At 39.9% G+C, this 139,138-nt stretch overlaps 15 protein-coding genes across 16 annotated transcripts; all 15 read right to left on the bottom strand.

Annotated features, from left to right (window-relative positions):
• Positions 1 to 3,022: 3,022 nt before the first annotated feature.
• Positions 3,023 to 5,105, bottom strand: LOC128470917 (keratin, type I cuticular Ha6-like). The gene is made up of 6 exons (XM_053452771.1): positions 4,971 to 5,105; positions 4,658 to 4,819; positions 4,378 to 4,503; positions 3,508 to 3,728; positions 3,340 to 3,374; positions 3,023 to 3,075 (listed from the first exon to the last, which is right to left on the bottom strand). Exons 1-6 carry the CDS (start codon positions 5,082 to 5,084, stop codon positions 3,023 to 3,025), a joined length of 711 nt encoding a protein of 236 aa, XP_053308746.1. The 5' UTR covers positions 5,085 to 5,105.
• A 5,301-nt stretch (positions 5,106 to 10,406) lies between these two features.
• On the bottom strand, positions 10,407 to 14,725 carry LOC128471794 (keratin, type I cytoskeletal 42-like). Its single transcript, XM_053453771.1, has 8 exons — positions 13,870 to 14,725; positions 13,524 to 13,606; positions 13,259 to 13,415; positions 12,857 to 13,018; positions 12,265 to 12,390; positions 11,950 to 12,170; positions 11,424 to 11,458; positions 10,407 to 11,143 (listed from the first exon to the last, which is right to left on the bottom strand). The coding sequence occupies exons 1-8, from the start codon at positions 14,680 to 14,682 to the stop codon at positions 11,106 to 11,108; spliced, it is 1,635 nt and encodes a 544-aa protein (XP_053309746.1). The 5' UTR covers positions 14,683 to 14,725; the 3' UTR covers positions 10,407 to 11,105.
• A 5,085-nt stretch (positions 14,726 to 19,810) lies between these two features.
• LOC128471448 (keratin, type I cytoskeletal 19-like) lies at positions 19,811 to 23,401 on the bottom strand. Its single transcript, XM_053453388.1, has 8 exons — positions 22,820 to 23,401; positions 22,512 to 22,594; positions 22,238 to 22,394; positions 21,823 to 21,984; positions 21,151 to 21,276; positions 20,837 to 21,057; positions 20,381 to 20,415; positions 19,811 to 20,243 (listed from the first exon to the last, which is right to left on the bottom strand). The coding sequence occupies exons 1-8, from the start codon at positions 23,291 to 23,293 to the stop codon at positions 20,182 to 20,184; spliced, it is 1,320 nt and encodes a 439-aa protein (XP_053309363.1). The 5' UTR covers positions 23,294 to 23,401; the 3' UTR covers positions 19,811 to 20,181.
• A 2,887-nt stretch (positions 23,402 to 26,288) lies between these two features.
• LOC128471447 (keratin, type I cytoskeletal 19-like) lies at positions 26,289 to 30,490 on the bottom strand. Its single transcript, XM_053453387.1, has 8 exons — positions 29,804 to 30,490; positions 29,508 to 29,590; positions 28,820 to 28,976; positions 28,547 to 28,708; positions 28,064 to 28,189; positions 27,749 to 27,969; positions 27,298 to 27,332; positions 26,289 to 26,939 (listed from the first exon to the last, which is right to left on the bottom strand). The coding sequence occupies exons 1-8, from the start codon at positions 30,458 to 30,460 to the stop codon at positions 26,881 to 26,883; spliced, it is 1,500 nt and encodes a 499-aa protein (XP_053309362.1). The 5' UTR covers positions 30,461 to 30,490; the 3' UTR covers positions 26,289 to 26,880.
• Positions 30,491 to 35,179: 4,689 nt separating this feature from the next.
• On the bottom strand, positions 35,180 to 37,300 carry LOC128470916 (keratin, type I cytoskeletal 19-like). Its single transcript, XM_053452770.1, has 6 exons — positions 36,788 to 37,300; positions 36,592 to 36,674; positions 36,081 to 36,237; positions 35,797 to 35,958; positions 35,579 to 35,704; positions 35,180 to 35,404 (listed from the first exon to the last, which is right to left on the bottom strand). Exons 1-6 carry the CDS (start codon positions 37,298 to 37,300, stop codon positions 35,180 to 35,182), a joined length of 1,266 nt encoding a protein of 421 aa, XP_053308745.1.
• Positions 37,301 to 42,049: 4,749 nt separating this feature from the next.
• Positions 42,050 to 46,393, bottom strand: LOC128472009 (keratin, type I cytoskeletal 19-like). The gene is made up of 8 exons (XM_053453998.1): positions 45,850 to 46,393; positions 45,233 to 45,315; positions 44,669 to 44,825; positions 44,381 to 44,542; positions 44,124 to 44,249; positions 43,550 to 43,770; positions 42,925 to 42,950; positions 42,050 to 42,581 (listed from the first exon to the last, which is right to left on the bottom strand). The coding sequence occupies exons 1-8, from the start codon at positions 46,345 to 46,347 to the stop codon at positions 42,559 to 42,561; spliced, it is 1,296 nt and encodes a 431-aa protein (XP_053309973.1). The 5' UTR covers positions 46,348 to 46,393; the 3' UTR covers positions 42,050 to 42,558.
• Positions 46,394 to 49,149: 2,756 nt separating this feature from the next.
• Positions 49,150 to 52,900, bottom strand: LOC128472008 (keratin, type I cytoskeletal 19-like). The gene is made up of 8 exons (XM_053453997.1): positions 52,382 to 52,900; positions 52,054 to 52,136; positions 51,758 to 51,914; positions 51,470 to 51,631; positions 51,207 to 51,332; positions 50,635 to 50,855; positions 50,232 to 50,257; positions 49,150 to 49,724 (listed from the first exon to the last, which is right to left on the bottom strand). Exons 1-8 carry the CDS (start codon positions 52,886 to 52,888, stop codon positions 49,702 to 49,704), a joined length of 1,305 nt encoding a protein of 434 aa, XP_053309972.1. The 5' UTR covers positions 52,889 to 52,900; the 3' UTR covers positions 49,150 to 49,701.
• Positions 52,901 to 62,744: 9,844 nt separating this feature from the next.
• On the bottom strand, positions 62,745 to 79,722 carry LOC128472006 (keratin, type I cytoskeletal 19-like). 2 transcript variants are annotated; one of them, XM_053453995.1, is made up of 8 exons: positions 79,120 to 79,722; positions 78,947 to 79,029; positions 78,286 to 78,442; positions 78,032 to 78,193; positions 77,748 to 77,873; positions 77,366 to 77,586; positions 77,043 to 77,077; positions 62,745 to 63,483 (listed from the first exon to the last, which is right to left on the bottom strand). In XM_053453995.1, the coding sequence occupies exons 1-8, from the start codon at positions 79,687 to 79,689 to the stop codon at positions 63,437 to 63,439; spliced, it is 1,401 nt and encodes a 466-aa protein (XP_053309970.1). In that variant the 5' UTR covers positions 79,690 to 79,722; the 3' UTR covers positions 62,745 to 63,436. The 2 variants fall into 2 exon arrangements, with proteins under 2 accessions (XP_053309970.1, XP_053309969.1); XM_053453994.1 differs by lacking the exon at positions 62,745 to 63,483 and adding an exon at positions 76,736 to 76,884.
• LOC128472010 (keratin, type I cytoskeletal 14-like) lies at positions 69,780 to 71,458 on the bottom strand. Its single transcript, XM_053453999.1, has 6 exons — positions 71,273 to 71,458; positions 71,104 to 71,186; positions 70,672 to 70,828; positions 70,393 to 70,554; positions 70,115 to 70,240; positions 69,780 to 70,004 (listed from the first exon to the last, which is right to left on the bottom strand). The coding sequence occupies exons 1-6, from the start codon at positions 71,441 to 71,443 to the stop codon at positions 69,780 to 69,782; spliced, it is 924 nt and encodes a 307-aa protein (XP_053309974.1). The 5' UTR covers positions 71,444 to 71,458.
• A 3,164-nt stretch (positions 79,723 to 82,886) lies between the features above and the next one.
• LOC128472007 (keratin, type I cytoskeletal 19-like) lies at positions 82,887 to 86,519 on the bottom strand. The gene is made up of 8 exons (XM_053453996.1): positions 85,975 to 86,519; positions 85,808 to 85,890; positions 85,481 to 85,637; positions 84,989 to 85,150; positions 84,427 to 84,552; positions 84,059 to 84,279; positions 83,804 to 83,838; positions 82,887 to 83,447 (listed from the first exon to the last, which is right to left on the bottom strand). Exons 1-8 carry the CDS (start codon positions 86,470 to 86,472, stop codon positions 83,398 to 83,400), a joined length of 1,332 nt encoding a protein of 443 aa, XP_053309971.1. The 5' UTR covers positions 86,473 to 86,519; the 3' UTR covers positions 82,887 to 83,397.
• A 5,629-nt stretch (positions 86,520 to 92,148) lies between these two features.
• Positions 92,149 to 95,962, bottom strand: LOC128472005 (keratin, type I cytoskeletal 19-like). Its single transcript, XM_053453993.1, has 8 exons — positions 95,436 to 95,962; positions 95,227 to 95,309; positions 94,452 to 94,608; positions 94,204 to 94,365; positions 93,722 to 93,847; positions 93,203 to 93,423; positions 92,701 to 92,732; positions 92,149 to 92,489 (listed from the first exon to the last, which is right to left on the bottom strand). The coding sequence occupies exons 1-8, from the start codon at positions 95,910 to 95,912 to the stop codon at positions 92,344 to 92,346; spliced, it is 1,404 nt and encodes a 467-aa protein (XP_053309968.1). The 5' UTR covers positions 95,913 to 95,962; the 3' UTR covers positions 92,149 to 92,343.
• Positions 95,963 to 101,284: 5,322 nt separating this feature from the next.
• LOC128470915 (keratin, type I cytoskeletal 17-like) lies at positions 101,285 to 104,597 on the bottom strand. The gene is made up of 8 exons (XM_053452769.1): positions 104,136 to 104,597; positions 103,742 to 103,824; positions 103,015 to 103,171; positions 102,599 to 102,760; positions 102,355 to 102,480; positions 101,941 to 102,161; positions 101,662 to 101,693; positions 101,285 to 101,382 (listed from the first exon to the last, which is right to left on the bottom strand). Exons 1-8 carry the CDS (start codon positions 104,595 to 104,597, stop codon positions 101,285 to 101,287), a joined length of 1,341 nt encoding a protein of 446 aa, XP_053308744.1.
• A 315-nt stretch (positions 104,598 to 104,912) lies between these two features.
• Positions 104,913 to 110,056, bottom strand: LOC128472143 (keratin, type I cytoskeletal 19-like). The gene is made up of 8 exons (XM_053454221.1): positions 109,574 to 110,056; positions 108,913 to 108,995; positions 108,433 to 108,589; positions 107,780 to 107,941; positions 107,178 to 107,303; positions 106,670 to 106,890; positions 106,374 to 106,402; positions 104,913 to 105,739 (listed from the first exon to the last, which is right to left on the bottom strand). Exons 1-8 carry the CDS (start codon positions 110,054 to 110,056, stop codon positions 105,645 to 105,647), a joined length of 1,356 nt encoding a protein of 451 aa, XP_053310196.1. The 3' UTR covers positions 104,913 to 105,644.
• Positions 110,057 to 112,477: 2,421 nt separating this feature from the next.
• Positions 112,478 to 117,472, bottom strand: LOC128472144 (keratin, type I cytoskeletal 19-like). The gene is made up of 8 exons (XM_053454222.1): positions 116,952 to 117,472; positions 115,633 to 115,715; positions 115,183 to 115,339; positions 114,481 to 114,642; positions 114,274 to 114,399; positions 113,713 to 113,933; positions 113,253 to 113,281; positions 112,478 to 112,807 (listed from the first exon to the last, which is right to left on the bottom strand). Exons 1-8 carry the CDS (start codon positions 117,393 to 117,395, stop codon positions 112,725 to 112,727), a joined length of 1,305 nt encoding a protein of 434 aa, XP_053310197.1. The 5' UTR covers positions 117,396 to 117,472; the 3' UTR covers positions 112,478 to 112,724.
• Positions 117,473 to 127,339: 9,867 nt separating this feature from the next.
• Positions 127,340 to 132,841, bottom strand: LOC128471079 (keratin, type I cytoskeletal 19). The gene is made up of 8 exons (XM_053452928.1): positions 132,308 to 132,841; positions 130,858 to 130,940; positions 129,733 to 129,889; positions 129,163 to 129,324; positions 128,836 to 128,961; positions 128,322 to 128,542; positions 127,923 to 127,948; positions 127,340 to 127,581 (listed from the first exon to the last, which is right to left on the bottom strand). The coding sequence occupies exons 1-8, from the start codon at positions 132,770 to 132,772 to the stop codon at positions 127,559 to 127,561; spliced, it is 1,263 nt and encodes a 420-aa protein (XP_053308903.1). The 5' UTR covers positions 132,773 to 132,841; the 3' UTR covers positions 127,340 to 127,558.
• Between the last annotated feature and the right edge of the window lie 6,297 nt (positions 132,842 to 139,138).

Below are 139,138 nucleotides of genomic sequence, written 5' to 3'. Positions count from 1 at the left end.
GCTTGGGATGAAAAGAAAAGAGAAACACAAAGAATGTAATATATATAAAAACATGGTTATAATGAATGAATATATAACATAATTATAAAAAAACATAATTATAAAAAAATTGAATTAGTCAAAATCTTTATAAAGACCTACAGGTGCTAGTGTTTTAGTATAGGCATTTCATTTCCGCTTTTCCTATCGGTTTCAGAAAATCCCCTCCTCTCCAGTTTCTAAAAATGTGTTAGAAATTGTTAGAATAGCTAGAAATTGTAGTTTACTAGCATCTCCCTCATGTGCTTCCGCAAAATGTGCTGACACACTGTGCTTTATGCACTTTTTGTTGATATTTCTAATGTGGTCTTCAATTCTTTTATGAAGTGGCCTTATGGTCCTACCTACATATTGTTGACCGCATGGGCACATCAGAAGATATACAACATTTTTGGGTTTGCAGGTGATGGGTTGTTTTACTTTCTAATTTCTTTGTGTTGGTTGAATAGAAGGAGACTGTTTTATTCTCCATACCATTTTTATTTGTTTTTCTACAAGGTAGGCACATGCCGCACCTGTAGAATCCATTATTAAGACCAAATGTGTTCCTACTATTCTTCTGCTCTCCTCCATAGCTTTTCATTAATGACATTTTTAGATTTGGGCCTCCCCTGAAGGTAACTAGAGTTTTTTTTATAAAATACTCTTCAAGTCATTATCTTGTAAAAGGAAATGCCAATTTCTATTTAAGCTTATTTTTATCAATTTATGGCCCTTGTTATAATCTGTGACCAAGGCTATGCTTCGTTATTCTTATTCTTGTGTTGTAACAGGGCCTCCCTATCTATTTCCTTGGCTTCCTTAAAAGCTTTTTCTAGAATATCTTCTGGATAGTTTTTATCGCTAAAATCATCCCTTAATTTATTCATCTATATTTCACAAACTTTATCATCACTACAGTTTCTCTTCGTTCTATATAGCTGTTCTTTTGGGACATTTTGAAGCCATAATGGGTAATGACCGCTACTATGGTGGCAATAGCTATTTACATCCAAAGGCTTAAAGTATGTTTTCGTTTTAATTTCCCCATTTTCTGTATATAAATAGTGAGATCCAAAATATTAATTTCCTCTAGGCTATAAATGGACATGAGTTTCACATTCCAGGTATTATCGTTAAGGTACATTAGGAACTCCTCCAAAGATTTATCGGAGCCTTGCAAAACAATTAAACTGTCGTCGATATACCTTTTATAGGACACCAGGTTTGTGTATAAAAAGTGGGTGTTCTAGGATGTAAATTGTTTAGATATTCATATTTTGAATCTCTTAAAATACCTTCTGTTTATCCCTTTACCAGGAAGTGTGACAATTTGGATTATAGGGTCTCCAGATAATTGTGTGTGAATTTGGTCTAATCCCCATCCCATAGTTTTGAGATCACTGATTCCTTTCCGTATAGAAACACAATAGTATAGAACTTGCACAACACAGCAAACTTTAATAGATATTGGGAAAAAAAACAACAGAACAGAGGAGAAAGTATTGACATTTGAGTACATGACATATCTTTATATATGATACAGCTTTAATTGATCGGTTTGTGAGTCTGACATAAATAAACAGAAAAGTTTTAATAAAGTGTTTGTAAAGCAACATTTCAATCCAAGATCCATCTTTAAATGTGAGCCTCAAAAGCTCTTATTGTGAGCCCGGCCTCATCACATACATATCACAGTTGTGGGTTACTTCTTCACTTTAAATGACAGGCTTCAGTTCCCTTTTCTGGGTCATTGAAGAAGCCTTTGTCTACGTGGTACTAAGCATTTACATACCGTCAGTGGTGTACAGCCGTCTTGACCAACTAGGCCCAAGGCTGCAATTCTAAGGGGCAGCCGACCCAGCTAGCAGATCGCTCCTTTGGGGGGATCTAGCTCATTACCACGCCACTGCTCCATTGATTGGTTGGGAAAATTAGATCTCCTTTATAACAGTCCCATATACATTTACATTATGGAGCCTCCATAGCAAACTCACTTGTCGTCCTACATCTTTAAAATGCACTTCTCCTGTACACGGCACATCCCGGTAATCTACATAGAGGACAGGAGCTGTGTAGAGAAGTGGCAGGGGCAGCTGGTAGTGCGGCCCTTGGTCAGGCTTTGACCGGTGCTTATTCAAGATACACCACTGCGTACTGTATGTATATATAAATATATATATATAAATATATATGCTACCACTAGAAGGAAAAACAATAATGGCAAATGATGAATTGTGGGAGAAAATGAACATTCTAAATTACATACTTAATCGGAATCTGTAACATGGGCCTTGGCATGTCTGCAGGGCAACAATGTAATGATGGTTAACAGAACAACAGGGGTGGTTGGCTTGTAGCTGATTTGAAACCATTATGAAGATCCTCTACCAAAATCAGGCACACAGAAGATAGGTACGGATCCAGTGGCTTTGTTTGGATAATGTAGAAGAGCTGTCTGATTGTTCCCCCCTGCTTGCACACAATACTCATGTTTAATTCCTTCAATATACTGGTCCATCTTTAAAATTAACGGGGCCCAGAGCAAGACCACACGTCTTCAGTAGTCTTGCCAAGCTCTTGATGTACCCCATGACAGTATCCCTTCGTATTCTCTGACCCTACCTCAATCACCCTTGAGACCTTCAGGCTTTAGGGAGATGAGGAAGGTGCCTTTGTTTCAGTAATGTCTTTGTTTAAGTAATGTAATTTGTCATTGGAAACGTCCCACTTCAGGCAATGAATGTCTTCTCTCCATCATGCCTTATGTCCATGTTTGTTTCTGTGGTTAAGACAATAATAAAACATGTTTCCTCCTTACCAAAAGTGAATGTAAGCCCAAAATCCATGAGCATTTATCACATGCTGTCTACCATTAATGCTGAGTTATATTGAAAAAAAAAGTACTGAATTATTGTGCCAAAAATGACAATTATGAGAGAGTCATTACGTGGCGGAATCTGCATTGTGCTGTACGTAGAACCTTCATCTGCCCCCTAATATTTTACTTAGACCCTTGGGATTGTGTTTCTGGATCCTTCTCTTCTTTATGTTCCTCTAGAAAGAAGAAAATCATTGGGAACAAAAATTAATAATAATGTAATGCCATAGTAAAAAAAAAGAGTAGGGAAATTAAAGCCCCCCCTCCCACATATGCCCCCTTCAACTTTTTTGTTGTTGTTCATGCCCTGCCCATTTTATGTCCCTCCGCAAGGCCTTATTTATATATTACGTATGTATTCTATATGATGGGAGGAGTCCTTTTAATGATGTAATGATTACTTTTGATTACTTGATTTGTCTACATTATGAAACCATTACCATGCTTTTCATTGTCCAGCGGTGATTCTATTACTCTGCAAAATGAAAACAATAAATGTGTGTTAGATTTCAATTACGCCCAACATTTCAATCCTATTACTCCATAACTGCATCGCATCTGAAGTCACATTTGATATGAACATTTGATTAATACATCGTTTTACTTACTGGATGTCATTTCCATCTAACAGTCGTTGGTAGGTGGCAATTTCCAGCTCCAAGTGAGTTTTTTGGTCCATAAGGCGGTGATATTCTTGGTTCTGGCTCTCCAAGTCTGATCGGATCTGGGCTAGGATCCCTTCGACATTATTTATAGATTTTTGTAACTTAGATAGGTGAAAAGCATAGCTGCTCTTTGTCTCCTCAAGGATGCCCTCCAGTGCAGATGTCTATAACCCAAAAAGCATAAATACATAAAAAAGAAAATTACTCTTTATATAGAGGACTACAGGTCCTATGATGCTGTGCTCAGCTTTGGTAAAGAATCATGGGATGTGTAGCTCCACATCTGCAGGAAAGATACCTGCTTGCTACATCTACATTCTATGGAGTCTTGTCTGTGCGATTTATTAACGTTGTTTATGCCTGCATTTTAGGCTTTTCTGGTAAAAACGGAGCAGCTAGTCTGGAAATATGTCTTCTTCTAAGGATAGTTATCTGAATCAGGCACGGATTGGCCATGTGGAACACCAGGCCAATGCCTGGTGTACTGGTGGCCAATAGGACCACATGCCTAACGATCCTGACACTCCAACAGTAGATTGTGTACTGCAGTGTGCGACCATTGGCAGGATACACACTGCTACACACACTGCTACACGAGAGTGTAAAAATGTAACTTGTGGCCGTGTGTATCCAGCTGGTGGCATCATTTGGTGGCCTGGTGGCCTCAACATCCAGTATCCCTCCTTCTTCCACGCTGAAATAATCCCCATTCTTCTCAATCCCCACTCCATACAGCTATGGGGCAAAAATGCAGCACAGATGCATTATGACATATGACATAAAACAAACGCAATAAATGTAAGTTAAATATACCATGTTCTGCTCACTTTGAAGCTCGATCTCCAGGGTTTGCAAAGAATGTCTCAAGTCAATGATGTTTGTTTGGGCCGATTGCATCTGTTCAGAGCCAGAAGACACCTGTTGAGTAAGCTCTTGGCTCTAGAAGAGAAAATATTTGAAATGTTTTGGGGTTTCATTACTTAATAATAACGTCAAGCTGAAATTAATAAAACACAAAGTTGATACCATCGGTGGAATCGATATGTAATAAGTCTAATAATTTACGACTAGCAAGGATGTGCAATAGATTTACCCTTTCCAGAAACATATTTTCTGCCTCCTTGAGGTTCCTCGCCATAAGGTTTTCATATTCTTCTCGAATGTTCAACAAGATTTGGCTGAGGTCAGTGGATGGAGCAGCTTCCACTTCCACACTTACCCGGGCACCCAGGTCGGCAGTCAGCTTGTTTATCTCCTGCAATGGTAGATGACATGTCTACATTAACCATATACACCATTCATGGGTGAGACTAAGGTATTCTCTTTATCGTGGAACTCTAACATCAACACACCCTACTAAAACCTACAGCATTATAGCAAATTTAGCATTTCTTAGTCTAAATTACCACTTCGTTATCCCTTCTCATCTGCAGAATCTCTTGCTGGAAGGTTTGAACCTGGGTCTCCAGCTCACCAGCCTCTTGAACAAAGTTTTCTAATATTCTGCCAAGTTCCTTCATGTCTGCTTCAGTATTGCGTCTCTGTTCAAGCTTCTCTTCATACCTGGGGGGAACAAACACCCCTGAATATAAAAATGTATCTACCTATATAAATCTATCTATCTATCTATCTATCTATCTATCTATCTATCTATCCATCTATCTATCTATCTATCTATCTATCTATCTATCTATCTATCTATCGATTGGAGAATGGACCCTACTGTCATAAACCTTAGATTTTAATACCATCCCATGGTATCTTCCCATAGGACATAAAACAAACTATTGAGGCAAAGAGGTTTTCCTATGAGTTGACCAGGAGAAACTTGAAAGTGGTGGCCCTTTGTAAAGTAGACATTTTAGTTAAGTGAATAAAAAAGTTCTAGAATGAGCTCGTTGTAACTACAGAAAAAGCTTATCGTTCAACGTGAAACTCTAAATAATTAGTAATAATAAAAAGCAAACCTCTTATGAGGGTCTAATTCCATCACAAATGTGAAATATATTCCAGACCAGAAATACAGAGGAGAGGATGAGAACACGAATAATTTATTTGAGGTTTTGATATTCGTGGCTCATAAATATTTTCTGTAAGAAGTTTTGTTTAATATGCTTCCGATGTAAAAGCCTTTGGAACTTTTATCCACCCTGTGATATTTAAGGGATATATTTGAAGATTTTCTCTTAGCATTTAAGAAGAATTTATTTTAATTCTGTTCGTTGTTAATTATTTACTGAAGACTTACTTGTTCTCCAGGTCACCGGTCTCCAGTCTCGCGCTGTCCATCTGCAGTATAATCCTATATTTTTCGACAGTCACTTCTAAGATCTGTAAGAAACATCTCCCGATAAGATATAGTCGTTCCTCACCAAAACGATGTTCATTTTCTCTACTCTTATACAGTAATATTGACCTATGGTTACTATAAAAGACTGACAAACACAAGTGTGGTGTATGCAGGAAAGCACAAGAGCTTTTAATACTCTTTGAGGCAAAAGAATGAGAATTAAATAAAATTACTATGTATTTGTGCAAGCTGGGGTAAAATGCCCTTCAAAAATGTGTTAATTAATTTAAATTCACTTTCTTTAAAAAAAATGTATTTATTGAAAAATATTTTATATACAGTATCCCTTTCTGTAACAAAATAATCATGGATTATTCTAGCACAATAAATAATATATAACCTTTAGTACATTGTTACAATGCAGGTTCTAGAACAAAGATTTTCCCAGGAGCTTCATTAATACGTTGGGCTTTTCGTGCTGAGTGATAAATGTAATTAAAATATTACTTTACCTGACTCTGAATCTCCTCTATCTGCTTAAAGTATTGGCTGTAGTCAGGGATGGTTTTGGGGACATTATTTTCATACCACTGACAGATCATCTTCTCCAGATGTGTGTTCTTCTGCTCCAGTACGTGGACATCGTCTAAGTATGATGAAAGCCTTTCATTAAGTAGCTGTAGTGTTTCCTTCTCATTGAAAGTAAGCAAGCCATCTATTTTCTGGTCCCCACTTCCTCCATGTTTTTTTGCATGTGCTCCTTGACGAGGATTATTAGGTGCATGGCTTGAAGGAAATGGCTTGGCAAAGGATACTACTTTATATCCTAATACTCTATGATGGGCTACATCATGATGAGCCTGATGGAGCCCTCCATGTGGAGCGTTATGAGTAATACTGTGATGAGCTTGATGTAATCCACCATGATGGGAATGTTGAACATCCCCGTGATGACCTTTTTGGAATCTTCTTTGTTCGGAGCCGCAGGGAGCTTTATGGAATGTCCCATGATATGAATATTCAGAGCATCCGTTATGTGTTTTTTGGAGCGCTCCATTATAGGAATGGTGGGTGATGCCATGCTGAGCATTGCAGACTCTTCTGAGATTTAAATACTGTTGTGAGCCACCATGGTGGGATTGGCTGTAGGTCCACGTGGAATGGCCACCACTGGATTGGCTGTTCTTCTGCTTGACGTTGAGGCTCATGGTGATAACTTCTAAAGACTAAACCCAATAGATACACGAGTATCTGGAGCCTACTGAACTACTGAAATGCAAGCATTTAGAATGTGTGGTTTTCCTTTTATAATAGGCTTAGCAAGAGTAGGTGTGGTTGGCTGCTACTTCTTATAAACATTTTAAAAGCTTTCTTAATCTCAATTTGTAAGAGTTCATGTTCCGGAACAATAACAGCATGTCTCATAATGTCTGGGTGGGGAAGATGGCTTGACCATTGCAGTATACAAAACATCCCATGTGAAAGTTCCTAATTTCAGGTAATATATACCGTATGAACTCCAAAATGCACAACAATTGGATCATTGTTCAAAAAGACAACGTGAATTCAGAATACCCTACATTGTTGTGCATCATCCAACAAAAATAAATGCAGAAATGGGGATGAAATGGGGGTGATGGGGAGGCCCTGGGACTTTCTGCAGCTGAAGTGGCAGATTGGGTGAGTTTAGGGCACTATTAGCCATCAGCCAACCAGGCATTTGCCCAGTGTGGCAGATGGCCTGTCCGGGACAGGTAATGGGGTCCATTGTCATATGTTGAAATCAATATAGTGTCACCAGATATCTAGTTTAGATACCCAGTCACAAAGCAGAAATGACTTTAGTTTAAATTTTATGTTTGAGGGCTGCTAACCATTTATTTAGTTTGCCAGACCCTTTAACCCCTTAATGACAAAGCCTGTACATGTACGGGCTCAAAATGCATTGTTTTCAATGGGGTTAGGGATCGCCCATTGTCCTTAAGGGGTTAAACTTGTCAATGTCAGTGTAGGCTGACTACCGCTATAATCCTGTAACCTTTTTATTGGTGAATCAATCCCCAACTGTCATAAAAACAATTATATGCTGTATATTTTGTTGGTAAAATAGTAAAAATTGTTGTGCTTAGTGTATGTTTTACACAAGTATACAACACCGGGTGTTCCTTAATTGTGCAGTAATCTTTTAAACAGTTTAAAATAATAGAAATTTCTTCTTAAAGCTCATAAACATCGCTTAATTATACTGTTAAATCAGTAATCATATCTAATATTCATAAATGTAGGGTACTGTGTTTGCTCATTGATCTTCTACACTAAGTGCTGTACGTGGAAACCATAAAGATGTTAAGTCCTGCAGAAGGTAGTTAAAGTTCCATCTTAAGGATGAAAGATACTGTATGTATTGCCCAAGGGAGATGTTTCCTCACAAGATTTAGGAGCAAAAGGGGTCAAATTAGGACTATCCAACAGGTGGCATTGGTCTACCACCGGCCAACCATCATTAGATTGTGCTTCCCCAAAAGCAGAAGAGCTACTTGCTTGTCCAGTGTCTACAGTATATGTCTTATCTCCATTCTGATGAGGTTCATCATTGTCTATCTCTGGTAGTCAAGAGCTGTGTATGAAAAGGATTTTAGGTGTGATACATTAAAACATTATTTTGTGTATGTGTGATAACACACAGTGAAATCATAGAAATGCAGCTGAGCCCAGCAAAGAGGTCGGATTTGCATGTCAATTAAGTAGACCGTAAGCTTAACGTATTTAAATGTTTTTATCACATCTTCATCATCCTCTCCTTTCCTCCTAGCCATACATATTGATAGCCCTTTAGTCTTTTCTGAGTTTTTATCCTGCAAACCATTTACCTTCCTCTGAATGCTTCCCAATCAGTCACTCTACTCAAGGTGCAGGTTGACCAAAGATCTGGAAAGTGGCAGAACCACCCTGCTTGCTTTTCTGATGGTTTATTGCTTACGGTATTATTAAAAATATTTTTTAAAAATGTCACGCTTGAAATGTTTATATTAAGTATCTTTTAAATAGTTGATGTAAAAACATCTTTCATCTGATATAAGATTTAGTTTCTGAGTTTTTATGGCTATTTCAAGCTACAATAAAGGTTACTATCATTTCCTCAGTCATTTATGTTACTTAGAAAAGCTTCTTTTAGAGTCTGTGTGTGGATTTTTCTTTTTCTTAGATCTGCCTAGCTGATTTGTATTTACTACATACAGTATTTTCTCTGATTCATTATTTTTTTAAACATCTTACTGAGCACCTTTACAGTAATTTATTTCAACTTGTTTTGACTTTATTAGTAGAGTAAGGTAAATATATGTAAATATATATATATATATATATATATATATATATATATATATTGTACTCAGGCAGCAGATCTGTCATTCTGATCCTGTAATGGCATACCATACGTTTTATAGTTAATTGGTTTGCACACTGTATAGGTGAAAAGTTACCCCCTACCAAGTGACACCTTGTCATTTTTCAGTGACTACAGCACTTTAAGTATTACTTAAGCCCTCCACAAAAAGGTTGCCTAGCTGATTATAAATGTTGTCTCTAGGCACAAAACTTATTTAAAACAAGCCAGAATTTTAAATGTAGATTCTCAACTATGTGGTTTCTGCATGGCTGTTAAATACTACACCCTCTAGTGGCCGTATGTGTGAACTGCAACAAAAAAAAAGTCAATGACCCAAGATTTTAAAATTAAAGCAGCCATGGTAGCCATAGAAGCTTTCCTTATTGCAGCCTTATTCCCTTATTATTTCCTTATTGCAGACCTCCATTGCAGCTCCCACATGGCCAACTCACGATGCTCTGAAGCTGAGTGCAACTCATACCTTCCAACTTCTACCTGAGGGAACTGGGATGTCGGGGGGCAGAACTTGGGAGGTAGAGGGTCACTCTGCTATTGTGCATGCGCACAGTTCTGCACATGCACAGTATGCATTATCTAGTGTCAAGACACACCAGGATTGCAGTTCTGAATCACTCTCTGCCCTAGCTCTGCCCCAGTATACACTTGGGAAAATAATTTGGAGCACTTCAGGCAAGAGCATGAGAGTTCAAACTGATATTGTATGCCTTTATCTAAAACTCTCCAAATTTTAAATCTCAGGCATCTTGTTGTGCAATTAAATACACCTCCCTTAACTACTGGAGTGCTGAGCGACTTTGTGTGGCTGGTCTATATGAGGTGAGAGTGGGAGTAGTGTGAGTGTGTGCATACTATGGTGTCAGGGTGTCAGAGACAGTATGTATGTGTGTATATGTATAGTGCTAGAGTCAATGTCTGTATACGGTAGTGTCAGAGTCAGTGTGTGTGTGTATATGTACAGTAGTGCAGTCAGTTTGTGAGTGTGTGTATACCGTAGTATCACTGTGTGTGTATATGTAAAGTGCTAGAGTCAGTGTGTGTAAATGTATAGTGACAAAGTCCATATGTCTACTGTGTTGCAATGCATTTCATAGCATTAGTTCTGAAAAGAATAATAATTCAACACATGGCAAGCTTGAATAGTACCAAGTTAAAAGTGTTTATTAAATAAGAAGACATTCAATAAATAAAATGACTAGATGAGAAAAAAAAAGGAAAAAGCTGACAACACGGTCCAAAATCCATCTCTGTAAATCTCAGAGCCATTTCAACAGCAAAAAAGGAATATTTACTGTATGTTAACCACATTCTCATCACAAACATTCTTAATGGTTCCATGTAGTGGAAGTGAAGGGTTACATTGTCACATTGCAGTACAGATACATACAACATGGTGTCTACTGGTTTGTAAGCAATAAATGCTGTAAATTTAACCCATGAACAATTTATTTCTCATTTCATGGAGTGAATAATGTAGATTGGGGTATCTGCCTAAAAACCAACACACCATTGTAAATGATTGTTTTCCTTATTTCATATATTAGTAAGTAATCATGTAACCATGCAACAACAGTGACCAGTTCCTTCGAAAGAGACTTCTTTGTATAAAAATATATTCCTTGTAATATATTTATGAGAGAAAGTCTCTAAAATGTTCTTCCCACAAACCATTAGATTCATCACATACCATATACCATTTCATAGGTTTTTTTTAAGAGAAAAAGACTGATAAAGCATTAAGTATGGTTAACTGTTAATATACTAATCTAATGGGCAGCTAATGATAAGTGGACATTTTGCTTCTTTAGTTTCTTCGTGTCTAGCACAAGCTGCCCCATTGTTCATCTAGCACTTGGTTTCATGTTGTCCATGTTCTGGAGATCCTGGAACAGTAAAGACACCGGGTTATAAATGGCTTATCTTAAAAAAAAAATGGAAATTGATTTATTAAACACAATTATCTTAAATGATAATATTAAAATATCTTTAATTGGGTAAGACTCCAGGCACGGCAACCCATGGACGAGCTAAGCTGGACTTACTTGCAAGAGTAGAAAATATAAGGCGCATTATTAAAAGATGTGAAGGTGGGTAAAATAAATATAGAAAGAGAAAAAAGGTAAATGATGGCAATAATGGCTGTTGTCTTATATTTTGACTTACCATGGTTTCCACTTGAAGCGTGATGTCCAGAAAGTCTACAATAAACAAACGTGTGTTGAGTTCTTATTATATAACACATTTATGATGCATTTACACAGCTTTGTTTTATTCCTGTTATTGTTTTCTTATTATTATATATTTGGAAATATATGTAGTTTTTAGGAAACATTTAGGTTTTGACTATTGCTTGGTAAATAATGGAATGGCTCACTCTTAATCTCCCTACTGGACGCTCTGACTAATGAAAGTCTATGGAGAAAAGGACTCCATTAGCATTGTTGTAAAGAATCAATTTAACGAGGTGTCAGAGCAGGAAAAGTCACCAAAAATATCACATGACTGCCAAAAGCGACGACCTGCAGGTCTGCAGATAAAGGGAGTTTATTGGAGGGGGGGGGATAAAGAAAACCAGGTATTTGCCAATGGCAGTCTATATTATTATATTCATTGCTTAAACATATTTGTGATAGATTCCTCATCAGGATCAACGATGTAGTGATAGAACAGAAAGTCATTTTGTTCTTACTGGATGTCATGTCCATCAAGAAGACGTTTGTAGGTAGCGATTTCCATCTCCAGGTGGGTCTTCTGGTCCATGAGCACCTTATATTCATAGTTCTGTCTCTCCAGGTCAGATCGGATCTGTGCCAGCTGGGATTCCACATTGTCGATCATACCTTGTATCTGGGCGAGCTTAGAGCCGTAAGTGGATTGAGTCTCTGCCAAGGTGCTCTCCAGAGCTGAAGTCTGCAAGGGAGAAAGGCGGATAGAGATCACATTACACACAATTAATAGTGATTGTATAAAGTGGTCATGGGAAGTCCTATTTGTTTAAGCATACCATGCTCAGCTGGCTCTGCAGCTCGATCTCAAGGGTCTGGACAGTGCGTCTCAGTTCAATGGCCTCAGTCTGTACGGACTGCAGCTGCTGTGCACCTGACATCACCTGGCGGTTTAGTTCTTCACTCTGATCAACAGGTTTCCGACAGTTAAAGAATATTCAATGCTGTATGTACTGCTATACAAGTCTAACTATCTACTAATACACATCAAAGTTTGGGAAATGCACGGTTAACATCTGTTTGCTGCCTTCTAACTTATAAACAATCAATAACTTGCTATTACCTGCTAATGCCAGTAACCACTAGAGTCAATGTATGTGTACAGTAATGTTTGAGTCAGTGTGTATGTGTGTATTTGTATAGCGGTGGAGTCAGTGTGTATACGTACAGTGGTTTGTTCTTCCATGTAATACACTACTCTTTCCTAAACCCAGTCGCTATGCAACCCTTCCCTACTAACACCATTTATAGCTCACCACTATTCTTAGCATACAAAATACATTCACTTTCCAGGCTTAACTGCAAACAACACTGAAAGAGTAGTCCTCCAATACGAAATACCAGTAAACAAAGAATGGAAAGCATAGTTACCCTTTGCAGGAACATATTCTCTACTTCCCTCAGGTTCCTCTCCATCAGATTTTCATATTCGTCTCGGATCTCAGATAAAGCACCGTTGAGGTCTATGGACGGGGCAGCGTTGAGTTCCACGTTAACTCTCGCACCCAGCTGTGCACGTAGACAGTTTACTTCCTTCAGAGATAAGGAAGGAAAACATCAATGCATTTTGATATTTATAGGTCCATACATCCATAACTAGTGATTTTAACTTTTTTTTGTTTTTGGATTTTGACAAGGAAATGTAGAGATACAGATGGCACATTTCACGTTTGAATGTCTTTTCCTTGATTGTCCACAGAAATGTTTCCAGGAGGTCAACGAAAAAAAGGAAAGATCAAGATGACCGGTCTTTCCAAAATCATAAGCCCCTACCTCGTCATGGTTTCTCTTCATCTGTTGCAGCTCTTCCTCAAGGTTCTGAACCTCCCTCTCCAGCTCACATCTCTCTCGGTTCAGGCCTTCAAGAACCCTGCGCAGATTATTCACATCTGCCTCAACACCATTACTCAACTGAAGCTCCATTTCATACCTGGAAGAAAAAAGAATGCATTGTAGATGGGAAGTTGTCCCAAATATGATCTCAATGTTCGATAGAAACATCTGCTTTTATTGTATAATGATGTTGAAGATATATTACTTGTTTCTGAAGTCATCTGCGGCCAATCTGGCGTTGTCTATCTGCAACATTATCCTGGCATTTTCCATGGTAGTTGCAGAGATCTGAAAGATATGTTTCACAATAACGCATAACTATAATATTATATATTATATTATTATATTATATATTATGCAATAATGTATATAATTTCTCTAAAACATTCAATGAATGTTTCTATATTTGTACTCAGCAGCTCTTTTTTTAACACTAAAACAGCTTTTCTCACATCAACAAGTTTTCTGTCCACAATACATAAATATTAGCCTCGAGTTTTTTTTCAATAGATTATTTTCTACAAAGTGTGATTTCAAATCCAGTGATTTACCTGATTCTGGAGATCGGAAATGATCCTGAAAAACTGGCTGGAGTCAGGGAAGGTGCTAGGAGCGTTGTTTTCATACCATTCACAGATCTTCCTCTCCAGCTGGGCATTCTCTTGCTCTAGAGAGCTCACCTTTTGCAGGTAGGAAGACAATCGCTCATTTAAAACTTGCATGGTTTCTTTCTCATTGATGCTCAGCAGACCACTGTTCTTCCAGCTGCCATGGGATCCAGAGCTGCTAAAGTGAGCACTATGACCCCCATGTACACCACCGTGAGTGGTAGGAGCATGCTTAGAAAAGGAGACACTTTTACAACCTGACCCTTCATGTGTGCTGTGATAGCTTCCATAATGAGACAGATTTGGTCCTCCGTGGTGTATCGCACGTGAGCTTCCATGATGTGACTGTTTTGGCCTTTCATGATGGGACCGGTAGGAGCCTCCATGATGGGACAGATGGGAACCTCCATGGTAGGACAGATGGGAGCCTCCATGGTAGGAGAGATGGGAGCCTCCATGGTGGGACAGATGGGAGCCTCCATGGTGGGACAGATGGGAGCCTCCATGGTGGGACAGATGAGCACCTTTATAGAGGGGAACAGAGGAGCATCCATGGTTGGAAAGGTGGGTGCCTCCGTGATGGGACGGGTAGGAGCTTTCATGATGATTCTTGTGCGAGAAATTTGATTTAGGATGAGAAAAACTGGATCCTTTGTGATGGGATGAGGAGTAGTGATTTGCAAGTTTTGGAGAGGAATGACAACCTCCTTTCACGGATCCAAGTGAGGAGAAACTGTGCTTCATAATATGTTTCATGGTGATGGTAAAGATGAATGCCGATGGATACACGGATCACTGACGCTTGGCATACAACCACAAGACTAATGATCCCCCGTCCATGAACGTCCTTTTAAAGGTGGACAAGGAGGCGTTGTAAAAAAACTGAACAATGTTTATATGCAATTTCTAACTCACAAGAAGCTTTAATTTATTATTTACCAGCATTTAAATGTCAGTTTAACAACTAGATGCTTTTTTCTGGCGTATACAAATTTGAAGCTTATGAGAAGGTGGACGAATTTTTGGGCTGTTTTTATTGCAATGCCTTACATCAGAGAGGAGCACTTTCCACACCCTGCCAATAGTATAAACTCCTAATATATTTCTAGATCAAAGAGTTATTAGTGACTAACTAGCGTTACAATATGAAGTATACATTTTTATGATCAATGGTTTGCTGGTACAAATGAATGGTTTATGTATATATCCCTTTCTGGATACCACATTGTGCCATTGGCCTTGATTTTTTAGAGCAGATCTTTAAGCTTATGGTGCTTGATGTGCTGATATGACTGACCGGGTCAGGAAATATGGGCAAACCATATTTCACTGTAGGTATACACACTGCGCACGTGCCAATCATTTGTGACTGTTGGCAAGTGGCTGGTCAAGACTATCCCATTCATTCTAGACAAGGATGGCTGTAGGCTGTATGGTACAACATTATATTACACACAGCCCACACAGGGAGGCGACAAAAAAAGGCACACTAAACTGCCCTATGCTTTTAAAATACATTTTTAATACCCACACTATAAACCCATTTCTCCCGAAGAAATACCACATTGAACTGAAGTATGAACTCCAGGAGGTATTACAAGTATGGGGTTGAGAAATGGCACTGGACTTTCAGAATAACACAATTTCAAATCATTTAGATATGTATATATAATTTTACACAGCTTTTTATCCTGCTGAGTAATATATGTAATTAATATATGAATTTACCTTAATTTACCTGAATCTCTTCCATCTTCCTGAAGGCTAAAGTCATGGAGTGTTTTGGGGGACATTATTTGCCTGCCACTTACAGATGCTTTTTCTTTGCTCCAGTATGCAGTATGATGAAAGCCTTTCATTAAATACCAATAGTGCTTCTTTTTCATTAATTGTAAGCAAGTCATCCCTTTTCTGGTCCCCATTTCCTCCATGTTTTCTTGAGATGTTCTCTGGCAATGGCCATTATGTGCATGGCTTGAAGGCAATTGCTTGGCAAAGGATATTACTTTATATACTAATACTCAGTGTGGGTTACATCATGATGGACCTGATGTAACCATCCATATGGATAATGAGATCGATGAAATCCACCATGGTAGGAGTGTTGAACATCCCTGTGATGACCTTGGCAGAATCTTCTGTGACACAGTGGTTGGCCACTGTTATGAGCTTTATGAAGTGTTCCATATATAGAGAACCCATTATGTGGTTTTTAGAATTTCCCATTATAGGAGTGGTGGATGAGACCGTGATGAGCATTGTCAAACCTTCTGAGATTTAAGTAATGTTGGGAGCCACCATAGTTGCATTGGCTGTAGGTCCATTTGGAATAAACACCACTGGATTGGCTCTTCTTCGGCTTGATGTTGAGGCTCATGGTGATAATTTCTAAAGGCTACACACGATACAAGGACACACAATGTGGAGCTTATTGAAACTACCGAAAAACAGGCATTTAGAATGTGTGGTTCCTCTTTTATACCAAATTTAGCAAGGGTAGGTGTGGTTGTCTGATACTTCTTATACGCATTTTAAAGGCTTTCTTAATCTCCACTTGTTCAGTTTCTGGAACAATATTAGTATTTCTAGTAATGGTTACAGAGAGGTGGAGGAGATGGCATGTTCATTGCAGTATAAAAACATCATTCATTTCATGCAAAAAAACCTGTTTACGTATTATTGACTCATAGTGTACCCTACGTTGTTGTACCCCATATAACAATAATAAATATACAATCTTTAGTTCATAGTAATGGGCTCAATAATGGTATGTTGAAAGCATGCGTGGTCCTGATGAATACAGATATAGGTCCCAAGCCTGGACTGTTCATAAAAATATTTTTTTTTCAGAAAATATTTTTTGTAATATATTTTTTACAGCAGTGGCTGTCCCTTCATTGTGCAGTAATCTTTTAAACAGTTTCAAAATCTAGAAATTTCTTCTAAAAGCTAATAAACAGTTTAATTATATTGTTAAACTCTTTAATAGGGTTTAACGTTAATAAATATAATGCCCTGTGATTGCTAAGAGCTCTTCTGAATATCAGAAATGTTCTCTTCCTTGTGTGCTTTGTAAGATCTCATAACTTGGTTTCCTCTTTCTGTCTGATCTTATAGAGCTGTCTATCTTTCTATCTTTTTTATAGTTACTAAACCCCTTTTGTTGTTTACTATTTTGGCCACTTCTGTGGAGTACCCATTGAATCTGCTCCAGTCTGACAATGATTCTTTTACAAAGTTGTTTTTACTAAAATGTGGGTTTTTGGCTTTTGTCTAGATTCACTGTTCTTATATTAAACTACACCGGCTGATGATCACCTGATCCCAAACTTTCCCCTACAGTAATATGTAATACCAAATCTCCATATGGGAACACAAAATCCAAGATGGCCTCCTCAACTACTTGTTTTAAAGAAAATCCCAGTAGGGAGTTTAGGATATCTGTACTGCCGGCACGACCAGATACTTTGGTTTTCCAGTTCACATCAGGAAGATTAAAGTCACCCTTGGTTATAACTTCCCATTTCCTCAATTAGTAGATTATCTAACTTTTTTTGTTCAAGGGGTCTATAAATCGCACCTACACCAGTTACTGTCCAATTACCAAATTCGAACATAACCCAGACTCTCTAACTTGTATTAGGTTTGGGTTTTTTCTGTTTTTTTTTTCTAAAGAGTACCTGGTATTGCTATGTCCCAGTCATTTTTCTAATTTTTCTCGCTAAACCATGTCTCAGTAACAGCCACTAAATTTGCATTCTCTGTATCCATTATTACAAGATCATGGATCTTATTCCCAAATCAATGAACATTTGTATCATTTTTTTAACAAACATATGTCAACATTTTGAAGTAGTTTGTTGATTTGAAACATACTAGAATAACAGCCTTCATCATATCTGCTATGTTTTTTTGCATTTTTATGGCTTGTTCAAGTTACAATACATATTATTAGCCTTTTTTACAATGTTTTATATTACTTAGAAAAGCTTCTCTAGTTCATATGTGGGAACCATCCCTCAGTTTTATTCTCTCTGATTCATTTATTTATTTAACAATTTTACTTTGTTATTTTCCAGTTTGTTTTACTATTGCTATATAGTTTCATATATTGTTTATATATTTTATATATATTGCTTTATATTTTGCCTTCAGGCAGCATCCTGGTTTGTCTGATTTCTGAGTGTGTATTCGGCATCACTTCTGTTCCGTTGCAGTATGCAGTTTGTGTGGCTCTACGCACAGCATTCTGTGGCATGGGGCAGAAAGTTATGGGTGGGTGCGCATGTTTGAGTAGACCACCCAGTAGCCATGTTAGTAGTTTTTATATCTATGCCATCAAATCTTCATTCATTGTGTGATGTGATTGGTGTGTATAATTATGAGTTACTTTTGAACTGCATATATCCTGACAAAGAATACTTGGACTTTAAAACACAACATGCAGTCCCTGTAATAGGATAAGTATACACTATATGACCAAAGGTATTGATTATTTTTTAATTATTATTATTATTTTTTTAATCAATAATTATTGATTTTAGTTATTTCAGACACACACAAAGACATGCCATCTCCATAGATAAACGTTGGCAGTAGAATGAGTTGTACTAACACACAGCCCTGACTTTAACCCCATCGACCACCTTTGGGATGAATTGGAACACTGATTGGGTGCCGGGCCTTCTCATCCAACATCAACGCTTGGCCTCACAAGCGCTCTTTTGTCTGAATCGGCACCAATTCCCACAGACACCCCAAAATCTTGTGAAAAAACCTTCCAAGAAGAGAGGGGGCTGTTTTGCCCATCTTTTGAAATGGGATGCCCAACAAGCTCATATAGGTGGGATGGTTAGGTGGCCACTTACTTCATATAGCATTTATTTAGATATGAATGAGAGCAATGAATGATGAATAGACCAATTCTTGATATCAGGGTTATATATGCAGGAACATAGACGAATGGTTCCATTTTCAAATGAGTTTTCCCAATTATATTTTTTGAATGTAACCGCTTATACGGCTAGATGGTTGGTTTTGTAAGTTGGCTCATGTGTCCATTTTTTTTCAGATAATGTGAGGTGAGGTGATAAGGTGAGTTTCGTAGCATAGTTTGGAAATTAATAATAATTCCACACATGGCCGGTTTGAGTGATTGAAGGTGTTTATTAAATACAAAGACATTACAGTCAATAAATAAAAAAAAAGATTAGATATGAAAAAAAAAGAAAAAGCTGACAACACGGTCCAAAATCCATCATAATTCACAAATCTCCATGCTGAGAATATTTGTGTTAATAACATTCCTGTCACAAACAGTCACAATGGTTTCATTTAGTGGGTTACATTGCCACATTGTCCCAATAGAGGTACACACAACACGTATGTCTAGTGGCTTTTTTTAAAAAAAAAAATACAGTTATTTGAAATTTTCTAAATGTCATTTTATGGAGAGAACAATCCAGATTGCATTCTCTGTCTTAAAATCAACATACTGTTTTTTAATGATAGCCAGTGGCATATATTGGCCTAGGCCGACTAGGCCCAGGCCTAGGTAGGCAAGTCCAGGGGGGGCGGCGGCCACTCTGGAGCATAACAGCAAGCCTGATCGTCCTATTGGGCGATCAAGCGTCCTGTAACACCACTACTAAATGGGCCAATGAAAAGGGAGATCACTGTTCACCCCACACCAGCCCATGAACGCTATGGAGGAGTATGCCGAGTCTGTGCTTTCTTTAAAAGCTGGGCGCAGCGATACGATGTCATATCCCAACGCTCAATAGAAGGGACAATAACAGGGATCAGGCCACAGGTGGCGCGCCCCTTGGGTTAGGCCCAGGGCAGCAAAGAAGGTAAATACATCATTGATAGCTTTTCTTGTTGAGACTTTTAAATAAAAACAAGGTATTTATAAGCTAAAGTCTCTGCGATATTGGAACCGTTGAGTTCTATTTCAGTAAAGCCTATAAAATGTTGTTCCCACAAACCATTATATTCGTCACGTACCATATACCATTTCATAGTTAGAGGTTGAGAAAAGAGAAGGTAGGGTTAATAATTAAATATCCTAATGGAGTTTCACTATTACTAAAACTAGTTCTAATGGCCAACTAATGATCTAGTTTTTATGAAGTTTATTTAGTCCCAGTGAGGAATTTCGGGGAGAGAATATATTAATTACTCTTATTTTTTTGATCAGTGGACATTTTGCTTCTTTAGTTTATTTTTGTCCGGCCCAGATTCTTCCATGTTCACCTAGCATTTGTTTTCATGTTGTTCGTGCTCTGGAGCATTATGAACAATTGTGTGGTGGGCTCCTAGAAAAGAAAACAAAACATTGAACTAGTGGTGTATTTTTTGAGCCACAAATTGGCTTTAAATAACAAAAATATGCATTTTTGAATGGACTTATTTGTCTTATGACTCTTTTGAATCTTGTGTCTTTAAGACTTACCATGGTTTCCACTTGAAGCGTGATGCCCAGAAAATCTATAACAAACAAAACGTGTAATGAGTGCTTATTGCGTAACACTTTTAAAGGGCTCAGTCTTAATCGCCCAGATGGACACTCTGGCCAGTGAAAGTCTATGGGGGAACGGACTCCATTACAATAGCCATGAAGAACAAACTCAGTGATGTCTCTAAGCAGGGAACGTCAACCTAAATATCTCATAACTGACAACAAGGGCAGCCTCTTGTTCTGCAGATAATGGACATTTATTGGAGCAAAATGAAAGAAAACCAGACATGCGTCAAAGCTAACCCATATTACTTCAGCTATCACTGTATTTTATGTTCAAGGAACAAATATGGTTTCCCGTAGGACTTCTCCCTTAATGCTGTGGGTGCTTTGTGTAAGATTCCCATTAAGGTCAACAATCTACTGCTAAAAAAGTAATTCAGTTCTTACTGGATGTCATGTCCATCAAGAAGACGTTTGTAGGTGGCGATCTCCATCTCCAGGTGGGTCTTCTGGTCCATGAGCACCTTATATTCATAGTTCTGTCTCTCCAGGTCAGATCGGATCTGTGCCAGCTGGGATTCCACATTGTCGATCATACCTTGTATCTGGGCGAGCTGAGAACCATAAGTGGCTTGAGTCTCTGCCAAGGTGTTCTCCAGAGCTGAAGTCTGCAAAGGAGCAGGGTGGACATAGATCAGAATACACCAAGTAATAGTAATTGTATAAAGTGTTCATGGGAAGTCCTATTTGTTTAAGCATACCATGCTCAGCTGGCTCTGCAGCTCGATCTCGAGGGTCTGGACAGTGCGTCTCAGCTCAATGGCCTCAGTCTGTACGGATTGGAGCTGCTCTGAGCCTGATATCACCTGGCGGTTCAGTTCTTCACTCTGATCAACAGATATCATAAATGTAAAGAGTGACAATATCCACAGTATGCACTGTTATTATCTGATAATTTAAGTTTAACTATCCACTAATACTAATGAAGTTGGGGAAATGCACAATTTACTGCCTTCTATCTTATAATCAATCAATAACCTGCTATTAACTGATAATGTCAGTTATAGCCAAATAACCAATTTATGAACACTGGTAGCTTATTGAGTTTCTGGTGAAGACTCAGACACATGAACAAGGTTTTCCCCACATGAGTTTCACCTTGGGAGATGGTAATACCTCCTGTCCGTTTTCACCGATGGCCACGTTTGTGTCACTGTTCTATTACTCACTATCACATTCTCCATGATTCTGTAGACCACATCTCCTCAGTGACCATGCCAACCTTCCCGACAATACACGATATAGCCCAGTACTATTCTTAGTATAAAATATACATTCACTTCCCACACTTAACAAAAAGCAAAACTAAACAAATAGTCCTCCACTTTGAGAAACCATTAAACAAGGAATATGAAGGATAGTTACATAGTTACCCTTTGCAGGAACATATTCTCTACTTCCCTCAGGTTCCTCTCCATCAGATTTTCATACTCGTCTCGGATCTCAGATAAAGCACCGTTGAGGTCTATGGATGGGGCAGCGTTCAGTTCCACGTTAACTCTCGCGCCCAGCTGTGCACGTAGACAGTTTACCTCCTTCAGAGATAAAATATAAGGTCAAGAACATCAATGAATTTCGATTTTTACCTTACATGCATAACTAGTGGATTTAACATGTTTTAGTTTTTTTATACTAAAATAAATTTATACTTTGGTTATAAAAATGATGAGAATTTAAAAATTGATATATGTTCATTATATGTCCATCCTAAATCGGTGTTAGTTTGCTTTGTTTAGTAATCTAAAGTGTATTTTTGTTTACTCGTATTCTGCATTTAGGCTACCCTACCTCCTCATGGTTTCTCTTCATCTGTTGCAGCTCTTCCTCGAGGTTCTGAACCTCCCTCTCCAGCTCACATCTCTCTTGGTTCAGACCTTCAAGAACCCTGCGCAGATTATTCACATCTGCCTCAACACCATTACTCAACTGAAGCTCCATTTCATACCTGGAAGAATAAATAGAAGATGTATTGGAGGAGGAAACCTGTTGCAAATACGATCTCAATGTGTAATGTTGATGTCATCGCTCTTTTTATTGTGTAATGTTATTGAAGATATATTACTTGTTTCTGAAATCGTCGGCGGCCAGTCTGGCGTTGTCAATCTGCAACATAATCCTGGCGTTTTCAATGGTGGCTGCAGAGATCTGGAAGATATGTTTCACAAGGACTCTCAAAATGCATACAGATTTGAGATTTTGATATTTCCTTGAATTATATTTGGACTCAGCAACACAAAATGACATACATCATCAGATTTTCTGTACACAATACATTATTAAACATTCTATGTTATGCAAATTAGGTTATTTTTTAAAGTTTCCTATTTAGAAAGTGTAATTTCAATTGAATGCATTAATCCAGTGATTTACCTGATTCTGGAGATCAGAAATGATCCTTAAAAACTGGCTGGAGTCTGGGATGGCGCTAGGAGCGTTTTTCTCATACCACTCGCAGATCTTCCTCTCCAGCTGGGCATTCTCTTGCTCTAGAGAGCTCACCTTTTCCAGGTAGGAAGACAATCGCTCATTTAGAATTTGCATGGTTTCCTTTCCATTAATGCTTATCAGACCACTGTTCTTCCGGCTGCCATGGGATCCAGAGCTGCTAAAGTGAGAACTGTGATCTCCTTGTGAAGCACTGTGAGTGGCAGGAGCATGCTTAGAAAAGGAGATTGCTTTGCAGCCTGACCCTCCATGCATACTGTGATAGCTTCCATGATGAGACATGTGGGATCCCCCGTGATGGATCTTATGGGAGTTTCCATGATGGGACATGTGTGATCCTCCATGATGGATCTTATGAGTGCTTCCATAATGAGACAGATTTGATCCTCCATGGTGCATTTTAAGTGAGCTTCCGTGATGAGACAGGTTCGATTTTCCATAATGGGACAGGTAGGAGCCTCCATGATGGGATAGATGAGAACCTCCATGGTGGGACAGATGAGAGCCTCCATGGAGAGAAACAGGGGAGCATCCATGCTTGGAAATGTGGGTGCCTCCATGATGGGACAGGTAGGAGCTTTCATGATGGTTCTTGTGAGAGGAATGTGATTTGTGATCAGCTAAACTGGATGCTCTGTGATGGGATGAGGAGTAATGATCTGAAAATTTTGGAGAGGAATGGCAACCTCCTTTCATGGATCCAAGTGAAGAGAAACTGTGCTTCATAATATGTTTCATGGTGATGGTAAAGATGAATGCAGATGGATACACGGATCACCGATGCTTGGCATACAACCACAAGACTAATGATCCCCTGTCCATGAACGTCTTTTTATAAGGGACCAAGGAGGCGTTGTACAAAACAAAGCATTGTTTATATGCATTCTCTAGCTCTTACAAAGCTCAATATATTATTTACCAGCATTTCAATTTCAGTTTAACAGCTAGATGATTTTTCTGGCGTATACAAAATTGAAGCTTATGGGAAGGTGGAAGGTTTTTTTGCTGATTTTATTGGAATGCCTTACATCAGAAAGGAACACTTTCCACACCCTGCCAGTAGTATAAACTGCTACATTATTTCCAGATCAAAGTGTTATTCATGACTAACTAGCGTTACAATCCGAGGTATACATTTATACGATCAGCGCAATGAATGGTTTATGTTTATGTTTCTTTCTGGATACGGCATTATGAGATCATCTTTGATTTCTAGAGCAGTATTATTGTGGTTGTTGAACCTCTTTGGTCGTTGACCTGGTTAATTTTAGTATTTGATTGACTGGTACAGTCTTCCATGGCAGATGCCTTAATATAATTATATGAGAAGCTAGATTCTGTTCTGTGTAACGTTCATGTAAACCTTTTGGTATGGGGTTGATAATGGTTGCTCTTTTTCTTTATAATGATCTTATTGGCTCCATTTGTAGGTGTTTTGCCTCTAGCCCATACTCTTTTAAAGTGGATATTCTATTGTATTTATTATATATTACATAGTAATTGTTATAGTTAGTGCGGCCCTGTAGCACTGGCCTAGCAGTATATCCAGGGAAGAGTTGGTGGAGTTGGTGCTAGGGTCCGTTACACCAGTGTCTACCATTCATGTCTATAGCGGGGGTCACATAATGCATGTTATATGAACCCGCTGCTGCCGGACAGACACATCTGAATGCTGGTTTAGATAGAAAGGTGTCAGAACACACAGTGCATCACAGTTTTTTGGGTATGGGGCTGCGTAGCTGCAGACCAGTCAGAACTAGGCCACGGAGCAATGAAAGAAGGTGGCCTGGTCTGATAAATCACGTTTTCTTGTATATAACGTGGATGCCTGGGTGCGTCGCTTACCTGGAGAACACATGCCACCAGGATGAATCCATGGAGGCCCCACCTCACAACTTACAGGACTTAACCCCTTAAGGCCAAGACTTTTTTTTTTTTGTAACCTTTGTGACCAAGGCTGTTTTAAGACTTTTGCGGTGCTCGTGTTTAGCTATAATTTTGTTTTCTCCCATTTAGTGTACCCACAAAAGTTTTTTATATAACAAGAAGGGCTTTCTTCAGATACCATTTTTTATCATAACATCTAATTTCCTATAAAACCAAAATAAAATATGAAAAAAAATTTTTAAAAAAAATTATCACACAAATTGTAATTAGTTTATAAATGTACAGCTCCTGGTATATGTCATTGCCAAATAACACCCCAATATGTGCAATATCAGCAACATCTCCTGAGCACAGTGATACCACCCGTGCGTGGGTTTGTCGGGATGTTTGGGAGGTTTAACGCCACATTTGGGAAGTGCGTAATTTTCAACTTGGAACTTTGACATCTGATTCTTCTGCCACCATGTCCTATTTGGGACATCTTTGAAGCTGGCTAATTCAATTTACCCCATCAAATCATATTTATTTTTAAAAGCTAGATACTCCAGGCTGTTTCAAATGGTGGTAATTGAACTCTTCAAATGCACTTTTTCTACCACCACCCTTTGTCAAAGTTTGTGCTAGTCATTTTTTGTGTGTTCTTTTTGATACACATTGTACTTTAGGTATGAATTTACAGCCTTTGGTATGTAATGTATGTAACTGCAAAACAACACCCCAATATTTGTTCTGCAACACCTCCCAAGTGATACCAACTTTGCATGGGTGTGTGTGATTGGGGACTAAAAGGACACATTTGGGAAGTGTGCTTTTTTGCATTTTGACATCTGGTCTATGCCCTATTTGGGACATCTTTGAACACAGCCACTTCAATTTACCTCATCAAACCACACATTTACTTTTAAAGTAGACCCCCTTAGGTGCTTGAAATGCTAGTATTTTAACTCTTTCCATGTCAGGATTTTGGAGAAGATACAGTGCTAATTTTAGCACTTGCTCATAAAAATTAACTTTATTGTTTATTTTTTTTAAATGTATGAACTTTTTCTTTTACATGTTAATGCAACTGGGTGGTTTCCCTGATGGTGACGTCACTGTATAATTACTGGAAAGCTTGGCTGCAGTGACTTGCATGGTTGAATGCAGTACCTCAAGAGGCCCTCTTGGAAACGTGTTTATTTATTTAAAAGCTGCTTTTTTATAGCTTTTTGCAAATACCTACCCTTTGTGTGTTTTTTGTGTGTTTTAATGGCATGATACATGGTCTAAATATCGGGATAAAGAGATAAATCTACCTATGACCCCTTGGTGTTGGATTCCTGTTCTAGCCGATTAGATAGGGATGTAGGAAGGCCTAACGTACAATAATAAGTAAATATTAACGTCTGTTGTGCAAATTATTTTTTATGATTGTGACTTCAACACAGATTTGTTTGTTCATTGTTTGATTTGATTGTGTGTGTTCATTCTAGAAACAACATTTAAAAAGACAAACAATGTGTATACATTTTTTTAGAATTAAATGTTTATTAAAGAAATCATTGGGTTGTTACAGCAAAGATTCCTTCCAAGCAGGGCTAGAATAAGATGGCAAGAAATAGTTTGACAACACAGTCCGAAGTCCATCATTTCTGTGATGCACAAGTCCATAAAAAATGAACAAAGCAACAATGACCTGAGGTCACAAAAAAACACAATGGTTTCATACTCTAGTGGGAGACATTGACTTTCAACATCTACTGGCTTGACATACAGGTTCAGGTTGTGGAACTTAAATAATTGCACAAAAGTAGTGAATGTCTTCTCTAAAATGTAAATTATGTAAATATTAAGCCGTTTCCTTTCATAGTAAAGATGCAGGAAACAATGGGCAGATTTCATCAAATGTTCTTCCCAGAAACCATTGGAATTATCACATACCAAACCATCTTTGTGTTTGCTAAGAGAAGCGATTATAGAATAAGATAAAGCAGGGATAATTTGGACATTCCAAATGGAGCTTTAGACAGTTATAGGACAAATCGTATCTACGGAGATCGGCAAATAATTTATTTCTTCAATTTTCTTGGCTTGACATGTTTCCGAAGATTCACGTTTCCTTAGCATGAGTTTTTATGCCCATGTGCTGGGATGTGATGCATCTTTGGGTGGTGAGATCCTTTAGAAAGAAAACTTTGAGTTACTTGAATATCGGCTACATTCCAAAACTATTCATTTTCTGTAGGAATTTGTTGATTCGTTGTTTAAAACCTTACTTTTCTAATCACGTGAGCCTTTTAAGCTGAGCTCATTGCAGTAATTATTACATTTTTTGAATGAATAAGTAAATAAGTATCAGAAAGGTCCTATGCTCGTAATATGTAAGGAACCATTAAAAAATATACACTTTTAGTGGGTCCAGTACATAGTATTTGTTGGCGTAAACTATGGGAAATATACCGGCAGGATGAAACTAATCTTTTTTCATGACCGACACCAGGCATGGGTCTATGATGTAATCAAAGTTTTAAACTTACCGTGTTTCCCACCAGAAGTATGGAACTCTGAAACACTAGAACAACAAAAACAAATTAGATATCCATAAGGTTATAATGTTATATAGAACCTTACAGCTAACCCTGAATTCTCTCAGACAAACATATATAGCCGGGTCGGGTTGATAGGCAACGTGTCTGCACAAAGACACCAGTCTAGTCTTGGTTTGTGGAGGTCTAGGAAACATCATTAAATTGTCCGCCACAGACCCCAATAAATCCCCACCATGAGAAATGTTGGTGCCTACCACAGTTGAATGCTGAATTTATTGCCCCCTTTTTTGTGAAGCAAGTTACAGAGTGGGGCTTCACACTGCATTGGAAAAGAATATAGTCGGACTGTTCCTTTTATTTTCAAAGCTTAGGAAAGTTGAGACAAAATGTAAAAAATGATGAGCGTTATAGCCTATTCCACCACTATGCTCATACTTACTGGATGTCATGGCCATCAAGAAGACGTTTGTAGGTGGCAATCTCCATCTCCAGGTGGGTCTTCTGGTCCATGAGCATCTTGTACTCGTAGTTCTGTCTCTCCAGGTCAGATCGGATCTGGGCCAGCTGAGATTCCACATTGTCGATCATACCTTGTATCTGGGCGAGCTGAGAGCCGTAAGTGGCTTCAGTCTCTGCCAAGGTGTTCTCCAGAGCTGAAGTCTGCAAAGGAATATGGAAGATGGATATAAATCATATTAGACAAAGTACCGTAATAGTAATTGTCTCATCGGAAGTCATATTTGTTTACACATACCATGCTCAGCTGGCTCTGCAGCTCGATCTCAAGGGTTTGGATAGTGCGTCTCAGCTCGATGACCTCAGTCTGTACGGATTGGAGCTGCTCTGCGCCTGATATCACCTGGCGGTTCAGTTCTTCGCTCTGACAGGGTAACAGGCAACAGACAGGTACAGAAAATTTAAGGTTAGGGTATTTTATCTACTGGGCATATGGGAGAATTATCACCCTAAAACCCTGGCCTAGCTTTAGTCTCTGATGGCCCAGTATTCAACACACAAGTTAAATTAAAATCCCATATAGCGTGAGATGGCACTGTACTATGCAGTATGGTTGTTCCTGATAAGTAAGGTAAACACAATGGAAATTTAGGTCATGGACATGACAAGGTATCCAATGGTGGCAAATACCTTTGGTTCTAATAATCAAGCATTACACAAAATTACGTAATAACCCGATTCAAGGTTTCTTTGATTAATGAAATGAAACATGTCAAGTTACCCTTTGCAGAAACATGTTTTCCACTTCCCGTAGGTTTCTTTCCATTAGATTTTCGTATTGGTCTCGGATTTCCGATAAAGCTTTGTTCAAGTCTATGGATGGCGCAGCATTCATTTCCACATTTACTCTGGCCCCCAGCTGAGCACGCAGCCAGTTTACTTCCTTCAGGGACAGAAAGTTATAGGATGAAGAAGAAGAACCTGGTTCAACATACTTATTGAGATCAATATCTTCCAATTAATACATTATTTCCTTAAAATCACCATACACTACCTCATCATGGTTCCTCCTCATTTGTTGCAGTTCTCCTTGAAGGCTCTGAACCTCCCTCTCCAACTCGCACGCCTCTTGGTTCAGACCCTCCAGAACTCTACGTAGGCTATTGACATCAGCTTCAGCATCATTACTCAACTGAAGTTCCATCTCGTATCTGTAAGAAGGGATATAGATGTTGACCATGACATACAACACATTAACACATTCACTGCCATTGATTACAGATAAAGGAAACCAATATAAAGTATATGTAGTAAATATTTATGCATATACTATAGGGAAAGATATCAACTATAGGTAAGGACATCCTTGAAGAATTTATTAAAGGAGAGTATTTTTCACATTACTCCTTTTTTGTACATTTCTGTTTTTATATTATATTTTCTCAGGATCTGCAACGTTGCTGATTGCTTCAGGCAACCATTGTAAGCCTGGGTAAAGAGAATAATGATAACTATGGGGCAAAAATAAAATTTGATAATGCTGGAACTATCCCTCTGAGGCATAGCTCACAGCTTCCATGGACTTTTAAACTAGATAGCGCCAATATACAAAAAAAAACAACACTTTAGGTTGTCTTAATCCACCATTTACATCCACCATTTTACTTTAACCTTCCAATTGTTCAACAAATATAATAAGGATAAAGAGACAGGAGAAGCTGTGGAAGATGTGTCCACCTTACTTGTTTTTGAAGTCATCGGCGGCCAGTCGGGCATTGTCTATCTGCAGAATAATCCTGGCATTTTCCATGGTGGCTGAAGAGATCTGAAGGACAAAATTCACCGTTAAACTCATAAGAACATTAGTGAGAAAGGTTTTGTATTGTTTTCTTATTTCTGTACCAAATTATATATAAATTCAGTTTGTGGTTAATTATTACTGCATTTGTGTATTCATTTCAATAAAAAATAAATACTTAGTTTAACCTGTAGTTATGTTTATTGTCCCATTTTACTCTGAAGTAATTTAATTTTTTACCTGATTCTGGAGATCAGAAATGATTCTGAAGAAGTAACTGGAGTCAGAGAAGGTGCTAGGAGCGTTGTTTTCATACCATTCACAGATCTTCCTCTCCAGCTGGGCATTCTCCTGTTCTAAAGAGCTCACCCTTCCAAGGTAGGAAGACAATCGCTCGTTTAGAAATTGCATGGTTTCTTTTTCATTGATGCTCAGCAGACCACTGTTCTTCCAGCTGCCATGGGATCCAGAGCTGCTATAGTGAGCACTATGACCCCCATGTACACCACCATGAGTGGTAGGCGCATGCTTAGAAAAGGAGACACCTTTACAACCTGACCCTCCATGTGTGCTGTGATAGCTTCCATGATGGGACATGTTTGATCCTCCATGATGGATCTTGTGAGAGCTTCCATGATGAGATATGTGGGATCCTCCATGATGAATCTTATGAGAGCTTCCATGATAAGAAAGGTTGGAACCCCCGTGATGGCTTTTGTGGGAGAAATGGGAAGCCCCAGTAAGGGCTTTGTGGAATCCTCCATGATGGGAGAAGCTGGATGCTCCATGGTGAGATGAAGAATAATGACTTGAACTCTTTGGAGAATGGGTATCTTTATGGCAACCTCCCTTGAGGGACCCAGCGGAGGAAAAGCTGTGCTTGATGATAGGTTTCATGGTGATGAATGTAGTTAGATATGAAGATCACAAAAGCTTGAGCTAGAACTGAACCACAAATATTTTCTTCTTCATGGACATCCTTTTATACCATGAGCGTGAGGCGTTGCATGAAAGAGAAATATTTATGTGCATTTTTTCTTGCTTCCCTCACATACTAACATATTATTTATTAGCATTATTAAAATTATTGATGCCTTTCTGCCTTTCTTGCCCACATCTCATAGAAAGGTGGAAAAGTCATTGCAGATTTATTGCGGCATACTACATCAGAAGAGAGCATTTTCCACACCCTGCCATTAGCGCTGAAACCGCGTAACTTTTGGGATGAAAGAGTTATTAGAGATTGACTAGTTATAGAACAGAACAGAAACACAATAAAATATTTAATCAATGATAAACTAGGAAGACAGAAATTCGGTTTGCATTTATGGATCCATATCCAAGGTAAGACTCCTAAAAATGGTTACGTAAGATGACATTTGTTCATGCAGTTTCAGGGAACCGCTACATGCAGTATTATGGGGTTCATGAAAACTTTCTGTCTTTGGAAATGTGTGTATCATGAGGTTTCTTTTTCACTTTGTGTTGACTTATAACCTACATATCTTTTATTATATGATAACGTTTCTAGATCCAACAGCTGCAGAGTCCTATGTTACCTTTAGTAGTGTTCTGATCATAAATGCACATTGTAGGACATCGTTCTGACCAGTTCTGTACATTGTCCACCACTGCTGTAAAAATAGTGTTTTATCTTCAGCAAAGATATTGGCGGTGAGCAGATACAAAGAGGCTTGGAAGCTCCTTATGCCTTGAATATGTTCTTGGTAGGAGAGGAGGTAAAGCTGCCCCTCTTGTGGCATAATACAATGTGTGTTCTTCCATTGACATCTCATGTAGGCTTCTGTTATACACTGCTAATGTTAAGCCACTGTAAAGAGCAAAAAATGTATCCAGTCAAGGAAAGGGAATCTGTAGTTGAGGTTTTTAGGAGATCATTCCAGCTCACCTATAACTCAGTCTTTAGCTGAATTTAGCTACATTTTATTGGGCCAACATAGACAAAAACATAAAGTTACAAAAACATTCAAGTCCTCAGAAGTATATTCTCTTAAGCACACCCAACATAAGAAGGAAGGGAGAGTGGTGTTGGGGATTAAGAGTGGACCAATAACACAGATGGGGACATGAGATTAGGGAAGCCAGGAAATATGCAAAGTGATAAAGGATATAAACAAAATGGGATTAGAAATTCATAATGACATCAAACCATAATCTTTCTTTCATTCATCGCTCCATGGGTTGAAGCTGCTGTTCTTAAGTATTAATACAGTCTGATATAATGTGTCCAGATGTTGAGAAATGTTGGGTGGGATATGGAATATGTATTGGGGCGAAATTATTTTGTGCGTGGAACAAATCTGCAGCAACTGCGTGATGCCATCATGTCCACATGGACCATAATCTCTGAGGAACGTTTCCAGCACCTTGTAGAAAGTATGCAACGAAGAATGAAGGCAGTTCTGAAGGCAAAAGTGGGTCCAACCCGGGACAAACAAGGTGTACCTAATAAAGTGAGTGGTCAGTGAGTTATATTTGAAAATCCCAAAAGCTTGACTCCTGTTTCTAATATTTTGGAGTTGGGTTAATAATGTTTGGTTTGGATACATTCTCTACTAGGGCCATATTCCTTCTATAAACTCATGTGCCAGGGCTACTAAGCTCTCCAGCAAGAGATATTGCATCCCGGCACCATCCCGGCACCATTTTTATGGAATTATAACTTTATGATTTTATTATAGAACGACAAATAACAATCTTGAGGACGCGAAGACACCCTTGGATATATTGGATACAAACGTCAGCCACAAGGGCAAACTCAATGACAAATGTAAGTAATGAGTAGTACATTCAAGACAATTTAAATGACGTTGTACCTAAAGCTTAGAATTTGGTGAATAAGGTACTTGGCGATACCAAACAAGTTCAAACAGATAAACAATCCAATGTCAATGATATTTAGGTTATGTATATTTCCCTAAATCTGTTCAGGTTTATTTTACTGTTTGGTGCAGAAGTATTTGTTTAACATATTCATCAGAAAACATTTTCTAGGTCACCATAGACAGCTGTCCCTGAGTGGCAATTTAAGTAGAAGAAACCTACTAGTTTTTTCTGTGAGATGCAGAAACATTTGCAAACCATGATCATAGTAAAGAGGCAGAGAGGACAACTTTTTGAATTATCTCAAGAGTTTAGGAAATTATGTAACCAGGCACAGTGTTCTTTTGTTTGTCTTTTGTTTGGTTCTTCTGTCAGTCCTGTCTAGCATTTAATAAAATGAATACTCCTCAAGACCATAGCTAGGTGCTGAATTCATAAACACAACCAATGGAGTCTCTATAAATCATACGTGGGGGGGGACACACAGGGTCCCAAAGGCAAACATATGGGTGCCACCTATAATAAGTTATATCCATCAAGTAGGCACTACTACTCCACTGTATATGGTGGGCTGCAACATTTGTATTCCTTTCAATGCAGTTGCCCTGTGACAGCTCCATGGCTTTCTCGATTGCTAACCAGATCGTGTAGTTGGCTCATCTGTGCTAATAACACAGCTGCCCCCACTAGCAACACCACTGAACGTAATAGGACCCAAAGGTTTGACCCTCCTCCTACTACTGAGTACGGACCCATAGGCATAATGAATAACTAAATCAGATCAACCGTGCATGGTTAGATGGACATGTGAAAATTCAAGAACAATCAAGTGAAACAGAATTCCAAGCCGTGTTTATTGGTAATCTACTGCAAAGTATCTTCGGCCATTTCAGCTATGATTCCCTCAAAGTAAATACATGCAATAAATGCAAAACACGGGTTTTTATGAAATATAATTCTTTATTAAATACAAATCAAGACGTACAATGATAACAATGACTTAGTAAAGAAACAGAACCATCGTGTTTAGAAAACAATCTGAAACAAAAAACCAACATCGACAAATATTTGAACTATATCGCTTACGCAGTATATCATTATACATGTTGTCGATATGCACTCATGTTGTGCCAAGTATATTTAATATTATAAAGGTAATTATGTATTTATTATTCCCAAGACTAATTGATCAAATAGTCTTAATATCCGATATTTCTACAGATTAGAATTTTCTTCCATGCCTTTCTTAGTAATTTACTCTTGGTGGACCTTGCTTTGTGCATCACTATATGGAGAAAAGTATTGGGACGCACCTCTTAATTATTGAAATCAGGGCTTGGACCTCTTACTTCCAGTGAAGGAAAATCTTAATTCTTCAGCATTCCAAGATATTCTGGACAATGCTATGCTTCCAACATTGTGGGAACGGCTTGAGGAGGACCCTTTTCTATTCCAGCATGACTATGTCCCACTGCACAAAGCAAGGTCCATAAAGACTTGGTTGACCAGCTGCCCTGACCTCAACCCAATTGAACACCTTTGGGATGAACTGGAACGGCGATTGCGAGTGTATAACTTATTTTACATATACACATACAAAATGAGCCATTTGGTTATAATGTTTGAGGATTTTCAACCATTCTTGAAATGTTGTAGAAAAGAGCCATAAAAACACTTATATAATATATATAATACCAACACAGTATATGGCTAATTCCAGATAAATTCATCCGTCTCCAGATTTTGCTAATGATACATCAGGTATTGTCGCATGCTTCTGGAATTCTCATTATGTTCTAGCATTTGGAAAGGTGGTTTTCTAGGAGAAAAAGAGACATAGAGCAATAATTGTGGAGAAATCAAATTGTGCATTCCGTAGTCATGTATGATGGTCATTTAGGGCTCTATGAGATGAATTCTCAAACATAGCTATGAATATAACCAGTGATGTATCCAGGCCCAAGCCAACTAGACCTAGTTCAGCAGGCCTAGGGGAGCGGCACATTGGTTGATCTCCCAGCTAGCCTACTTACGCTGGCTCAGCACAGCCTTCATAGATATTGTACTTTTACGTTGTTCATGGTGTTGAACTTCAATCCTAGGACCTCAAATGCTTCTTAGGAGGGGTGAATGGAATCTTTTTCCATTGGCGCATGCTGGCAGGGGACCATTCTGATTCACACTATTATTTGGAATGGGATACACATTCCCAGTTGTCTCACTCACCATCTGTGTTTTCTGATACTAGAAGATCTGGAATACTGTGGACAGAACAATAAACGAGTAGGATTAGTAACCTTGTAAGGTGTAAATTACAGCTAAGGTCTAAATACCTATGATACCAAGTATATTCTTAAATGTTAAACTCTGTGGAAGTGGCTATTTACTTTTCTTTACATATTCTTCCTTAATTTGTTTGGTTTTCAACTTCCAACACTCATATGCCTTAAAACTCTTCTATGTGTGGTCATCTGGTGACCTCAGATTTGCCTACCTGAAATAGGTGTAACTTTGTCTACTAACTAAATCATAAATCATTCCTCCATGGCCCACTGGAATACCTTTATTTCTTAGAATGTATAATGAGAAAGAATAGTAATCCTGTCTTGACGACAAGCATAAACGTGTCTGCATTCATTATTGTTTAATTAGAAGTTATCTATCAGTACTATCAAAACCCATTTTACTACTGGAAAGCTCTTCAGATGACCAGTTTAACAAAAATCATCTACATTATGTTAGGAAATTTTTTTTTGTGTGATTTTTTGTAACTTACTGTGAATCAATGTCATCTAGAAGCTGTTTGTATGTAGCAATCTCCTTCTCTAGATGGGTTTTCTGATCCATGAGGATGCGATACTCATTATTGAGTTGCTCGAGGGCAGGTCTGTACTGCCCCAACTGTGACTCAACTTTATCAATCAGACTTTGCAGGTGAGAAAGCTGGGAACCAAATGAGGCTTCTGTCTCAGCCAATGTTTCCTCCAATGCTGATTTCTACCATAAAAAACACAAAAGCATTAACGTATTAAATACATGATTTACTCATATAGTGTATAATCCAACATATTGTACTTAGCATTGATTTGTATTTAAGTGACGTAAAACAATAAAGAGGTGAGTGTTGTCGTATTATAGGTTTTAAAAGATAAATTCAATTATAACCCATACCATATTTTTCTGACTTTGAAACTCAATCTCCAGTGTCTCTACTGAGAGTCTCAGATCTATGACGTCATTGTTGACTGACACCAGCTGGTCAGCTCCAGAAGACTCCCCAATGTCCAGTTCTGCAGTCTAGAAGAGACAGAAAATGAAGACCTTAGCAGCGCTGGTACTATAAAATAACGTGCACTGACGATACAGAAACATTAAAGGTGTTGGATTACCCTCTGGTGGAAGATGGCTGCAACCTCCTTTAGATTCTTCTCCATCAGGTTTTCATATTCTTGTCTGACTTCAGACAGGACTTTGTTGAGGTCTATGGATGGAGCGGCTTCCATCTCTACTGTGATTCTGGCTCCAAGCTGACCACGCAGAGTGGTCACCTCCTTTTTAAGGCAAAACACACATTGTAAGTAGACCTTTCCATGCCAGTTATATGGTGCTATAGAAAAAATGTCTATAGGTGTGTAAATTCTATTTTGAGAAGATATGTTCTTTTTTACAGTACCTGTTCATGGTTGCTATTTATTTGGAGAAGTTCTTCCTGGATGTATTTTACTTGAATCTCTAGGTCTTGCTTCTGTGAATTAAGCTGTTCTAGGCCTCTACGAAGGGCAACCAAGTCTGCGTCAGCACTGTTCCTCAGGCTCATCTCCATCTCATACCTGAAATGTGTGCATTGTATTAAAACGGGACCATTAACCTCAACTTAGTGGCACGATTTGGCAAAAATACCATAACAATTCTTTGCCTGGGACAGCCCCCAAGGTAAATACATCCCTGGTCATTGCTAGTCTGGCCCTGGCCATTGTTGCATCTAGTAGTGAATGGAAGATGTTCCATTTCAGACTAGAGACTAGATAAGCATACCTATCTGAAAATAGAAATACTAAAAATATAGTAATAAATGAAAACAAAGTAGTATTAAAATATGTAAAGTTTACATACAGCATTTACATTATGTATTTTGGTAACATTCACGGATTCCAAATAGATGCCCCCAGGAGTAAAGCACCTACTTGCATTTCAAGTCTTCTGCAGCAAGTTGTGCATTATCAATCTGCAGTAAAATCCTTGCATTACCCATCCTGGCGTCAGAGACCTGCAGATATACACAAAAAATCCCCATTAATAGTGATGTTTTTTAATAAATTATTCTGCATTGGGTGATGGTATGATATACTCTATGGTAAGTTTTCTAACACTGCTATTTACCTGGTTTTGGAGTTCCTGAATAGTTCTTAAATAGTGGCTGGAGTCGGGGAGAGATCGAGGAGCATTGTTTGAATACCACTCAGAGATATTCTCTTCTAGCTCACCGTTCTTCTGTTCAAGGGAACGTACTTTTCCCAGGTACGCAGCAAGCCGCTCATTCAGATACTGCATGGTTTCCTTCTCGTTGATACCAATCAAGGTTGGATTAGTCCAACCATGGTGGCCTCCAGAAGTTGTTTGATTGTTTCTGTGACCCTCATGTAGACTCCCGGTTCCATGACTGACAGTCCCAGAATAGTCACTGGCAAAGGAGACTCTTTTGCCTTGTCTACGGACACCAGGGGATTTGTAGTTCCCATCATGTTGTGGAATGCATGAACCTTTACCGGGGAACCTACGATAATTCCTAATATCTACTGGAGACCTGTGGCCGGAAGCCCGAGGATAAAGAATTCCAGTATAGCTTACTCCTATGAGTGATCCAGATGATGAATGGCTGGTTCGGTGGTTCATGTCGATCTTTTAGCTCTGATACCAGTGGAGTAAAAAACTGCTGTTCGGCAAGCGAAACACAAATGTCGTGTAGGCTCTGGCCTTTTATAAAGAGCAAAGCCGATAAAATGAAGTCACTTTTATGGATAATTTATAAGCGTCAACCTCATGTATCGAATTCTGCCTTAAAACAAGTGTCAGACGTGTAATTAATGAGCAAGTTCATTGGACGTTGAGGATGGTCATCTCAAGTTATTCATGATACATCGACGTGATCAAAGTGTATTCACACCCTGCAATTACTGTGTTTTAAAAATCTCTTCTTATGGCCGGCATAGCTACGTGTAACTGCTTTCAGTACTAATATGTTTCGGAAGTTCCGTAAACTTTCAGAAACGTTGAGGTATAAGTAAGAAATCAAATCTCACTGCATTAACTAAGCATTTTGTAGAGACAGCTTGAGTCTTCACCAGGTTTGGGTCTTTCTAAGACATAATAAGTTGCTTCCACTCCATTTACGTTGTTCAGTGAATTAAACAAAGAATAAATCAATGGTCTTGCATAACTTTAAGCCACCGCGAGACACTTTGGTGGAATTTTGGTATCCGCCATTTTGGTGGAAGTTTGCCAGTGTCACGTTCTGCCCAGGCTGCGGAGCTGCATATCTGTCTTGCTTCAGTTTCCCTGTTTTGCTTCGATCCATTCCTAGATTTCCTTTTGCTCTGTTCAGCTCTTCCATTCCTTCTGTGAGGTACGTCTTACCAGGAGGAATCCGAAATGCAGGACTGGAACACACTTGCTCCGAAACAGAACACACACAAGGGGCCTGGTGAGGTTAACAGGGCACTTGGCAGTGAACTGTAAGCACGAGTGGTCAGAGAGAAGCCGTTTAGCAGACCAGGGTCGGGACGTTAGAGATACACAGGAACCGTTTAGATAGCCAGGGTCAGGAAGCCAGAGGTACACAACGTTGCAGGGAGAGCCAGAGTCAGGAAGCCAGAGATAACACGAGAGCCGTTTAGCAGACCAGGGTCGGATACCGGGATAACGAGAGAAGTAAATATACACGCTGGGGAGCTCACGATATACAGAAGGGATCAGTATAACTGAGCACTGGACACACTGAGAGAGAAGTTTAAATAGCCTGGGGGGGCGTTCCCCGACATCTGGGACGTGATCGCGTCCTGCGTCGCCATAGCGACGCAGCGGAATCCAGTCGGCGGTCAGCCTCATAAATATGCATGAAGCGGCCGCACGCGCGAGCGGCTGCTTCATACTCTAGCGAACGGTGCCGGCGTTTCAACCGGGAGGGAGAAGAGGACGTCCGGGAGCCACTTAAGGTAGGTGCCTTACACCTTGCTTCTGCTTCAGCTCTGTTTCCTTTATAAGGTGCGCCCCACCTGCGTGTTCTGGTTGTCTCAGTCTGCAGTCTAAGGTACGTCTCAGTGCTATGTGTTTGGATTTCATGTTTGGTTTGTTTCGTACCACTGTCAGCAGGGCTTAGCGTTAGGACCCACCGTCATTGGAGTACTTTGGCGTAGTGGTAGGCTAAGCATAGTATGGCCATAAGATGTGACGGAATCTCCAATAGTTATCAAACAGTCCTAGGCTAGTTCCTGTATTTATGTATGTCCTGTCCTGTATCCCGGGCAGCGGGGTGTCCTGTCCTGTATCCCCAGCAGCGGGGTGTCCTGTCCTGTATCCCCGGCAGCGGGGTGTCCTGTCCTGTATCCCCGGCAGCGGGGTGTCCTGTCTTGTATCCCCGGCAGCGGGGTGTCGTGTCTTGTTCACTGTTGTGCCCTGTAACATGTATATCTTGTCTGGTTATGTTTCGTGCCTGGTCTCCCTGTCCCTTGCTTGTTATGTTTCTGCTATATCCTTTGCTTTGCTTCCATACTCCCAGCCTGCAGCATCCTGCACGTGATTCTAGTGATATGTTTCATGCCTGTTCCAGGGTGCCTGCAGGATTTCACTTTGTTCTGGACTTCATCCGCTGCTATCTCAGGGCGCTGGTGTTTGGTTGCACAACCCTAGGTGCTCAACACCTGGGTGAGTGTGGTCGCCCTGCAACCAGGCCCTGTCCAAACTCCACTACTGCACCGTAACTCCTGCATACAATCTTTGGGCGCGCTGGGTCCTTTCCGTCATCTGTTTGGACCCAGTCCGTGACAGCCAGGAGGTTTTGGCCTGCAGAGAAGCCGATAAAGAAAAAAGAAGAAAGAAGAGAGATAAAAGAAGATAGAAGAGAGGAGAACAGGAAGATGCAGAGCAAGAAGATGCCAGACACGGAAGCGGAGCTGCGAATGCGGAAGTAGTCGGCAGACAAGGTAGGGAGGCACTCAGAGAGCATGAGAGACTGAAGGAAAACCCGAGAGTGGGAGTAAATGTGTTAATCGGCCAACGAATGTTGTTACCATTTTACAAAATTAAAATAAGCCCCAATGTCATCTTGACCAAAAAAAATGGCGTAATAAACTATATATTTGTTTTTTGTAAATCAGCGTGCGCAGTGTTTTCCTTTATACAAAACCACAACTTGACTCTTGGGAATGTCCTCTGGGTTTACTCAGGACATTCTCACAATTGTGACCTCAGAGTTATGGCACTGATAGGATCACAACTATTAGACATACTGAAAATACACAGAAGCTTTGTGAATAAGCAGGTAAATGAGCTCTTCCGGTGCTCATGGGACAGTTGGCGCGTTATAATAAATGCGTAAAATCAGTGCTAGTGAGGGAATATAAACATTCACGGGATAGATAAATGGCTCCTGGATCTAAGACACAACCAACAACTTCAGGAAAAATGGGCAGACTACATATCATCATCAGATTTTATGTTTCTTATTTACTGACACCAGCTATGGGGGGAGGTAGAAAGCAAACCCAACGAAACTGTTATAACTCATTTTATTTAGGTTTTTTTTAAAATTTATTTTATATTTTGTTGCTTTTAGCATTGCAAAAAAAAAATAAAAAATGATTCCATTGTTTATTTTTTTTAACCCCTTAAGGACAATGGGTGGTGCCTAAACCCATTGAAAACAATGCACTTTGAGCCCGTACATGTACGGGCTTTGTCATTAAGGGGTTAAACATACTACCCATTCCTATTAATAACATTATCATTTTATTTGCCTAACCCCAGGTACAACTAATGTCTGCTAAGTAGACCTTTATTTAAGGTGTGCCAGATGGCCAGTCTGGGACTGTTAGTTGGGGCAGCCAGGACTCCATACTCTATCCTGCATGGACTACAAAGGGTTATATTAGACCCAAAGTCAACTATGGGTCAATCAAATCTTTCACATGAATTTTGAATAGGTAAATAAAGGCTCCGGGCACTCAAGGGTTCCAGCATCGGGCAGATTTATTGATGAAGTAGAAGACCTCACAATGAGGTCTTTTTCAAGTTAACCACACATTCAAAAGTAAGAGCTTAAGTAGCACAGATCAATATGCGGACAGCCAATCAAAAGACCGATCCAATCTAGCAACACATGTAGCATAATTAATGAGCATGCATTTTGTGTTAACCCCTTAAGGACAATGGCCGGTCCCTAAACCCACTGAAAACAATGCATTTTGAGCCCATACACATGTACGGGCTTTGTCATTAAGGGGTTAAAAGAAACCAGTAGCAAATATAAAGAAATAGATTAAGATCCATATGCATTAAATGCCCAAAAAGGGATATATATCGATAAAACACCAATAGAGTATGTGCACTCAGTGTATGTAATAGGCACTTACAGGGATTTAACCAGTGCAGTTCCATATAAAAACAGTCAGTGTTAATACTCCAAAAAATAAAAAAATAGTGTGAATTAGGTAAAACCAAACAACCAGATCGGCAAAAAAAAAAAAGATAAAGTAGTGCGAGTGTAATAAAAAGATGCGCTAACATTGCCAAGTGCGTATTTCATCAGATCACCATCTGTTATTTTTTTTTTAATCTGTGCAGACCCCCAAATATCAGCGAGTTATCAGTTTCTCTGCAGGCGCTAAATCCTGCGCCGTTAGTGAAGGCTGGGTTGGGAACCACTATTTAAATGAGCTAATATTTACTAATATTTCCTTATTTTATTCATCAAAAATATGGCTTATGATATACACAGCTGTAAAAAAAATAAATCCTTGATAGTGTTGTTTTTTTTGCGCATGTGTCTGAAATATGAGGTTCTCATAATAAGAAAATACATAGCAGAGAAAGCATAAAATCGGGGGCAGCAGAATTCCCCAGGGTTGGCTGCAGGCCCAGACTGACCGCCTGGCACACCAGGCAAATGCCCAGCGGGCCCCTGGCTGACAATGCCCCATACGACACATGTATACGTGCCCATACGCTGTGCAAATATAAAATGTGGTTTTAACCCCTTAATGACAAAGCCTGTACATGTACGGGCTCAAAATGCATTGTTTTCAATGGGTTTAGGGACCGCCCATTGTCCTTAAGGGGTTAAAGTGCAAGGACTGTTTAGTCGTCCAGAGTTTGGCCTTGGTTGGTTGACATTAGGCAGACATTAGGGGCGGGGCTATCCCCAATTATCCTGTAAGGGTTGGGAAGTGGGTATAATCTGGGTGGAGAGTGGGCGTGGCCAAATGCTGCCCCCAGTGCCCAGAGGTTGAATATGCTAGCCCAGCGCCCCAGGGAGGGAGCGATTATTCTTATACTCCCTTTGGAGTAAAATACCGCACATCACTCTATATCCATTCCTTCCCAATTATTATTCCCTGGTGAATTTCTCTAAAATACGCAAACACAACATTCTTTTGCATTAGACAGAGTAAAAGTTTATTTTTCCAAAAAAATAAGACAACGGAAGAAAACTAAGACAAAGAGAGAGCAAAATTTGACAATACAGTCCATACAGGTCACAGTCAAAATGGCGCCTATCATGTCTAATGTGGATGGTCATGTCCTCATCAGATGCTCTTAATGCTATAATGAAATACAAATCCTTCCTTCCATGGGATTTTCAAGCAGGATCGGGACAAACAAAATGACATAACACAATGATAGGAGCAACTGGTATTGTAGTTGGTCGCTGGTACTTGCGAACTTATGATATCGCATTCTCGTTTATCACTTGCCATAATCCATCTTAGTCAAGGGAAGAAGGAGATACAAAACTTTAGACAGGAAAAGAAAGACAATACAAACACAATACAGGACACACAACTTGTGTTCCAGAGTTGTTCACTGCATGAGGTTACTTCTGATGGCCCATTGAGTGGACGAGAACCTCAACAATTCTGGAACCAGCTGTGGATTCCTTAACAGGTCTTGTGATGAGACACTAGAAAAAAAGGAGATGTAGATACAATGAGAATCACAAAATACATGTAGGGACATCTATGGTGTTCATCTACGGTACTGGGATGTTCTTACTCTATTTTGGGTTCATAGGATAAGCTTTAAAATGGAACTTTTACGGAAAGCCTAAATCTTTTTCTGAGGGACATGAATCATAACGCCATGCGTACCGTATACAATGGCTCCTTCTTAATGAAGTTAATAAAAAGGGTGTAAAGATGGGGGTCCTAGTTTGGAATCTTTTTGGGGTATCCTTATGGTGCTTTGGTATTTATTCTGTGTCAGGGAACTAGATGGATTGAGAAGCATTATAGACACTCGCTTACCTTCTGAAGCATTGTGTCCTGAAAAACTGTAGAAAAACAGAAAAGAGTATAATAATTATGTTAATTTATCACATTCAGCATCCCCTAAGCCTATGTCGGGGCTAAAAAGTGATGCCCCATTGAGCAGCAACACTACAATGAGCCTGATTTCCCAATTAGCTCCATGTTACGCAGCAGAGGGCAAGAATATGCCAATGGGAACTACATTACTGGCCTTAGTAGTATATTTATTTATTTATATATATTTAATGCAATATAGTGGCAAAATACCATGATTGGTGATCTGTCGCCTCCATATTCCGATGGGGGGGGACACGAATCATTGCGACCTTAAAGTCTCACCTATATGCTCTGAATGCTAAAGACCAAGAAGACCCATCTCCCATTTGTATACTTTGATTTTATTCTTTTAGATTTGTTTTCATGGGACAACTGGCAATAGTTAATTGGGTAACAAAATAATAAAGTCGATTTTGGGAGCCGCAAATGTCACCCAAAGGAAGGATAGGTGAAGGGTTGAACTTGATGGACTTAGCTTGTTCTTACAGATAGCATTTAAAAGTAGATCTTGTTGACATGACCGGAAAAAAAATCTTCATTATCTGTCATAATTTGCTCTACGTACTGGATGTTATGCCCATCTATGAGACGTCTGTAGGTGGCAATTTCTTTCTCTAGATGAGTCTTCTGGTCCATGAGAAGCTGGTATTCGTAGTTCTGTCGTTCCAGGTCAGATCTGATCTGTGCCAGCTGAGCTTCAACGTTATCGATCAAGCCTTGTAACTGGGAGAGCTGGGACCCAAAGGTGGCTTCCGTCTCTGCTAAGGTGCCTTCAAGAGCGGATTTCTGTCATGAGATTAAAATAGCTTTTATTGTATTAATTTTTTTTAAGAAAGTGTATATGTTTATCTTCATGTGCATTTTTGTATCTGAATAAAGGTTCTAAAGCTTAGGGGATGGTTTAGTACAGTTAAGGAACCCATGGTTTTAATATGGTCAATCCACTAGGCGAGAACTTCTTGAATAGGCCCATTGAGTTATTAAACCAAAAGCATATTTGTGAAGAGTGTTGGCCCTGGGGTTTTAAGTGCCCTAGGCAAACTATGCATGTAAAGGTGGATAAAATGTACAGATCATCAAATTTTAATTGTATGATTATATAAATGTTCAATATGAATATATTGTAAAAGCCGACATACCAGACTTAGTTGACTCTGAAGCTCAATCTCCAAGGACTGTACTGAACGTTTCAGATCAATGAGCTCATTGTTAACCGACTGCATTTGTTCTGCTCCAGAAGATACTTCACGATCCAGTCCCGCGGTCTGCAAGTTAAAATTTAAAAAATATATATATATCTAAAATTTATATGCACCAACAATAATGATATATGGTTCGAGGAAAAGGAAAGGACTGAGTAGTGGTCTAGAAAACCGTCAGAAAGATGTTGGGTTACCCTTTGCCTGAAAATGTTCTCGACCTCCCTCAGGTTCCTCTCCATCAGGTTCTCATACTCTTCTCTGACTTCAGACAAGACTCTGTTCAGATCAACGGATGGAGCGGCATTCATTTCCACGTTGACTCTGGCACCCAACTGGGCTTGCAGAGCGTTGACCTCCTTCATGGTGATAAAAGAAAGATATAATCTCCATAAAATCCAGCTTTAATACATTTTTCACTCCCTCCATTGTCTTAAAACGTCATGAAACCAATATGAAGAATGAAAGCCATATCCCTATGTTACCTCCTGATGGTTATTCTTCAGTTGTTGGATTTCCTGTTGGAGGCATTGAACTTCCGCTGCTAAGGCCTGCAACTCTCCGTTAAGCTGTTCAAGGGCTCTGCGTAAGCCACAGATATCGGACTCCACACTGGTCCTCAAGCTGACTTCCATCTCATACCTGGGTAGACAATGATATGGGATGACTAACCAGAAACCATTGCTCTTAAATGTGACAACCTTGGCATTGTTGAAGGCCATTTTCAACCACAGACTGCGAGGGAGTAGAACGCCAATAAATTTATATTGCAATGCAACAGAACCTGCTGGTTTACAGTTGGGTTGAGCCGTCTCTTACGGCTGCTTGAAATCTTGTGGCCAAAAAGAACATAGAACTCAGTCATATTGAAGTTCTATGGTATAACTAACACGTTGGTGGTTCTAAATGGTCATCTGCTAGATCTTTTAACATGATCATCAAAACTAAAAATATATTTTTGACCTATTTCTTAATTTTCTTGGGATGATGTTACTGCAGTTAAGCAATGCTGTTTATTTTAGAAAAAATATATATTTTTGTACACTTACTTGCTTCTTAAGTCATCTGCAGCCAGCTTAGCATTGTCTATTTGTAGAACAATCCTTGCGTTGTCCACAGTGGCCGAAGCAACCTGCCCAGCCAAGGAAACAATTTAAATTATTGCAATAAAAATAACAGTTATGAAAAGTGAAAGATAAGCCTTTGCGGCCTATGGACACTAAACTTAATAAATCTATTTAGATAAAATGATGTCTCCCAAATTATTTTTTTCTTCCTGTGGGACATTCGGTCATCTGGCTTCCTTTAGATGTTAAATAAAGAAGACTCGGTTCTTTTGTAGCCAGTTACATACTGAAATATGGGGGCATTCATTGTTAATTTAAAAGATTTTTAAACATTTTAGAAAGCCCTAACACATAAAGTATCACTGACCGCTAACACTACTTTCTGTAACATGGCTTTAATGGAAAACTTTTATGTGTCTTAGTGGTGACCCAGTATTAAGAAAAAAAGCAACAAAAATAAGTCTGAAGTTTCAAAACTTGCCAGACTGAATGGGGATTTTGTGTCATAATTCAAAACAATCATTTTCCAAATAAATATCTTAAAGTATTGTGTATGTTGACATTCCGGTAGGGTCCCATTAACAAAAATGTTTTCTTACCTGGCCCTGGAGCTCCTGGATTGTCCTGAAGTACTGGCTGGAGTCAGGGAGGGAGTTAGGGGCATTGTTTGCATACCATTCACAAATCTTCCTCTCTAGCTCTGTATTCTCTCGTTCCAGTGAATGGACCTTCTCCAGGTAAGAAGCCAGCCTCCCATTCAGAAACTGCATGGTTTCCTTCTCGTTGATATTGAGCAGACCATGATGGTTCCCGGCATGTTGGCTGCCTGAGCTCTTGTGACTTCCGTGACCGCCATGCGCACCTCTGACTCCATGTCCATGGCTAGAAGTAGAATGTCTGGAAAAGGACATTTTTTGGCTTCCTCCGTGAAGGCTGGCAGCTTTGTAGTGGCCGCTGTGATGTGGAGCACAGCTATTCTTTTGGTGGCTTTTGTGAGAACTTCCATAATGTTCTGGAGCGATGTAGCTGGAAGCCTTGGAGTGATGGCTACCATAATGGTGGCCTCCCATGAGAGATCCAGAAGTTGAGTGGCTCATGTTGGTCAGATCTTTCCTTAGTTGTAGATTAAAAAGGAAGCAGTTGCTTCTTGTTGAACAAGAGAAGTATGAGTGCTTCTTTGGCTCTGGCAGCTTTTTATACAGAACAACTGTCATGGAATGATGTCACTTTTATGGGTTATTTATATGCATCATAGTCCTTTTCAGGTTGTTTTATGCCTTAAAATGAGCTTCAGATATAAAACAGAATTTATGGGTGAATGAGAAAGCTTTCCTTATTGCAACTTATGTGTGCTTTCAAATATCAGAAGACACGTCCACACCCTGTGAATTACTAGCGTGGCTGTGAAGTATAACAGCCTCCCATGAAGAAAGGGTAGAAATTAATACAGTAAGGCAACTTAAAGACGTATGAGATATATGGCTATCCTGTATCTCAGACAAGACCGACAAAGTGACGTTTCGGAGAAAAGGAGTGTAAGAGAAAAAGAAGAGAAATGAAAGAGAGAAAAGAAAGAGAGATGGAGAGAAATGGAAAGCGAGAGAAAAGGAAAGAGAGACAAAGAAAAACAAGAGGAAGGAAGGAAAGAGAGAGGGAACGAGTGTCTACTTTTTTAACGATAACTACTATTTAGAACTAGTAGTTGTGCAAACATCAACTTGCTGTGGTGGGAGGTCTTTTTAGTTTTTATCCCCCCCATACAAAAGTATACTCGGTAGATGAGATCCTGAGATGTATCAATACACGGCCAGAATGTTTAAGATTGATCATATTAGCATGGCGGAGGAATCGTCTATTTTGTCATTGGCCTTCATAACATCACATAGGCAAGGAACCCAAAAAGGATATCCATTGGCACCCAGGTGTTACGTAGGATACTGAATGTGTTGATTTTTGTTACATTGTGAGAATAATTAATTAACGCATATATTACTTTTGAATGTGGCCAGACGCTTCTTTCTATTACTGTCTTCTTTTGATAATTAATATAGCAATGGGTCATGATTAACTCAGATCATAAAGATGTTTGATGTGCACATTATATATTTTAGGGCATGATTAACTCTGGTCGTAAAAATGCTTGACGTAGACACTATAGTTTGCTGGATATACAGTATGTCTCCTTTAGTCACATGATCGAGTATTAACCGCCATTACTGAAAATGAAGGTAGTCATATGGCAGCATGAACTCTATCTTTGACATAGTAGGCCAAGGATGTCCAGCCTCCGGCCCTCCAGCTGCTGCAGGACTAGATCTCCCATCTCTGCCAGCCATTGAGCTGAAAGAGCATTATGGGAGATGTAGTCGTGCAGCAGCTGGAGGGCCGAGGTTTGACCGAGCGACCTGAGCATGAACTAGCTGCCATAGTAAATATATTAAATATAGGTTTATTCACCAATGGATGGATTGCGTTTCTGTTGGTCTGCTCTTCATTATTGATATAACTAAGCATAATGACGTTGATACATTTTGAATGATTTTTGACATTTGATTGACATTTAGTGAGTGTTTATAGTAACTCCTACCATTAAGTTGTTACACAGACGTCTTGTATTACCAATCGAACATTAATCATGTAACATGACGGCTCCGTTAACCAATGGACCTGTTTCTTGTTAAAGCTAGCGCTAATGGTCTCCCATTTCTTCTCAGTATCGACAAAGTGCCGGCTACACGAAGGGAAAGAGAATCTAGCGGATACTTAGACTTAATCTCACCTATTGTTGCAGATAGATTTGTTAAGAAATTGAGTGGAGTAGAATGCCAACCATCTGATACTAAGTTCAGGATATCCTTTTAGGATGGACCAGAATCTCTTTCTTTGGGGAACTGATTCTTTTCCACGAGTGTGGCTATTCGGTTGATACATTTGTAACTACATATCACGTGCCAACTGACATATGAGAAGCTACATGTTATGTATTCATACTTCCACAGTGCATGGCCATGTATATCCAACTGGCGGCCACACATTCCAGTGCCCAGTCTGGAGAGCAAGTATGAGTAGGTATTTGGATCGGAAAGTGCTCGGGATGCCAGAAAGCCTGTCCAGGACTGTGAGTGCTAGCTTCAAAGAGATCAGTCCTGAGATAGGAAGACTTGGGGCACCCTAAGACCCCATCCCCTATTCTACATGGGCTGTGAGAGACTACATTAGACCCAACTTGTGTATGTGCGTATATCTGCCAGTCAACTATGTGGTAATTGAATATTTCAAATGAACTGTGAATTTTCATCGTGGCTTGACAGAAGGCCATCAATACTCTAGAGCAATGACACACCAATGGCTCAGGTTTTTGGAATCTACTTACATCTACTTACACCTTACACAAGTTAAGGTGTCTTGAGATCAACTCAATAGGATATTATTTGGGTAATAATATCGTCACCTGACTATAACCCTTTCCTTATTTCTATTGGGAAAAATAAGTATTCTATAAGGATGAAAAAAAGGCTTATGATTGGCACGACTCTAATAAATGAATGATTGATGTTATTGTTCTATTGTGTATGAGAAGCATAAAATCAGTCATGCCTGAGAATTTCCCAGAGCTCTCCCTCTGGAGGCAGGGCTACTCTCAGTTATCCTTTAAAGGTTGGTGAGTGGGCGGAAAGTAGGCAGAACCTGGGTGGAGAGTGGGCGTGACCAAATGCCGCTGCCAAGGGCCAGTGGTTAAATATGCTAGCCCAGAGCCCTAGCGACTCCAGTGGGTTTCCCGGTACATGCATTATGCTTAGTAAAAAGGGAAATATATCTCTGTATAACCATTCCTTCTCAGTTCTGGTTTATTTCTCTAAAATATATTGTTTTCTCCAAAATATATGAACACAAAATCATTTTGCATTAGACAAAGTCAAAGTTTATTTTGAAAGAAGTTCAATGAAAAAAAACAGAGAAAGAGCCAGAATTTGACAATACAGTCCATTTCCTTTCTATCATGTGAATTAGACACGGTAGATATGAACAGGCCGCAGCTGAAATGGTGCCTATCAGATGCAATTATTTCTAGAATAAAATACAAATCATTCCAGGGGCTTTTCAGGCATAATGGGCCCAAACCAAATGTCATGACAGCCTAACCCAGGTTGGAACCTAAAACTCAGGTTCCAACAGACCAACTCTGTCATCCTACAAAGATGGGAACTACTTGAATTGATCGCTGGTACTTGTACATTAATATTTTTGCATTCAGATTTATCACTTGCCATAATCCATCTTAGTTAATGGAAGAAGGAGATAGAAAGCCTCAGACAGAAAAGAAAGACACTAAAAAACGCAATACAGGACACACGACTTGTGTTCCAGAGTTGTTCATTCCATGAAGTTACTCCTGATGACCCACTGAGTGGACGAGAACCTTAACAATTCAGGAACCAGCAGTGGATTCCTTAACAGGTCTTCTGATGAGACACTAGAAAAAGGAGATGTAGATACAATGAGAATCACAAAATACATGTAGGGGCATCTAGAGTGTACATCTACGGTACTCACTACTGGAATGCTCTTACTCTGTTAGGCTAAAAGGCTAAGCTTTAAAATGGGACTTCCAAGGATCTCTTGGGCCTTGTGTCAGGTTTAGGTGATCTAATGGAAACTACTCAACGCTTCATGACATTTACATCTACAAGTACTTTCATCACTGCATCACTTAAACAAAACACATTTCTACTCAAATTAAATTAAGAATATCAGAGTGATCAAATTGAAATTAACTTCAAGGCAAATTAGTGACCAATTTGTGGGAGGCTGCCATGGATCACCGTAACCTATGTAAGTCCATGCATGTACACTGAATACTTTTCCATGTAGTAGCCAGGCCCTAATTTGGAATCTTTTGGAGACATCCTAGGGTGCTTTGGCATTTTAATCTCTTTTGTAGCTATGGACCTTTTCAGTTACTTAAGAAACAATCACTTACCTTCTGAAACAGGGTGTGCTGAAAAACTGCGGAAGACAAATAGAAAGGATTATAGTAATTACATTAATTCATTAGATCAGATCTATCTGTGAAAATATATACAGCCGGTTACCTTTTGTCAACGGAAACTGGACGGAACCACATTACAGGCTTTGAGAACAACATCTCATGGTGTGGTACAATATACAGTAATTCTTATTATGCCTCATCCATACACAGATTGGGGTAAGGGGACATGAATTAGGGGAACCCTAAGCAGCTTCTGCTTCTCCCTTCTCCATTCTTAATTGCATGATTCTTTATTTTTTTATGTCACATTGAATAATAATGTAATATTCAAGAAACATGTATATTCACAGCCATAGTTGTGCCCAGGATGTATGACATAATTTGCTCTACATACTGGATGTTATGCCCATCTATGAGACGTCTGTAGGTGGCAATTTCTTTCTCTAGATGAGTCTTCTGGTCCATGAGAAGCTGGTATTCGTAGTTCTGGCGTTCCAGGTCAGATCTGATCTGTGCCAGCTGAGCTTCAACGTTATCAATCAAGCCTTGTAACTGGGAGAGCTGGGACCCAAAGGTGGCTTCCGTCTCTGCTAAGGTGCCTTCAAGAGCGGATTTCTGTCATGAGATTAAAATAGCTTTTATTGTATTCATTTTTTTAAAGAAGGTGTATATTCATCTTCATGTGCATTTTAGTATCTGAATAAAGGTTCTAAAGCTTAGGGGATGGTTTAGTACAGCTAAGGAACCCATGGTTTTAATATGGGGAATCCACTAGGCGAGAACTTCTTGAATAGGCCCATTGAGATATTAAACCAAAGGCATATTTGTGAACAGTGTTGGCCCTGGGGTTTTAAGTGCCCTAGACAAACTATGCATGTAAAGGTGGATAAAATGTACAGATCATCAAATGTTAATTGTATGATTATATAAATGTTCAATATGAATATATTATAAAGGCCGATGTACCAGACTTAGTTGACTCTGAAGCTCAATCTCCAAGGACTGTACTGAACGTTTCAGATCAATGAGCTCATTGTTAACTGACTGCATTTGTTCTGCTCCAGAAGATACTTCACGATCCAGTTCCGCGGTCTGCAAGTTAAAGTACTTAATTTCAAAAATATATATATATCTAAAATTTATATGCACCAACAATAATGATATATGGTTCGAGGAAAAGGAAAGGACTGAGTAGTGGTCTAGAAAATTGTTAGAAAAATTTAGATTACCCTTTGCCTGAAAATGTTCTCGACCTCCCTCAGGTTCCTCTCCATCAGGTTCTCATACTCTTCTCTGACTTCAGACAAGACTCTGTTCAGATCAACGGATGGAGCGGCATTCATTTCCACGTTGACTCTGGCGCCCAACTGGGCTTGCAGAGCGTTCACCTCCTTCATGGTGATAAAAGAAAGATATAATCTCCATAAAATCCAGCTTTAATACATTTTTCACTCCCTCCATTGTCTTAAAACGTCATTAAACCAAGATGAAAAATGAAAGCCATGTCCCTATGTTACCTCCTGATGGTTATTCTTCAGTTGTTGGATTTCCTGTTGGAGGCATTGAACTTCCGCTGCTAAGGCCTGCAACTCGCCGTTAAGCTGTTCAAGGGCTCTGCGTAAGCCACAGATATCGGACTCCACACTGGTCCTCAAGCTGACTTCCATCTCATACCTGGGAAGACAATGACATTGAATGGACCAACCAGACAAAAATAATACATGTATGATAACTAATATATCAGTGGTTCTTGACAATGTTACTCCATTAAAGTGATTCTGTTTATTTATACATTATATAATATTACACCTACTTGCTTCTCAAGTCGTCGGCAGCCAGCTTGGCATTGTCTATTTGAAGAACAATCCTTGCATTATCCACAGTGGCGGAAGCAACCTGCCAAGCCAAGGAAATGCCTAAGTTAACAATAATGCAATGCGGAGGACATGCCTTATCGGGTATATGGACATCACACTTTAGCATAAGTATTAGCATACGTTTTTAAAATCTGGCTGACCAAATGGGAATGTTGGTTCTTATTACCTGTCCCAATTTAATCTATGTTAAGCAGTATTGTCCTCCAAATACATTTTGTATATTGCACATCTGGTAGGGTTCCATTAACATAAATGTTTTCTTACCTGGCCCTGGAGCTCCTGGATTGTCCTGAAGTACTGGCTGGAGTCAGGGAGGGAGTTAGGGGCATTGTTTGCATACCATTCACAAATCTTCCTCTCTAGCGCTGCATTCTCTTGTTCCAATGAATGGACCTTCTCCAGGTAAGAAGCCAGCCTCCCATTCAGAAACTGCATGGTTTCCTTCTCGTTGATATTGAGCAGACCATGATGGTTCCCGGCATGTTGGCTGCCTGAGCTCTTGTGATGATTTCCATGACCACTATGTACACTTAGGACTCCATGGCCACGGTCATGGCCGATAGTAGAATGTCTGGAAAAGGACACTTTTTTGCTTCCTCCATGAAGGCTGGCAGCTTTGTAGTGGCCGCTGTGATGTGGAGCACAGCTATTCTGTTGGTGGCTTTTGTGAGAACTTCCATAATGTACTGGAGCGATGTAGCTGGAAGCCTTGGAGTGATGGCTACCATAATGGTGGCCTCCCATGAGAGATCCAGAAGTTGAGTGGCTCATGTTGGTCTCAGATCTTTCTACAGAAGGAAACGTCTGCTTCTTGTTCAGCAAGTGTGTGTGTGCTTCTTTTGCTCCGGCGGCCTTTTATAAGACTTCCATGGAATGATGTCACTTTTATGGGTGATTTATAGGCATCATTGTCACATTCAGATTGTTTTGTGCCTTAAAACGAGCATCAGAAATAAAACACACTAATTAATAGGTGAATGACGAAGCTTTCAAAAAGAGCGTCTAATTATTACAACTCATGTGTAGTGTTAAACATCAGAAGACATGTCCACACCCTGTAAATGCTACATTCCTTTAATCATTGTTTGTCCCAAAAATAGTCACCTTAAATATTTGATGCGCTGAATATTTGAAGAATGTTTAATTGGATAGTGATGCATCGAATTTGATTGCTCACTTCATCTGGAAGACAGACCTGAAATGTATTACACTGACCAACATCTTAAACGTTTTTAGAGACAAGCACATACATTCGCAAGTTAATAATGAAAATGTAAAGGTTAAGCGAGGGGGGGGGGTATTTAGTACAACTTTTCAACTCTATATGAAATGTAATGTTGGATTTTTTTTTTTTTGGTTTGTGAAGAAAGAGCTGTTGTTCAGTTTATTTATAATTATTATAATAAATGATTTTGTTTGGGGTAGATATTTTAGTTGTTTATTTATTTAGTCGTGTATTTATTGTATTGAGTGGTTATCCATCACATGTTTTATGCATTGATGTGAAATATTACTTTTCTTAAGATAAATATAACATTTTATTTGCATTTTACAGAAAAGCTAAAACAGGAGAGGGGACAGAGATAATTATGACCACACAGTCCAAACCGTCCATGTCTAATATCATCAGTCCTCTAAAACGCAACGCTGTTAACATTATCTAGCATCTGTAGAAGAGAGAAAAATCCGTAATATACAAGTAGAAGGATAACCTGGTTTAAATTGATTTTCGAGTTTGTCATATCAACTTTCTTCCAGAGAAAAAAAATCCTGGGAAATGTTTCATTTGTTTATCCTATTATAAAATTCATATTTCTCATATACATAATAGGAAGCAGAGGGTCTCCACTCAAAGTGCTCTAGTCCTATTAAACTGATGTTCAGCGTTACAGCTACATTTCAATACCGGGTGCACATATAAAAGCCACTGTATGTCATGAATGCCGCACCATCCTAATTTCAGCCTAACGTTCCATCCATGTCATACTCATTGCTCAAGAGGCCATATTATGACATCATTGTTTCTGCTCTTTCTCGGGTTATGTCCTTCAAAGCATAGCGTCAAGCATCGGAGACCTCTGTGACTACTGCCTTCAATAGTCCAGGGACTGCCTGTATATTTGGTAATTTCATTTAATATCTATATTTCATTGAGTTATTCCATATATATATATATATATATATTGGTTTCCTTTTTGTGCTACATTAACTACTTGATTATGGTCTAATGTTGTTTAGACGTCAGACCCGGTCAAACTCATTAAGTCCTTGATGCTGTTGTCGGAGGGACAATAAAGGAAACGTATTCTTTAAATATCAGCCTGTGCTTTCAGTAAACATATATATTGTTTTTAAATGTATATTTGTAATATTAAAAAAAAAATATATGGGTATCCCCATAAAGTTAGATTGGGGACAAATGGTGAAATGAATGAAGCTAAAATGCAGTGATTGGTGGACATATGAACATATTACAACATTCAATGCATGCATGACATCACTTTATCAGCAATGGGGATGTATATTTACTATTTGTATTATTATTATTATTATTATTATTATTATCATTTTTATTATTATTATCATCATTGTTATTATTATTATTATATTATCATTTATAATAATAATAATAATAATAATAATAATATCCCAATAGGTGTTACTTTATCTAACATCATTATAGGTTCCTACCTTTCCTTGGTTGAGTATGACATGATTTCTAGTATGAGGCTTGGAAGATTTAGGCAGGGGAATTGAACTCCCCCTGGACAATTGGGGCTACTAAAGTCTCCCCCTACCTCTGTATATGGCCAGCAAACATGGAACGTCGCAGCCTTGAGTTTTGTAAGTTTGAAGGCCAAGGGGTTTGGGGCACTTTGTATGCACTTTTGATGATCAGGTTACTAAACACTGCATATTATGACTTGTTTTGCTTTATCGAAATGCGATGGCAGAAAGAGTAGATATCATTAGATGTGGGTAGCTTTCCTCTGAGCCTTGCCCTTATAATAAATGCCCTTTCATGGAGGGTGGGCGTGATATACGTGTTATAGCCTTTGGGGGGGTTCAAATAACTTTGTCACTTTAGTCATTAAAATACTAACAGCCAAACCAGACCATTGTACTGAAGTTTAATATACAAGAAGAAGAAGAATATCAGATACAAATTACAAGCATTTATAGTCATAGTAAGACAGGGGTCACCAGCTAAATCCAAGAGAGTCCAGAGGTTAATCCAGGGCAGGAGTGTTTTATACAATTTACAAACATTTACATTTTCTACATTTACAATATTTTATCATACAGAAAAGGAATATAAAGGCACATCAACATTATTTACAACAAAATACAATTATTCCTATGTGCCTGATGGGGTCTCCAAATAATCGAAAGAACTCAGCAGGACAATTCTCAGAAAATATGGTAACAATTCTTTGTGCTATCAAGCACGGGTTGGCACTACTTCTGCTCTGATGCTGCAGCTTCTTTTCCTGCAATTACATACATGTCGGCCAGTGGCCCGCCGGGTATTTGTCCAGTGCGCAAGATGGCCAGTTGACATTTTTGTCATTGTGGAAGGAGCCCTGTTGCATCCATAGCTATACCCTTAAAACCTATATCCTTCTATCCATAGTACACGTTTCAAGCGTTCTATAGATTAATCATTAAGTTAGACCATCAGGATATTGTTTTAGTATGAGGACACCAAATGTCTTAAAGAAATCCCTCATCCGCATTAGGACTGGGCCCTCCACATGTTTCTCGCTATAAAATCTTCCTACCCAACCATTTGTAGAATTGATGTCAAATAATTGACAGCGGATTAAATAACAGAAAATAAGCCTACTAAAATGTGTAGAAATAAAATTATCTGTAGAACAGAAAAGAAAAAATTGTTGCCAACACAGTTCACAATCACAATTATCAATACATTTCTATTTTACTAATGAAAGCATTTCTTAGTCTCCTAAAGACAATATTCCGTTGGGGATGTCTCCATAACCACTCGCTACATAAGCATGGGTTAATGGCCCATGTAGGAGAAGATGTGACCAACAGAATGCTCATAAAACCAATTTTCAATATAAAAATGGTAATGATGAGAAGGCATGCATAGTGCTAGTCGGTTCATTGTAATATCATTCAGTGGAACTGGAGCCGTAAACATGCCAGTCAATGGTCAAATGTTTCTAAGGTCACCACCTTTCCCTGTTCCAAACATTCTGAACCATCTACTGAAACACTACATACTGGGGCCATTTGTCCTTACTGGTAGGCCAGGTCTTGTTTAGTATTGAGTATAGAGAAGTGTTTTCTCTCTCTCTACCTCAAATTCAACAGTCCCAATGGACACTAAGGTCCAAGACATGATTCAAGTGAAAAGTGTTGAGAAGAGCCACAAAAAGGATGATCTCAGCCAAAGAAAGTGGCAGCATGTAGCTAATTCAGAACTCTTAGCCAGATAAGGTACTTGCTCAGAGCATTTTTCTATCAATGTGCCATAGAAGGTGTATGGCATTAATGGTAGCTCTGCCCAACCTTATTTATGAACATCCTTACACTTACAGATACCTAGGCCAAATATGCCTGATGCCAGGTCCACCATCTGAGCCCCATTGTCGGTGGACTCTAGCATTCCAACCATTGCCCTTGACATCAGTCAAAATCATGCAAAATATATTGCTGGTCAAGAAAATGAAGGACTAAATGTTTTACTTCCCATCCAACATCCAATTCCCAAAAGAATATGTCACAATAGTATGAGATCAAAAGAAAAGATCAGCCTTCTGTGTAAAATAAATTTAACAGGATTTATCACATACTTAGATTCCATCTCAGTTTTAGAAAAAAAAGTGAAAATTTAGGGAATGAAAAAAATATATTAGATTTAACTTCAGTCAATGGAAGAAATGTCCCGTTTATAGGCGTGTTTTTGGTTGTGGTACATGTTGCTAGTGATGTCCTCCTGAGATCTTTCCTAGGACCTTTGGAACCCTTCTATGGTTGGGCTTGGTGGACTCCTACAATAAAACAGGGGGAAAAAAAGGTTGTGAAAGGAGAAAATCGCAAAGAAAATCCTAAAGGCCTCTAGATAAAGGTGTTCCACAAACCTGTATAGATTAGTTACCTCCTCCTTAACGTTGTTGGTAGAACATACATGGCCAAGTGTGGCAAGCACGTGGCTATATAACTTGGAGCTTCTGCTTCAAAAATTTGAAATGGTGTTAAATGGTAAACACAGATCCAAGCCCTCTTGTGTATTGTAAATAAAAATATACCTCTTTCCAGGGTTTTAAGTTGTACAAACGATAAGATTACCTGGACGCTTTATGTGCTTTGTCAGTTCTATACCAGCAAAATGGCAAAAGCGTTCGTACCCTGATGGTTTATTTTTGTATGAGCCCCCTGTGACTGACGAGGTGCTGGGGTATTTTTTGTTAGAAAAATTTTATTAGAATAGTATTTCCAATAACATCCATGACTGGACAGACATTCAATGCTTTCCAACTTACCCTCATTCTGTTTTGTGTTGTAGGGGGCATTGGTGTAGACACTGCATGCGAAAATACACATATATGGATTACTTTAGATATCATTTTAATGCAAGGGTCGCAGGTTCTGGTAATACCCACAGCAAGCAGCATAGCACAAGCAAACTATTTGGGGCAAACAATGGCAAAAGCAAGCTTTTTGGGGGGCACAGATGGCACTGTCAGAGAAGTTTGGGGCAAGCATGGCACAGACAAGCTGTTTGGGGCATACATAACACAAACAAGCTGTTTGGGGTCAAAGATGGCACTGATAAGAAAAAAAATTTCATCCAACAATAGCTAATAGCTAGAGCCTGGTGGCTTCCTTAAATTAGTGGAAGATAATTTTTTTAAGTGGTGTTGCAAATATGAAAACCTTATTGTACATACTTCACGTCAAGCCCTTCAGTTAGTTGATTGTAGGTGCTGATCTCCATATCCAAGTAATTTTTCTGGTCGATGAGAATCTTATGCGTGTGTTCCTGGTTCCTCATATGAGACACAATATGTGACAGATGACTCTCCGTGCTGTTGATAACATTCTGTATATGAGACAACTGTGTCCCAAAACACTCACATGTCTCTTCCAAACTGTCCTCCAACGCTGATTTCTAAAACACATAACAGATAATTAATCTATTTTAGATGCTTCTGAGTTCCCACCAGATGGGGTGGAGGACAGGTAATTAGTTTGGAAAATTGGCCATATAAACAAAAGAGATATGCTTATAAAATAGGTTAATTGCAAAATAGATACCAAACATCATGACATTTAACTGCAGAATCCACAATTTGACAATTTGCCTTAAAATAAGAAACATTCCAAGGAATTCACAGATATCAAGATCAAGAAGGTACTGAAAAACCTGAAAAATGGTGGTGGGCACCATCAGAAGCTCAGAGGTTCATTATCTGTTATAGGAATACAATTGGAGCGATCTTTAAGAAAAGGGTAACCTTTTTGCCTCCTTTCACTTCTTGAATCATCAAATAAAATTATCCTTGATTACCATTCCTCAACAATACTCATACTTTATGAAGAACTTAAACACATACATAGAATACAAACATTAAATAAAATGCATGCAGATCCATACCATAAGAAGCTGAGTCTGCAACTCAATCTCTAAAGTCTGCACACAGTGCTTCAGGTCAATGGCCTTCTTCTGGAATCCTTGTAGATCATCAGCATTGGAAGATAACCTGTTATTCAGTTCGGATTTCTGTAATGCAAAACCGACACATACAGCTACGTAAAGGTTCTGTCCTACGTACGCGAAACATGAATTCTGCTCTCCGATATTTTAATGAAATTAATATATAATTCAGGCACCACCTGCTTTCATATTAGACATGTTGGTCTGACGTCAGCCGGCCCAAGGTTCTGTCAAATAACGGTTAACAGAATGATAGTGATCTGATTACCACGGAAATGAACATGTCCTCAGCCTCCTTCATGTTCCTCTCCAGAAGGATTTCGTATTGTTCTCGGATTTCAGACAAAACTCGGTTCATGTCTACAGAAGGAGCTGCATCGACCACCTCCACACTGATTCTGGTACCCAGTTGACCACGGAGAGAGGTCACCTCCTTGGGGACAACAAAAACTGATCTTATAAACAGTTGTAGCTTCCTGCATGCATGGCTTTGGTAGTTTTATTAAAATTGAGGTTGTCTATATCTTTTAAGTAGACCTGCTATGTCCCAAGAAGCTGGTTTTACAGAGAACATCGCCTGGCACTTGGTTTGGATGATAATCCATTCTGGTCCCCAGGCACAACATCTGTCCTCCCCATGTATTTATTTGTCCTCAAAGTCAGAGCATCATCTCCCTCTCACCTCCTCATGATTTATCTTAATTTGGGTAATATCATCCTGAAGACTCTGAACATAAACCTCCAGATCACGGTCCTCCTTCTTTATTTCTCCGAGAATGCTCTGCATACGACAAACATCTACTTCAGCACAGTTTCTCATCCTTATCTCTTCCTCATACCTTCAAGAGGAAATAAAAAATGTAACCGTAATCTAAAACAAAATATTTTTGGCAAATTTCAAAATTTTACAACTGCTTGAATGTAAAACACTATCTGTCAATTATATATAAATTATATATTTTTTTTTAGTGTTTTTTAGGGTTTTTAGCGAACATATCATAACTATAGGCAAAAATTTAACTTAAAAAAAAAATCAACACTTGATTTCCATCCATAGTTACTTAGCAAAGAGCTCTGCACTTACTTGGATTTCATGTCTTGTGCAGCCAGATATGAATTATCTATCTGCAGAAAAATCTTGGAAATATCATCATTGGCTGACGAGATCTATCACAAAAACGAAAAGATTATGAATAAAAAACATTTTTAGCCGTTTCGATAAGTCTAGAAACACATCTAGAAATGTTAGTGTATTTTTTTTTTTTTTTTACCTGACTCTGGAGTTCATCGATGACATTGAAGAATTTAGTGTAGTCGGGAACAGCTACAGGTTTCTCCTTCTTGCAAAAGTCCTGGATATTCTTCTCTAGTTGGGCATTATCCTTCTCCAGTGACTGCACTTTCATCAGGTAGGATTCTAGCCTGTTATTCAGAAGCTGCATGGTTTCCTTACTATTAATATTGAGCAGACCCTCGTTCTTCCATCCACGGCTGTGTGTATGACCTACCCTTCCCACAACAGATCCATGGCCAGAATTAGAGTCTTCCAAAGACGTCAAACCCAATGTTCTCTTGAGACCAGGATGAGGAGTATAGTTAACCGGTTGGACTTTGTGGAATCGCCTATCCTGGGCCAATTGGAAAGGCTTTGGGTAATATACACCAGCATGACTGTGACCCATAATGGATCTAGAAGAAGAACGGCCAAAGCTGCAGCTCATGGTGCTTCGAAAGATAGTTATTGAGTACTGAACGTTTAACTCAAGGTTCTCAAGCGAAGCACGGTTTAGGTTCTTCGGAAGGTGTTTTAATAGGAAGCACCGGATGAGGTCATCTTTACGTGGAAAACATGTCCAGCTCATTTTGAGACTCTTAACTGGCTTTTGACCTGCTGTCATAACATGATGGTTTATTGGATTACTGAGCAAGTAGTCTTAAAAGTTATCGCTTTCAGGAATGCTAAACACAAGAAGAAACCCTGAATCACATCTCACCTATGCAGCAAACACGTTTATTATGTTTGCTTGTTTGTTCTTAGAGACGTAAAATTTGCTAGACTCAGGTTTTTGCGCAGGAATTGATTGTTTGCCGAACTATTTAGGACTGTGAATGTAATTGCAAAAAATTAATTGCTCATCAAAGAGATGAACAATAAATTGCTCTGTTGTGTAGAATGTGTATAGCTTTACAAATCATAAGGACTTATGCCTGTTCCTTATGCCCGAGAGACCAACAGTCAAACAATTTTACATTACAATTTATCGATGGAGCTCAGAGAGATTCAGTAGCGCTGTTAGAAATGGGGGAACATAAAGTTAACAACAACATTAAAATTGACAATATGAAAAACATGAACAATAATACGTATACTACTGGTACGTATAAGACTCATGACTGCCAGCTTTGGGTAAGGGCTTTGGGTAAGGGCCCTGCCCACAGCTTCAATAACACAATAAGTGTGACCTACTAAAACGATTAAACATTCAAAGACCCGCAAGCTTCTAGACACTAGGCTCAGCAGGCAGATGCCTCAAATGAGTGGTGGCCTCCTGGTTTTCCATCGGCCACCATTAAGAACTTATTCCCCAGGCCAGCGCAGCACCCAGCCCAGGTAAAATACCAGAGCCGAGCTGAGTTACCCTTCTGTAGCTGTGACTATAAAAGAAGAACGCCAGGGAGGGGAGGTAAAGCAAGGAAAGCTGCAAACATGGGTGAACAGACGATGAGTGCTAGCTTGCATTAGGTTATAAAACACCATCAAACATAGAAACATAGAGAGTGACGGCAGATAAGAACCATTCGGCACATCCAGTCTGCCCATTCTACCAAACCTCCCCCAACAAGAAAGTGGGACAGACCCAGAGGTCCAGTCCCTCCTTCCCCCTTGGTCCAGGGTCAATGTGCATTGAGATAGGGAGAGAGTGCCTGAAACATTTGCGCACTACTGGTTTTACTCAAGGAAACATGTATAAATAAATTGATCACTCTGGACTGGAAGCACAACAACAACTGAAGCGTGTCTCTTCATCGCGCTTTATGGGGATTACCTGATTAAGAGCAGATAACCGAACGTAATCACTGCCTTATAATCGTGCCTCATATTTGGTCATTTTCAAACCAGAAAGTTTTCAGGACATTTAAACAAACTGAAGTTGAACTTAGTTGAACTAGATTTAGAAAACATGACTGTTGAGTCCCCCAAACAGAGTGATTGTGCTATCGAATTCAATACCTTTAAGTTTGTGTTGAGTGATTAGTACGCAGGGATATAACTGGGTATAATGACATGATTCGTTATAGTTGTTGATCGAGTGAGAAATGAGATGCCATTTTGGAGTCAAGAAAGATTGTTTCCCCTTTTTGAGGCACAATGTGTTTCAACGTAGGATTTGAAGATATTGACTTTTTCAACCTAAGTTACTGTTTGACGATATTACAATGGGTGGAAAGGGACCAAAATAGGCAAAATATTGGCAGCAGTTAAGCTGTCTCTGTTTGCCTATGCAGCCCCGAACCTGCATTGTAAAGAAACATGCTTCTGGAACTATATAAGTAGGGGGTTTTAGGCAGACTTAAATTTTTAGGTGCAATTAGTACAGAATAACCTCTCTCTCTCCAACCCACAGCCACTGTCAATGGTTTCATTTTAAAGGTCATCCTACATATACTCTTCTCTTTTCACACCTTACAGTTATCACCCTCTTTTTAATCCTTTTAACCCTATGCTGTGCTCAAAGGCTGTGTTTAAATGATATGATAACGAGGGGGGCCCGTGTAACCATGGCTAAGAAAAAGAAATGAAAAGATGAGAAACTTTGTGCTTTTCTGTGTATGCCTTAGACATGAACCACATTGACATTAATTGTATCCTCCTGAAATATTCACCAATCCAGATATTCCATTCCCTTATCACCTCCCCATTCACTCAACACAGCAGGGTTCATGAGAGATCATTTTATTTTGCGAAAATTCCCAAAAAGATAGAATACAGTGCATAGAACAGCATGAGAAGCAATGACATTCACTAATCTTCCAATTATTATTATTATTCGTTAATTAAAATCTCCAACATATTCCATAGTGCTGTACCATGGAGCAGACACAATATGCATGTATCGGGTGACATTGTCAATTCTGAGTGCCAGGATCACCATCTGTATCCATCTCTATGATTCATTATCATCGTAACTACGTATTCCTATAAAACAAGAAGCCATGTTTAGCCAACTCATCTTCTCTGAGATGCAGTCGTACTCACATGCAAATTACCAGCTCAGACACATCAGAGAGCTCCCTAATAGTACAGGACATTATGGACACCTTTGTTAGACAAATATCTAATTCTGTTTTTAGTAGAAAACCTTAAGGGAACGGGTCCTCCAACCATTTGCGCAATCATGTGCCATCTGGGATATTGCAGATAATATTTTTTAGAACTGGTCGTACACTATAGATCCAGATCTGAAAAAAGTTAGAATTGAGCCACTCTCAGCAAAACTAAGTGTTGAGTATTTTCAAGAAGAAGCAAAAGCATGATAATGTAGAGGAGGAGATTTTCAGAACATTCAGCACCGGAAACAAGTCTTCAGAACGAAGGGATTCTTCTTCTCCCCTCGGATGTTTAAAGTGTTTTAACACTTGGCATGGTGGGAGTGCTTAACGGAGGTGTGATGGAACCCTAGAGAAAGGGAAAGGTTTAGGAAAGTAAGTCTAATGTTTTCATGATTCGACATAACCATTGGTAGCTTGGTAAAAGGAAAGTCCCATGGCCGTACCTGTGAACCCGCCATGTTTGACCCAGAGTCTCTGGGTGAAGCCCTGCTTCCCCGGGTCTCTGGGTCATTGTCTTCTTTCTCTAAGGCAGGTAAGTATTTTTTGGCCATGCCCGTTCCTCACCCACTTTCCTCCCGCTCTCCACCCACAAAAGGCTGCCTGGAGCTAACATCACCCATACATGCAGCCATCCCGTCCTCAATGCTCCGCTAGTCCTGCCCTTCATAACGACCAGAAGGAGGAAAGCTCCTGGCAGCTTATTTTGGAAAACATACTTTTTAGGTTTATATTAATAATGACACATTTGGTAGAACTTGTTTTCTTTAAAATGTCTAATAATAACTACCCCATGTATTTCATGGTAATGTAACAATTTTTTTCAAAACTTACCATGTTTTCCCCCTAGGAAAGAGTGTCCGGAGTGTCCAGAGACGCTGTAAGATGAAACAAAGAGGTTTTTAGAAATCTTTAAGATCTTTGGAACATTTTTATGTTACCAGATCTACATTACCAAATCTATATTTGTGAATAGTAATGTCTGCATAACAATAAGCTTGCTAATTGAATCTGTGTTTTACCTATGAGTTGATGTAGTGTTTCCATTACTTACTGGATGTCATTTCCTTCCAGTAGGCGTTTGTAGGTGGCGATCTCCATCTCCAGGTGGGTCTTCTGGTCCATGAGGATCCTGTACTGGTGGTTCTGCTGCTCCAGGTCAGATCGGATCTGGGCCAGCTGGGATTCCACAGCATTGATCAGACCTTGTAACTGGGAGAGCTGGGAATTGTAAGTGGCTTCGGTCTCTGCCAAGGTGCCCTCCAGAGCGGATTTCTGGAATATGATGGACAACGATATATGATAAATGTACCGGCTGCTATACTAATAAATATGCGTTCTATATTCTTATTTCTTATTCTGCAATGCTTTGTCTGAAGTTAAAAGGTAAGACATACCATACTGAGTTGGCTCTGTAGCTCGATCTCTAATGTCTGAATAGTACGCCTTAGTTCTATTACTTCTGTCTGGACTGACTGTAGCTGCGCAGCACCGAATGTCACCTCACGATTCAGCTCTTCACTCTGCAAAGCACAAAATGTGCAGATATGTTGTTTAGTTATATTTTGCGTTCTTTTATAGTCGGAAAATAGAACGCAGCTTTACAATGAATCTTCTTTTATAAAATAGTAAAGAGTTTGTAAACTTTGAAAAAGGTTAAAAATATCTACTCGCCCTTTGCATAAACATGTTCTCGACCTCCCTCAGGTTCCTCTCCATCAACTCTTCATATTGTTGTCGGATCTCAGACAAGGATCTGTTCAGATCAACTGATGGCGCAGCGTCGACTTCCACGCTGACTCTCTGTCCCAGCTGAGCTCTCAGGGAATTCACCTCCTTAAATCAATCCCCGGATTTACATGATTAAAGTTAATATTTTTCATTCAACAGTGACAATTTTTAGTTAGTATAACCACTATGTTTTAATTTAGGATAATGTTGAAAACATATCACCTCTTCGTGGTTTCTCCTCATCTGCTGAAGCTCTTCCTGAAGGTTCTGAACCTGTCCTTCCAGGTTACATATGTCCGCATTTAGTCCTTCTAGAAGTCTACGCAGTCCATTGATATCTGCCTCAGCGTTTTGCGCCAGTCTGAGTTCCATCTCATATCTGGCATAAAAAAATATAGTTTTAATGAAAGGAGCTGTTAAAAAAATATGACATTGATATCTTAATCTGACTTTTTGTGGGTAATATTTGGTGAACAGATATATGATTGAGCCCAGTCATTATCCATGCCAGTTTGCTCATGCTCTGCGTATCCTCGAAACGTTCTGCTTTTTTTTTCGCTCAGTGTTCACATATATGTACTGTTTAAATACAAGGGCACCTAAATGGTAAATCGGGGCCCTGTTTTAGACGCCTTCTTAAAAGAACATACTTGCTTCTAAAGTCGTCAGCAGCCAGACGAGCATTGTCTATCTGAAGAACAATTCTGGCATTTTCCACAGTGGTGGCTGAGATCTGTGAAACAGATTAATGTAAAATATAACTATTATTGGTTACATGTTAATCTACCTTGAATGAATATTAGTTTACTGATTAAGTGTTTCCTACCTCTCCCTGGAGCTCTCGGATGGTCCTGAAGTAGTTACTGAAGTCAGGTAAAGCACTGGGTTGATTTCTGTCATACCACTCTCGGATATTCCTCTCCAGCTGATCATTTTCCTGCTCCAGTGAACTGACCCTCTCCAGGTAGGAGGCCAATCTGTTATTTAGAGCCTGCATGGTTTCCTTCTCATTGACACCAAACAAACCACCTTTGTTCCATCCCACATGGCTTCCAAAGTTTTTGGAGTGTCCACTATGACCAGAAGAATGCTTAGAGATTGAGATGCCTTTACCTCCTGAACCTCCATGTACACTAGGAGCACTGTAGTGGCCTCCATGTTGGGAAGGGTAAGCCATTTTATGATGGGAGATATGGGATCCTTCATGGTGCTTCGCCTGGTAACCCCCATGGTGAGAAAGATGGGAACCTCCATAATGGCAAACATCAATGCCTCCGTGTGGTTTTTTATGGCTGCTTCCTAGGTGGACTGAAGAGACATGTCTGGTGGCATTAAGGGTATGTCCACCGAGATGACAGCTTCTGGTTGAGAATCTACTGGTTGCTCCACAATGAATGGGACTCATGGCGATTAGAAGATGTGTCCTTCAGAAATTACCAAATTATATTCAGCTTGTTGAAGACGTGTACTCTTCTCTTAGTAGTAGTTCTGTATTTATAGCAAATATAAGGGGGTGTTTATGAGAATTAGCATTTTATGAGCATCTAATGCCTTGCTGTGCCTCCAATTAGACTCCACAAACCGCAAATATTAAACCGTTTCAACATGCTGGACAGATGCTGGAGAAGACACATCTGCTTTTAACACACCTTTATAATATAAACTGTGCATATCAAAACTTTTAACATTAAAGCATGACTAATAATTATTAACCAACAATAAAGACATTAACATTTGATTCGTAAGCTTGATGCCTTCATCTGTGTCTATAGACATCCATAAAACACACACATACGCCAAATTAATTCTGAAAGATCAATACAAGACACCTACAATTTATTATGAAAATGATCCGTTATTTGATGGAGGATAAAAGAATAAAACAGCATTATAGTGGTGAATCGAAGATAGGGCCAACAAGTTCCTTAGAACTGTCGCCTCCATGTTTTTTTGTATAACTAAGTTCATATTCAAAAACAGCTTTAATTTGGCTTTTTCTTTGTGTTTTTCCCTACAAATACTGCCCTTACACATGCTTGCCCATACACACTTAATCTGCCCATACACACACACCTTCCTATACACACAACATGCCCATACACACACACAAATTCACACCTGTACTTACATAACACTTTCAAAACACACACACAACCTCTTTCTCTACCCCTATCCAAATCTCTCCCCTTTCTCCCCGTTCTCCTCATCTCTTCCCTTTTCCCCAACTCTCCAATTTCTCCATACATCTTTCCACTTCTCATGTTTTCGCCCTTTCTCTAAACATTCGCTCTATCTCTCCTCTTTATCATTTTCTCTCTATCTGTTCCCTCATCTTATGTTTTATTCCTCTCTTTTCTTTTTCTTCCAACCATCCTGTGGTGGGAGTGCAAGGTCTTTTCCTACAGACCTCTGTTTCAATGGTCCCTTGCGCGGTACATGCAGCATCATTGGTGAACGCTGGGATACAACACTATATCCAAATACTCGGCATCGATCGAGGGTATACAGTGTGAAGGAGCTCCGAACAGAGGTTTGCAAGAACAGACCTCAAGCTCCCTTTATTTCGGCCAGGTTAGGAGATCAATGAACTCTCCAACCGGCCCTTCTCCTCCATTAGCCGACAGTTACGTCTGCCTCTGGAGGTAACTGGCAGGGTGACGGACACTTGCTGACACCATGTCAACCCCTGCATGTTGGTCATCTGTAGAGAAGCAGAAGTTGAGTTCACGTGCAAACAGAAACATTTAGAGGAGAAGGGCCCGTTGGAGAGTTCCTCAAAAAGCACAATAAAGACATGCACTCAAATGTCCTGCTGTTACTGAGTTACCACTGTATTTAATACATGTTTTTTGAGCATAACCTAAATATTTCAGGGCACTCTGTCCCTTTTTCAATAGGCCTTCTCAATTACGCAAAGCACAGCAAAAGTGTAAAACTGTAGCTTGCTTCCCAGTAGATCCAGCAGATGGCCATACAAGGATCATTTATCAGCCACTGGCCTTAAAGTGCCAGGACAAATTTAACATACTGTCCTTGGATGAGAAAAATGTAGAGAACAGTTTACAATACAGAATATATTTTATGAAATTACCTTTACAGGAACTCCCATAAACAACCCTTGCTTGTGTGTCAGACCTAAATAACCGCCCAATGCAGTGATATTGGATTTCGTTAAAAGTGCCGCCACCTCCATTATGTTAGATGTATAAACTCACAAAATGGTATCAGTTACTCAGAAGTTCATGTGAATCTTGCGATTTACCTGCCCATTTCACCGGCAGGAGACTTTGTGGTTGCCAGTATTCTTATCTCCCTATGTTCCATGACCACCTTATGCTGGTTCCTGACACACATAAGGCTTGCCTGTAAATAAAAGGTCTCTATAAGCTCGGCTTCCTCTTAGTTTCCCTCACTAGAACATTGTTTTCCAGGCCTCAGATTTGGTTTGTTCCTGATGTTTGCACTCTGCTGATATTATTTCTTGTTTATTGATTCTTGTGTTTGCCTGGTGGCTCATTATGCCGTTAATGCTTTTTTTCTCACACCTTTGGCACTTTGTTTGGACCTTTGATCATCTAGTTATTGGCCCTGGACTGTATTTTGTTAATGTCTCTGTCTAATCATTGTGTATCTTGTTCTGAGCTGATTGTGTTTGACCTTGGCTGTCGCAACCCTGATTTGTCTTCCACTGACCTCTGCTTATGACCATGAGGGAATCCATGTCGCCATGACTAAGGAATGTGTGTTTGGCGGTGTGCTCGTCTTGGACATGTTCGCATTGACGTGTGTGTGTGTCTTATTTTGCTTACAATTCAACTAAACCATTATTCGCCACTCCATTCCATTATCCCCACCCCATTAACTGAACACAACAGCAGGGTTAATGAGATAAATGTTTTTATTGAGCAATTGCAGAAAATGGTACAATACAGTGCAAAGAGCAGCATCATGTAATCAATAAAAATCAAACTTGTAAGAAGAAATGTAAGGTGGCCCTGGCTTGTACAAGCTTACAGTCTAATAGAAAATAGGGTATGACGGGTAGGTGCTGTAGACTGAGGGGGTCCTGTCACAAGAGCTTATCTATTAGGAATTCTGAGTGCCAGGATCACCGTCTGTATCCAGCTCTATGATTCATTATCATTGTAACTGCGTATTCCTATAAAACAAGAAGCCATGTTTGGCCAGCTCATCTTCTCTGAGATGCAGTCGTACTCACATGCAAATACCCAGGTCAGACACATCAGAGAGCTCCCTAATAGTAGAGGACATTATGGTCACTTTTGTTAAGCGTTCCATAGTAAAGATAAATATCTTTTTTCAGCAGAACTTTAGTTTCATGTGGCAGAATTGTCATAATGGAGTCATTTAGTGTTAATAATTTGAAAACAAATGAGATGTGATGTTTACAAAATGTCGATGAATTTATATTACATATATATTTTTATTACCAGTCGTACACCACAGTTCCATATCTAGAAACTACAAAGTTGATCTATGCATCAAATGCTCTGTGTATTCACTAAAGAAGCAAAAGTATGACAAGGTAGAAGCAGAGATTTCAGAACTGTAAAGGATTTAACACTTGGCATGGTAGGAATGTCTTAAGGCAGAGTGATGAGATCCTAGGGAGAAGAAAGGTTTGGAATTAGAAAAATAAATCTTATTTGTTTTAAAAATGATAAAAACACTAGTCTGACCTCTTTCAGATATTGAGGCTACAAGTTCAAATTTCACTCTCTGGTACTAATAAGCAAACCCTTGGGATTCATGATAAAGTATTCTATTCAGACTCACCATGGGTTCCACCTAGAAAAGAGTGTCCAGAAACGCTGTAAGATGAAGAAAAAATGTGTTTTTTGTGTCATATCACACAGATTTTATTCAGCCCTGTTCACGTAGTGTTTCCATTACTTACTGGATGTCATTTCCTTCCAGTAGGCGTTTGTAGGTGGCGATCTCCATCTCCAGGTGGGTCTTCTGGTCCATGAGGATCCTGTACTGGTGGTTCTGCTGCTCCAGGTCAGATCGGATCTGTGCCAGCTGGGATTCCACAGCATTGATCAGACCTTGTAACTGGGAGAGCTGGGAATTGTAAGTGGCTTCGGTCTCTGCCAAGGTGCCCTCCAGAGCGGATTTCTGGAATATGATGGACAACGATATATGATAAATGTACCGGCTGGTATAGTAATAAATAAAGGGACAACACAGTTTATCTACATTGTCTGAAGTTGAAAGGTAAGACATACCATACTGAGTTGGCTCTGTAGCTCGATCTCTAATGTCTGAATAGTACGCCTTAGTTCTATTACTTCTGTCTGGACTGACTGTAGCTGCGCAGCACCGAACGTCACCTCGCGATTCAGCTCTTCACTCTGCAAAGCACAAAATGTGCAGATATATTGTTTAGTTATATCTTGTGTTCTTTTATAGTCGGAAAATAGAATGCAGCTTTACAATGAATCTTCTTTTATAAAATAGTAAAATAGTTTGTAAACTTTGAAAAAGGTTAGAAATATCTACTCGCCCTTTGCATAAACATGTTCTCGACCTCCCTCAGGTTCCTCTCCATCAACTCTTCATATTGTTGTCGGATCTCAGACAAGGATCTGTTCAGATCAACTGATGGCGCAGCGTCGACTTCCACGCTGACTCTCTGTCCCAGCTGAGCTCTCAGGGAATTCACCTCCTTAAATCAATCCCCGCATTTACATGATTAAAGTTAATATTTTTCATTCAACAGTGACAATTTTTAGTTAGTATAACCACTATGTTTTAATTTAGGATAATGTTGAAAACATATCACCTCTTCGTGGTTTCTCCTCATCTGCTGAAGCTCTTCCTGAAGGTTCTGAACCTGTCCTTCCAGGTTACATATGTCCGCATTTAGTCCTTCTAGAAGTCTACGCAGTCCATTGATATCTGCCTCAGCATTTTGCGCCAGTCTGAGTTCCATCTCATATCTGGCATAAAAAAATATAGTTTTAATGAAAGGGGCTGTTAAAAAAAATATGACATTGATATCTTAATCTGACAGATTAATTGTGGGTAATATTTGGTGAACAGATATATAATTGAGCCCAGCCATTATCCATGCCAGTTTGCTCATCCTCTGCGTATCCTCGAAACGTTCTGCTTTTTGTTTCGCTCAGCGTTCACATATATGTACTGTTTATATACAAGGGCACCTAAACGGTAAATCGGGGACCTGTTTTAGACGCTTCTTAAAAGAACATACTTGCTTCTAAAGTCGTCAGCAGCCAGACGAGCATTGTCTATCTGAAGAACAATCCTGGCATTTTCCACAGTGGTGGCTGAGATCTGTGAAACAGATTAACGTAAAATATAACTATTATTGGTTAAACCACCTTGAATGAATATTAGTTTACTGATTAAGTGTTTCCTACCTGTCCCTGGAGCTCTCGAATGGTCCTGAAGTAGTTACTGAAGTCAGGTAAAGCACTGGGTTGATTTCTGTCATACCACTCTCGAATATTCCTCTCCAGCTGATCATTTTCCTGCTCCAGTGAACCGACCCTCTCCAGGTAGGAGGCCAATCTGTTATTTAGAGCCTGCATGGTTTCCTTCTCATTGACACCAAACAAACCACCTTTGTGTCCACTATGACCAGAAGGATGCTTAGAGATTGAGATTCCTTTACCTCCTGAACCTCCATGTACGCTAGGAGCACTGTAGTGGCCTCCATGGTGGGAAGGGTAAGCCATTTTATGATGGGAGATATGGGATCCTTCATGGTGCTTCGCCTGGTAACCTCCATGGTGAGAAACATGGGAACTTCCATAATGGCAAACATCAATGCCTCCATGTGGTTTTTTATGGCTGCTTCCTAGGTGGACTGAAGAGACATGTCTGGTGGCATTAAGGGTATGTCCACCGAGATGACAGCTTCTGGTTGAGAATCTACTGGTTGCTCCACAGTGAATGGGACTCATGGTGATTTGAAGATGTGTTCTTTAGAAATTTCCAAATTATATTCAGCTTGTTGAAGACGTGTACTCTTCCATTAGCGGTAGCTCTGTATTTATAGCAACTATAAGGGGGTGTTTACGAGAATTAGCATTTTATGAGCATCTAATGCCTTGCTGTGCCTCCCATTAGACTCCACAAACCACAAATATTAAACCGTTTCAACATGCTGGACAGATGCCGGAGAAGACACATCTGCTTTTAACACACCTTTATAATATAAACTGTGCATATCAAAACATTTAACATTAAAGCATGACTAATAATTATTAACCGACAATAAAGACATTAACATTTGATTCGTAAGCTTGATGCCTTCATCTGTGTCTATAGACATCAATAAAACATACACATACGCCAAATTAATTCTGAAAGATCAATACAAGACACCTACAATTTATTATGAAAATGATCCGTTATTTGATGCAGGATAAAAGAATAAAACAGCATTATAGTGGTGAATCGAAGATAGGACTAACAAGAAGACCTTTCAAAAAACTAAAGAAAACTCCTATATTAATTCAATGGATATGGCCAGGAAGTACGGCTGATGTCGGTGGGCAGCTTGAGGCCTTATAGGCATTCACAAGCTGCTAACATCATACAAGCATTTTATAGGATAGGCACAGACATGGCGTACATTTTTAAAGCTAGTCGACTCAATGAAGTACAATATCTTAACAACGCAAAAAATAGTTCTCCTGGGTTCAAAATTTATTAGAATGAATCAAAACAGAAATAGTAAAGGATATACTGTGAAAATACACACATATATTCCTGCCCTTACACATGCTTGCCCATGCACACACACACACACCTTCCTATACACACAACATGCCCATACACACATACCTTCCTACACACACACACAACATGCCCATACACACACACAACTTCACACCTGTACTTACTTAACACTTTCAAAACACACACACACCTTCTTTCTCTACCCCGTTCCAAATCTCTCCCCTTTCTCCCCGTTTTCCTCATCTCTTCCCTTTTCCCATCTCTCCAATTTCTCCCTATATCTTTCCGCTTCTCATGTTTTCTGCCTCTCTCTTAACATTCGCTCTATCTCTCCTCTTCATCATTATCTCTCTATCTGTTCCCTCGTCTTACCCTTTATCCCTCTCTTTTCTTTTTCTTCCAACCATCCTGTGGTGGGAGTGCAAGGTCTTTTCCTACAGACCTCTGTTTCAATGGTCCCTTGCGCGGTACATGCAGCTTCATTGGTGAACGCTGGGATACTACATTATATCCCGAGACTCGGCATCGATCGAGGTTATACACTGTGACGGAGCTCCGAACAGAGGTCTGCAGACCTCAAGCTCCCTTCATTTTGGCCAGGTTAGGAGATCAATGAACTCTCCAACCGGCCCTTCTCCATTAGCAGACAGTTACGTCTGCCTCTGGAGGTAACTGGCAGGGTGATGGACACTTGCTGACACCATGTCAACCCCTGCATGTTGGTCATCTGTAGAGAAGCAGAAGTTGAGTTCACGTGCAAACAGAAACATTTAGAGGAGAAGGGCCCGTTGGAGAGTTCCTAGGGGTGCTTAAACATAACTTTCTTATAGGCCTGCTCAATTACACAAAGCACAGCAAAAGTGTAAAACTGTAGCTTGCTGCCCGGTGGATCCAGCAGATGACCACCCAAGGATCATTTACCGGCCACTGACCTTAAAGTGCCAGGACAAATTTAACATACTGTCCCTGGATAAGAAAAATGTAAAGAACAGTTTACAAATAACTCGTATTTACAGAATGTATTTTATGAAATTACCTTTACAGGAACTCCCATAAACAACCCTTGCTTGTGTGTCAGACCTAAATAACCGCCCAATGCAGTGATATTGGATTTCATTAAAAGTGCCACCACCTGCATTATGTTGGATGTATAAACTCACAAAATGGTATCAGTTACTCAGGAGTACAGGATAATCTTGTGATTCACCTGCCCATTTCACCGTCAGGAGACTTTGTGGTTGCCGGTATTCTTGTCTCCCTATGTCCCATGACCACCTTATGCTGGTTCCTGACACACATAAGGCTTGCCGGTTAATAAAATGTCTCTATAAGCTCGGCTTTCTCCTAGCTTCCCTCACTAGAACATTGTTTTCCAGGCCCAGATTTGGTTTATTCCTGATGTTTGCACTCTGCTGATAGTTTCTTGTTTATTGATTCTTGTGTTTGCTTTTTTTCTCACACCTTTGGCACTTTGTTTGGACTTTCTATCATCTAGTCATTGGCCCCGGTCTATAATTTGTTAATGCTTCGGTCTAATCATTGTGTACCTTGTTCTGAGCTGATTGCGTTTGACCTTGGCTGTCGCAACCCTGATTTGTCTTCCACTGACCTCTCCATATGACAATGAGGGAATCCATGTCGCCATGACTAAGGAATGTGTGTTTGGCGGTGTGCTCGTCTTGGACATGTTCGTATTGACGTGTGTGTGTCTTATTTTGCTTACAATTCAACTAAACCATTATTCACCACTCCATTCCATTATCCCCACCCCATTAACTGAACACAACAGCAGGGTTAATGAGATAAAAGTTTTTATTGAGAAATTTCAGAAAATGGAACAATACAGTGCAAAAACCAACCTTATGAGAAAAAAAGGGAAGGTGGCCCTGGCTTGTACAAGCTTACAGTCTAATAGAAAATAGGGTATGACGGGTAGGTGCTGTAGATTGAGGGGGTCCTGTCACAAGAGCTTATCTATTAGGAATTCTGAGTGCCAGGATCACCGTCTGTATCCAGCTCTATGATTCAGTATCATTGTAACTGCTTATTCCTATAAAACAAGAAGCCATGTTTGGCCACCTCATCTTCTCTGAGATGCAGTCGTACTCACATGCAAATACCCAGGCCAGACACATCAGAGAGCTCCCTAATGATGTTAAGCGTTCCATAGTTTTTATTAGCAGTCATACACCACAGTTCCATATCTTAAAACCACAAAGTTGATCTATGAATCAAATGATCTGTGTATAAGAAGCTACCTATGATGGGGCAGAGTTCTGCTGCTTGTTGGGAAGTAATGCTTGATGGACGAGATCTGGATTCTAGCATTATTAAATTAGTTTTATCTGGGTTAAATTGTAATTGGTTCACTATCATCTAGTCTCTAATGTCCCCGAGGCATGAAGTGATGATGCTGGCATGATCTCTGTGCTGTTCTGATGCTCCAATGTATATTGTGTGTTGACAGCGTACACCTAAATATTCGGTCCTCTTGATCGGATGAGGTTTGATACATATGTTAAGCATAATAGGTGATACGGATGATACTTGGGGGACCCTACAAATTACTTTAGTGGCTGGAGCTTCAACATTGCCCATGTTCCCAGCCTGTAGGCACCACATAATGTAGCCACCTCCTTTAGGTGTTTGATTATCATTGTAAGGGCTATGGTGTCAGCTTAAGTGCATACAGCACTTACAATTCCATGTCACTCAAAAGCAACAGAAGAAATATATCTCTTATAGGGTCTCTGGGTACAAGGCTCAAAGCCTCCTCTCTCTCCCACAGTCAGAAATTCATCATTCAAAGGATGTGTTTAAATAGCAGACATGAAATATGAGGGAGCCAAGATGACATACCAAATGTGAGCATGTCTTAGACTTGTTGATATATTATTTATTACCATGTGTGTCTTATTTTATTTGACAAGCAAACAAAGCTTCTCCAATAGACCGTTATTCACCACTCCAGCAAGGTTCATAAGATATAAGATTTTATTGAGAAATTGCCAAGAAATAATACAATAGAGCGCAAAAAGCAGCATGATGTAGTCAATAAGAATGAAACTGATAAGAAACAATGACATTCACTAATCTTACAAATGATATTACCAATGGTTTATCCAGTAGCATATTTATCCTTTGCTATGCCTTAAGCCTAACTAAGGGCAGCACCACCTGCCCCCCCCTTTCTGTGCCGCCATCCTTACTGCTGAGCGCCGGGATATGATGTGTTATCTCAGAACTCCGTCTTTTAAGGATGTGTGGCACCAGGTTGAAAGAAGCTATGAAGGACTGTGCCGACTTGGCATGTTCCTCTATAGCGCTTATGGGTCAGTTTGGGTGTTTAGTGATCTCATCATCGACCTGAAGCCCCAATGCTCAATAGGGCAATTGTCCTCCTAGACTTGGCTCACTAGTCCTAGGCCAAGTCAGCCTAGGTCACAGTGTTATCATTGTAACTACACACCCATATGAAACAAGAGGCCATGTCTGGCCAGCTCATCTTCTCTTAGATGCTGTCGTACTAACATGCGAATCATCAGGCCAGACACATCAGAGGACATTATAGTCATAGTTTCTCAGTAAAGACAAATATATAGGTGCATGTTTTTAGTAGTATGCATTAAGGGAACGGGTCATCCCACAATATCACTTGGTAATGTGATTTTCCGTTGACTTATGCAGTCCTTAGATGCTCACGATTGCCATAAACAACATTTCGCAATGACTAACTGCATTGTATATCCCAATGAGTAATTTAATATTTACTTGCGGCGATGGTGAGGTAAATAATGAGCAATTGCCCTAATAAGTAAAAAATATGGACTGACTTACGATTGACATTAAAATGCTTGTATTGCTGCAGAAACAGTTGTCCTGGTGGAGCACCCAGTAGGCAAGCAGTCAGATTCGTTATAATACTAAACCATGATTGGCTCCCATAAACAAGCAAATTCACCATGTAGTTATTTTGTGTTAATAATTTGGAAAACACATAAGATGCGATGTTTAGAAAACATAGTTGTAAATACTAATAGTAATAATGATATCGCTCATAGTTGAGTAGGAGGACACTCAAGACCTTTTTAAACGTCAACCATCGTTTTATAGCTTTTAGGAGATATGACGTTGCTCTTAGCGTACCTATGGACCATCATGGTCTGGGTACATTCTGTAGAAGCAAAAGCATGACAATGTAGAAGCAGAGAGACAGAATTCCAGAACGTTAAAGTATTTTAACACTTGGAGTGGTGGGGGTGTTTTACGGCGATGTGATGAGATCCTAGGAAGAAGAAAAGGTTTGGATTAGAAAAATAAATTTGATTTTTTTTAAATAAGCGGCAATATAAAGAACGGTAGTCTGACCTCTTTCTGATAATGAGGTCACAAGTTAAAATATCACTCCAAGGTGGTGATCAAGATGATTCCATTCAAACTTACCATGTGTTCCACCTAGGAAAGAGTGTCCAGAAGCGCTGTAAAATAAACAAAATAGGTATTTATAAATAGGTGCATCATTTTTAAGATCTTTAGAAACTTTTTTTAAGTTTCTAATAAGCTACCAGATCTTCACTTCTATATTTGTGAATTTTGGTGTCTTAATAACATTGAGACAGTAATTATAAAAAAAAAATATATAAAAGTTTAATGCAAGTTAATAATGTTAATAGATTAAGCTATTTGTTGTCTACTTGAAATAATCTTCAGTGTCATAAAAGATTAATTTCCTTCAGCCCTGTTCACGTAGTGTTTCCATTACTTACTGGAAGTCATGTCCTTCCAGTAGGCGTTTGTAGGTGGCGATCTCCATCTCCAGGTGGGTTTTCTGGTCCATGAGGATCCTGTACTGGTGGTTCTGCTGCTCCAGGTCAGATCGGATCTGCGCCAGCTGGGATTCCACAGCATTGATCAGGCCTTGTAACTGGGAGAGCTGGGAATTGTAAGTGGCTTCGGTCTCTGCCAAGGTGCCCTCCAGAGCGGATTTCTGGAATATGATGGACAGAGATGCATAATAAATCTGAAGTGAGATAGTGAGGTGAAGTATGGGATGATGTCAAAATAGATGTTTTAACTTATTCATAACATTCTAACAAAAGGGAAGCCACATTTGTCCTGCATTGTCTGAAGTTAATAGGTAAGACATACCATACTGAGTTGGCTCTGTAGCTCGATCTCCAGTGTTTGGATATCCCGCTTTAGGTCTATTAGTTCTGTCTGGACTGACTGTAGCTGCGCAGCACCAGATGTCACCTCGCGGTTCAGCTCTTCACTCTGCAAAGCACAACATGTGCAGATATGTTGTATTTTTACATGTCGCCTTCTTGTTCAGCCGGCAAGTAGTGTGCAAGCTTTATAATGAATGCGTTTTAAGGAAAATAGTAAAGAGTTTGGAAAAAGAAAAAGGTTGGTAATTAAAAATATCTACTCACTCTTTGCATAAACATGTTCTCGACCTCCCTCAGGTTCCTCTCCATCAACTCTTCATATTGTTGTCGGATCTCAGACAAGGATCTGTTCAGATCAACTGATGGAGCAGCGTTGACTTCCACGCTGACTCTCTGTCCCAGCTGAGCTCTCAGTGAATTCACCTCCTTAAAAGAATTCCGGAATCCATAATTTAATTTAATTTTTTCATTCAAAGGTCAGTAACCACAAGGCTTTAGGTTCATTCTCAAAACATTACCTCTTCGTGGTTCCTCCTCATCTGCTGAAGCTCTTCCTGAAGGTTCCGAACTTGTCCTTCAAGGTTGCAAATTTCCACGTTCAGTCCTTCTAGAAGTCTACGCAGTCCATTCATATCTGTCTCAACATTATTTGTCAGCCTCAGTTCCATTTCATATCTGACAAATCAAAATATAGTAACAAAAGGAGCTGTTATAATAATGATGATAATAATAATATATCATTGATATCATCATTTAATATTTTTTCCATAATAATGTCACTGAAATACAATTGATGATCATAACGCAATAATGTGTGATCAGATATTCTCCTGGTTGGCGTGTTTGTGAATATTGCACTCTAATTTTAGTCTTAAGTAGCTTAGTTTCCACCAAGGCAATAGGATTTTACAATGTTACCAGTCAACAGGATCTATTGAGGACACCAAAGGCTCTTAGAGATTGAACTATAGGTCTCCTAACTGAGATTACGTTATTTTGTAGCTCTGTGGCCATGGAAGTCTAAATGTGAGAAGAGATGTGTGATTAAGCCCAGGCATAATCCATACCATTTTGTTGTTTTTTTTGGGGGGGGGGTTCAGTGTCCAGGTAGATGTGCTGTTAAAGCATATAAGCATTAAATGGGGGCTTTGTTTTAGACTTCTTCATAAAATAACATACTTGCTCCTAAAGTCGTCAGCCGCCAGGCGAGCATTGTCTATCTGCAGAACAATCCTGGCATTTTCCACACTGGTCGCAGAGATCTATGAAATGCATTAATGTAAAATATCAGCATAATTATTTACCAATGAAACTTAAAATGTATATTATTTTATACATGAAGTGCTTCCTACCTCTCCCTGGAGCTCTCGGATGGTCCTGAAGTAGTTACTGAAGTCAGGTAAAGCACTGGGTTGATTTCTGTCATACCACTCTCGGATATTCCTCTCCAGCTGATCATTTTCCTGCTCCAGTGAACTGACCTTCTCCAGGTAGGAGGCCAATCTGTTATTTAGAGCCTGCATGGTTTCCTTCTCATTGACACCAAACAAACCACCTTTGTTCCAGCCCACGTGGCTTCCAAAGTTTTTGGAGTGTCCACTATGACCAGAAGAATGCTTAGAGATTGAGATGCCTTTACCTCCTGAACCTCCATGTACACTAGGAGCACTGTAGTGGCCTCCATGGTGGGAAGGGTAAGCCGTTTTATGATGGGAGATATGGAATCCTTCATGGTGCTTCGCATGGTAGCCCCCATGGTAGGAAAGATGGGATCCTCCATAATGGGAACCTCCATGTTTTTTGTTATGGGAGCTTCCTTGATGGACTGAAGAGACATGTCTGGTGACATTGATGGGATGTCCACCAAGGTGACAGCTTTTGGCTGAGAATCCGCAGTTTTTTCCAGAATGAATGGGACTCATGGCGATGAGATGTTCTTAATAAACAACCAAATGATATTGAGCTTGTTGAAGAAGTACAAATTTCCGTTAGCACTGGCTCCATATTTATAGCAAATACAGGGGAGTGTTTCTGCATGTTAACATTTTATGAGCATCCAATGCTTTGCTAGGCCTGGGAATTAAACTCTTTAAACAACAAATATTAAACAGTTTAAACATGCTGGACAGATGCAAGACAATTGGCATTTTATCTGCTTCAAGCACATCTTTACAATATAAACTGTGTATATCAAAACTTTTAACATTAAAGCATGATTAATAATTATAATAAGCAATAATACGGATATTAGCCTTTGATTCGTAAGCTTGATGCTTTAATTTGCCTCTCTATGTATGTCAATAAAATCTTTGCTAAGACCCATAAGCTGAATTAATTCTGAAAGGTCAATACAAGCCAACAAAAATGTATTATAAAAACTATCCATTATTTAATGTGTTAAAAGCATAAAACATCATTATAAATTGAAAAAGCAGAGCAAAACCTGTTGAGATGAATAGAAGATCTGGCGTTTAAGCAAAGTTTTTGACATAATTATTAATAATTCATTATCAAAAGAAATATTAAATTGCCTGTTTCTTTTTATAATGATATTTTTGGGGATATTCATTTTAATTATACGTATATGTGGAAAATGTGGCAGCTTAAAAGGGAATTAAATGGGGCTCATAATGTCGTAAAGATATGTTTTTTTGCTCATTGTATTCAGGAGGTGAAAAAATCCATATTATAGAAAATGCAGGGAATGTTATTATTTTTAAACTTTTGCACCCCATTACAGTATGATGAATTTATGTAAAAATGCTTTGTCATTAAAACATAAATTATTATTAACCCACAGTAAAAACATTAGCCATTGAGCTTTAAGACTGATGCTAAATTTTGTGTCTACACATTTCTAAGACATTTACAAAGACGCACAAACTAAATGCACTTAGAGAGGATGATATAAGTAGAATCCATGATTATTATTCGAATTATTATTATCTTTTATTTATATAGCACCAACAATTTCCGCAGCACTTCTTACCAGCATTTGAAATACCTTGGGGTGTCTAGTTTTAAAAAATATATGGTTTGATGGGGTAAATTGAATTGACTGGCTTTAAAAATGGCCCGATTAGAACATGGGGGCAGAAGGACCAGATGTCAAAATTCCAAGTTGAAAACCTGATTTGCACATGTCCCAAATGTAGCCTTTTAGCCCCAAAATAACCTGACAACCCCATTCATGGGTGATATCACTGTACTCAGGAGATGTTGCTAAACACATGTTGTGGTATTGTTTGGTAGTGACATTTACCAGGAGCTGTACATTTATACCTACAATTTGTGTGATTAAAAAAACAAACACAAACCACCCTTTGTCAAACTTTGTAGTGGTAAATTGGTGCATCGAAAGGGTCAAAATACCAACATTTACAATACCTTGGGGTGTCTAGTTTTAAAAAATATTTGGTTTGATTGTAAATTGCATTGGCCGGCTTCAAAAATGTCCCAAATAGCACATGGGACCAGATTTGGTTTTGAAATAGCAAAACGCTACTTGTACTTATTGCCCTATAATTTGCCAAAAATCATAAAAACTTGTATTTCTATACTCAGTAAAATAGTAGAATCTATTTAGAAGGTATTCTCATTAGCTTTTGTAGATGAATAAAAGATTTTTCAAATAAAAGTGAGAAAAAGTGTTTTTTTTCATCATATTTTTTTCTTTTTTGATAGTTTGATAGGAAATTAGATGTTATGATCAACAAAATGATGTCACGACCCGCCCCCCAATATATAACTTGTGTGGCTACACTAAATGGCAGAAGAGAAAATTACAGCTAAACACGACCACCGCAAAAAACAGCATTGGTCACGAATGGTAGAACAAATAAAAAACAGCCTGGTCCTTAAGTGCTGAAAATGCAGAGTTTGTCCTTTCTAAACAAATATTGGGACCAGAACCTGACACGTGCAGTGTGCCCAAAAAGTGGTATGCAATTATATCCAGGGCTGGTTTTTTATTGCCATTCTGGCCCTGCAGAAAAGCACCTTCTATTTGAACTTTATGTAAATACAATGAACAGCAATAATACACACACGGGTTTATATCAACAGAACAACACATTAACAGGACTGGGTTCTGTTGTTTTTTGTGTTTTTTTTAATGTATTTAGAACTGTTTTAATTGTATTTGCTAAATGTGAGTGGAAGCAGCAGTTTGCATTTCACCTTGAATCTGTCTGACAATGGAATGTACGGTTTAGGCCATAGTTTGAGTTGTGAGTACAGAAGGTTACCTGCTTTGGAGGACTCTGTGTGAGTGCCAGTTATATTTTTTGGACCCAATATTTCTGAGCGGTATGTTCGGGATTATTGGAGTCGCCATTTGTTACAGTATAGTGCAAGCTGGTCATCAGTTGGTCTCCATGGACGCCATTCTGGTCTTTGGTTTGAAATATGTTTGTCCAGGGATAGAGAACATGGGTTCTGGGTTTCATTGTCCTTCATGTTCAGCTTTACTTCCCAGTGTGCTAATGCAATGCTGAACCGTCTTTACACCTTCTAACTGTCCTAACACCTTCTGGCTAGTCTTGGCTTACCAGTTTGTCTTCTTTCGAAGTCCCAATTGACTCTGGTGGAGAAAGGGGGCTGCCATTGGTGAAAAATCATGGTCCAGACTTTAGCAGGTGGCCATTAAAACCATTTTATTTATGATCATCCTGCTACTAATGGATCCTGCACTTCATCCGCTGCCCCCCTTGACTCTGTTTTCTAGTACATATTCCTTCTCTAGACTTTATGACCACTGTGTATTGCTTACCCAATACTATGGGTGTAATTAGTCTATTAACCCCTTTTTTCTAACACTCCCTGGCCCTCATTTTTTTTTAATCGTCTTGTCCAATATATCGATTAAAAGCCAATAGGTACTTTGGAATTATGTTTGCATTACGTAGTAACTGTACCGGCTCATTTGGCAATTCATATTTGAAATAATAGTCAAATTAAACAAAAATAGCTAGAAAAACCACTTTTTTAACCCTATACCATTTGGTCTAGAATGTTTAATGAAAGAATATGGTAATAAAGGTAGGCTTGACCTTTTTTTTTTTGATAAAAATACAAATATTGATGATTCATTTATCAAAGTCATAAACAAACACAAAAATTGCATTCTGCGAGTTGCTTTATTTGAGAAAATTTGCAGAAAATAGGCAGTACAGGCAAATATCGTCTTGGTTATCCTAAAAAGCACGTTACAATGAATTGAAGTAATTAAAAATATTCTGTGGATCATCATATTATTATTTTTCATTTTGGTCAAGTGTGCAAAAAGGTAACGTCTACATCTACGAAGAGATAAACCATGATCTCTCTGTAATCGTTCGAATGTTTAGCAACAGAAAATCAATATATTTAATTAATTTAAATTCCATATTTAAGAAGAACATCTTTGGGAAAGATGAGCCCTGAATTGTATCACGCTTATCAAGACATCAAGATTGAATTGCGCTAAGCGAGGCGTCATCCAGAACTTTGCTTGTTCTATAAAAGAACGTTCTATGAGATTTAGCAAACTATATTAAACTAAACAAAGCAGCTTGGTCTTGAGAGTCGAAACTTTGCATTCCACGCAGCTTTTCTTGCTGGTTTCACCTCTCATCTTCTCTCCCAAATGTTTAACACTTGTGATGGTCATGCTGGGTGCTCTGATAGCTGTGATGAGATCCTGTTAAAATAAGCATACATTAGACCATGCTTTCTCACTTTTTGCACCTAAAATAAGGTATCCTGATCCAATTCCGCTACTGTTTTTTTTCCTAATCCATTGTCCACAATAACCTCCCCCCCCACCATTTACACCTTCTTGTAGACTGTTGTTGAGTTGGTATAGTTATATTGTTTGAGTTAAATATACACGAATCATTTGATATGATTCAGGGGAAAAAAATATTTTCTCACCAGGACCAGCAGCACTTACATTTTTGCATTTTTGGGGCTTTTGAAGAACAACAACGTGCTTTTCTCAATAGCACGTTTGACGCAAAAATTGGCCATATATCGATAAAATAATTTGCCACTTACCATGTTTTCCATCTACGGCAGTGTGACCGGAGACACTGTAGAATGAAAAAAGAACCATATTCAGAAAACAATGCTCACATAGTACAGGAATTTGGAAGTATCCATGACTTTATGCACTTCTTCATCTTTGTCTGTTGACCATGCACTTCGTACCTTTCCTTTTGAATTATATCAAATGGAAACACTGAGAACTTAATGAAGTCCCTATAGTATTATTTTGATGATAACATTGCCTCAATTACTTTCATTACTTACTGGATGTCATGTCCTTCCAGTAGGCGTTTGTAGGTGGCAATCTCCATCTCCAGACGGGTCTTCTGGTCCATGAGGATCTTGTACTCTTGGTTCTGCTGCTCCAGGTCACATCGGATCTGTGCCAGCTGGGATTCCACGGCATGGATCATATCTTGTAACTGGGAGAGCTGGGAATTGTAGGTGGCTTCGGTCTCTGCCAAGGTGCCCTCCAGAGCGGATTTCTATAGTCAGAAATAAAAAAAAGGGCATAATATTATAACTGTATTATCAAACTCAGTGCATAGAATCACAACTGGACATTTATAAATGTGCCACTAAATAATTACGTATTCACACCAGGACCCAGAAGACAACAAATGACATCATACCATGCTTAGCTGGGTCTGTAGTTCGATCTCCAGGGTCTGGACAGTGCGTCTCAGGTCAATGACTTCAGTCTGAACGGACTGTAGCTGTGCAGAACCAGATGCTACTTCACGGTTCAGCTCTTCAGTCTACACAAAACCCACAAATACATGATTTTTTTTTTTTAGGTACAGTTAAAAAATAGACAGTTCAGTTCATGCAATCTGATATTATTTCATCCTACACACGTCTTTCTCACACAAAAAAAGTTTGAAATGGTAAATTCAAAGCTGAGGTGCGTTGTCCGCAAAATATAAATGTAGATAATGAAAGGTGTGTAATATATTTAAATATGTAGTCATGTAATATTTTGGTTTTGATGTTTGAAACTGATGCGTCTTCAAGGAAGCTGGACTATATTGAGGTAGATACACCCTTATATTGGAAGCTATTGCAGGAAGGTCTTATTTTTAGAATTTCGTATACAGTTCTATGTAACATTTTGTTCTATAGCACTGTGGATTCTGTTGGTGCCCTTTAGGTAGTCCTCCTTAAGTCTCTAAAACAGAAGAAAAACCTCCTTACTCTCTGCAGGAACATGCTCTCGACCTCCCTCAGGTTCCTGTCCATCAGGTTTTCATATTGTTGTCGGATCTCGGACAAGGCTTTGTTCATATCTATGGACGGAGCAGCATTCACCTCCACGTTGACTCTCTGTCCCAGCTGAGCTCTCAGAGCATTCACTTCCTAAAGTGAGAAGAATGTCACCAAATGGATTTTTTATAAGATCAAAAATGGTGGGTAGACTGAAACATGTTGGCAAATATGAACAAGTCATCAGGTTATCTTTTATTTAGTATATCGTAAATGTGTCCTAATTTGAGTATTAGAGAGCATGAAAGCATAGAGAACCCTACAATTTCTATGACTTTATTTGACTTAAACAATGGCTCAACCGGAAATCCACTGACTTCCAAATTCTATCCTTTCTGGACCTCATGAACAATTCCTCAAGTTATTTTTCTATATTTTGGCTTTTTAAGATAATTATCACATTGCTAATTCTGTAAACCATACCTCCTCGTGGTTCCTCTTCATTTGCTGAAGCTCTTCCTGAAGGTCGCGGACCTGCGCCTCAAGGTCACGTATCTCTGCAGTCAGTCCTTCTAGAACTCTGCGTAGACCATTGACATCTGCCTCCACGCTGTTCCTCAGCCTGAGCTCCATCTCATATCTAACAAAAATGTTATAAATTAGCATTATTATCTCAAACAGATAACACTGTAGATTTTCTAGTTTGCTGTCTTTGTTTTATTAACAAAACTAGATTTGTTGCCATCGATCAACCTTCATTTTTCAGATCCCTCCCCGTATAATTTTGCAGTTATGGTATACAAAACATACTTATTTCTGAAGTCATCAGCAGCCAACCGGGCATTGTCTATCTGCAAAACAATCCTGGCATTTTCCACAGTGGCTGCAGAGATCTGTGAAATATGCAAAACGCTCATCGTTATTACATTATCTCACATTCTTTATGTTTGTAAGTGATCATTTTTAAAAGGTCTTACCTGTCCCTGGAGCTCTTGAATGGTCCTGAAGTAGTTACTGAAGTCAGGTAAAGCAGTGGGTTGATGTTTTTCATACCACTCTCGGATATTCCTCTCCAGTTGGTTATTCTCATTCTCCAGTGAGCGGACCTTCTCAAGATATGATGCAAGTCGATCATTCAGAACCTGCATTGCTTCCTTCTCGTTCACCTTCAACAGGCCATCATTGTTCCAGCCAGCGTGGCTCCCAAAATGATTATTAGAGTGGGCACCATGATTATGGCTACCGTGGCTCAATGAGGAATGCTTGGAGACTGAGATGCATTTACCTCCTGATCCTCCGTGTACGCTTGGAGCTCTGTAGTGACCTCCATGCTGTGAAAGATGGCATCCTCCATGAAGGGAGAGGTGGGAGTCTCCATGGTGTTTCTTATGGAAGTTTCCAAGATGGACCGAAGAGACATGTCTGGGGACATGGCAGCTTTGCTTGGAGAATCCGCCGGTGGATTGATGGCTCATGGTTACCAAGTAATGGATTCTTGAAGAACAGTTGAGCTAATATTGCAGATCGCTGAAGAAGTGCATATTCCCCTCAGCCCTGCCACTGTATTTATACGAAGAACAAGGGGTGTTGCTGAGCATTATTAATCATTTTATGAGCATCCAATGCCTTTAAAGAAGCCTGTAATGCAAAACAAGCAACTAAAATGCAAGTTCTCCGAAAATGGGAAAGGATGTCATTGATGAGTTTTTATTACAATGTTTAAACAGTAGAAATTGGCTTGATGCACACCCTTATTATATGACAAATGCGGATAAAACATTAAAGCATAGCTGTGATGCAATTCTTCTTGAAGTCAGATGGCCCTTTTTGATGTGTCCACCTTCTTGTAAAGTTAGCAAAAATACAGAATGCTAAAAAATGTAGTAGATATTGACACACAATTTTCTGTATCCAAAACCCAGCCATAACCAGCATAAAATGCATAATTGAATCATACAGGGCATTGGGGGTAATGTATAAAAAGTAGTTCTAGCGGAAGGTTTCAAAAGTGGTCTACTTAATAAAAGTCTTTCTTTCTGGACCATTTTATTCATTGATCTGTTCAGATTTATTGTTTTATTCCATTTCTGTGAGGGATGCTCTTTGCTGATCGTATTGAAGTTCAATACAACTCTAATTGCTATTAGCAAGGCTATATGAACACACAATGTTATATTCCATACCGTGAGAAAAACTACATTGTATTTTGTCCTAAATTGTAAATTCTTCTGCAGAATTCTCCAGCAAACTTCAAATAGCTGGTGCATTCAATGAAGAGGACTAGACGCCATGATAGTCTGTGTTGAATAAGTTTGTACATCACATGTAGTTGGCATACCTGGGAACTCCTGGGCTCCGGTTACCCCGGAGCATTCCCTTGCGGAACGCGGCCATGACAACGGGGGGGGCAGTCCTGTGACATTGGTGGGACATCCCACTGACATCAGTGGGAGGTGCCTCTGATGTCAGTGGGAGTTCCCGCTGATGTCGGCGGCATTCCCGATGACGTCGGTGGGATGCCCTTCTGATGTCGGGGGGGCGCTCCCGCTGAGGGCAGCAGGAAACACCCCCATTTAAAGGAAAAATGGGCAGGGAGACAAGACCCCCACTCCCGTGGCCTGGAGGATTCGGGTCTTGACCCGGAGAAGCAGTGCTTCACCCAGCAATCTCTGGGTCAAACCCAGAGAGTTCCCAGGTATAGTGGTTGGTTCTTGCCCTTAGGGCTACATGTTATCTTCACTTTTTAAACATTATACAACTTCACAGCACAAACTATTCTGAAATTATGTTTTTTTTTATTTGAGATATCCTATATTTTCTCTTTTTTGTAACCTTTCAGCTGTTTGAAACAGGTAAATCTGGCTTACAGTCCGGTTGGAGGCGCTGGTAAATTACATTCCGAAGTTACGGTTCATCTTTTTACAACGGAATATCTCTATTTCTTTATCTCCAATGAGATTCCTCAATAGTGAAGCCCTCCATGTATTTATATTAACATTTATTATCCTATGTGTTATTTGTTTTTTTATGTTTCATGTTACGAGTTCTAAATATTCGGACTGAAGATCCTTCCACATTCGGATATAAGTATATGTATCTATTTTTTATATTAATTTTTGATATCACAGGGTGTGAACAACACGTTTTACATATTGATTTATATTGATTTAGTGATTTATTATCCATAGCTCACCTACTCTAAGTTTCTTTTTTCACTTTATTGTTTTTGGGTGTGTTCAAGGGAGACCACCTTGAGTATTTGGTTTGGAGCTTTTCTTGCTGTTTTGCTAGCGCTGTATTTCACTTCCTGTTTAGTTTTTTATTATCCTATTCAGCCTTCAAAAGGGCAGGAAATCTTATTATCATTAAATATTATGTCATCATCAAAACAAGCTGAATAGAAACATATTACACTGGTGAGTAAACGCATAGCTCATTCTCTCTCATGTATTAAGATACACAGAACGGTTATAACACTCAAAGGCTACATTGATGGGTTTTTTTCCCAAATGCTCCCAAATACTTTTTTGACCAATAAGAAACTACCCCAAATATCCTGAACTTGACTGCAAGATGGGCTCCAAATATTGTGCATAGCATACATAGACATTTGTTATTATTTATTGTTTTATATAGTGTCATCAAGTCAGGCAGCATGAGGAGACGGGAAGACGATGGCACCATTAACACATTGGGGGAAACTGATGGGGGGAATCTTGGCATTGGAGGGAGGGAAGATGAGAAGTTTTGGAGAGATTGAGTTTCAGGAAACGTACAGACATCCAGGTAGAGACAGACGCAAGGCATTTGGTGACACAATCTAAGACAGATATCAGGAGAGGATTGATAGATCTGGTTGTCATCAGCATACAGGTGGTATTGAAAGCCAAAGGATGTGATTGGTTTGCCAATTGAGGAAGTGTAAAGAGAGGACTGGAACTGAGCCTTGGGGGACCCCGACTGAGAGGAGGAGGAGGAAGTGTTACTGGAGATGGAGACACTGAAGCTATGATCAGAGAGGTAAGAGGTGAACCAGGAGAGAACGGTGTCACGGAGACCAAGAGCATGAAGAGTTTGAAGGAGAAGAGGGTGGTCCACAGTGTCGAAAGCAGCAGAAAGGTCCAGTAGGATTAGCATGAAGTAGTGACCCTTGGATTTAGCAGTGAGTAGGCCATCATGGTATGGGGGGATGCATAAAATGTGGGCACCCGTACTGCCGTCATGCTGCTGATTAGTACTGACATTATACATTCAGCATCATCAGCCTTCCAACATTTTTTTAGAGCTAGGCTGCAGACAGGTTGACATATGAATCATTAGCCTGCATATTTTAGTTTTTGACACTTTGCCAGAAATTATGGCTTCAAGCTCCATTATAAAAAAAAAAACATAAAGCACTCGTCTACACTAATTACCGACGCGGATTAAGCAAAAGGGGAACTCAGATGACTAACTGGGCCATCAGTCTGGGTCAGTGAACAGTCAAATCTCAGAGAAGATGAGGTTTGAAGGGGACATACCAAGACATTATGGACAATGCTATGCTTCCAACTTTGTGGCACCAGTTTGGAGAAGGCCCTTTTCTATTTCAGCATGACTGTGCCCCAGCGCACAAAGCAACGTCCATAAAGACATGGTTGGATGAGTTTGGTGTGGAAGAACTTGACCGGCCGCACAGAGCCCTGATCTCAACACCATCGAACACGTTTGGGATGAACTGGAACGTCAATTGCGAGCCAGGACTTCTTGTCCAACATCAGCGTCTGATCTCACAAATGCTCTACTGGTGAAAGGGACAACAATTCCTACAGACTCCACAACCTTGGGGAAAGCCTTCCCAGAAGAGTGAAAGCTGTTATAGGTCCAAAGGGAACCAACTATATATATGAATGTCTCTGTATTTAGAATGTGATGTCATAAAAGTCCCTGTTGGTGTAATGGTCAGATGTCCCAATACTTTTGTCCATATAGTGTGTAGAGCTCCAACACGGTAAAATGATAAACTGGCTTGCTTCATTGATTATTTTTTCCAAGTGCCTCTTTGCAGTATGATACAATCTTATTTGCATACAGAAGCCATGTTCTAGGGGGTATTAATGCCATAGTAATGGACACTAGACACCCATTGTAGGAGGAATATAGGGACCGTAATATTATATTGGCTTTCAGGGATTAAATGGTGACCTTTTGCATTTTCACCCCCTTGTTTCGATTTCTATGTGTATTATGAATATATTTAATGAGTCTACATTTAAGTGTTACTTCCCTAATCCCTTTACCTCTGTTGTGTATTTGCCATTGTCGTTTGTGTGATGACATTAGTCTGGTGCTGATGTTGTTTGTGTAATCCCTTGCCACTATGTTATGTGTTAATTTTGTGTCCACCTTGTAGCCGGCTTTCACTCCAAGGAGGGGGACAATGATGGCCAGGGACATCCTGTAGACCCTCTGGTTTCCATTACAACCACCAATCGCTTTATGTATAGCTACAGGGGCAAAAACTATATACTGGAATCTTTTCTCTGGACATAATGTTAAGTATATTTTCATTCTCTAAGGTCATCCACATAGATAATCACAATTCGTACATATGTAGTTTTCTTTCATATCAACCATTATCTAGAAATATACATTTTTTCACATTCTATTTTTCCTTCCAATGCGGTTGTGAGGACATTGTCTTAATGATCTCTAAGGGTAGAGTAAAATAATGAACAGACATAAAACACACATCAACGATGCATAAAATAGACTTTAATTTGTTGACAGGAGCAAGAGAAAAACAAATCCATCAACAATTATGGGTTTTTTATTTGAGATATCCTATATTTTCTCTTTTTTGTAACCTTTCAGCTGTTTGAAACAGGTAAATCTGGCTTACAGTCCGGTTGGAGGCGCTGGTAAAATAGATTCCGAAGTTACGTTTCATCTTTTTAGAAAGGAATATCTCTATTTCTTTATCTCCAATGAGATTCCTCAATAGCGAAGCCCTCCATGTATTTATATTAACATTTATTATCCTATTCAGCCTTCAAAAGGGCAGGAAATCTTATTATCATTAAATATGATGTCATCATCAAAACAAGCTGAATAGAAACATATTACACCGGTGAGTAAATGCATAGCTCATTCTCTCTCATCTATTGAGATACACAGAAAGGTTTTAACACTCAAAGGCTACATTGATGGGTTTTTTCCCAAATGCATACTTTTTTGACCAATAAGGAACTACCCCAAATATCCTGAACTTGACTGCAAGATGGGCTCCAAATATTGTGCATAGCATACATAGACATTTATTATTATTTATTGTTTTATATAGTGTCATCAAGTCAGGCAGCATGAGGAGACGGGAAGATGATGGCACCATTAACATTGGGGGGAAACTGATGGGGGAATCTTGGCATTGGAGGGAGGGAAGATGAGAAGTTTTGGAGAGATTGAGTTTCAGGAAACGTACAGACATCCAGGTAGAGAAAGACGCAAGGCATCAGGAGAGGATAGATAGATCTGGTTGTCATCAGCATACAGGTGGTATTGAAAGCCAAAGGATGTGATTAGTTTGCCAATTGAGGAAGTGTAAAGAGTGGACTGGAACTGAGCCTTGGGGGACCCCGACTGAGAGGAGGAGGAGGAAGTGTTACTGGAGATGGAGACACTGAAGCTATGATCAGAGAGGTAGGACGTGAACCAGGAGAGAACGGTGTCACGGAGACCAAGAGCATGAAGAGTTTGAAGGAGAAGAGGGTGGTCTACAGTGTTGAAAGCAGCAGAAAGGTCCAGTAGGATTAGCATGAAGTAGTGACCCTTGGATTTAGCAGGAGGGTGACAACGATGGCCAGGGACATCCCGTAGACCCTCTGGTTTCCATTACAACCACCAACCACTTTATGTATATCTACAGGGGCAAAAACTAAAGACTGCAGTGGAATCTTTGCTCTGGACAAAATGCTAAGTATGGTTTCATTCTCTAAGGTCATCCACATAGATAATCACAATTCCTACATATGTAGTTTTCTTTCGTATCAACCATTATCTAGAAATATACATTTTTTCACATTCTATTTTTCCTTCCATTGCGGTTGTGAGGACATTTTCTTAATGATCTCAAAGGGTAGAGTAAAATAATGAACAGACATAAAACACACATCAACGATGCATAAAATAGACTTTAATTTGTTGACAGGAGCAAGAGAAAAACAAATCCATCAACAAGGTTTTCTACAGAGCTAGAAAAGATTAAAAACGGAACATAGAGACAGACTGGGTCCTTCCAGATTAGAAGAATATGATGAACCGGTAATTAGGACCAAATGACAATTAAGAATTTTCTCAGTGTGGTGGTTTCACAGCTTGATCTGGCGGACACGTTCAGTGGTCTGGTGGACACGTTCAGTGGTCTGGTGGGCACGTTCAGTGGTCTGGTGGGCACGTTCAGTTGTCTGGTGGACACGTTCAGTCGTCTGTTGGATCTTCACAGACTGGTGGCGTTCTGTAAGAGCAGACATTGGAGGTTAGACAGCCGTGAACAATTTCATCAACAGCACAAACTCACTTGTGAGAGGATGGAACCATTATATTTTAATAAATGTTAATAAAGATCTTTGGCAGGGTGTTGAATCCTAATATAAGTAATAATATAAAAGAAATAAAAAAAAGACAAAAATAAAGCAACACTTATAATAAGACGCTGTGCTTCTTACCATTTTTTTCATGGTGCCCATGCTCAGTCACACTGTAGAGAAAAAAAATAAGATACATCAAATTTTAGAGCATTATTTTTGAATAATTCCAAATGTTTCCCCCATATGTTCTAAAAAAAACACTAGAGTTGAAGATTTGAGTCCTTTGAAATCATTAGGTATTCGATCAGCTTGCCTGTGGCAATGGCCTGCTCGGTCTAGAGCAGCAAGGTAGGGGAGATAATATGATCTATGCATGCTGAGGTTGCACATGTTGCTTGTGGAAAGATGGTGAGGTCACTTAAGTATTGATGTAACAATGTAGTGAAATCATGTAGAGTATCAGAAGTGAGGGAAATATCTCACCAGGGATACCGGATCCATATTTATATAGGGTCTTAGAATTCAATATCAGCTGGGTGATCAGCTGGACTACCCCTGTGATGACTATGCGTATTAGTGTATTGATGATTATTCTCGTAATTGCCCAGTTTAGAAACACAAATCATGAAACTTTACATACTGGAAGTCATGTCCTTCCAGTAGGCGTTTGTAGGTGGCGATCTCCATCTCCAGGTGGGTTTTCTGGTCCATGAGGATCTTGTACTCATAATTCTGCTGCTCCAGGTCAGACCGGACCTGCGTCAGCTGGCATTCTACGTGGTTGATCAGATCTTGTAACTGGGAGAGCTGGGAGCTGTAACTGGCTTCGGTCTCTGCCAAGGTGCCCTCCAGCGCTGATTTCTGTATGTATTACAACACCCATATGTTTAAATAATTCAGTAGTGTAGAGAAATAAATATACGTCTCGTGTCGGTGGATGAGAACATAGAAAACAAGCCAAAAAGAGTGTGGGATTTACATACCAGGTGACCATTATGTCAGAGATACCTGAAGTTGAAGCTTGTGGCCATCAAACTTTTGTGACCAACGTGATATATATTTAGAGCAATATTGTATCACCTGTAACTTTTATATTATGGTTTGTGTTCATTAGTTTTGTATTAATATGCATAAAAACAATTGACGTCTGTTATAATACCAGGCTTAGCTGACTGTGCAGTTCAATCTCCAGGGTCTGCAAGGTGCGTCTTAACTCGATAAGCTCGTTGTTGACCGACTGTAACTGTTCAGAACCAGACACAACCTCACGGTTCAGTTCTTCACTCTGATAATAAGAAAAGATCATTGAAAATTGAGAATATCAACCTCTTTTTTACTTGATAAAGGAAGGTAAGACAAAAAGTGAGCGTTCGGAGCCATTGGCTATCATGTTTTTGTGAGTAGTGATTTTTTTTTTTTCATTTTCTTAATGTATTTGGCAAATATGTAAAAGAAATGATGGATATATGATTGTTATATTAGTATTGAACGATGCATTGGAAAGACATTGTCTAATTCATTACAACTGACGAGGAGTATTGAACATTCATGAACATGGAGTTGCACAAACAGAACAATAACTGTTGTGAAATTTGCTCTATTTCTTATGATAATTGAGGGTTGAATTAAAAAATCAGTTACCCTTGCGAGGAATATGCTCTCGACTTCTCTTAGGTTCTTCTCCATTGAGTTTTCATACTGCTGTCGGATCTCAGACAAGACTTTGTTCAGGTCTACAGATGGAGCAGCGTCCACTTCCACGTTGACTCTCATTCCCAGTTGGGCTTTTAGACAGTTCACCTCCTGGAAGGTCATATAAGACCATAAGTGACCTTTGTTTTTATTATTATTATTATTATTACAGTCTGGTTAATCCCTTTATTCATTACCTCCTCGTGGTTTTTCTTCATCTGCTGGAGCTCCTCCTGGAGACATTGAGCTTGTATCTCCAGGTCACTCCTCTCCATGTTCAGTCTTTCCAGGACTCTGCGCAAACCTTGAACATCAGCCTCGATGCTGCTTCTGAGCCCCTGCTCTATCTCGTATCTGGAAAAAGGGGGAAAAAAAGAAAAAGAAAAAGAAAATAAAATACAACAAACTATTGATAAGCATTTAGATGCCAGAAGAACTACATGTAGCTGAATAAATGTGACCGCTAAAATGTTCTGTCCAAAGATATATTTTAATAATTACTTTATTTTGCTAACTTTATTATTATTATTATTGAAAATAAGCAAACCTAAGTGATTTATTTTATGAATGGATTATTTTATGATAGGATGTGCTAGCCGGTGGGACCACCTGCTAGGTTGAGCCACGCACACCAGTTCCACATTTAGCTTTTAATGTAATATCGTGATTGTTTCTCCCCTTTTGTCCATGCATCTCCTTCACCATTTGGCCAAAGTGTATCCAATTTATCTTAAACTAAAACTTTTTTGGGGTACCACACTACTGTTTCCCCCAGGCTGATATTCTATGGTTCCTTTGCGATTGAGGCTGTCCATATTTCTCATTGTTGCACATAGGCCTAATTAGAGAAGACTCTTTCTCTGGTGTGAAAGCTCTCTCATTGTTTTAAATTGGAAGACAACAAAAGGAAGGTATTGAAACTCGAATTTCCTCTCCCTTCTAATCCCTTCTTCTGTGTGTTTTCATTCTTACTTGTTTCTGAAGTCATCGGCAGCCAGCTTGGCGTTGTCCAACTGTAGAAATATCTTAGCGTTTTCTGCATATGAAGCAGCAATCTAAGGCATACAACATGAAGAGTCAGTTTTACCACAAGGTAGGATAGGCGCTTGGTTATTATTTACATTTACATCATCTATCTCCTTTTTTTGTAAATATTGCACCTTCAAAAATAATACACTTACCTGGCTTTGAAGATCTTTAATCATTTTGAAGAATTTGCTAAAGTCGGGCAATGCGTGAGGTTGATGCTTTTCGTACCACTCACGGATATTCCTCTCCAGCTGCGAGTTTTCCTGCTCCAGAGAGCACACCTTCTCCAGGTATGAAGCCAGGCGGTCATTCAGAAGATGCATGGTTTCCTTCTCATTGAAACAGAACATGCCGTCGTTCTTCCAACCTCCGTGGACCCTTTGACTTCCAAAGTGATCTGCATGACTGAAACCAGAGCTACATCCTACGCTGGAAGCATAATGTCTGGAGATGGAGATTCCTTTGCCTCCTGACCCTCCGTGAACGCTGGGAGCTCTGTGGTTGACAACCTGGTGGACCTTCTGAAAGCCTCCATGATGAGAACTATGAGATCGACTGTGGCGAGTTGAAGATACTTGGCTACTTCCTTTGACTGATCCTGAGTGCATCTGTTTGACACTGTGGCTCATGTTGATGGAGATGATGGATTGTATTTGAAGCAAAAAAGCTAATTGTTGCTCTGAAGCTTGAGCGAGGAAGTACAAGAGGTCTGTGCCAAAAGGTCTCCTTTTATAAAAGTAGAGAAGGCGTCGAAGAATGAATGGACTTTAATGGAGATTTAACAGGCTTCAGGGTAATGGGAGGATGTATGTAATGTTTAAAACTACTAAAGCTCTTACTCATTTATAGTAACGTTGAACTTCACAGATGAGTATGGCCCACACCCCGACTAAATGATGCTGTTACAAGAATGAGTTGGAAGAAGCCACTGACACACTTCGTTGGAACCTGACATTATAGACTGGTAATAATCAGGTCTAGTTATTACAAATTGATATCGTGAATTCTATAAACGCTTACAACAGCCCTAGAAGATAACGTTTGTTACCTGGATTCATTTTGCTCCAATTTACAATTATTTTTGCTAAACAGAGGAGAGTCTCAGTGCTGCCCAACTCAACATGTTGGGCCACGGTGGGGTTTTCCAATAAAATGGCCATGTGTTGTTTCCAAATAGAGTGAGGGAATGAAATAAGTGATTTTATGCTAATATCTACACCATCGTTCTATTGTTTTTAATAAATGGTAGCAATTCCGTTTCTAGAGGAAATAAGTCATTTTTGCTAGCAAACTGCGATATTTTTTTTATAAGTCACCATACAGAAAACTCTTTTTTACAGAAAGCCCAACCTCATTTTGCCCATGATAGAGTAAACGTGATAAACTGTTCATTCATACACCATTAAATTTAATACACTTTTCAAACGATGCCTATTATGCTTTTTTTCCTCACATATTAAATGTAATTATTTAGTAATTACGATGCTAAAGGGCTTTGCTCAGTATTATATCATCATTCCTGGGTCTGTCAAGTGACTTCTGTGGCTTTTAATGTAGAATAAAAATATTTTTTTTACAAAATAATCACACAGCAATTCATATGTTGAGCATTTGGAGTCAACTGGTGGCATTTGAACTATTTTAGACTATTCCATCTTCTGATTATTAATTATTATTATAATATATTATATTATTATATATTATTATTATTATTATTATTAATGGTACGTGGCGAGACCCTTCAAAAGTTATACGTTCTTCTCCGGGCTCTTTCCGAATTACGTTTTTAATTTTAATAGTTCTTTTTTTTTAATTAATATGTCATCTTTTACAATTAAAACTGGGCCTACCATGTTATAATGTAACATATAATGAAAAATCATGGAAATATACATTTTTTTCATATCAGTTTGGTACAACTGCTAAAAAAAAAAAATCCCTTCATCAGGCTCACGTCTTGTATTATTGGTGATTCCTTCAGAGCAGAGAAGTTTGGGGTTAGGGTTATATTTGGAATTATAGTTAGCAGTGCTTTTTATTTTCTCGTCTCGATTAACCCCTTAAGGACAATGGGCGGTCCCGAAACCCATTGAAAACAATGCATTTGTTTTGTCATTAAGGGGTTAATATTTTTATTTACGTTTTTTTATGGACGGTGTGCCGTCTTTTTAACCCCTTAAGTACAATGGGCGGTCCCTAAACCCATTGAAAACAATGCACGTACGGGCTTTGTCATTAAGGGGTTAAAATCACTTTGACGGAGCAAAAACAGCTCTATTGTTTGAATTATTTTTATTTATTACTTGTAATAACAGCTTTGCAATCCCACCCAAATTACTAATAATAGTCTAATGGTTCCTTGTAACATATTTTATGATCAATGGTTCATATATTGTAAAATCTGAGTTTGAAGGATGATTGTAAAATCAGACGTGTCTACATATCCGTTTTATTAACCCATATGGGTCTTCTCATAGGGCTTGGGGAAAATTCAGAATTTTCTTAATGATGTATTTATAAATTGTAAGGAAATAGCTGCTATTATGGATACTTACTATGTAAAAGCTGGAAAAAAAATAGAAATAGGATGGTTAACCCCTTAAGGACAATGGGCGGTCCCTAAACCCATTGAAAACAATGCATTTTGAGCCTGTACATGTATGGGCTTTTTCATAAAGGGGTTAAGAATGAGTATGCACGCTCCAAAACAGTTCCGGGCTGGTGCAGCCACCAGCTGGATATGTCTGGCCACGTATATATCCAGCCGGCAGCGGCACTTATGTGATTAGGTGGCCATTGGCCTTAAAGTGCCGGGGCCGCCTCGTCATCCTCAGTCTGGCCCTGCTCTAAAACAATACAAATTTTATTCATTTCATATGTTTTTTCCACTCTCTTTTTTAAAGGATACATTTGTACTGATTGGCTGTTAACCCCTTAATGACAAAGCCCGTACATGTACGGGCTCAAAATGCATTGTTTTCAAGGGGTTTAGGCATCGCCCATTAAGGGGTTAATAATGCACAATAACTCGATACAATAATAAATGTATACACATGCATAGAGCAATACATTACAAGACATACATATTCAACGTAATGAATACACATGTTCTATGTTAAACTGTAAGAATTTTAAATGGTCACATATGGAGAGATCAAGTATCATACACAATCATTTTGTCATAAGTTACTTCCTTTTGATTTTCATTCGAATTATTATTATTATGATTGGAAACTGTTGGTAAAGAGATTTCTTTACAAACTTGAAAAACAGACTTGGGTAGTTTAGTGCCACTCAAGCCACGGAGATCTGGAATGAGTGTGTATTGTATGGATCAAATGCTCATGCTATTTTGCAACATGCACAAAGCCAGGTCACGAATGCCCGTGGGATGGACCAAAGACCGTAGAAGGATTAGCATGGACAATATAAATGGAATATGGCCATAGTGGGGAGAGACACGTGCCCTTTGGCAGGACCCTAGGCAATTAAATGATCTACCTAATAGAGAATATCAACTTAACACTTTTAAACTTAAAGTTTTGACGTCCACGCCAGCTATATGCTGTCACGAGAGTCATAGTTGTGCAACGCCTGGAGAGCTACTTCATAGGTGTCAAAATGTATTTACACTATAGTTATTACCCTTTAAAGGGACTCATAGGGGCATAAAAAGGTATAAAGAGCCATTGTTTGTCTTTAACATACAACTTGAATGGTGACGCCTTCGGCACCCAACTGTTATTTCTAGGGATTGGTTTATGATTCAGTCTAATTGTTTTCGCGGTAATTAACTGCTTGAGCCAAAGCCAAACTCATATAATACAGCTAGCAGGTGAACCTACTTACAGCAGGTGTGTGACCTTATCTAAATTCAGCAAATCCTTGGTGTGGAATACAGCCTTTATTTCAAGGGGACAATTTTATACATTTGTATAAGTAGCATTTTAAGATTTTGTCTGCTCATTGTTTGTTTTTCTATGGATTTATGCTATTGGCATATTGATATTCATTTTTCTTTCCAACATTATTGCAATTGTAAGAGATGTTACCACCAGTCGGATCCAGCTCTGGCTCGGCTAAAGTAGCAGGGTGGTCTAAATTGACCCCCGTGCACAAGCACAGAAATATTCCCATAGATTTTAAGGGACATAACCAAAGTCTTTGGAAACCCAAAGACTATAGAAGAAAGACGAGTGCGTGAAATGTGGTTCCTGTTTTAATGTTGTCTCCCATTTGGGGGACGTTACTGGGGTACTGTGCCATTCTGCTATGCTATTTGGTTTCCTTGTTTTTGTTTTTATATTTGAAAACTCAATAAAAATGTTCAAAAGTAATGTTGTCTCCATTCTCTTTACCTTCCTCATACAAAGGCTGCCTGGACCAATCAACAACCATCAGCAGCTGAACAATGGGGGGGAAGAGAACTTAATGGGGCGCAATAATCACGTAGCCCTCCAGAATAGAAAGTCAATGTGGCTGTTCCAGTGTATGGACACAAAGTTGGTTTTTACATATGTATTATTTATTAAAATATTCGATTACATAGGTCTGTTTAGTGTAGAGAACCCCGTGAAAGGGTTATTGGGGAGCTATGCTGAAATAATATCACACATTGTGTCTTGGCACCTAACAAAATAGCAAAGAGGTACAATAAGTCCCATCAAAGGGCTCTTTAGAGCAAATGGAGTTTAAAATGGGCTTTTAGTAGCCAACGCAACTCGACGACAATAAAGGTTTATTTATTGGGCTATTTAAAAGAGTCACAAGGTATTGCCTTTCCTATGAAACAGAATCAGTCATAAGCATTCAGATGAGGTCATCCTTTGGTATTTCATTAAATTATTGTTTTCTGCATATAGTAAGTTTTATATTCAATATATGTGCCGAACTTTGCAAGCACAACAACCTTAATAAACCAAAACTGTCCTAAAGGCATGGGTGCTGTTAACGTCGTATTATTCAATAGTAGTAATAATAACAAAAATAATTGTTAATCAGATCCGACCAATCAGGACTGAGCCATAGGATCACATCTTGTTTAAACATCTAATGTTTAAACAAGGAAGGAACATTTTATGCTAACCAAAAACCCATTGAATTTCCATCTTACTTGACCAACGACAAGCTGTGTAGAGTACTTTGGTGGCTCCTGTGGGTCTTCAAAGTTTATCATCACTGACTCATTAACTATATGTTTTTCCTTGGAATTGTGTGTGTTCTCTAAAATCTAGAAGAACAGTGTTTTGTAGATAATTCAGAATAACAGCTGACTTTGTCTTATTAATGATGCTTCATCTGATCTTGGGAAACTCGTATGAAGTTTGTGGTGGACCTACGAGGGTAGATGATTTAAAGCTCCATAAACAAAAAGAACCACTTCCAACTCAAGTCATTGATCTAATTACAGACAAATGGAATGTGATACAAGTATCCGTACGGTTCTATTTAATGACGCATTGTAAAATTTCTATTGATTAGCTACACTTGGCCTTTTCGGGCCAATGAAATCCTGTGGTTACGTGTTAAGATACGTCCAAAGCAGTGGAAATGGTGACTTCACTGATCAACAAGGAGTTTTAAAGATCCCAAAATACCAAGGTGCTATGACATCATCTGTAGGTTTAACAGAGCAGAACGTACACAGACATTGCGGCAGGAGGAATTTATTGAATAAATTAAAACAGGGATAGAAAACATACAATACAGCCTAGTGCAAAAAGCAATAACATTTTAGAAAAATATATCAAATATATTAACATTAATAGTAATATTGATTGACAACAGAATGCAGTAAAAAAAAGTATATTTACATATTTTAGGTATATTATGATTTCATTAGGCTTCATTTGCCTTTGCATTTCTCGTATCGGCGGTGGGGGGGGGGTTTTCAATAGGTGCGAATTGCAGGGGCTTTTATCTAAAAATGCATAGACCTGACTTGGTTTAAACAATAAAGGATCGTAGGGTTGAGACCACAGCAAAGGTTTGGAAAGTACGTCTAGCTCTTGATATGGTGAATTTGCTCACGGGTTGACACAATTCTTCCATCCTCAAACTCTTCTGTGATTGAGACAATTTTCAATCCCCCGCCGGATTCTAAAAACAAGACGTTATTATAAGTCACATTTTTTTCAAATTTTCTCCAATTTCTCTCCAATACACCTTTCTCTTAAAGGACCTAAAGAAAATGTAGGTTTGATCTATGGAAACCCAAGGTCTACACTTTTATGCTAAATGTTTCAGGCATTTTGATCCATACATAAAATGACTTTTGATCTATACAATTGTTCCTCGTTTTCTAGTTAAAGAGCATTAGCCAATAACTCTCAGACAGTCCCATGATTTCATGCCAATGCAGGTTGTTTTAACACTTACCTTTTGTTTCTGAGGAGTGGGATGTTGGCATTCTGTGCACAAAGACACAAGTTTAAGTACATTAGAGAAAAGTTCACAGGGTTTAAATTGGAACGATGAACAATTACAAGTGCACTCGAATAACTGAACGGGTTCTAGAGAAACCTTTAATGCTATTTCAAAACCTCACTAGAGGTTTGCTAGATTAACCTCTGTCCACCAACATTATCATTTATTTAGGTTTTGTTTACATTGAGATACACCAGATACACATGTTAATGTTTGTTATTTAGTACATACGTAATGTCTTCTACTTCCAGGAGACGTCGATATGTGGCAATTTCCATCTCCAGTCTCGTCTTGACGTCCATTAGAATCTTATACTCGAGGTTCTGACGCTCCAGGTTATACCTTAGCTGCTTCAGTTCATCTTCAATGTTGTCGATTAGACCTTGTAACTGGGACAACTGGGACCTATAACTGGTTTCTGTCTCAGCCAACGTCTCCTCCAGTGCAGAGTTCTATAATCGTATAATATATGTTATCGAGTTTAAGAACGTTTCTAGAACGGTAATAAATGTCTAACTGGTGGGGTCAATGTTTTCATTGTTTCAGCACCCGTAATCATAAGAGCATATGAATATTTGTATGTAAATACAAGACAATATCACTAAAAATCTTTATTTTATATTTATCCGTGCAGGGAAAACATACCATGCTGAGGACAGTCTGTAGATCTATCTCCAGGATCTGTACAGTATGTCGCAACTCAATGACCTTACTTTTCATCGACTCCAAATGTTCAGATCGATCACTCACTTGACAATTGAGTTCTTCACTCTGTGACATAAACATACAGTTTTGTTTGTTGACTTCCTTTGTCATAATGAGTTAAAGAATCCATGATTTATCAGGAGAGGGACTTGTTAGGTGTGTAGGTAATATGAATTTGTTGTACCTGAGCAATGAACCAGTTTTCGACCTCTTTTATGTTCCTGTCCATTAACTTTTCGTACTCCTCTCGGATCTCTGCCAGAGCCTGTCCTAGGTTGACAACGGGAGCAGCTTTGACCTCCACGTTGACTCTGGCACCGAGTTGTGTGCGCAGAGAGTTCACGTCCTATTTAGCCATAGAACAAGGAAGCATGATCACCATTCACAACTATATTATCTTTGTGTAATATCATGGCTGTTATTTATGCTTATAAATCTCATTTTATAACTATATATATGTATCTTGGCCACTCACAGATGCAGTGCATATACAAGAAGCCAACTACATTGGACCAGTCATCAAGACCAAAGGGGCATAGATGACTCTTGGACTTCCCTGGCCAAAACATGATTATCATAAAGATTTGCCAAGCCCATTACCTCTTCGTGGTATTTCTTCAAACAAACCAGTTCCTCTTGGAGGTGTTCCAGCTGGAGTTCTAAGTCGGTTCTCTCAAGGGTCAGTCCGTCAAGTCCTCTTCGAAGACTACTTACATCTGCATCAACCACATAGCGCAGGCTGACCTCCATATTATATCTAGACAGACAGAACGTAGGACCGTCCATGAAAACATATAAATTTGTTTCATACTGTAGTTTGCTTCTATCATGAGCAAGGTTCTAATACAGGGGCATCCAACCTGCGACCCTCCAGCTGCTGCAGGACTACATCTCCCATAATGCTCTTTCAGCTAAGGGGCTGGCTGAGGAGTATGGAAGATGTAGTCATACAGCAGCTGGAGGGCCGCAGGTTTTACACCCCTGTTCTAATATCATTGACAGGTCTGGTGTGAGGTTAATGGGTATGTTTCATTGCAGAACGAGCCATACGGCCCATTGCAGTACCGTATCTTCATTCTTTACTTTTAATCTAGAAAAAAATATAAATTTTCCTATTTTTTTTTTATATTTGTTCCATTACATGGACAACCATGATGCCAAAATCCCAGCCTTGAGGTTAAGGATTCCTGATTACAGTATTTTGACAGCACTGTCATCTTTACAACTAGACGTCTGATACAAAAATTATTTGATACAAATGTTGCAGGTTTATCTATAAGCTCCATGCTTTTTCCATACATTTTCTTTCTCTTATTGCTGTGCTTACTTGGTCTGTAAGTCTTCTCCTGCCAGACGGGCATTATCTATCAGCAGAATGAGACTGCTATTTTCAACTGTGGCTTCAGAGATCTGTAAAAAGGTTGGAAATATATATTTTTAGGTCTTCAAATTGGTCTTTAAAGTTATAAATGGCAGTTTATATAATAAAAGTACAGGCAGTAGAGTGCCAGCCTTGAAAGAAAAAAAAACATAGGAATGGGCTATTGGATATATCGATGATTTCTAGTAAGCCAATAATAAATATTTTTTGCTCAGGCTACTTCCAGATGTAAAAGTAAACAGTGAAATACTGTGGATATTGAATAATAAAATGGTTACAACTGAGCTACCTTAAGGTTTCATGAATACCAAATCATTGTTTTTTCTATAAAAACAGATACCTGTTTCCGGAGCTCCTCAATTGTTCTGAAGTTACTGCTGGAATCCGGGAATGTTTGAGGAGTATGCTTCTCATACCACGTTTTAATTTTTCTCTCCAACTCTGTGTTTTCCTCTTCGAGCAAGCCCACCTTCTCTAGGTAGGTCGCCAATCGGTCATTCAGTAGTCGCATAGTTTCCTTTGAATTGATGTGAAACCCAAGATCATGTTTCGTGCTCTGATGGCTCCCAAAGGTAATTAGTTCATAACCATGACCACCATGTACGCTTTCAAATCCATGGCCAAAACGAGTGCTGGAAACTCTTTTACTTGTTGAACCTACATAAACTCCAATGGCACCAGAGCAACCTTCAGGATAAGCAGAAGATGTCTGTCTGGAGATCTTTGGATAGTGGCCACCATGGCAGTAGCTTGCTTTAAGAGAACCAGCATAAGACAAAGCTTTCCTAATGCCTAGGCTCATGGTGATAGTATTGGATAAAAGTTGGAGTTGGAGTTGACTTGGAAAGCACAGAGATTGGTAGTTTTTCTTACTCGAAGATCCACTTTATTTATATCAACGTTCATAGGTGTTGTCAAATGTAGGATAGCTTTATGTGAACTTTATAAGCGTCTAAGTCCATTTGATCTTTTATTCGGACTCATCAAAGTAATCGTTAACAATGGGCCATGTAAGCATACATTTTGTAATGCCTTTCCACTTGACGTGGATATACACCCCTCCCTGTGAAACATAAAGTCTTATAAACAAAGGCATATCACGTTGCGGGGACAGATAGCACTTCCAGGAATTCTATTCGACTAGCTGGGCTCAGAAAAATGTCCACGCAAAGACTAATTTACCCAGTCCACACAATTTGGGCACGTTTTACTGTACATAACTGTATTAACCATGATTCCTTTCCGGCATGGCAATATAACACAATAAAAGTGTGTGTCACAAGCCCATGTCAACGATGACAATGAATATGGAAAGCACCAGACCCACATCATTGAATGATTCCGTTTATTAGATTTTCTTACTTGTTCGACGCAATATGATTGTTATGTAGTTTATTCTTGTGATTCATATCAATGAATGCCCTCAATGAATGCATGTTTCTTAATCACAAGGAGGCTCTTATTTATAGGTCAACGTCAGCACACATATGCGGTTAAACAAAGCTAATTTTTATTTGTTTTAGCAAAATGAGAAAAATAGGTGAAATTTTCCTTTGAACGAAAACATGGTGGACCTGAATGCCAGTGCTGTGTAATGAAATGCATCCGTTACTTACATAGTTGTCTGAAAGATTGATGTACAGATCATATAGTGACAAGAACCTAAACTATGTATATGATGTTTAAAGGCAAGTTTGAGCACAACTACCACCGCTCAAAATATGGCCCCCAACACTGTAAAGTTATGTCATTTAATTCTTCTGTCCCATTTGTGAAGCTATTTCATTTGTTGAAAACAACTCTTCGTTTCCTTAACGACATAATGGATGATGGATCTTGGGTTAATTGTTTAATATCTCCTCAGCGATGTGGAAGAAATAACTTTTCCACCAATTTCCTCCTTTATGATGGCTTGAACCTTGGTGGTTGTTGTGGTTGATGAACCTAAAAGGGAAGGATTAAAAAAAGAGAATGATGTCTACTATTACCAATATCTAAGTTAAACACAAGATGGACCTATCACAAAATTCAATGTTTTGGCCTCCAGCGTCTAAAAAAATTTCCTTAATGTTTTTCTCTTTTGTCACCACTCAATCTTATCTTTTATTGGCCACCAAAAACTCTCAACATTTAACATTGGTCTTTAGATACCAGACAGTACATCATAGTTGCCAAAACTCCTGTCTTACTCAAAAAGTGACTCTTTCAACCCAAGTCCTGATCTCCTAAGCCCAGTGCAGCTTTAGAAGCTACAGACTGTATTTGGGGTTGAAGGCATCTGAACTAGTTTCCTTAGCATGTTCTTACCAAGGACTTTTCAGAGATTGCAAGTAAATACAAGCACAGGTAGACCAAGTGGAAGAGACATTGACCCATACACCTACATTTATCTGAGCAGAGACAGAAAACATGCCTAATCGTTGGGTACAGATGGCAGCTACAACTGCATTAGGGATTCTACAGGATGCTTCAAAAAGAACTCTAATGTATCTTCCTAAAGTAACCAGACTAGTAGCATGGTGGACCTAGAAAGGATGGATGGATAGATCAAGATAGATCGATAGAAAATATTTCTCACCTGATGAAGAGCTACTTCCGCTGGCAATTCTAGAAAAAGATGGAATAAAATGTAAATATATGACCCCTAAAAACACTTGCCCCTAGTGCCTAGTATGTTTTTGAGAAAGGCATAAGGTATAATGCTTTATTGTTACAAACTATAAATGTGCTAAAATATTTACAACACAGGCAAATTAGACTTTAAAATGGTTTCTAAAGTACCCATGGACCCTAAGCCCCAATAGCCATCCCTATAAGACCCTGCCTACAACCGAAATATCGGAATTGATGGAAGTAGTAAATAATATCACTTACTTGCCACCTTCCCCCTCCAGGAGCTGGTGATATGTGGCAATCTCCTGCTCTAGACGGCTCTTGATGTCTAGGAGAGCTTTGTACTCCTGGTTTTGACGTTCCTGATCTGCACGGAGTTCACCCAACTGAACTTCTAAACCACTGATGGTAGATTGGATCTGGTAGAGTTGTGCAGAATAGCGTCCTTCTGTTTCGCCTAGTGCGGCTTCCAAACTGGCTTTCTAAAGTTAAAAAAGTTGGCTTGTTATTGGTTCATACATATAATCATTTATTACGGTCATAGTAATAGTAATCTAATATTGATATTGCTAGGCCTTTCAAGAAACATGACCTAGAACCATTATAATCAAATTAATTGGAGGAAGTATTAATATCTACTAAACAGAGATATTTGTCCACCTTAAGGACATGCCTTTTAAAAGGTTATAATGGTTTACAGTGTGTTACAACATATAGTGGGTATGAAGGTCATTTAGGTGATTAGTATAAGGTTCTCGTCATCACTTACAGCACTGAGTTGTGACTGAAGTTCCATCTCCAGGCCCTGCATGGTGCGTCTCAGCTCTGTGGTTTCGCTCTTGCTGGTCTGTACTTGATGAGTATTGGTGGTAACTTCCTTCTGCAGCGTCTCAACCTTAAATATTGGGAAACGACAGTCACACTTAAATAGCCAGATATAATGATGAAACCCTATAAATGGATTCAGCCCCTTCAGTTGTATGGGACACCCTTATGTGATGTCATAGAGGCTAAACATAGCTAAATCGCTATAATTTACAGTGACTGTTTTTAACTTGTCACCATCAAGTATTGCCTCCTTATAGTTAGTATTCAGAATTTTTTATCTGCCTTTTTCAAAGAAGCGGAATATTAAGGAAAGCTGGTTTATGGGTCTGATGGCTCTAGAGTGGGTACTCTTAACATGCACAATTAACAATCAGTAATTATTATAGGTAAGTGTGTCTTGCGTAACCAGTGCCAAGACCCCCTACACAGTAGTCTAGGTTGCTTTGAACCTACTACCTAGAATAGCCAGCCATTGAATTTATACTCAGCATATCTGCATAGGAGATGTTCAGGATCTGATTCATGAATGATGGAATGCCCTACCTGGCTGGTGAACCAAGCTTCAGCTTCTCTCCTGTTCTTCTCTGAAATGTGTTCATACTGCTCCCTCAGGTCGTTCAGTGTCTTGAGCAGGTCGACTCCTGGTGCAGCATCCAACTCCACATTGACTGTGCCGGCGGCTTGTTGTTTCTTCTCACTCACTTCCTACCCGGGTCAAGAAAGAGATGACATTGTCATTAAGGTACCAGGTTGCCATTAACATTCAAGCACAAGACAATCAAGCCCACCTTATCCAGTGGCAGACTAGGCATCTGCACCGTGTGCCAAAAATACTACCGCTGCTAACAGGTCTTCAATTGGCAAGCATTGGGAACCCAATAATTGCCATTAAGGATTGTTCTCCGCTACTGCATTTATAATATAATGGATTTCAGGTACAGCATTGAATATGGGTGTATAAGGAGAAGTGCCTATAGAACTGACAAGGCGTGAAGAAAAGTGGAATGGTGTGTGAAGTACGAAAGTGGCCAGTGAGCACACAGTGGTGGAGATCAAGAATGGGCAGAATTTAAAACTGTCATTAATCCAAATACATCTGCCTCCAGATGTCTCCATAACATCTAAGCTCCAATAGACCAGTCAAGCTTTGGTTTTTAAAAGGTAACATAAATGCTGATTTCTATAGATGATCTTGCCTCCTCGTGGTTCTTCTTGAGATAAATAAGTTCTTCCTTGAGACCCTCAATCTGGAGTTCCAGGTCAGATCTGGTCATGGTGAGTTCATCCAGAACACGTCTCAAGCCACTGATGTCATTGTCAACGCTCTGGCGCAGGGACAGCTCATTCTCATACCTGTGTTTGCAAATTGAAATCAATACCAATACATGGCAAGAACATACAGGGCCAGCCTATCCAGCTGTGTAGGTCACCCATCTACAGGCATCACCAAATGTTAACCATAGCCAGAGTATTTTAGTAAGCATGCTTATGCCATGGTAACCCTTATACGTACTAATAATGTTATATGGATAAAACACTTTGTTTTGGAATGCTCTTGTATCCGTGTTTAAGTGACCTTGTAGGGTAGGTTATTCCCTACCGGGACATAACAAAGTCCAGGGTATGTGATTTTAATGTGTTCATTGATGATTTTGTCAAGGATGCAAAACACTTACTTCAGCTTGAAGTCATCAGCAGCCAGCCTGGCGTTGTCAATTTCCAGAATGAGTTTGGAATTATTAATTGTGGCAGCAAAGATCTAAGGAGGAAGAGAAGGGCACGAGTGAACATGATATACTTCACAATGCACAGCTGAGATCTGCCACCGACTTTTTTTTGGCAGATTAAAGAGGAAATTGTACCATAAAAACTGTTTTAAAAATGTAATTTTAAAAACAGTAAACGGTAACAGTAAATGACCTATTGCTTTGCTTTTGTAAGACAATGTTCTTGGCTATTATTGGCCATCCTCATCACCAAGCCATGCTACTACCCCCTCTACTATCCTAAAAACATATCACGCTCAATGTTTTGTTTAGGGTCATAGACCTAGAGGATAATATAGCATATATAAATATTTCTTATATAAATATTTTCTTGGCTTCTTTAAAGTTTTTATTCTTTACAAAGTATGGATTGTAGACATTGGTCTTGAAAATGTAGTCTGTATTACTAATGCAAGGTCTGGGTTACTTTGGGTATAAAATTAAGGTCTTTCATGCTTCAGAGACCTAACTGTTTTAAGATGAGAATACTACAGAATATGTCTTCTCTTTTACCATGAGAATACTAAATATAGTTAAATTGTTTCTTTTTGAGAACTTTAGAAAGCCTTACCTTGTCCCGCAGTTCATCAATGGTGGTGTAGTAGCCACTAAAGTTCTGCTCACGTACAGTGAGTGAGGTTTGCTTTGAGTACCAATCACGGATTTTGGCCTCCAAATCGTTGTTGGCTTCCTCCAAAGAACGTACTTTATCCAGATAATTGGCCAGACGGTCGTTGAGGTTCTGCATGGTGTACTTTTCATTGCCAGAAAGTAATCCATCTCCACCACCAAAGCCAGCACCATAAGATGCCCCGGAACTAAAGTCTACCCCTCCACCAAAGGATGACCTACCACCTAATCCAGAACCGAATCCAAATCCTGACCCCCCTGATGATGCCAATTTAACACTAGACACAGACATGGCAGATCCACCGGATCCACCATATCCACCATATCCACCGTGGACACTGGCTGCTCTGTAGATTCCATCACTAAGCCTCGAGGAGACACCGCTGCTTGTCCTCACTGAACTCTGACTGAAACCGTAACTCATCGTGATGGTGGGAGATGATGAGAAGAACAAAGAAACAGACCAAAAACGTGCTTGGCCAAAGATTCAGGAGTGCAACTAACCTTGTCTTATGCCCTTTCTTTTATGCTGTCCATTGGGGGGGTGTGGCACTCCAAGACAGCTATTTTTCTTCTTTTTTTTTTTTTCTTCGACAAAATTTCCACCCCTAAAGAAGCCACGTCTTAAAACCAGTTCTCAAATGTCCAACGACAGCTATCTATGTAACAGATAATTATCTAAGTGCTTGCTGCAGGTAAAATTCATTTCTCCAATTGTATGTGTCAGAAACATTCCTACAACTGAATACAATTCTGCGAAAATTCCTAGTAACTGCAGAATGTGAACTTCTTCACTGTAACAGTAAAAAAAAAAAACTATACAATGAACTATAATGCAGAAAGACTCTTCAATAATATATATATATATAATTTTATTGTTAATCTGTTGTTTTTCTCCCATGAATGGCCAATTTTTTTATAGCTAAGACACTTGTATAATACCTACACCTTATAAAATGAATAAATGTAAATAAATATATACAGAATGATAACAAAGGATATCATGATATTAGAGATTGTATATTTAGCGTTCCAAGTTCTTTGTTCTTTTTCCGTTTGAAAGAACTTGGTTATAAAACATCCTATTTCGGTTTTGCCGTTGGTTCGCGCGTGTCCCAAGGGCCAGTCTAGAGGCTATTTCTTAAAAGATATTTAACATGTCAAGGTAAGCTTCCTCGGGGAACCATTCTGGATGTGGCATGTTCTAGTTTGTCATAGCAATGAAGTTGACTGCAGGGAGTTTCAGCGGTCACAAGATCGGACATGAAAATTGCATGGGATAAATATTTTCTTCTTAAAAAAAGTATATGGATTCTTGTCAAGCACTTTCATCTTTATGTCACACTTATATGCCCCCTGGTTAATCCTGCCGAAGGAGAAAAGGGGGTCCAAGTGTTGCAGATACTTTCTGCTCCTCTGGATCTACAGGCGGCTCATTAGGTGGGACTTTTTGCGTGAAGCCACTTGCTGTGGATTATTGGGAGATCTATGACCCCATCTACTAACTCTGAAGAGCAAGGACGCACAGTCACAGGGTTATAACCTGAAGCCAATGGTCTTGTCCAAGCACATGGGCCGGCAAAGGATTTAGCAATTAGACCATCAAATAAAGAGGTCACAAAGAGTGCAGGTCAGCCTTGTCTGGGGGCTTGAGACCCACCAAAAAAGGCTTATTGGCACCCAGCATGGATCACATGATATCCAGTTATTGCCATTTTATGAAATATCACATCCCCAGAAGCACATTTTCATTGAGAGATATATAGAAAAATGCTGCTAACATACTGTATCCACGTTTCATTCTGGGAATGGAAAACCAGTGATGTCCTTTAGATGTAGCCACAAAGGTTACAGTAAAAATGCCATACAGCCCACTTCAGCGCCACTGGACCTTGTCTCTTAAGAGACATTCCTGTTTTATTGCTAACATTCATGGGTTTAGATGGAACTTGGATCTACTTAAAGAATGGTGACCTTTACCCGCTGCACAGAATCTGATTATTAATTCACGAATTAAGTGGAAGGAAGGGTTCTGTAATATGTTGTTCCTCTTGTTCTTTGACTCATTGCTCATTTGCTGTCAACACTGACCTTCTGGGTTGTTATAGTTGCCCTGAGTCCCTTCTCTTTCTACTTGTAACCTGACCTTAGGTATAAGAGCAGTTCTGACCCTTGACTTTCCTGAAGTGACCATTAATCATGTCTTTGGAGTGGGTCTTGTTCAGTATCTGTTGGAACATCTAAAGTCATGATGGCCCCATGAACACGTTGTCCTAGACTAGCAGGAGCATTGGTGTTTTGTGAAGATTTCAGAGACATTTAGAGCTCAAGTATGCATTTTTCCCAGCCATCTCCTGGACACAAAAAATCAGAATGTGTGAGCCTATTATGACCATAGCCAGATTAAAGTACTTAGAGACCTCCCTTAACCAATGTCCTCACACAGAATATCACGGAGGAGGCTGCTGAAGATTAAATGTATTTTAAGAAATATTGTCCAAAATAGGGCATGACTTAATACCTAGTCAGGGCCGACACTATTTGCGAGCCTACGGGGTTACACTGTCACGGATGACGAATAATGAGGACACTATCATAACATGTTTACCAACAATCCAAAAGTGATGTGGGCGTCAAGAAGATGGGACCTTTGAGGTCTTACAGCTTATGTGACTGTAACGATCCTCTATGAACTTTGGTCTACTACAGAACGTTGGTAATATCCATTTTTCAGATGATGATGATGACCATTATCTCATTTTTAGCATTTTTATTGTATTTGTTCATACCAGTATACCATTGAACGCATTTTTAGGGTCTTTCCTAGCTTAGTAAGGAGACAAAGTTTATTTGATGTATTTATTATTTAGTATTTTGGGTTTATTCATAACTTTTGCGTAGAAAGGAAACATGTTTTTAGTTTGATGTACATATGACTGCATATACGTGTGAGATAAAGAAAGTGTATTTGTTTTAATTTCTACTAATGTATGCCATTTAAATTGTACTACCCTTAGTTAAAATGTTATGGTATGGTTCAATGATGTAGTTTCTTAGTTTGTAGAACTCTTGGAAAACACTCTTGAATTAGGTCACTTCTTTCCAGTAGAAGAGACTTCTTCTTTAACAGTTGTATGGACTTTGGTAGTTGTGGTGCTGGTGGTTGTGGCAGTACCTGGGGAAAAAGAAGAAGATCTGTAAATGCCACGTAAACGGGAACCGATATCCTAAAGATTGGAATTTTAAGCCTTCTTTTATACGCCTTATATTATCTAGTGAAGTTTCCAATGCTGAATGCAAAAGCATTTTGAGTGTATCCAATAACGCTCTATTAGTAGGTCACCAGGCACATCGACGTTATGGGTTGTGACCGATCAGACTTCCTACTTAATATCTAAGGCGCTTGTGCAGTTTTTATGTATGACCCCCTGCTAGCAAAGTGTAAGAATGTAGTGTGTGGCTGTGTGCAATCAGGAGGTGGCTACACTCATGTCATTTATTGGCAGCTGGCCTTAAAGTGACGGAGTCAATTTTTATTCCTAGTCCCTCCCGCCTTTTAGGCCCTATGGGACCCTTGGTGAATCGTTTGAGGACCACATGTGCATTGTAAGAATAGTTACCTGAGCTCTCTTTTTTGGATTCGCCAATGCTAAGGGAAACAAATGAAACATGGTAGAATGAGTTAATTAACAGTACATTTAAAATGAAATTTTTTTTGTATGATTTTTACAGACACATTGATGTTTTACTTTACGGGTAAAAAAAAATCGCCTTTGTTTAGAGGTCAATAGTCCATTGGCCTACAGAACACCTATCTATAGCGATAGTTCTTATAAGACCCATGTATTCTAAAGTTAACAGCAAAGAACAAACAGCTTTGAATAGATTTTCTATGGCTGACAAAAGAGATAGAAAAAGAAGATAGAAAGAAAACAGATACTGTGAAGAAACCAGTCAGGACCGACCAGTTTATACAAGCTGTGATCTACTGTATATTGTCCGGAAAACTACGTTGCTTTGTAAACAGTGACGTATGATCATCTCTGTAGAAGGCCATATCAGTCCTCTCTATGTGGTCACCTGGCTCCGTGCTCGTCCAACAGGTTGCGGTAAGTTGCAATTTCGGCCTCCAGGTGCGCCTTGATGTCTAAGAGTGTCTTATACTCCAGATTAACTCGTTCTATGTCCGATCGGAGATTGGTCAGCTGTTCTTCGATGCTGCCAATGACAGACTGGATTTGACCAAGCTGGGCGGAATAACGTGCCTCCGTTTCTGAGACCGTGGCTTCAAGTCCACTTTTCTGAAACACGAGATAAAGGGTTTTTTGCGTCATGCAGCTGCTGATAGAAATATATTAGTTGTGTCTTTTCATTGTTTGCACTTTCCTTATTCATGCCTCATTTGTTGTGTTCATTGTTTGTATTGGATGTTGTCAGGGACAGACCTTTACTTCAACCACGACCTTAAAGTATTGTGCAAACATGTTCCTAGAATAGGAATTATTGCTTACTTATTAAATTGCTCAGTTGTTGGTCCCCGACAAAATTATATGTTCTATTGTAGATCCTTTTCATCCATAATATCTTAGAAGGGTCTGTTCTCAATGTATTTGTAGTTGCCTCGTCTGTTGGTCGACTTACCATGCTGTGATGGGACTGCAGCTCGATTTCTAACCCTTGCAGAGTCCGTCGGAGCTCCGTTATTTCCGTTTTGCTGCTCTGCACCTGCTCTGTGTTACTCACGACATCCTTCTGCAGCGCTTCACTCTAGAAAAGTAAAGATATCCCAAGTTGGATGGACGATCTCGGCTTCAAAACAGGAAAAAAAGGACGGCGATGTATTGTTACCTGAGACAGGTACCAAGCTTCTGCTTCCCGTCTGTTTTTTTCAGCAATGTATTCATATTGCTCTCTCATTTCAGACAACATCTTGGTTAAATCCGTTCCAGGAGCAGCGTCCATTTCCACATTTACTGTTCCACTCATCTGCTGACCTTTGTCACTCATATCCTGAAAATTGGATGAAACAGAAGAAGTCAAATTTTGGTGCAAAGGTCTTCCTACCAATCATAGAGCTTCCATTTCCAAACCCCTCACTCCGTATCTGCACCATCCACAATCTCCTCGTCTTTAATCTCTTTCCACCCGTCTTCTTAACCCATATGTTTTCTCCCAAAAACATATTCACTGGCACTACCAACTACACTCTTCCTGCTCTTTTGAAAAAGTGTCCTCTCGGAACCCAACACACATTGTTTTTACGTATTTGATTATTAAAAGTTCATAAAGGTGTTTCCACTTGTTCCTCTTTTGTACTTGACTAGGTTGACCTACAGTTCAGCTAGATATGGCGGTCAATATACCCAAGGTGATAACGCAGCTGCTCCCCAATAACTTTGATTGAACTTAGCCTTATCAAATCGGCTAGATATTAGACACAGAAAGGAAGGATAGCCATGTCCTTCAACTACATTAACTACGCTATCCCCGCCAGCTCGTTACTAAAAGTACTTTATTCATCTATAATCATAGTATGATTTCGACACCCACTTCTGCATGGTTCTTCTTCAGATAAGCCAACTCTTCCTTCAGATTCTCAATCTGCATTTCCAGGTCAGACCTGGCCAGGGTCAACTCATCCAGCACTTTACGCAAGCCATGGATATCAGCTTCAACGCTCATACGGAGGGAGAGTTCATTTTCATACCTGAAAAAAATAATGAAGATGGGAACATTTGAAGTGGTCCAGGCTGGCCAAAACCTCTCAGGTTCTAAGATTGATTCAGAAGTCTATCAATTATGTTTTTGCACTTATGCAGACAATTACCTGAGCGTAAATGTTCCTAGAGGAGAATTGAATGTTTCCTTTGGACCGTGAGGTATAGATTATTGATACATGCTTTAAAACATGCCCATCAATGGCACCCATGGATAACAGGTTGCCTTCACTGATCTATCATATACCTTAAAAAATGGCCCAGAAAAGCAAAATGGACTCACTTGAGTTTAAAGTCATCGGCAGCCAGTCTCGCATTATCCACCGCCAGAATGACATGGTTGTTATCGATAGTAGCATTTAGAATCTACAAAATAAAAGCATGAGACCTTTAACGTATATCTAAACAATGAAGAAACAAATATAGTGACAGAGAAAACCACATCCATCTACTAGTCATGTTCCACTGGGTCAAAGTTCTAATCCTTAACCGCTTAACTTTTCACGGGCTACATGTGATCAGTGATTGCTAAATCCTACAGCTTACAGGACCCTATCTAATATCCATTTATATCTTTGGTTTTCATCCATTTATTGCTATTGAGAAAACATCTGACGGACGGGCTTCTGAGGTCCCAAAAAGTTTATCTGTCTAGACCTCTTTGGCCCAAACAAAGTATTGTCGTCAACTAAAGACGCCATCTTCTCTTGGACAAATACAACAGTATCCATGACCCTTACTACCGGCAAACACCATTAAGGTTTGCACTCAGTATAGCTTTACAATCTCTATGTAATATAAAGAGGTTGTATCCAACCACATGCAACCAAACGGAGATAAACATTGGGCAAACTCCATCTCCCACTGGCAGCTCAGAATTCTACTGCGGGTAGAATCGTCTTCCCACCCAAAGGAACACCGGAGAACATTGCCAAAGATATTGCTTAGTTTATTTATAATGCAGTTGGATCTTTTTTACACATCCTATTTTGAGAATGTAGTCAGGGAGTCATGGATAAACTCAAAACCCACAATATTTAGGTAACTATGAAATGATAGCATTGATTTGGGAGTCGATATTGGGATTGTATATAGGCACCCGGTGATACGCTGTAACAGCGAGAAATTAGTAAAACTTCCTTACATTACATCTAAGCCTCATTTATTCAATTAGGATCTATCTATATAAAACAAATGAATGACTTGAGTGTTAATTAAAACAATCTCCTTTACAAACAGTAAGTGGCCCAAGGTGGCTCCATCCTACCCAGTGATGTTGGATAGTGACCTGCCATGTTGTATTCCTACCAAGTTTAGCATCGGAGCTTCACAGATTCATAGATCACTTGAAACAGAGTACAAATTGTACTGTATGTTGGAAGTACAAGATTCAAATAGCTTCTTAGAGTCCTGTTATGACTTGTTCATTGTTTATAAGTCTACTGAATTTTTTGCCGGACTGGCGAGTGACGACCTGCTGTGTGTGGACCTCTTCTCATGTTTTATTCCCATATAAAAATAGGCTCAATGTATTAACGCGTTATGTTTAATGGGATTTGAAAGGATCTGCATGGGCAGCAAGGTGAGCGATGTATCACATACCTTCTCACGCAGCTCCTCGATTGTCGTGTAATAGTGGGAATAGTCCTGCTCGCGCACAGCGACCGACCCTTGCTTCTCGTACCACTCATGGATCTTCTTCTCGAGGTCTGTATTGGCTTCTTCCAGTGATCTCACCTTGTCCAGGTAATTGGACAGGCGGTCATTGAGATTCTGCATGGTGTACTTCTCATTGCCAGAAAGCAAGCTTTCAGCAACATTTGAAGCATAGCCTGCACCGGAACCGCCAAACGACGACCCACCACCATGGACAGAGGAAAAGTTACCCCCATAGCCAGATGATACCAATCTGGCAGTGCTGTGGGAAATCCCGGATCCTCCGAAGCCCCCGTGGACACTTGATGCACCAAGGATGCCCCCAGAGAGGCGAGAGGAGATGCCACTTCCTCCTCGCATGGAACTGCTCTGGGCAAAGCTGTAGCTCATGATGGTTCGGAGATGGACCAAAGAACAGAAAGCTACCTTTAAGGGACTGGTACCGAGAATGTCAGTGTCCTAAGCTTACCCAGGCTTCCTTTATGCTGTCCTTGGCTCCTGTTGCCATGGTGATGTTTTGTAGTGGTTTCATGTACCCTCCTATCTGGATGGGTGCCATAGTCAAACCTTTCCAAATCTAACTTTTGACAGATTCCTCTGTGGCAGATGCGTATCAGTTTTCTTGTTCTCGTTTTCTTGCCTCACAAAGAAATCATTCAAAAACAAGCAGTTTTGGGCTTCAGGCTATGAACGTAACCCGAGAGTTACCTTTCTGCTTGTAGCAAAATAAATAGAACGTTCTCATTGCTTTGTGTACATAAAATATGCTCAGCACGAAAATACAGGGTTCCAAGAAGAAAGGTTTTCGTATTGCGGCAATAATCATGCATTAATCATTCGCTTCGGATATCTTTTAAAAGAACTAGAAATGAGAATGATTCAAGTGTTTGTGAAGTTTTGAAGGATAAAGTACAGTTCTTGTAACTTCACAAAATTTAGCATATTATTTTTTTTTTACATTTTTTCATATTTTTTAATTGTTTCAGACCTGCCTCCAACAAAGAAAAATTTCGTAAAAAAAAAAAAATGTATAAAAAATAAATATTATTATTTCTCATTATCCCCCAGTGAAGGGCACACTATATATATGTACGGCACACCAGAAAGATAGGATTTTATAATATTTTTTATAATATTTTTATTGAACGTTAAGAAACAAATCTGTGATCATATAGGTATTTAAAATTAATTAATTGAAGTAATCTAAAACTTGACGGATTCTCTTTAATAACACGTATGCACATTAGAAAGAACATTTTTTATCTGCATTGTGTTAGCTAAATTGATAGCCAATGAAGTCAGCTACCTATATTTAAGGGACAAACCAGTTTTGCAGCAAGCACTGGTAAGAAAGCGTCCCCATTTAAATCAATGGGAGCGCTTTCTGTGCATACACATAGTAGGAGGCTCTCGTTAGAGGCTTGACGGCGACCGGGAGATGTGTTGGGCTGAATATATCTCCGGCAAGCCAATGCACTAGGGTCTGCGGAGAAAGGCAAGCATGGAGGGGGTCTTAACCCTTGACGCATTTCCAAAGGGTCAAAAACGATCATTTAAAGAGGAGACTCAGTTATGATATGCATTAAAGTGCAGTGACCTTTTAACCCGTTAATGACAAAGCACATACATGTACGGGCTCAAAATGCATTGTTTGCAATGGGTTTAGGGACCACCCATTGTCCTTAAGGGGTTTGCGCTGCTCCTCCGGTTCTCCGGGTCAAGAAGCGAATCCTCCGGGTCACGGGAGCGTGGTCTTGACACGCCCCGCTGCCCTCGCCCATTTTTTCCTTTAAATGGGGGTGTTTCCCGCTGCTGTCAGCGGGAACACCCACCGGCATCCGCGGGACCTCCCACCGACATCAGCAGGACCGCCCGCTGACGTCAGCGTGTGCAGTCCTGGCCGCGTCCCGCAAGGGAAGGCTCCTGGTAGCCGGCGCCGAGAAGTTCCCAGGTATGGCGATTGGACGTCCTAAAAAAAACCTGAACAGTTATTTATTAAAACTCAGAGGAAAGGAGCAAATAAAGTAATATAGGAGAAAAAAAACATTGTATGTGCTTTGAAATCTGGAATATTTGGGGTGAGGACGTGTTAGGGGTGTGTGAGCCCCGTGCAAGCCAATTTAGGCCAGTTTGTCCCCGAAGGGTATTTGTAAAGTCAGTTGCCTCTGTATGCTTTAAGGCACACACCCTGCTCTCAACCAGAAAGATAAACTGCTTGCACAAGCTACACCGAAGAGCGATTCTTTGTGCTGGGCTTAGTGGTTTGGCCGAGAACCTTATCAGATATTATGAGTCATGGCTTTGTGAAGAAATATCCCAACAACAGAGGGATCAGAATATCAGCCAGCTCCATGCATGGATATATTCGCAATATCAGGGGTGTGATGGATTGTCTTGCTTCTTGCCAGGTGACCCCAGGAACAGACAAAACAGGTCCTGACAGCCCTATGAAGGAGAGAACATTCGCCCCTCTTCGGAATTTTAAGCTCTCTTATACCTTTTTTTTTTGCGAACACGTTAGAAAATGTTCTATTCTTCCTAGAATATAACTTTTTGAGATGAAAGTGACGATACAGGGTGTAGGAATCTACTCAATCTCTAAACGAATCGGAGGTGTCCAGCCATCCACAGGGACATCCGAGGTCCATAGTTAGGGAAGGGAACCATGGAAGGGAACCATGGTTAAATCAAGGCATTGAAACTGCATCTCTCCTGCACACTCTGCCTTTAGCGCATAAACCCCACCGACTTCCATAAACAAGCACCTGCCCGCAGAGTATCTCTTCCGCTGCAGCTGCAGCTTCCTGACACAGTAACTCTGAGCCTTGCATCTAATTTCCCAGCATAGAACCATACAGTCGCCACTCGTTCCAGCTATTCCATTGAAGTATGACATTACAATTTCGTTAATCATACTATCTCTTTAGTCACGGTATGTTGTTTTTATTGTTGGTTTTATTTTACTTGATAGGTGTAGCTGTTGACTCAAAAGTGAAGAAGAAGGATGGGGGGGGTTGTGATCAGTAAACAATAGTACATTGTGTGTGGAGAGGGTTCTCTGTTTACCTTAAAATGAAAGATGAGAGGTGAAAAAGTCACAGCTGATAAAATAAATGAGAGCTTGTCACACTACAGGCCAAGCGGGGAGATGAGAATATATATATATATATATATATATATATATATATATATATATATATATATATATATATATATATATATATATATATATATATATATATGGCAAATAAAAGGAAATAAAAACCAAAAATGTCTCAATCATAGCTTTTATTAAATATGAAAAAATAGCTTACATGAATTAATAAAGAAATAAACGTTTCTTACAAGAATATGGTGAAGAATAATGTGATCAGTGTTTTGTTCCACTGAATAAAATGGAATTTTTTCATCTAAAAATGTTCGCAGTAGTAAATGTTTTGATCCCATTATGTGTAATGTATTTCATTTATTAGGGCCTTTTAACACTTTTGCTTTCTGGCATTTTAATACAAATAATGCGATAAAAAGAATGTTTTATAGTTACTTATAGGTAAGTAATAACAGACGCGACCCAAAGGGGCTACTTAATTAGCCATCTAAATTTACCTAATTTCTTTGGTACCTGCCCCAAAATTTCCTGTCATTGCAGCTGGCCCAGCCTGCTGTCCTTTGTTCTCTGTAGAGAAACCGGGCCTGCCTGGACGCCATTTTAGAAGGCAAAACACCTTAATGGTGCTCTCCACCAGGCAGTCCCTCGCCGGTTTCTTGTGTGATGACAGACATCTGATAAAATAAGTGATAAAATAACCTAAAAAAAATGTGAACATCTGTGAAACTTCATCTAATGCAGAGGGGTAACTAGGGGTGGGAAATGCGGGCCTTGTGACTTGTAGTTTGATTGTTGTAGGATACGGCTCCTTAATTCCTTAGATTTTATGTAATTTCATAGCCCCCAGCACTTTGCGTGTATATAATTACTAGACATTTAACATTTAATTGTATATGCAATAATTATGTAGCACGCCAAGGAGAGAGAGATAAATGCGTGTCATGACATAACACGTAATACTGGTACATCTTGCTCTGTCAGACCCATAATTCATCATTGAAAAAGATAAACCAGGTTTTTGGGGTTTTTTTCGTTACTATGGAGGAAAAAATTTGGCAAAAACCTACAGGTTCTAGAAGATTAGGTTTCCTGCAGGAGTGAGGCCATCAGTCCCACATGGGAACTCTCCAGGTTTTGCCCCGGACACCCCGGGTGAACCATGGCTTCTCCGGTTCTCAGGGTAATGGCGGTAAATCTCCGGGTAGGAGAAGCGGCGTTTAGGCACTTCCACTCCCCACCCTACTCCCCTCCCATCCCCATACAAATTGACAGTGGCATCACTAGGGTTGGTGTCACCCGGTGCGATGATACATGGTGTCACCCCCTCGACGTGCGTGGTGCCGTAATTCCTCCTCCACTGTCCCGTGATGATCTGCCAGTGCCAGGTCTGCCCACCTCCGCTCCGGTTGCACCGCAGCGGGCGTGCTATGGTAGGGTGATCCCAGGCGGATTACACTCTCGTAGAGTTCCCTGCCTGGTGTGGTGTCACCCCCGGGTTGTGACGCCACTGCAAATTGAATGTGTTTGGGGCTAGTCATGCCCACATATGTGGCTATCACCATTGACATGGCAACAAGAGGCGAGGACACCTGGCTGCGGGTGAGGTAAGGGTCTGAGAGAGGGTGAGGGAGGGAGTATGTACTATATGTATGTTAGACTGAAAGTGTATATATACGTGTGTTAACATGAAGGTGTGTGTGCGCATGGATGTGTAAGTGTTTGTGTGTGCGCATGAATGTGTGTGTGAGCATAAATATATGTCAGTGTCTGTGTGCCAGTGCTTATGTGAGGTACAGGGGGCCGGCACAGAGTGCTGATGGGTCCATTTGGCCGTGCCTGTCCCCTCAGGTCGGAATGTACCAGCTCTCCCCTGAAGGGCTGTAACTTCCCAAGGCCAGAGGAACGGCTGCCCTAGTTGCCACAAGGTAAGGGTACACTTGAGGCATCTGACGGCAGTGCCCCTATATATCCTTATGCATGGCCTTTGACCCTAATAGCGTATTTGAGTCAATCTACTTACAACTAAACAGTATGCTCATATAGCTGCCTGTCATATGTGCAGAAGAGCTGTAATGTGGGGGATTATATGGGAAAGGAGCTCCGGGAAGATACAGTAAAGGGGTATGTATTATATATATATGCTTGGTAGAAGGTTAACATACAATCATATACGGTAGTTAATATATAATGCTCCTTCAGGGTTAATCCCCCACAAATTGACATAACTGTCCAACTATTAATTATGGAATTCACAGACTTTCTCTTTCTTTTCTACTGATCATTAACATTCCACTACAAACATGTCAGACACTGGATTTTTTAAAAAATCATGACATTTTTTGTATAAACCAGCCTTGGAATGATCTTTTTTAGTGAACGTATAATTTTTTTTTCCCTCCCCTTGGCTTAGAAAGTAACAGGGTTTTGTTTTTAAATCTCTGGCAAATCAGTTCTCATCATTTCCTTTCCACCAACAATAATTTATGTTTTTTTTTAAAAAAAATTCACGTTGCGAATTTATCACCCCGGTCACCGCAAGCCTGAGGTCTTAAAAAAAAATTCAGATGTCATAGTTTTCCTACAGGCTGCGATTAAAGCCGACGCATGTCAAAATATTTCTTTCACTGCAGGGCTCGACTTGGCCCCAGAGATATGCGGAGAATTAAAGGATTACTTCGCATGGGGCAGGCTCAGTAGAACTTTGGCAGGCATGCGCTGCCCGTAAACTTAAGACACCGAGCACCTAGAGCGCTAGTGACTCCTTCAGTCAAGAAAGGGAATGCGTACCCTGTCCAGACACCCAATCATACAAATGAATGTCGTTTGACGGGGTGGTGGATACGTGGAACAGCCTCCCAGCAGCATGCGTTGGAACGGCATGAAGCTATCCAGAATTTAAGCCAAGGCAAAGGACTGATTAAGGTTTGAGCTTTTAAAGCAGGGGGAGGCAGGCAGAGCAGACGGGCCAGATGGTTGTTATCTGCCGACAAGTTCTGTGTTTCTATTAACCCCTTAATGACAACATTAATTGTCAAAATGCATTGTTTTCAATGGGTTTCGGGACCGCCCATTGTCCTTAAGGGGTTAATGTAGAGAAATTGCCAGCACACGGTGCGTTAACCTGTTATATACAGGCTAATACTGAATGGCAACACAGGTGTATACAGTATGATCATACAGCTGTCAGCAACCATACGTCCTAAGTGGCCCTATTTAGGAGTGACAGTCCCTTTTTAGGTCCTAATGCCATCTGTCCCTCCTTCCTCCCCTGATGTCCCTGTTTTCGCTGGGTATGAGGGTATCGCAGGGTTCTACAGCCCTACAAGCAATAATAATGCGTACAGAAACAAAAGAAATGTGTTTATAAATAAAAAAAAAACAAACAAAAACATTTCCTTTTATATTCCGTACTCGTGCGCGTAACTCGTCGTTAATAAGTCACATAAAAGTAATATCAGTGGCTGATCCATAGTAATGTCGACACTGAGCGGGATAGCGGAAAGCCAGGGCATAAGTCCTGATGTTGGGACTGTCCTAGCAAATTCAGGATAACTAGCAACTATGCCCTAAGCTTCCTTGCTGACACACGCACATAAGTCTCCTACTGGAAGTACGGAATGTGTGTTTAAGGTAATCCTTCAATGAACACAATGTTATCGGCTAATCAGGTCCGGCAGGTAAACATCTGATAGGAGTTTCCAAAGGCTGCAGTCACACAACAACGTCATTAGTTTCCATGAACACACACATGCAGCATGTATAACTCTTCTAATATGTTTACATTACTAAACTCACAAGATTATATAGGCATGTGTACTTTACGGAGAGGGTGGTAGATAAAGGGAACAGCAGCCCAGCAGAGGTGGTAGAGGCTAACACAGTGCATGAATTTAAACATGCATGGGATAGGCATATGGCTCCTGACTCTAAGACGAGACGAGAGGAATGTTTAAGGTCTGAGTCTTTATATCAGGGAAAAATGGACAGACTGGACGGGCCGAATTGGTTGTTATCTGTCATTAGCTTCTATGTGTATATATATATATATATATATATATATATATATATATATATATATATAATATATATATACATACTGTCTGATACAAGTATATACTGTGACACAATACCCCTTCACTTTGGTACTCTGTCCGGGAACTGCAGTTGGGCGGCTTATCCGGTCCAACAAACAAAATAACAAATTATATGCAATAATGGCAGCACTCGGTATTTCAGCAGCTCTCTCTCTGCCTCTCTCTCTGCCTCTCTGCCTCTCTGCCTCTCTCTCTGCCTCTCTGCGTCTCTCCCTGTCTCCCTGTCTGCCTCTCTCCCTGTCTGCCTCTCTCCCTGTCTGCCTCTCTCCCTCTCTGCCTCTCTCTGCCTCTCTCTGTCTCTCTCTCTGCCTCTCTCTCTGCCTCTCTCTCTCTGCCTCTCTCTCTGCCTCTCTCTCTGCCTCTCTCTCTGCCTCTCTCTCTGCCTCTCTCTGCCTCTCTCTGCCTCTCTCTGCCTCTCTCTGCCTCTCTCTGCCTCTCTCTGCCTCTCTCTGCCTCTCTCTGCCTCTCTCTGCCTCTCTCTGCCGGAGCCAAATGATCTCTCCCTTGCTCTGAGACCAGCAGGCTACTTAACTGCCTCTCCCATTAATTAGTGGGACCAGGTGAGTGCTAGGAGAGTAACCGTGAATCTCCGGACCGGATTCCCACCTGCTGGTCTTCGGCTGCTCATAAACTGTGGAGTGGAGCACCGGCCCGCCCTACTCTCCAAATGCTGCACCCCAGGGACCCAAAACACACAAATCACAAATATCCATAATTACATTCTTAACAATACATCTCCCTGGGGCTAGTAAAACTATTGTGGGTAACCACCCTGCAAAATATAAGGGGATATATAAACTCCCTCCATTATCATCCCCTGCTTTCTGTCACAATACTTACAGGCGTATATATATCTATCTATCTATATACATATATATATATATATACCGTCTGATACAAGTATATACTTACAGGCGTATATATATCTATCTATCTAGCTATATATATATATACCGTCTGATACAAGTATATACTTACAGGCGTATATATATATATATATATATATATATGTTAATGATACAGGGCCAGGCTGGTGTCTGCAGTGTACGTATTATCACCATACCTGGGAACTTGCCGGTTTCACCCGGAGACTCTGGGAGACACACTGCTTCTCCGGGTCTCCAGAAATCTCTGGCTTGTGGGAGTGGCATTCTGACACGCCCCACTCTCCGCCCATTTCCCGCTCAAACAGCAGCATGTCCCAGAACATCAAGCGAGACCGCCCACTGACATTTTAGGGACCGCCCACTGATGTCAAATGGACCGCCCACTGAGGTCAGGGAGACTTCCTGGCCGCTTCTCACAAGGGGGAGCTCCGGGGAGTTGGAGCCATAAAGTTCCCAGGTATGATTATCACTTGCTAACCAGCAGGCTGGCCCCATGTCAGAATACTCATATTTAATGCGGGAATGCCGCTAAAGAAGTTGGAATGGCCTGTTTTAAATGGCTTAACAAGCCTGTATAATGTAGTCAGCGCCGCCATTTTGCATCTCAGTACATTTTATATAGAAAGCACCAGTGAACTCCGTAGCACTATTACAGTAGGGAGAGACATTTGGTCGTGCCCACTCCCAGCCCACGTCCCCTCCCACTCCCAGCCCATTTAAGGTTATCTGGGGCTAGCCCTGCCTCCATGCACACCTAGCTCCGCCTCCATGCACACCTAGCCCCGACTCCATGTAATATGTAAAGCTCTGCATACAATGTTGGCACTACATAAATAATTGTAAATAATAATTAGACCGTTTTACCAATAAATGTCTCCTGCGCGGATCTGTGGGGATCAGTAGCAACGACCAATGCGGATTGGAAAATAAGATAAATATTTGGTTGGGTCCAACGCGGTGCGGCGGATCCAACGCGGTGCGGCACGTTTAATGAATTGGGGTTAGATGCCAAAATGCTGCAGTTTCCCAACTTCCAGTCCACAGGGCACTGAAGATTACAGGTTTTTTATCGAATGATCCTAATCATTTTAAATAAGTTACTGATTACTTCTTTATTTATTAAGCAATATTTGCCGATGAAGGTCATCCGAAGAAAATTTTATGACTCCGTTCCAGATTTCGCATGAGGCACCATAATCATGTACATAAATTAAAAAAAAAGAATATTTGTGCCTGTGATTTTCCAAATACCGCAATGGATACATTAACATTAGCCAATTAGAATTAAAGATCTGTCGTACCAGCGTCCCAGACAGCCATGTATGTGTTTAGGGATCAACATAAACAATATATTTCTACATATTTCGCGAAAAGCACGTTTTTTTTTTTAATTGTACTCCCTTTATTATGGATGCATCCCGTTTTTACCCCACCAAATGCAGGGTGTAATTCTTGCTTCTTGGCCTGTAACTTGTTGCTGCCATAAAAATGTTGGGGTGCCCTGTAGTACATTGAAAACCCTGTTGTTCCTTTAAATGCCCTCTTCAGCATAGATAAACAGGGTATAGCACCGATAATGCCCACCCTACCAGCAGATGAAAGGCCTGGTAATCCGCCAAGCTCTAGAGTCCCTAGCTATAATCATTTTGTGGCCTTAAATGCCATTTAACCCTTTCATGACAAAGCCCGTACATGTACGGGCTCAAAATGCATTGTTTTCAATGGGTTTCGGGACCGCCCATTGTCCTTAAGGGGTTAATAGACTAACCTTGTAGGAGCAGGACCCTCTTCTACATTTGTACCACCATGGATAGGTTGGCACTTTCTTCTTTACAGTTGAGTGACCCGCACTAGCACACACTCAATAGAACGCACATACACGCTCACATTAAGACACATGTATACACGCTAACACCAGACTTAGACATCTCTAAAACACACTTACACTAAAACATACTCACTCCACCACACCTCATCTCATCAATCACACCTCTCACACCTCTTACCTCACGGCTCTCAGACACTTTTCATCCTCACCTTGCCTGGATCCTTTCCTTATAGCTGCCTACACACTGAAGCCCTCTTCTGACCCAGCCCTGGAGGCAATATCCCCCCCCCGGTCCCATGGCCAGCCTGCCTCTGTGTACCGTTATATCTTAATGTGTTGTTGAGAATGTAGGAACATCTGTGTGAAGTTCATATATGTATTTTCAGTGTTTGTCAATCATTTCAGAAACACGGCCCTTTTATGCATGACCCAAAAGATACTATTTTATTAGACAGCTGAAGCAAAAGGTATAAATGCAGTCTACAGAAGCAAACTCCCAAAGCATCACCACCTAAAGACATCTTGGTGGAAGAATTGCCCTGCAGCAGCCAACGGCAGAAGAAAGATTCCAGCGTCCTGGCCTTTTCATGATCGATAAAGCGGGCATTTCTAGTCGGCTGATTTCTGGGGAAGTCTTATTTCGCCCCGGTTTTAACAACTAGAAGAAAAAAAAAAGCATAAACATTTGTCCGGTGTTCTAACAAGACATGGACTTTTTATTTGCAGTAACTATGAGGTAGACGCCGGGTAAAACTTAAAGACTCGGGTCTCCTCGTTATGATGTCATAACCAACAGCCCTTGGTCTCCTGGGGCAAACTGGCACAAACTCTGTGATTAGGTTAGGATTGCTAATGTGCTAAATTTAAGGGTTTTCTAGCAAACAGGGGTAGCTCTACCCACTTTACTAGGGACAAGGGCGTGGAGAAAAGGAAATGCTGCCCCATTAATTAGTGTGATCAATAATTAATCAATAAATAATAATAATGTTCGGCTCTTACCTTCTTTCGGCGATCCTCCAGTGATTCTGCAGACAAAAAACACAGAAAGTATTATATTATTATATATTATGCTCATTTATAAATCTTTTGCACCAACTATAGTTAAGATAGGGACAGCTGTGCATGAACGATATTTCATGTAGGGGCCACCATCTGGACAGCCATAAAGCCTCCCAAGTGTAGCCCTTGGAGATTGTATGGGGAGGCAGCCATGTTTATAAAAGTTAACCATACCCATTTTTGAGAAGAGCTGCCAAATCATAGTTATTCGAAACATTTTTAACGGGATATTACGTGGGAACATAAATAAGCTTCCCATCCTTGTCAAGTGGTCCATGCTTGGTTGTCCTAGTGGACCAAGATGTGCGGAGCAGTTTCTTTTGGCTATGCTGTACTCACTGAGAATCGTGTCCTTCCAGAAGCTGTCGATAAGTGGCGATTTCTTTTTCTAAACGTGTCTTTATGTCCATTAGCACTTTGTATTCGTGGTTCTGTCTTTCCATGTCAGAGCGGAGGTCTCCAAGCTGTGATTCCAGGCTGCCTATTAAATGTTGTATCTGTGCCAACTGTGCACCATACCGTCCTTCCGTCTCCGACAGTGTACCTTCTAGTGACGCTTTCTGAAATCAAGACATGGAGTCAAAACATTTTATTTCTCATATAAACGTTTAGTTTGATATTCTCTCCACGGGGGCCGGTGGACCAACTATTCCACAGGTCTCTTCTCAGACTCCTTAAACATCAATCTCCTTCATCTTCTAAGTCTAACTAGATTCCTTTGAAGTCCTCATACACTTTTGTTTTTCATTCCTATTATAAATCAATGTCGTCCTACTGCTTTGAGCTCTATACATCTATATTAATGGGACGTTAAACAATTTCTGTCTCCTGAGACGGGTCAACTGATACCAACCATGCTGAGCTGAGATTGGAGTTCAATCTCCAGCCCCTGGAGTGTACGTCTTAAGTCTGTGATTTCAGTCTTGCTTGTCTGTATCACTTCTGTGTGTGATGCAACTTCCTTGTTCAGCTCCTCGGTCTACGGGAACAAAAAAAAAAGAACGATGATTAGATCTGGGCAATCTATAAAAATATGTATAGCGTTTGGGAGAGTTACCATGAAAAGCTTTTCTCTCGCTTCCGTGGTAAGTCACACAAAGCCATTGACGAGCGAGAATATTAACAAGTTATGGGGTTAATCCCAGGATATCAGATAGTAACCATCGCTTAAGAAACATACCTTGGTGAAGAACCAAGCTTCTGCATCTTTGCGGTTCTTCTCAGCCATGACTTCGTACTGATCTCTCATCTCGGCCAAAATCCTAGACAGATCCACAGCCGGAGCAGCATCTACTTCAACGCTAACTTGTCCGCCAACTTGTCCACGCATGGCATTCACTTCCTGGATAGGAGAATAAGGAAAACTTAATCCAGAAAGAATTAAAAGACGGCTACTTTAACAGAGACATACCATGGCTACAGTAAGAGCGGTTGAGTAACGTTGACAAAGTGACAAATATATGGCCGTTTCCTTTCCAAACTAGCCTGTGTCTAAGATAAGGACAACATGTCAAGGTCACAATTAAGCGGGTTAACCATGATTCACTTCTATGTCAACCTTCCCTACGACAAAGAAAGGTGTGGGACAAGTACATGGCTGGTGTCCTGTATAAAGAGCAGTTCTAGAGCAAAGTTCAAAATGTAGGGGGCATCAGCATGAACGTTGCTTTGGGTTGTATGATTACAGCTTTTTCAGTACGCGGCAGAAGAATCGCTTTTTGTACATGGTCCCCATTGCTTCCAACGTTACCTCTTCATGGTTCTTCTTCAGGTAAGCCAGTTCCTCCTTCAAGTTCTCAATCTGGAGCTCCAAGTCAGTTCTAGACAGGGTCAGCTCGTCCAGCACTTTGCGGAGGCCATTGATGTCAGCTTCCACACTCTGGCGAAGAGCAAGCTCGTTCTCAAACCTTGGTAAAGAAAAAACAAACAAAAAAAAAGTAATTTTTAAGATGAGCAATACTCACACACTGCTGCTAACATCAATAGATTGTCCCAAGACCGGCTGAGGGTGATAACGGTAACGACCCAGTAACCCGCCTGCCTTTATTAATATTTTATTGGCGTGCAGACAAGTACAGTCATCGCTGAAAGGGGTTAATTCACCGATGTCCTGGGCTGCTTGCCAAAAGCACAAGCGCACAATAGACCCTGGCTGCTTAGCTTGCCAGAACACACAGCGCTGTGTTCCGGAAACAGAGCAGTCAGTGTTCTGCCATTTAACACCTGCGGTGGAATAGGGGGTATCGCTTGGACCGGTACCAGTTTGTCTATATGGACAATGGGATATACTGTGCTGCAGTTTGAGACATAATGTATATTTCTCATAGGAGTTTAGTTGAAAGAAGGCTGTGGCAATCATTGTGTTAAAATTAATTTCTTAATAACCACTAATGTGTTTGCCTCCTTTTATTCTTCATCTCTTAAAGCAGCTTTAACGTTGGCGTTTATAGTACTGATACTCCCGGGAGACAACCCTGTAGGGTAGACACTCATCACCCACTTAAAACGATCTAGAATTTCCAAGGTATCCCACTTCGGTGAAAAATTCAAGCAAAAAGTCCCAAAATTTGGTTGCCCAATGCCCAATAAAAGTTTGTCTTTATTGGTAACACATCAGTCAAATTTTGGCACAATGTCAAGGCATAGATAGATGGCATAACACATAGTATGTGAGCAGGTAGACATGTGCCATCAGAGGTCCTAATGCTCCCCCTTTGACTCCTAGGGACAGAATGCGCTCTCACTTTTCACCGTTTTCTGGACATGGGATAACCGGCTTCCAAATTCCATTCCTTGCCCCCCAGCTACAAATATGCTAGACCGTGTCTGGCCCCCACACCATAGGATAACAGCCAGGTTGTCCTTTCCAACTTACTTGGTTCGGAAGTCATCGGCGGCCAGTCTTGCGTTATCCACTTGCAGGACGATCTTGGAATTGTCGATGGTGGCGGCCAAGATCTAGACACAGCAGAAAGTGGTCGGAATTAAAATAAAGTGAGAATTGTGCCTTTCCCTCACAGCCTTGGAGATCTTGTTTAATGTCCAAGCTTGGTTACTGTTGATGTTTCTTTAGACAAATAGTTGAGATAAAGTGAAGTGGTTTATTCTTTGAGGATGCATTTGGATGGGTGAGATACCTCCAGTGGGTAGGGCTGCAAAGTAGAATTTCTTTCGAGGGTTTTCTATCCATCACCCACCCAATTTCTATGGGTCCTTTTGTAAAATATGGCAGAAAGGGTAGGCTATACCTGGAACTACCGCCCAGTAGAGGACATAATACATAGGGAGAGGTTAAAAATGGACAAAGTCAATGTCTTGGTCTGTAATTGTCTTTCCGTTTGCACAACCTGTTCATCTACGCCATTGTCGTCCGACTGCTGAAGTCGGGGTCAGATACCGGACAGAGCACTGGCCGGTGGTAGTGGAAGGTGTGTATGTATTTGAGCAGTTGCAGGGGACTTTTTATTTTGTTGGCTCGGGGTTAACTCAGTAGTGGGGAGGAAAAAAATGTGGTCCTGGCTTTCACAATTATTTATTTGCACAGAGGACAGGTTAAACCTGTACCGAGAGAGCTGCGGGATAAACCACTGCGTTAACCAGTTGGATGCCAGCGATCTGGGCGCACTGCTGACCACTCTGGTGCATCAAGGGTTAACCCAAATCACTGCCGCTGGTAGGGAAAGTGAGAGCTTTGAGAAACACTTCCCCGTGCAAACAGATAACGAGATCTAAAGGTGAGCTTCCGTACCACAGCGACAACCAGGTCGTGTAGCCAGTCGTCTGTAAAGGAGTTGGACGGACTGAGCGTTATGTGAGTTGGAATCCAGGACTGCCTTTGATTAGATTAGATCATATTATTAGTCTACGGGTCTTTTTTAGGACAATATCCCTGGAAATGCCGCTCTGTCCAGACAAATGCGTACAGCGCTACAGCATATGTTGGCTGAGATTAACCTGTAATACTCAATATGGACATGCATGTCGGAAGTGTTCCTGTGTTTAAATCGCTGTCATGTTATATGGGCGTCCTACCACCCTTTCACCGTGAAGTGAGAGGGTGGGGTAAAGAATCATTGGTGTATCCGTCTCACTTAAAATGTAGCTTTTGGGAATAGAATGTTCTTAGTATTCCATATGTACTTAACATTATCTACAATGCTTCTTCATGCACCACTCCAGCATATGTTAGAACCTTATAAAAATCTGTAATTTACAATGGGAGGAAGTACCCTTAATACTGGAAATCAGAAATCTACCCCCACAGTGACGCGTCTTAATCTGGGGTTGCAGAAGATATTAAAATCTTGTTGGTTACGTGAACTCACCTTGTCTCTGAGATCCTCGATGGCCTTGAAATAGTGGCTGTAATCGCGTGTAGGGCTGGGTCCCTGCTTCTCGTACCACTCCCGGATCTTCACCTCCAGCTCTGAGTTTGCCGCCTCCAACGAGCGCACCTTGTCCAGGTACGAGGCCAGGCGGTCATTGAGGTTCTGCATGGTCTCCTTCTCATTTCCAGACATCAGGGCATCCCCGCTCACATTAACGCTGTATCCTCCACCATATCCACCGCCTGACCCGTAACTGCTGCCATAGCTACTCCCACCACCAAGGCCACCACCGAACCCAGAGGAGACAAAGCGAGCAGAGGACACAGAGACGCCATGTCCCCCGTACCCACCATGGACGCTTGGGGCTTTGAAAGAAAGTCTACCTGACCCACCACCTAAACCGCTCCCCAGCCCTCTGGAAGAGCCTGAGCTGCTGGTCTGACGGAAGCTATAAGAGGCCATGGTAGGAGTAACTGGCAAGGGAAGACCTGGAGATGCAGATCACAGGAGTGTAACAGTTTTCTGTCTCTCTCCAGCCTCCTTTTATCCCTCACACACTGGGAGGTGCCACAAAGCTCGGTGGAATTCACCGGCTCCTTTTTTTTTTCATGCCCAACAACAACACATATTTCTCATTGGTCTGTTGGTATGACCCTTCTTCTTCTGGGCTGCACTTGAAGTTACTTTTTGACACTAATCAAACAGACTGTATTTTTTAACCTAAATCTTTAAACAATGGACTTCATTCACACAAGGGGTGTCTTGGGCTCAGAGCAGGGAGGGTAAAATGAGAACAGAAACAGGAGATTTTTTTTTTTTTTTTGTGATTAGAAATGAAAAGATAACTCGCCAGTTTTGCTTGTGAATTAACCCTTTCCGTCCTAAGCGCGCTGCACGCGCTGTACAAATAATATATATATTTGGAACAAAAAGCATCTGGGAAATACATATTTTTTTTTGAACGCAAACGAGCTTTTAGGATGAGAAGAACGGCTGGCATTTTACCATACATGGTCTGCTTCTGGACTTTGTAAAAATGGCTCCACACGGCAGAATTCGGACTCTCCCGTGTCCCTTTTACCCCTCTTTGAACCTTTGGCTACACAAATTACATGAAATAATTCTTCATACACTTCAATAATAAGCAAAAAGCATGCAGTCCTACTGAACGTAATATTTAATGGGTGCTTTGTCGTGGTTGGGACCTGGTGTGCCCATCTGCACTCTCCAAGGGCAGCTAAAGGATGCAGGTTTTTGGTGTAACAGTGAAAGTTTTTTTATTAGTTTTATTAAAACAGCTAATTAGGGATATAAGAGATAGAAGGGTGCTTGCCACAATACTCATCTCAGCATTGCAAGGGGTTAAGTTCTTATTCAAAGTTGTGTTAAGTAAAACCATTTTTTTCCAGATATGGTCAGAAAAAAACAAGCGTGGTAGGTCATCATGTCCTCATCTGTAGTAAGCGTGTGGAATAGATGTTATGTATGATTAGAATAGAGCTACACTGGCTAATCATTATTATGGCTCATACTGCGTGACCGAAGTAGAATTACATTAGTAGGGGGCATGTATGCACTTTTAGCGTCACGCCGAACATTGCCCAAATAATATAATGGCATTCTCAGCATTAAGTCCTGCTCTGCTTTGCTGTCACCAACCTCATGAAGACCATAATGGGCACTATTTAAGACCAGTGTTGGATAAATGACGGATGTGCAGCCAAACACTATGCTCTTACACAGAATGTGGCCATGGGAGCAGCTAAACACCAAGCGCCTGGACCTGCCAAAGTGTCCGTAAAAGTAAGTGAGCGACACTATCGTTGGAGTGGGCCCAGCAAGCATTTGCCCAGTTTGCTCAATGCCCAGTTTGGACCTCAACTTCTAGACCTGTCTTGTTACTCTGTAACTATACTGGCTCTGTGCATGTGCAATGCCCTGTTGGCCCATTAGATGGGCACAGAGCCACATGCACCTAAAAGAGCCCACCAAGGGTCTCATAGTAGGTATCATAGATAGAAACTCGATGTTTCAGATCCTCGGATAAAAACACCGGAGAGAGGCCCAGCTGTCTGGTTTGTATCTATGATACCCAATATGTGTGAATAATTGTCTACTGTCTTCAGCAGAAATCCTTGGTGTGCTTCTTTACTTTTGTGTATATATATATCTATATCGATTATTTGGATATAAAGCTATTCTGAATCCAAGACAAGGCCAAGGAACAATTAAGACCCGAGTCTTACATCAGGAAAAATGGGCAGAGAAGATGGGTTGTTATCTGCCGTCAAATGCTATGTTTCTCTGGAAATATTCAAAAAATGTAATTCTACTGAAAGCTGTTCTTTCAGCTGCCGTCCTATCGGTTAATGGGTATCCAGAAACATACAGAAGGGAAGGAAAACGCAATGCAATTTATTTTTAGAATCTGCCAAATTAAAGGATTAAGACATAATGAGAACTCCCAGGGTTGTTGTCTTAGTCCATCTAGATTTGCACGCATGGAGAGAGATTAAGGAAAGGGGGCACCCAAAGATCCAAGGGGCAAGAAGCTCAACTCCCCTGATTTGAGGTTTTTGAGTCACTTCTGCCTAAAGGTTGCCAGCTTGGCCCTGACTTCCAGAAAATATTGCCTGATCATGGAATTTAATGAATAGAATCAAACATGCAACACAGTAACATCTAGGCCGCTCTTTAGACTCACAAAGACCACAATTATCCGTGGTCTTCCCTTTTGACCGGAGTCAAAGACAACATAGATCTGTAATTACCAGACAAGGGGTCTCAATTCTTCATCGAGAGGAATTTTAAACTCTTCACCACTGTAATGTTTCCAATTCTTTCACCGGAGCAAGTGTAGGTTCTCTAACGCAGTGATTCTCTAACGTTCTTTTTAAAAGATATTGGACGCTAAGGACCAAGCCTCTAAACTTAAATCTTAGATCTAATGCACAGCCTAGGTTTCTGGTTATTCCCATTTTCTATTTGCCAGTTCTTTCACACTCCTTACATTATCTAGGAGACAACATTAAAGTTTTCTGGAGTCCATCGGTGATGTCCATGACCATGGTAGCCAAGAACCAAAGTTCTAGAGCCAGTAGGTCATCTTCACGCTTCCAAGGGTTCTGGTTTGGGTATACATTCTGTTCTCAGCAGACCTTTTAACTAATTAATGATTTATTTTATTATTTTATACTAGCATCAAATGCTTATAGCAAAAGCACTTTGTCTGTACTAAAGATACCAAAAATCTCATTCTAATTTGAATTGTTGAGCTTCAATTACAAAGAACTGAGCTAATCCTTTTCAGTGGTATACAACACCACTATCCACGATTCAGTATTTCATAGAGGAAAACTCGTTTTTCCGGTCTACTTGTGTGGTAGCCTATGTGAAGTCCTTTTTCTAGACTGGACCTTTGTGACGCACAGCACAGAATCATATTTAGTTACTATTTTCCTTAGCTATTATGTCTTCAGAGGCACAACCCTATTCTGCAAGAAACAAATGAGCGATATAACATTTGCAATTTGTCTAAAACGTTCCAGGTTCTTCTCATAATTTATATAAATGAATAAAGGCATGCAGTTATGGTAATACACCGTTATAGCATAACCCCCCAACATTTTAGGTGTCCAAATCAGGGATCCTTCATTGAGTTGAGTTAGGTGGCCACCTTGCGAAGGCTGAAATGAGCCTTGAGGTGGCCACATGGGAGTAGACATTGAGGTCTATGCTGCAAAATCGCAGATTTCCATTAATGCCACAGTTTGTTGAACCATTCAAGAGAGATCCTTGGATCTCGCCAACTGACCCATTATCCATTACCGTGGGGCCAACACAGAGCCCTTTATATTGGGACTGTCCTGCGAAAAACGGGAGGCATGTCATGGCAAGTCCTGCACGTTCATGTAATGGATTTCTGTAACATAGAATGCTAGCCACGTTTTACTTCAACTCTCATAACTAGATTAGGCTACCAGCTATTACTATTATTATTATTATTATTTAATGATTTATATAGCGCCATCATATTTTGCAGTGTTGTACAAGAGGACTAACGTACCCATATATCATATGCATGTTGAATTTAAGACTGAAGTGACAGGAAAATGATTGTTTCCATGGCAAATGTAACTATGTGAGCGCCATTCGTTTAGGGAAAATAAATCAGTTTCGTAGGTGAGTTTTTCTATTAAATATCATTTATTTTTGAGCGTTTCTGTCTGTATCTCCTCTCGTTATCCCATATTATTGAACTTTATACAGTTAAGTTCCTGGTAAACTCTTGTGAAAGCCGTAACCTGGCCCCGGCCCAAATTCCGTTCCGCCCCGATCCTCCCTGCGACCTCTGGTTCTCGCTGCGCATTCCATATGGGTTACCATAGAGCGGATTAGGCTGTTGTGATAAATACGGCCCTTTTTTTCCTAGCATGTCAAAGATTTGAAAGACGTGGAAAAAAAATTTACAAATATTGTTGTTGTTCTGTGATTCTTGAAGTATTATCTTTGTATTATCTTTGTTTGAAATGCCTCAATTATTGGAGTGAAGAAAATATAATCTGATTTAAGAAAAACGGTGAAGACAGCAGGACAAAAGGCATTCAGTAAATGAAAAAAAACAATAAATAAAAACATATATATGTGTCTCAAAAAGGAACGCCAGTGGGTGTGGTCCATGCCTTTCTTCAGAAGATACAGGGAATTTGAGGTTATTTTGTCTTTTTAATATTTTTTTATATATATATATTTTTTTTGTGTTGTGCAGTTAAGTAATTGCCAAAGCACCACCAAGCATCTCACCGCACCACATTGAAGTGGTGGATCTGCCACCACTAAGCAGGGGCGGACTGGCAAAGTAAGCAGGGGCGGACTGGCAAAACCTAAGTGGGCCCTGGCACTTTAAGGCCAGCAGCCTGACAGGTGAGTGCCAGCCTGAAGCCCACTGTGCATTTGCCTAATGTGCCGCACGGCCAGCCAGGGTGGCGGTAAAGGTAAGTCACCCATGCCATCTGGCACCGGCCAACCAGGCCTACATAGCACGTCTCCTAACATGTCCAATGCTAAAGATGAGACGGTTTTGTTTTAGGGGGTGGTTAATTCTCTGGCTAGTGGTGGGTATTTAGCCCATCCACAAGGACTTTTTATGTGACTTTGTGACCTACTGATAAATATTAATGTAACTGAAGAACTCCATTGTCTAATTATTTTTTCCATTGATTGGCTGCTTTAAGCTCCGATTAAAATGGCGGTGCTTTCCACGCATAGACACAGGGGTTAGACCTTAAGAATCTCCCCCATGCACATGATGGGGGGCATCATGTAGATTTAAAGGGACCACTCACCTATCCTGATGGCTAAAGGGTCCCTTTAAATGACAAATCTTTAAAAAACTGCCCTTTGCTAGAAAATGGAGGCTGTGTCTGATACATAAGGGGCTCGAAGCTAAATCTGCTGCTTCGATGAAGAGTTTTACTGATGAGTAAAGGAATGCTCTGTATTGCTGTCTTCGATTGCTCAAAGACCATTTGGCCTAATTCAATTTTAGCTGCTATACAGGACCGATTTGCAAATACTTGGCTCCGTCACAAATAGTCTCGGGGCCAAATGTGAAACTTTTGAAAAAAATCATGTGAATATAACAAAATGCCCCATTTCAAGTGGTTGGGTGGAATATGTATCTTCTCTTAGCCCACTAAGGCTATATCCATTTCACTTGGAACCAAATAGTAATCAATGTATATTGTATGAATGTATTACAAACAACTACACTGAAATAAAATAAATACATAAAAGTTTCCCCCACGCACGAGAGCAGAGAACATGAAAAAAATCAAATAGTTCCAGAATTTGTACATTTTGGCTTCATTTTCCCCAAGATATTGCCCTTTGGATTAGCCATTAAGGTCTAATGCAGCGTTTTTTAGCCTATGGGGTTAATCAATGACTGATAATTATAATTAATGGTCATAATAAGCACTGATAAAGAACATATAATCATATGCGTGATGTTGAAAGTAACAGTAATACCGTATGTATAGATGTGTTTTTGGTCTGGAGCCAAGCAGCCTTGAGTAGGCCGGGTTTAATAATAGGGAGCAGTTTAATTTTCAGCTATGGCGTTACAAACCACGCAAGGAGCAACTTGCACATAGGTGGAAAACTAACGCTCCTCTCCTAAGTGAAGAATTACAGGGAGTTACTAAAATCTCCACTAAAGTGGTATTCAGAAATCCAAACCTGTTCTGTTGCTGCTTAGCGTATCCATCTGTGCAGAGACACGAGAAATAAGTCATAGTCCATCACTCTCTAAGTCATTGGCTATGTGCGGACAGAGGAGGAGAAGACATTTCTGTGATGGATAGAGATGGGCAAATTGAACCCATGCTTGTTGAGTGGTTAAACAAGTCAATCCAGAAAATGTAGGCAAAGTATATCTCAAAACGCAAGGAGAAGGATCTTAAGCTGGTTCCACTCCAGTTTGTACTTTTCCACTCCTGACATGGCCGACTCTCCCAGTTGGAGTGTGCGTTGCAAGGAGTATGGGGCAACTGGACCGGGATACAGTGGTACCCCTTCTCCAGTCCAAGTAGACTACTGGCTCGGAATATCCTATTATGCCGACCCATAAATGCTAGTTACTCAAGCAGTTTGCCTAATTTCCAAAGGCTTATACTAGGGTTACATTTCAGGGGACAGGAAACTAACCATTAATAGTCATAAACCCATAAAAGCTCCGTAGGAGAGGCCTGCACGATTGTTGGGCTTCTGCGGATTCATAAAGCCAACGTCAAGGTTTTTTTTTGTTTATTGAATATACCCATATTT

This window comes from Spea bombifrons, chromosome 13 (genome assembly GCF_027358695.1).
Source record: "Spea bombifrons isolate aSpeBom1 chromosome 13, aSpeBom1.2.pri, whole genome shotgun sequence".
NCBI lineage: Eukaryota > Metazoa > Chordata > Amphibia > Anura > Pelobatidae > Spea > Spea bombifrons.
The sequence above is the reverse complement of the archived record's forward strand: the minus strand, read 5'-3'. Positions and strand labels throughout refer to the sequence as shown.

What these genes read in the sequence shown, in the direction of transcription:
- LOC128472007 (XM_053453996.1), bottom strand. Translation starts at nt 86,472, where the DNA reads ATGAGCCATCAATCCACCGGCGGATTCTCCAAGCAAAGCTGCCATGTC. An exon ending in TGAAGAGGAACCACGAGGAG is followed by an intron (nt 85,151 to 85,480) that starts GTATGGTTTACA and finishes TTCTCACTTTAG; the next exon opens with GAAGTGAATGCTCTGAGAGC. An exon ending in TGCCGTAGATGGAAAACATG is followed by an intron (nt 83,448 to 83,803) that starts GTAAGTGGCAAA and finishes TTATTTTAACAG; the next exon opens with GATCTCATCACAGCTATCAG.
- LOC128470916 (XM_053452770.1), bottom strand. Translation starts at nt 37,300, where the DNA reads ATGAACCACCGAACCAGCCATTCATCATCTGGATCACTCATAGGAGTA. An exon ending in TAAATAGCAACCATGAACAG is followed by an intron (nt 35,959 to 36,080) that starts GTACTGTAAAAA and finishes TGCCTTAAAAAG; the next exon opens with GAGGTGACCACTCTGCGTGG. An exon ending in TTCAAAGTCAGAAAAATATG is followed by an intron (nt 35,405 to 35,578) that starts GTATGGGTTATA and finishes TTTTTATGGTAG; the next exon opens with AAATCAGCATTGGAGGAAAC.
- LOC128472143 (XM_053454221.1), bottom strand. Translation starts at nt 110,056, where the DNA reads ATGAGTTACGGTTTCAGTCAGAGTTCAGTGAGGACAAGCAGCGGTGTC. An exon ending in GCTGATGACTTCAAGCTGAA is followed by an intron (nt 108,590 to 108,912) that starts GTAAGTGTTTTG and finishes TTGCAAACACAG; the next exon opens with GTATGAGAATGAGCTGTCCC. An exon ending in TTCAGTCACAACTCAGTGCT is followed by an intron (nt 106,891 to 107,177) that starts GTAAGTGATGAC and finishes TTTTAACTTTAG; the next exon opens with AAAGCCAGTTTGGAAGCCGC.
- LOC128472009 (XM_053453998.1), bottom strand. Translation starts at nt 46,347, where the DNA reads ATGAGCCACTCAACTTCTGGATCTCTCATGGGAGGCCACCATTATGGT. An exon ending in AGAACATTTTCAGGCAAAGG is followed by an intron (nt 44,250 to 44,380) that starts GTAACCCAACAT and finishes TTTAACTTGCAG; the next exon opens with ACCGCGGGACTGGATCGTGA. An exon ending in TTCAGAGTCAACTAAGTCTG is followed by an intron (nt 43,771 to 44,123) that starts GTATGTCGGCTT and finishes ATCTCATGACAG; the next exon opens with AAATCCGCTCTTGAAGGCAC.
- LOC128471448 (XM_053453388.1), bottom strand. Translation starts at nt 23,293, where the DNA reads ATGCACCATGGAGGATCAAATCTGTCTCATTATGGAAGCACTCATAAG. An exon ending in TTTCTGATCTCCAGAATCAG is followed by an intron (nt 22,595 to 22,819) that starts GTAAATCACTGG and finishes CATATCTTCCAG; the next exon opens with ATCTCTGCAGCCACCATTGA. An exon ending in TGAAGAGAAACCATGAGGAG is followed by an intron (nt 21,985 to 22,237) that starts GTAGGGTAGCCT and finishes TTATCTCTGAAG; the next exon opens with GAGGTAAACTGTCTACGTGC.
- LOC128472144 (XM_053454222.1), bottom strand. Translation starts at nt 117,395, where the DNA reads ATGAGCTACAGCTTTGCCCAGAGCAGTTCCATGCGAGGAGGAAGTGGC. An exon ending in TCGAGGAGCTGCGTGAGAAG is followed by an intron (nt 115,716 to 116,951) that starts GTATGTGATACA and finishes TTTATTTTGTAG; the next exon opens with ATTCTAAATGCTACTATCGA. An exon ending in TTGGACGAGCACGGAGCCAG is followed by an intron (nt 113,282 to 113,712) that starts GTGACCACATAG and finishes TGTTTCCCTTAG; the next exon opens with CATTGGCGAATCCAAAAAAG.
- LOC128472008 (XM_053453997.1), bottom strand. Translation starts at nt 52,888, where the DNA reads ATGAGCCACTCAACTTCTGGATCTCTCATGGGAGGCCACCATTATGGT. An exon ending in TGAAGAATAACCATCAGGAG is followed by an intron (nt 51,632 to 51,757) that starts GTAACATAGGGA and finishes ATCACCATGAAG; the next exon opens with GAGGTGAACGCTCTGCAAGC. An exon ending in ATAGATGGGCATAACATCCA is followed by an intron (nt 50,258 to 50,634) that starts GTATGTAGAGCA and finishes TGTCTTCCGCAG; the next exon opens with TTTTTCAGCACACCCTGTTT.
- LOC128471794 (XM_053453771.1), bottom strand. Translation starts at nt 14,682, where the DNA reads ATGAAACATATTATGAAGCACAGTTTCTCCTCACTTGGATCCGTGAAA. An exon ending in TGAAGAGAAACCATGACGAG is followed by an intron (nt 13,019 to 13,258) that starts GTAGGGGCTTAT and finishes TTATCTCTGAAG; the next exon opens with GAAGTAAACTGTCTACGTGC. An exon ending in AGAATATGTTCCTGCAAAGG is followed by an intron (nt 12,391 to 12,856) that starts GTAACTATGCTT and finishes CCTGTTGATCAG; the next exon opens with AGTGAAGAACTAAACCGCCA.
- LOC128471447 (XM_053453387.1), bottom strand. Translation starts at nt 30,460, where the DNA reads ATGAAACCTATCATCAAGCACAGCTTTTCCTCCGCTGGGTCCCTCAAG. An exon ending in TGAGGAGGAACCATGATGAG is followed by an intron (nt 28,709 to 28,819) that starts GTAGTGTATGGT and finishes CTGTCCCTGAAG; the next exon opens with GAAGTAAACTGGCTGCGTGC. An exon ending in AAAACATGTTTCTGCAAAGG is followed by an intron (nt 28,190 to 28,546) that starts GTAACTTGACAT and finishes TTACCCTGTCAG; the next exon opens with AGCGAAGAACTGAACCGCCA.
- LOC128470917 (XM_053452771.1), bottom strand. Translation starts at nt 5,084, where the DNA reads ATGAAGGAACTTGGCAGAATATTAGAAAACTTTGTTCAAGAGGCTGGT. An exon ending in TTCAAAGTGAGCAGAACATG is followed by an intron (nt 3,729 to 4,377) that starts GTATATTTAACT and finishes TTTGGGTTATAG; the next exon opens with ACATCTGCACTGGAGGGCAT. An exon ending in TTAGATGGAAATGACATCCA is followed by an intron (nt 3,375 to 3,507) that starts GTAAGTAAAACG and finishes TTCATTTTGCAG; the next exon opens with AGTAATAGAATCACCGCTGG.
- LOC128470915 (XM_053452769.1), bottom strand. Translation starts at nt 104,597, where the DNA reads ATGAGCCTAGGCATTAGGAAAGCTTTGTCTTATGCTGGTTCTCTTAAA. An exon ending in AAAACTGGTTCATTGCTCAG is followed by an intron (nt 102,481 to 102,598) that starts GTACAACAAATT and finishes TTTATGTCACAG; the next exon opens with AGTGAAGAACTCAATTGTCA. An exon ending in CTGGAAGTAGAAGACATTAC is followed by an intron (nt 101,694 to 101,940) that starts GTATGTACTAAA and finishes CTTTGTGCACAG; the next exon opens with AATGCCAACATCCCACTCCT.
- LOC128472005 (XM_053453993.1), bottom strand. Translation starts at nt 95,912, where the DNA reads ATGAGCCACAGTGTCAAACAGATGCACTCAGGATCAGTCAAAGGAAGT. An exon ending in GCCGATGACTTCAGAAACAA is followed by an intron (nt 94,609 to 95,226) that starts GTAAGAATGAAA and finishes CCCTTTTTCCAG; the next exon opens with ATACGAGATAGAGCAGGGGC. An exon ending in AGAGCATATTCCTCGCAAGG is followed by an intron (nt 93,848 to 94,203) that starts GTAACTGATTTT and finishes TCTTATTATCAG; the next exon opens with AGTGAAGAACTGAACCGTGA.
- LOC128472010 (XM_053453999.1), bottom strand. Translation starts at nt 71,443, where the DNA reads ATGCAGGCTCTAAATAACAGATTGGCCTCCTACCTGGAGAGGGTCGGT. An exon ending in TGAGGAGAAACCACGAAGAG is followed by an intron (nt 70,555 to 70,671) that starts GTGATATGTTTT and finishes GATTGATTTAAG; the next exon opens with GAGGTGAATTCCCTGAGAGC. An exon ending in AGAACATGTTTATGCAAAGG is followed by an intron (nt 70,241 to 70,392) that starts GCGAGTAGATAT and finishes TGTGCTTTGCAG; the next exon opens with AGTGAAGAGCTGAATCGCGA.
- LOC128471079 (XM_053452928.1), bottom strand. Translation starts at nt 132,772, where the DNA reads ATGGCCTCTTATAGCTTCCGTCAGACCAGCAGCTCAGGCTCTTCCAGA. An exon ending in CTGGAAGGACACGATTCTCA is followed by an intron (nt 127,949 to 128,321) that starts GTGAGTACAGCA and finishes TTTTGTCTGCAG; the next exon opens with AATCACTGGAGGATCGCCGA. An exon ending in TGGAGGATCGCCGAAAGAAG is followed by an intron (nt 127,582 to 127,922) that starts GTAAGAGCCGAA and finishes TTTTTCTTCTAG; the next exon opens with TTGTTAAAACCGGGGCGAAA.
- LOC128472006 (XM_053453995.1), bottom strand. Translation starts at nt 79,689, where the DNA reads ATGAGTCCCATTCATTCTGGAAAAAACTGCGGATTCTCAGCCAAAAGC. An exon ending in GCTGACGACTTTAGGAGCAA is followed by an intron (nt 78,443 to 78,946) that starts GTATGTTATTTT and finishes TTGATTTGTCAG; the next exon opens with ATATGAAATGGAACTGAGGC. An exon ending in TGAGGAGGAACCACGAAGAG is followed by an intron (nt 78,194 to 78,285) that starts GTAATGTTTTGA and finishes AATTCTTTTAAG; the next exon opens with GAGGTGAATTCACTGAGAGC.